The 144,179-nt window shown below is 39.8% G+C and overlaps 2 protein-coding genes across 2 annotated transcripts in view; both read left to right on the forward strand.

Moving 5' to 3' along the window:
* Nucleotides 1-37,828: 37,828 nt before the first annotated feature.
* Nucleotides 37,829-96,171, forward strand: KYNU (kynureninase). The gene is made up of 14 exons (XM_075029380.1): nucleotides 37,829-37,882; nucleotides 42,353-42,542; nucleotides 47,969-48,089; nucleotides 55,365-55,447; nucleotides 61,172-61,233; nucleotides 62,426-62,497; nucleotides 63,897-63,971; nucleotides 65,307-65,453; nucleotides 71,500-71,598; nucleotides 72,353-72,426; nucleotides 89,259-89,311; nucleotides 90,826-90,911; nucleotides 94,253-94,483; nucleotides 95,884-96,171. Exons 1-14 carry the CDS (start codon nucleotides 37,850-37,852, stop codon nucleotides 96,034-96,036), a joined length of 1,479 nt encoding a protein of 492 aa, XP_074885481.1. The 5' UTR covers nucleotides 37,829-37,849; the 3' UTR covers nucleotides 96,037-96,171.
* Nucleotides 96,172-110,780: 14,609 nt separating this feature from the next.
* The window catches only part of ARHGAP15 (Rho GTPase activating protein 15), a 330,235-nt gene continuing 296,836 nt past the window's right edge, over nucleotides 110,781-144,179 (forward strand). Inside the window, exons 1-3 of the mRNA XM_075028952.1 lie at nucleotides 110,781-111,013; nucleotides 111,176-111,236; nucleotides 128,129-128,308. Coding sequence (XP_074885053.1) covers nucleotides 128,144-128,308 — 165 coding nt within the window. The 5' untranslated portion in view covers nucleotides 110,781-111,013; nucleotides 111,176-111,236; nucleotides 128,129-128,143. The remainder of the gene's footprint in view (nucleotides 111,014-111,175; nucleotides 111,237-128,128; nucleotides 128,309-144,179) is intronic.

Raw genomic sequence — 144,179 nt, forward strand, 5'->3', positions numbered from 1 at the left:
CTGTCTTTTTCAAATGTATTGGGAAGAGCATTATAGATTTAGTCCTAACACTGTCTTCAAGAGAATTGTGAGCTAATTTGTATTTTACAACTATAATCAACAGAGGCCTACAAAGGTATGTAGAAATACTGGAGAAATATTGGGAAATAGCAAAGAAATACCTTTGCAGATTGACAGATTTACAGGAAAATAATATTCTGAGGCTGCATAAATTCACCTCGTATTTCAAATGCTTAATACAAATAATAAAGTTTTAATTAGGAGAAAGTCTTGTAAGTTCTGTGCAACTCTCTTGAACTTTGCAATTTTTTTACTGGCATAGGAGCTTCTTCAGTAGGCATATTTTGAGAACAGTTGCTGGCAATATATGCTGCATGCATTCCCAGCAAAGCATTTTTGCAAATGTACAGCCATAATCCAAATTAAAGATGAGAACAAGGCATAATTAATTCCAAAGCAAAAGCAGAGACAACAGGAATATTTGGAGTGCAGATTTTAGTTAAGTAGGGAGGTAATCAAATATACGGCAGCTGAAGCCAAAGAAAAAAATACAGGATAAGAAGATGCTAATGTGCGTTTAGCAATGATGGAGTAAGGTCAAAGAGAAGTAGTGAGAGAGTTCAGGTCAGCTCTGGGACCTCTGTATTAGGGAAATCAAGGCTCACAACATGAAGAAAGTCCATGAAGTCTTGTTTTTGACTTTATCTACTGCTATGATCTCACAGGCACAAACGCGCACCCACCAGAATGAATGTTTTCCTCTAAATCAATGAGAAGCTGATATAAGCTCTGTGTCGACTGTGATGCATCACTGTACTCGTTCATTACAGCTAGATGGATAATTGCTGCCTTTAGATACCATCGAGACTTTATCTGGAGGTTGCTCACATGAAATGAGATGCTCTCCAGGCAGCAAAAAAGGACCTATAACACTGGCTGGATTTGAATACGGCTGGAAGTTAATCTTCTCCATCTATCTGCCAGCGTATGCCTGAGGTGTGTGTTCCAGCAACCTCTTTAGTCAGGTTATCATGTGAATTCTCTCATTTCCCTATGGGAGATCATTAAACTGTATAAAACACCTCATTTATCGGTCTGGAGGATGTCAAAACTCTTGAACGAGCAGAAGTATGTTGATGTAGCAGGATTTGTGCTCCTTCTATGGGAGTGAATTTAAGTGACCCAAAGGATACTGAATTTGAACCCAAACTTTTTACAAGTATATATGTACATATATTCCTCAACATAAATGGTAGATGGCAAAGGAAAATTTATGGCAGACCCACATAACTACAACTGCTCCACCTCAGACCTCCGGTGAAACAACCCAGTGCTTCATTTTTCCCCAGACCAGAGCTGAGAGAAGGGAGACTTTGTCTGTCTGTGGAGCAGCACCAAAGGGGGTGAATCACATTATTTCCACCCAAGCTTTTCATTACTTTGGGAAAAGTTTGGCCATGCTAAAAATATTTGAGCCTCAATTTGTATTTTCAGTTTTTATTGTAAACTAATGCTTTTTTTATTGCTCAGAATGGTGCTGCTCCCCCATCACCTTATCTGGTGTCTGTCAAAAGCATGTGTTGGCTTCAGATGTATGCCCAGCTCCTATTGAATTCAGTGGCACTTCTTAACCACAAGGATTCAATTATCTGCTGTTAATGGCCCATCCATTTTGAAAACACCTATTGCTTTCTCTAAGTATTCTCTTAACTCATCCTGGTATTGACTAGGTTTATCTGGAAAAGATATCTGCTGAGCATGCTGTCAGGATACGCTTACCAGTGTAGCCTTTTCTTTAGTTGATGTTCTAATTCTTATTTTAGTAAAATTCTTACCTTTTCTAGAGTGGTGCATGTACCAGTGTGCTTCTGTCTGTGCATGGATCTTCGAAAACTATGCAAAAATTTAACTTCAATGATTTCTCACAGAAAATGTTGGCAGAATTTGAAGTAATATCTCTGGGAGAAGCCTGGAAGACTGGGTGAACTCCAGCTTGTAACCAAAATGCCACCAGCTCTTTAATGTCCAAATGGAACAGACGTGACTCCCCATTTTAACATTTCATCCCAAAGGGTGCCAGCACCTATAGTACTCAGCCTTTGAGTAATTTCTGCTGCAGAAAGATTAAAACCTGAGTCAATGCTGCTGGGATTGTTAACTTTTTGGTTCAGGGAGTCTGATTCTATCAGAGTGGGTGCCTGGGCCACAGGTAAAGAAAATCTGTGAAGTATGAACCAACCCTGGCTCTTCCTTCCACACAACAAAGCAAGCCATGATTTTTTTTCCCCACGTCTTCTCTTAGCAGTAGCAGCCCCTCCATGTGGGCACCTAAGGGCTGCATCCTCACACTGTGCATAAAAAGTCGAATACGTTACGTATTCAAACACCAGTGAGTGTTGCTGAAAGCTTACTGACTCCCCGAAGGCAGCAGCTTAGTAAGGACAGCACATCATTTTCCTCCTCCAGCCAGTCTACGGAAAATTGAAGTCTTTCACGTGTTCACCTTGACAGATCTAGGTTAGCAGGATCCCTGACAGCCCAGCTGTCTTGTGTCCCTATGTCTCTATTTGGACGCAGACAGCATATTTTAGGAGGGGCAGAAAGAAGAACAAGAACAGCTAATTTGCCCTTCTGAAAGAGCTGTGGTTTCATGAAATCCTGCCAAGCGAGCGGTGCCACGCTTTCTGCTGCTGCCTTGTCACTGTCAATCAGGTTCACCCTCCCAATCCGTGGCTGACAGTCCGAGATGCAGAAAGAGGAGATGTCCCTTTTTCTCTGTTTACGTGTTTCAGGCACTTGCTAATTACTTCAGAGGATAGTTAAATTTTACTTTGCAAACCATGCTATGCAAGGTATTGGTTTTGTCTTTGCTCCTGGCAAATGTAGTGTGTTGTTTCTTTTGGTGCATAACATCGACAGTAGTCTCTGTGCTGGCTGTTATTATTTATTTATCAGTTCAGCGACTCCACTGTGCTAAGGCAAATAAAAGGTATTGTCTTTGGCCGTAGGGGACAACATTGCATTTGAATGCTTTTATTTACTGATTGATCCTTATTAATATAAATTTCTAGGTTTTAGTCAGGATTTTTCCCCATTCATTAAAAATGCATGGTAAAAAAAACCTGACTGCACATGGTACTTCAAATCAGAGTCTTTCCAGATATAGGGCGGGTAGAACTTTTTGTGGAATGTTTGTTCGTTTTGTGGATACCAGGCAGCCTTAGAGCTCAGGTCACAGTGCTCCTGCGTGACGAAGGTCTCCTTCTAAGCCTGTATAACCAACATGCACACATGCAGACTACTATTCCAGTTGTTTATCAGTTCAAGCAATGGAAGCAGGACATTCTTCATCCCGTTTCAGTGTTACCCACTGGCACAGTCTGTGAGCAATGAATAATGTTAATAAAATCTAATTTTGGCCTGCACAAAGTTTTCATAGTCAGATTAACCAGGGATGTAATATTCTCTTTCTTTGGCACTGCTGGCACGGCCCCAAGGCGTTATGCTTACACAGATATAAAAGTTCTTTAGCGCCCTGTAGCACTTCCCACACAGGAATAAGCTCTCCCAGAACATGTATGTGGCAGCTCCTGTTTGTTTGCCCTTTCTCCGCAGTTGTTTTACATTCCTTTAAGAAGGTGTGACGGAGCCAAGTGGAACCTGCTGGGGTGAGGGGAGACTGGTTTGTGTCTGCAGGGATGGGTGCTGGCGGCTCGGCATGGCAGGGGCCTGACTGGGAAGAGGTACAAAGCACTGGGGGTAAGGTTTTGGGACTAAAGATAAGCACCTTAAGGATGGATATAGATGTACCTCCATGGAAATATTGCACAGCCAATTTTTTTTTTTCTCTAATTGCTGTAATATATGGAACTGAATAAGTCTACTTCGTTATTCTAGCATGAAGTATCTTTCACATTCATCATCGTGTCCCTGCGGCCCACTAAAGTCCCTATGCTAATTTGAATTAATCACTCTATTCTGAGCAGGTATCTCACGGTACAGTCTTTCATTATTCCTATAATCTGTTTTGTTTTGTTTTGCTCTTCAAATATATGGCAGATGCCAAGAAGCTGGGAGTAAATGGGCAGCCATAGAGCATACCTGCCTTAGTTTCTCAGCTATGTTTATAAATTACCAAATGTCGTGGAAGATGCAGTGTTTGCACCACGGCTGCAGCAATCATCATGCAAGTGAGATGGTGCACAGGTGTTTGGACTCAAGGGGATGAATTTCTCTCTGCTGTTCCAGTGGGATGCTCGATCTCTGAATCCGTTGGAGGAGAAGGAATGGCAATGGGTTGAAGTAAAAAAGTTATTTATATTCTTGACAGGACTGATCTGAAGTAACTTACTGGGTGAGGCGAAATGGCTGAGCTCACAGGCGTTGACTGGTGAGAAAGAATGATGGCACAAACTGCTCACTAGTGGTTGAAATTAGGTCTAAGAAGGTCTGTTTTCTTAAAGACCTTTGCTGAGCTCATCTGTGTTTTGTAGCAGCAAAACTCTGACCTAAGCCTTCACCTCAGCATAAAGCAATGAGCTGCTCTCGTCACCTGAAGATGGGTTCCTGGCTATGTTAGTAGGAAAACACTTGTATTAGAGATCCCAAGGGCGTATAATTAGGTGGGAAACTAAGTGGTACCCAGCAGCCTTTACCGATCTGAGGGATGCAAGGCAGAAGAGCCTGGTGGGCAACACCAACTCAAGGAGCTGCTGTAGGGCTTGTGATTGCATCCATTCTCTTTCAGGCAGTTCTTACAGAGACCTCTCGAGTGAACCCACCTGGAAATACAGAAGGGCTCTGTTTGAAAGGCAAACCATTCTTTGCCCAGGTAGCATTCCCCAGGTGGAGCAGGAGGGCAGATACCCAGAGCTCCACCAAGCAGCTTCCGAGCCCTGATGGCAGCGGCCACCACATTATATACCCTGACTCTCCAGAAGTATTCAGTGGGTTAGAAAACTTAACAGGCTTTTACAGTCATATTACAAAGCATTCACCTTGAGATTAACCTTAATGTCTGCTCTGAAAAGCCTTTGTAGAACAATCTGGGCTATTTGCCTTGTAAAAGGCGAGTAAATTATAAGCCACTGCATCTTTTCTATCCCTTTATTCTGTTCACCTAAGGAAAGCTGTCTGTCTTGTAACGTGTTTTATTTGTAGACTGATGTAGCTGACAGCTTGCATGAAGGCTTAGGGCATTGCACTGAGTACGGGAGTTGGAGAGGGAGAATGAGCAGGAGCGGCTGGGAAAAGGGGAGATGGCCCCATATCTGTGAGGGAATAAAGCAACAGCATGACACATAAGGCTATTTCACCAGTGTATTTAAACACTCTGGAAAAGGAGGAGATCAGCTGTCACCTGTCTGGGGAATGAGTGTCCACATCGATATTTTTGTATAACATTTACCTCTGGTGAATCATACAGTTAATGACTGCGTAGGATATTTCTGGTTGGTGTGGGTTTTGAAGGCCCATGCTTCTAAAAAAATATTATAAGAACAAATTCTTATGTTGAGTTAACTCCTACTAATTATTGCATGGGAGGAAGCAGTCTGTCAGAGAAGGGTCCAGTCAAGGAGATTCTCATACATCTGCTCACCTCTCCTCCTAGAAGTGGGACTTAACTGGGACCGAGGTCACTTTTCTTGTGCATCACTGAAGCATAATGTGAATTGCAGAAATCACGGCTGAATAAAGCTGGTTTCGAGGATTTGACCCTTAACTTGTCGAGCTCATCACCCTTTGCACCACCACACTTACACCACACTATACATAAAACCTTTAAGATGGTCTTTGGTGAACTGGATGCAAACTGTGTACTTCAGCTGAGGATACTTTTATACCTGTATGTTCAAAATCTTGCTCAGAAAGGTCTGGTAACTGTGATTAGGCAGACCACTTTTTAAAGACTTTCAAGTGACAAACTCCACGCTTTCCACCATGATCTTTTTGAAAAGTTTTGTTAAATAGGGCATTGCACTTGCAAAGCCTTTCTTGTTCTGACATTTCTGAGTATTTCAGATTGAGTTTCAGTCTACTGGACTTATTTGCATTTCAAAGACTCAAAAAGTGAGCCGTAGAGCCAGACACTTCTTGAGTTTGGGACTTAAAAAAAAATAAAAAATAAAAAACCTTTGGCAATTGTTGGCTGAAATGCTGACTCATCAGTGACGTCATGCCTTTGTAACCTGCCTCAGTGTCTAATTAAGGATTTCTAAAATGAAATATGGTGCAAAATGGAGAAGAGCAAGGAGAATTTGGCTGACAGGAGATTAGCAAAGGACAGAGTTGGATCTAAAGGGAACATTATCCTCTGCACATCCCTGAAATGCCTGACTGACGATCAGAGAGCTGCAGAAGTGTACCTGCTTGTTGGGACCGTTTATGAGTGCACAGGATTTATAATAAACTGCCAGGTCTACTATTTCTTTCATTAGCTGACTGAATGTTTTTTTGGTCTCAAATGAAGACGACACAGAGCTAATACTCTGCTAACCCGTATCCTGCCTTGGAGCCGGCGATAAGCTGCCAAGAATTGATGAAGGGCTACAAAAAACCAGTTAAGCCTGTGTTCCAGTAGCAACAAAGGAAAACGAGAGCAAAAGATGAGAAAAACTGTTAATTTCTTTTTTTTTTTTTTTTTTTTAATTTTCAAAACTGAGCATAACCCATCACTAAGTGTGGGTCCCTTTAGATCTCCGGTCCATGTCTGACCCCGGGATCATACCAGCTTTATACAAATTCTTCAAATAGCTGTAGTGAAGTAAGATAAGTCGCCGTTAGATATTATTAATGATGGAATAGTAAACACAGCCTTATTTATGTATGTTATTATTTCAAGTACCTTCAATGACAAAGGAAATCGACCATACTTGGATTTGCCAATGTATCTAACTATTTGATCTCAGTGTAGTGTTGAGGAGCACTCAACGATTTCTTCATGGTAACGGTTGTTATAGAATGATAGTGTATTGTATTAGTTAAACCCTCAATTTTGGTGTCATTAGATAAGTAGATTGAGCCTGGAACCAAAGGCTAAGGAATATAATTAAACAGATGCTCTTGTGCACTCTGTTAAAATATTGACAGGATGTTTTTGTCCAGGTTTCTTCTGGTCATTTGGAATAGCTTCAGAAAGGGCAAATTGTGCCTGACAAATCTGGTGGCCTTCTACGACAGGGTTACAGTGTTGGTGGATAAGGGAAGAGCAATGGATGTCATCTGCCTGGACTTGTGCAAAGCGTTTGACGCTGTCCCGCACGACACCCTTGTCTTTAAATTACAGAGACATGGATTTGATGGATGGACTACTCGCTGGGTAAGGAATTGGCTGGATGGTCGCACTCGAAGGGTCGCGGTCAGCGGCTCGATGTCCGAGTGGAGACCAATGGCGAGTCGTGTTCCACAGGGGTCAGTATTGGGACCAGTGATGTTTAACATCTTTGTCAGTAGCATGGACAGTGGGATTGAGTGCACCCTCAGCCAGTTTGCCAGCGACACCAAGCTGTGTGGTGCGATCGACACGCTGGAGGGAAGGGATGCCATCCCGAGGGACCTTGACAGGCTGGAGAGGTGGGCCCGTGCGAACCTCATGAAGTTCAACAAGGTCAAGTGCAAGGTCCTGCACAGGGGTCAGGGCAATCCCAAGCACAAATACAGGCTGGGCGATGAGTGGATTGAGAGCAGCCCTGAGGAGAAGGACCAGGGTGTGTTGGTTGACGAGAAGCTCAACATGACCCAGCAATGTGTGCTTGCACCTCAGAAAGCCAACCGTATCCTGGGCTGCATCAAAAGAAGTGTGGCCAATAGGTCGAGGGAGGTGATTCTCCCCCTCTACTCCGCTCTCATGAGACCCCACCTGGAGTACTGCGTTCAGCTCTGGGACCCCCAACATAAGAAGGACATGGACCTGTTGGAGCGAGTCCAGACGAGGGCCACGAAGATGATCAGGGGGCTGGAGCACCTCTCCTATGAAGACAGGATTAGAGAGTTGGGGTTGTTCAGCCTGGAGAAGAGAAGGCTCCAGGGAGACCTTATAGCAGCCTGCCAGTACCTAAAGGGGGGCTACAGGAAAGCTGGAGAGGGACTTTTTACAAGGGCACGTAGTGATAGGATGGGGGGTAACAGTTTTAAACTGAAAGAGGGTAGAAGTCAATTAGATATTAGGAAAAAAATTCTTTACCGCGAGGGTGGCAAGGCACTGGAACAGGTTGCCCAGAGAGGTTGCGGCTGCCCCATCCCTGGCAGTGTTCAAGGCCAGGCTGGATGGGGCTTTGAGCAACCTGGTCTAGTGGAAGGTGTCCCTGCCCATGGCAGGGGGGTTGCAACTAGATGATCTTTAAAGTCCCTTTCAACCTAAACCATTCTATGATTCTGTGATTCTCTGTCCCTGGATTATTCTAATACTATATTATACTGTTATCAATTAAAACGTATAATATGATTGAAATAACCACGGAGCTGTTGAAGTCCTGTGTACAGCCCCCATCAGTTAATATGTAAAAGGGAAACAGTAACTAGACACGGTTTAGGGTTTAGGAACTAACTACTAGACAGTGGTGCTTTGTAATTAAGGAGGATGGCTGTGTCAGAAAAGGTGATGGATTGTGGTCTGGTCAATAAACCTTGAAGAACCACCTGGAACTGCCAAGATTAGGGAAGAAATAGGGAAAAGGTAATTCCTATAGGGGGAAATCACGACCACCGAGTCATTGACCACTTACTCAGATGATACCTCCTACGCAAAAGAAGAGAACGAAGGAAGAAGACAGTCTGCATGCTAATTTACATGAGGGGCGAAGAAAGAACTAGTCATTAAGGAAAATAACGATGAATATGTATGAGTTAAGTGTATAATTATGAGGATGTTTGAGACATGGGTGTGCTGTCTTGAAACAGGGACCCATTCATGCGCATCAATGAAATTATTTTGAAAATACCTCGACTCTGTGCACTATTGGCTTGCACACTGGGTAAACAAACCCTGTTTGTGGGACAACAAAACTAATAAAATAATGAATACTTACAAATATGAGTAATATTAATGGTTACAATAGCTGCTTTGCCAGATATTTAAAAATTCTGGCATGGAGTTAATAAAACCCCCATTTTTTTCTAATTATCTTGATTACATCAGGACTGAAATCCTTGATGTATGATTTTCAGAAAATTAAAGGACATCTTAATCTTAGCAATATTAGACAAAGTATTAGCACTCAGAACAAAAGTTCTTCTCGTGAACCTCAGAAAATGGGAATTTTTTTTTCTGAAAAACAATGTTTACCTGAAATTCACATTATACAGCATGACTATGAGTCATTTCTTGCTGATCTACACTCTTTTCTAATCTCTTATTGGGATGAAAATAAAAAATATCTAATTTCCAAAGAAAACTTAACTTAAACTAAACTTTTTACTTGCATGCTTTTGATGTATTTGGGAAGGGTTTGGGTTTTTTATTTGTTTGTTGGTTGTTTTTTACTTTTTAGACTCCTTTCTTACAAAATAAAGCTTGAAAAGGCATTTCAAAAGAGAAAACTCAAAATGAAAAATGTAAAAACATACTTTTCCCCTTATTTCAAGTTCAGAAATAAATTATGTCAAGATATTAGTAAAAATTGACTCTTTTAAAAAGTTTTTTTTTCCTTTTACATCTTTCATATTGGAGAACAATTAAAAATATTTTGAATTTCCAGTAAGCTGTGAAGACAGCACGTTTTTATGCATGAATTTTCCAGAATCATATTCTGTATCTTCTTTTTTTTTATTTTTTTTTTCCCACCACCACCTATATGGCATCTGCTAAGGCATGTGCAGACTCAGAAGTGTACAGCATGTCGACCAGGAATTGACTGAGATATTTCAAGTGAAAAGACAGGCACAAAACTGCTGGGGAACTCTTAAAGTTTAATTGAAGAACGAAATGGGAAACAATGGTACAATTTTAAAACATGTTATAGAGTTCACTAACACAGGAAGTTTGACTAAACGCCTATGGCTGGGTTTGGCAAAAGGCAAGATATTTCAGTAATCAGTAACAAGACTTCTCTTCTAGAAAACAAAAACAACAGGTAATGACTTGGGTAATGAAATCTTCACTATTCAAGTGTAAAAAAATCTTTATACGAGAGAAAAAAATATTCCTCTATGGCTCTGAACATTATAAACTTATTTACAATTTGTCATTATCATCTCAGTCTCAAGTCCTAAGCTTGAGCAGGAGGAAACTGAAGAGGAATCAAAAGCGTGTGGTGGTAAAATCATTTAAGATTTGAGAGGTCTGGCTAAGTAGTTTATCCTAACTGAAAGAAAGAACATTCCTTCGAAGTAAAAGCAGTGATTGTTTCCAAGTCCCCACTTCTGAGCTAAGATAATACTGGGTGTGCCACTCCTGTAGGCTCCATCAAAAGCCATCTCTCTGTATTGCCACATTATTTACTGTCTGGTTCCTTAGAATGGTGGCAGTTAGCAAGGTACTTAGGGAGTCTGGCTTTGTTAGCACTGAAATAATTGTTTTCTCTCACCTCTTTGTTTCTTTTTCCTGAAACAGTATGTAGGTTGAGTTTCTGCAAGCACTTGGGAGAGACAGGGCAGCGGGGGGGCGGTCTGTCCGAATGTTCTCTCACTAGGATCATAGTCAAAAAAGCTTCTGTCTGACCTGTCCTAAATTATACTTGTGGGATTACACACTTTGAGTGCCCAGATCTCTGACAGATACAAACGTATTTGCCCTGATGCGGTTCAAGTGGATTTCCAGTTCCATTGGAGTCTTCCACTTTCCACCAACTATGTGGAGAAACCCAGCTTAATGATTTCTGTCTACATATTTCTCATCTAAAGCATGCAAACTTTTATCGAGAGTCTCACAAGTTCAGGAGGTACTTTCCAGGAGACACACATTGTGTCCAAGCACAAATCACAGAATACATCTGATTTTACACAGCGACTTTTATTTGGTTGTTTAACTTCTAGAATATCTAAGAAAACTTTTTTTTTTCAAGTACAAATGTATTATTAATATTAAAGGAAAAAAATCACTGTTATGTTGACATAGGAAAGATAGGTATTATGAGGAAAGTATTCATGAATTTGCTTAATGGTCTTGCCGCTCCAGCTTTTGGATTAGGTTGTTCTCATGGTGGGATTAAGAGACATACATTGAAATAAAGGGCAGGAGTATCTAATGAATATTAACAAAACTCAGACAGCTCCAGGTATAAGCAATGATTACCTTGTTTGCTTTGCCTATGTCAAAGCCCTAGAAAGCCAGGCTTACTGCCACGCAAGGTGTCAAGGTTTATGCAGTATAAATTACCAATGAAGTCATAGCCAGACTGCATAAAATATACTAACAAATGAAACATAGTAAGAGCTCCTGCAGTGCTCTGTGTAGGATGACTGAAACGTTTTATTTATATGTCTCTATCATTAACCATGTTATTTTTTTCATCTAGGTTAAATAAAAATTTAGAGAACAGCACCATCGGTTTGTCTTTAGGTCAAGTTCTTTGCCAGGAACTCTCACCTTGGTCAAGTCTATCTTTTTTCATCGATTTATCTTTCATGATTTATTTGAGACAAAATAATTTATTTTTTTGCTAATAAAATTAATTTCTTAGTGTACCATAAACAGTTCTTTTTGCATGGGATGAGTGTCTGCTCTGTTTTATGCACCTCATTGCAAATTCAGCATAAATTTATATTTACACATATGACAGTTCTCTGAGAAAAAATTAGAATTTTACTTATATTCTCAAAGAAGCAAAGAGGTGAAGAAGGACCATTTTCTGAAGTTATCTGAAAATATGCCCAATGTCACTGAGAATCTGGCTTTGATCTTTTGAGATACGTGGAATGAAACCCTGGCTTGGCTGAGGGAGTTTTGCTATGGATTTCAAGGCTTCTCTTCATACCCCCCTGCAAAACGGTTAGATAGGTACTGAGATATAATAAGAATAATAAACCCTTGGGCTGCTCTGCACGGAGATGTTACTGGGGAAGGAGTGGAAAGATGAATGTAAGGAGACTTTTCCCTCCCGGGGTGCCGAACTGCCCCTTTGCCACCTGCAGAGCAGCTGAGAAGGGGTTGACACGAAGCAAATCAGTAATTTCACTCTCCAGAAGGTACATGCTTGACCTTTGCTTTGTGTTTTCAGTGCCTTCCTCCAGTTTTGGTCAACGCACAGGGATCAGAACGGGGACTTCTACCTCGAGCCTCTTAATGCTAAATGCATCCATCGTAACCATGGAAAAGCAGCCCTTGTGCCGGCGCGGGGAGCTAGGCAAAGTTGTGACTGCACTTTAAATTCATAACGGAGCTTGTTCTGCGCTGACCTCCCTGTGTAGACAAGCCCTTTATGAGATCATCTGCAGTTTTGATGATAATGGCGGCTTTATTTTCTTCTATTAGGCCTTGGGGTGCAAGAGCTATTGTAAATCCTCTTGCACTTGTGCATGCTATTTCTCTTTATTCCTATCCTAATTCACAATTCCTATCCCCTAGACCGAAATATGGATGTAAATAAGCTTTTTATTTTCATTTTTCAAAGTTATAGCGCTGCACAGTATGACCAAAAAAAATCCACACGCTTTCTTTTTTTTTAGGAAAAGTGTTTTTTTCAGGAGGGGGGTGGGCTTTACATAAGAAAGGTCAAATGCTCCCTCTCACATTTGATTCATTTAATAGCAGGATGCTCTTTCTGGCCATCTGCTTATTGTTGAATTAATTGTCAATTAATTGTCTCTTAATTGAAGCATTTGTTTCCAATTTTCAAAGATTAGCAGGGTATTAAACAAGAGAGGTCAACACAATTTAGGAGAATGTTTTAAATTTTGTGCACAGAAGCTGGGAATTGTAGCTTTCATTAAACATCACTCTGCTATAATTTGTGTCATTAAAAGTGGCAATTTCAGCCAATTACTGCAGCTGTTTTGAGTTTACTTGCTTGAATGATTCCTGATTCCAGGACTCAAGAAGAGCTGTACTCTCACTATTGCTTGCTGCTGCTATGTCTGTTTAAAAATAGAATTAATCATACAAAGAAACCTATAAAATTATTATTTTTTTACTGGAAAATATAATTCTTTAATAATAATAATAAAAAATACTGATATCTGTTCATAAAGGCAGACACTAGGCCCTAATTAAGTGGCTTTTAAACTAAGCCAGACTTGTAAAAGAAAAAGGCTGATGGTGGTGGAAATCAGACTCAAGCCCTGGCTCTGCACGAGGGCTGGTGAAATGGTCCCGAATGCTTAAGAGGGAATCTGTGGAGACCAGAATCCAGCACAGGGAGCAGAAAGACAGACTGAGTTATATTGGGTGTAATTACACCGGACAGATTATAAAAAGCCTTTAAAGATACAGGAGCTGAGCTCTGAAGTCTGCGTGGGACCATTAGATCTGAACTTCAGTGCTGCACTAGCCATTGACTTTCCCATCAGTTATTCAGGTATGGAGCGCTGGAAGTTGGGTTTGACTGATGAATATTGTCCAGAAAGCACCGGATTAAGCCCATGGCAGCTCAGGACTGCTGATAGCCATCAGTTTAACATTTTGGTTCTGTTTTACGTTCCATTAAGTAATTTAAATGCTTAGATTGAATAAGGCCTTGGTCTCTTAATGCATCTGCTTTATTAAATGGAAATATTAGTTTTGGAACATATGTTTTTGAAACAACTATGGTATTTTATTCCCCAGAAAGTTACATACTAAGGAAAAAAATCATGCCTTAGTTTAATTCAATCTATAACTTCATTAACCAGTGATTCAGCAGGTTCTGGGGAGAATCTTTTCTGTTGCATGTGGGATTCGATATCGTGTGTCTTTTTGTACTGAGAAATTTTAGATAAATTTAGGAAATTTAAAGCTGGGAAAGCAGACCCTGTTCCCTCTAATTTGATGTTACTTTATTTAACAGACCACTACCTTCTCCCCAAATTTTGGGATGCGGACCAGAAGGGATCTGGTTTTCCCAGTATCAATGCCTAGACATCGGCGTGGTTGTTTATGTGAACTGATACAACCGTTCATTGGACCACATTATATCCGCTATCTAATCACAGAGAAAGATCTTCCGCAGGCCAAGCTAACAGAATTTAAGAGATATTAGAAATATCAGTGCTTGAGTAGATAATACTGATTGCTTGAAGAATACAGTATACTCTGTCTTATTTGATAGAGAAGAAATGAAATTTGATTTTGATGTTTGCATGCACTTGGTCTGTACTAAGATGAATGTATATTCATCTGTCACCGCGTGGGGAAACTCTATAAACTCCTCCCTTACCCAGCCCAGACAGTCTTATTTGTCTCTTCTCAGACATATAAAATGTTATGTTCAGAATAGCCACAAGGCGAGCCAGCTTATATCGGATAGACTGTGATTAGCATATTTTACAAAGAGATAAATAAGACATCAAGAAATGAGAAATATTTTTTGATGCTGCCCTTCGAGCCCATGGCACAACGTCTCGTGGCTTTTCTCTGAGCCCTGCCGATTCACAGGACAGCCTGCAAAGAGCAGCTCTGAGACAGATGGTAGGATAAATGCAGTAGAAAAAAAAGAATCAGGTATTTGAAGCTGCTCAGGGTTGGGAATTTTAGCTTAAACCCTGAAGAAATGAATCCGAAAGAGTGGTAAAATGGGGATACATTATTTTTCTCCCTGGCTCTGTGGTTTGTCAGTAAATTGCCTCTATTGTGTGTGATAAGCGTAAAGAAGAGGATGTTCAGGCGGCAGTAGGATGTCAGGGAGTATGGGGTCTGAATCGGAGTTTGAATGGGATCACAACTCCCTCGACTTACAGTAATTAACACACTGTACACACTCGGGGAAGAGCAAACTGATAACGCCCGTTACAAAAGCCCAAATTCCAGGCATGTTCTATAAACCAGGCGCAAAGATAAATCTGCTCTTTACTCGCATTTAGCATAAACCACAGAATCCAACAAATCTTTCCTGACTAAGCCCATACTTAACAGCTGGGAACTTGCTCTCACTGGGTCACGCCTGCTGGCTTCAAATGATTTATTTTTGATTTACATAAGCATGAGTGGAAAATACGGCCTGATTGCTTTTACTGAACACTGTTGTAGAGGTGCATTAGAGTACAGTAAAGATAATTTAGTGGTTCTACATCAAGGTCTTTCAAAAAAAAAGTAATCATTTTTTAACTGTACCTACAGAAATTTAGCAGAACAAAAGTACTGAAATAGAGGATATATATATTTTTTTTAATAATATGCTTTGTCGAGGCTGCCACCAAATGCTGTGCAGAATAATCTTGCAGAGAAAGAGGAAGATTTAAAGTAAAATTTAAAAGGAATAGGACTGTGCAGCTGAAAAATAAGGATTACGTAAACTGGAAAAGCATATATTTTCTATTTGGTTGAACAGTCATAAAAAGTCTGTGTTCGTTTATATATTTATTTATTTAACATGAAAATCATTTCAGATAGCATGCATCAAAGTTCAGGCTAAGACTTCCACTATGGAAACTTTGGGAAATTCAGTTCTCCAGTAACCTAATTGTCAATGTTGTGTATTTGCTTCTGGAATTTCTTCTCCCTGAATCCTTTTATACCTGGGAATGACCTTTTTCAAATGCTTTTCAAGTAACATTTTGGTACATTAAGAATTAGACTAGAATTAATCTTTAACCACAAAACCTGACATTCTCCCCCAAAATATTGGGTTCACTGTCAGGATTAGTTCAGATGAGATAGATAGGCTTAACTGCGTGCGTTTCACTGACTAAGTACAAAGATTAATAGGTTTGCCATGCAAAACCTAAAGAATTGGTTTGCGCCCCATGTACTAAACCCCAAACAGTTGTCTGTGGCAAGTCATTAAAGACAGCAAACAAGATAACATCAGCTCTTTCCCTTTTTTTACTTCTACAACTTTTTAATCTGGTCTGGTATGCTGAGATGCTTTTGTGTCAATAGATATAGCCCAGGGAAAGCTCCAAATAACTACTCTCAGGTGCTTTCATTAACTATGCATTCTTGCAAGCACATCTTTGCCCAAATTACTCTTTTATATTTTCCTCAAACTGATATCAGCAATTTTCATCTTATTAGTGGAGCTTAAGTATGAACATATTTTCTAACAAAGGCAATTCCTGCTGGTACCCTAAATGTTCTAAATGTTTTTAAATATCATTGTTTTCCTTTACAACTAACTGGTAAGGTTATTAATAAAGTCCTTGCAGACCGATTAATGAATCTCCACCATTCACTCCCTTATGTCAAGCAAATTTCTGAAGCCTGAATTTTTCTTCTTGCAATTTGGCAAAACTTAATCTTTCATAAAATCAATGCGTATCGCAGCTAGTTAAATGTTGCTTCTTCATGACACTCTTTGAATTGGCAAACTGTTCAGCAAGATGCAGAGCCACGTGGGGTGCCTTTACTTTAAATGTTTAGAACCTCATTGCATTTCTTGGTAAATTGAACACAAAAATTTGTGAGTTTTACCCTGGATGATATTAAATAGGTGTCTTGTTCCTGCTGTGAGTGAAACCCTTTCAGAAGAGAAAAATGTGGGATGTGTGATGTGCTGCCACGGTGTAAAAATTGTCTGACTTGTGTTACAAATGGCTTTATCTGTTTCAAAGCCATTGAAGAGAAAAATCATTTTAAATTATTGTGGAGTAATGTTCTAGCATATAAAATAAGTGTCAGCTACCAACCACTGAATGTAACAGGTGACTTGCTCTTGAGACATCTGTCAGTAATATTGGGGGAAAATGCTGTATTGTCAAAAAGGACTTCAGTTTGAATGACATATTACTGGCGGCCTCATGCTGACAATTCTAAAATGTCCTTGAAATTTATAAATATTATCAATGGCAAATTCCTATAAAAACTGTTACACTTGGAGGCATTCTGTAAGAAATCTTGTCTTGAAAGAGAAATAGATACTCATCACAGAAATAAAAATCAGTTCTCGAGTTCCTGAAAATAATCTTAATTTGATTGCAGTGGATATGTGCAAAAAACTTCAAATCCTTATTAATATTAATGTTCTCAAACACATAGACTTGGTACATCATATCGTAGGCACTTTGCAAGGAGGGTCTTCACAATTTGGAATCTGTTATGAACCTGATCAAAGCAGGACAAAGAAATAAAAAATAACCAAGGGGGGCGACGTTAAATTGAAATGAATAGATTTACACATAGAGATTAGCAGATCTACTGGTTTCATTTAATCAGAAAATATTTTAAAGTATTTTTGAGATGTTTGCATTGATTTTAGTACCGCAGCTCTCTATATATTCATGAAGCATATATTACATTCAAAATAACTTTATTGGCTAAGCAGTGATTTAATTGTGAAGTTGAACACTTCAGAATTAAGAAACGCCAAGTATGTAATTGTCTGTGCAATTTTATCTGTTTTTTGGCATACCTGTCCTATAATAGCTCACATAGGTGTTGCTGTGGGGGTACTGGTAGTGGGCAGAGAGTTTACCTGGGTTGTGACAGTCCCCTTCTGGTCACGGGCACAGCAAAAAGCCGGTGTTGGTTCTGCTCAGTCTCTCAACAGTCCTTCTTGTTGCTCTTCACAGAAATGGGGTTTACACTTTTAGGAAGTCTTTTCTAAACACAGCCATGAGTTTATTTTCTGATTTGAAATGCAACCTACATTAGAAAAACAGTTAATGTTTCAGAGCTTGTTCAGATTAAGAGAGGTATACTTGATAAAGTTTGAAATCTGAGAATTTTTCTTAATTTTGACATCTCAAGTGGTGGTGAAAATATTTCCTTAGAAGTACTCTTAAGTCTAATTTTTCAACTTTCTCCTTTTGTATTCCTCCTGTTCAGGATAAGCCCAGACTTGGGAAGGACTTAGCAATGTGATGTTGAGATCTGTAGCTCTTCTGCAGATGCTCTGGTTCTGCTCTGGGAAGAACATTAAATTAGACAAAATTGTCAGGGTTTTTATCTTTTTTACCACTGTTTTCTAGAAGGGATATATACCCAACAAAGCTGCTTTCTGTGCTGGGGTTACATAAGAGGGTGCAGGCTCGAGGCATTTTGTTTGCTCCGTAAACAAGCTGAGCCAGCCCCTCCTCTCGCTTGGTGAGTTGTTTTATAATTCCTCATGTCAGCTCATCTTGGAAACAGATGAGCATTAATGCTGGTTTAAGAAAGGGAGCACGAGCATATAAGTTGTCAGCTCACAAGGCTTTAAATTCTCATGATGCTCTGATGGAGCGGTGCTGTTGCTGTGACTCGTAGACGTGAATCAGCTGTAGGGTATGTAATATGTGGTGGCCAGGTACAAGGAAAACATGATCCGTGTAACATGTATGGTATAGATATACCCACACTACAAATGATAATTTTTCAGAGAAAGAGGTGGTATGGAAGCCTCCAACCTCTTCCTGATGGACCTGCTGACTTTATGATTGGGCTTTTAACAAAGATTTCAAAAAGACTTTTAACAAAATTTCAAAAAGACGTATTTCTGATTTTTTTTTTTTTTTTTTAGTTAATAAGAAACGTTATCACAATTACCAGTGCCACAGCAATAAAAGCACTGGACTGTAAAATAACTCACCATCAGGAAATACATGAAATAAAGGCTGCATTAACAGGATAGCTACTTCCCTATGTCCAACTGACGTATCAGAGTACATACAAGGCTCTGATTTAAATGTATGGGTATTGCGTGTTTGTTTCTTCAGTCTTATTATAAAGTTAAAGAAAAATTACTGTCCAATTAATTTGGCCAGAGTCAAACAAGGGCAAACCTGAGAAATGGATTCCTTTTTTAGCTATCGTGATTGATCTTAAACTACACTAAAGGAAGCGGCTCCATTTCCTTCATTTGGAAGTAAAGGACCACGTTTCTATCACAGAATCACCCCTGTGTACAGCATTGACTTTTTAAAGTCCACAGTTTTTAAAGTCCACAGACAGAGAGGGTACCAGGAAAGAGGAGGCAAGAGACATCATAGATTTTTGGTTGAATCCTTTTTCTCTCTACTGAGAGCCAGGCAAAGCAATTTGGTGGAGGGATGCAAAGACATTGAGAGGCGTATAGCTATCAGGGGCCTTCGATAGCCGCTTTTGAAACTCTACGGAAAGTTTCTGCTAAGGAGAGCAGTCTCGCACGTTCATCATCCGAACCAGCGAGACATGGAGGTGGGAGGAGAGTTATGGTATGTGTATTACAGCTGTTGCGCAGTTGTTAGCCCTTCCTTTTTCAATTATCCGCCATGAAAAATGTCTGCTGGGAAGGCTGCATCGTAATATGTGCATCTCTCTGGTTAGGAATGACCTGTGTATCTTTGAGCGTGAATTACAGCCCGTCTCGCAGAAACCGAGGAGACAACTGGAAGTGAGGGATCTGACGACAGCATCTTTTAAATATTACTTTGTCAGTGGGATTCTGACTGAGAGGAAAACCAAGAGTTTCCGGGCTCTGGAGAATCCAATTAACAAACATAGGCTCTTTTAAGGTCATGTTAAAACCTGATTTTGTGAGATGGTCATAATATACCTATATGAATATACTACATGTAAAATATGCATATATGCTTTGGAACCCTGCAGCAAAATATATGTAATGTCAGCAAAGGTCTTTATTTTAATGCAGAAGAGAAAAGATTTACAACCTAGCAGCTTTATTTAACAAATTTTAAGGAATGAATCCTAAAATATTTGAAAATATTTAAGGGCAAATTATATTTTTTTTTTTTTCTGCAGTAAATAATGAGGTACTTTTTCTGAGGCTGCCTGGCAGCTGGTAGTATTTTCTTTTTTTTTTTGGTTAATGCTAAGCCCAGTGAGTTCCCTTGTGCCAGTAAGATGGAGGGAAGGGAAACGTGGCTAGCAGCTCCATCCAGCAATCTGTGTTATCCCTTGCCCAGCTGTCTGGCACTTTGGAGGCCTTTCTGCCTGTTTTGAGTGATTAAACCCAGATTTCTCAGTGCCAGTCAACACGCACTTATTTCACACACACAGAGCAATGCAAAACACAGAAAACAATGCATGAAACAACAGAGGACTTATATGCAGAAGTAGCATTAAATATTTGGGATATTTTAACCTTGACTCCTGCAAGTTTGGCAGACCAGAGTTCTCAGCACGATTTTGGTGAGGCTCACCCATCGCGTGGGCCCTGTGAATTTCGAAAACTGAGGATTTTGCTCTGAGAGTGACCAAGCGAATGCCAGGGGCGAGCTGCAGCCACAGTTTGTCCTCTGCGTCGTGGTTTTGCTTTTCTTCTCCACCTCCTGTCAACAGCTGATGAAGTTTCTTGGAGGCTGGACCTGCCCAGGGCTTTGCTTCTCCTTTTCCTCTCTTTGCATCAGGAAGGGTAGCCAACGAGGAGATATTTGCCATTTATTAGCAAATAGATTCTTTGGGCTTCTCTAAGGGTCCTTGGTGTCTTTTCTCTCTGCTGTTGTGCCCTGTCCTGCCCCAGAGTCTTCTCCTCTCAAAACCTTGGGTAATTTAGCTCAGTGTCTTTGGACTGGAAGGCTTCATGCAGGTGAAGGCTGGTGAATGTGATAGTAATATAGCAGGACTGGTCTGGCCCTGCAATTTTGTAAAGAAATGTATTGGTAAAAAAAAGTGGCTGTGCATAAAAAGTGATTTAAAAAGTGATTGGTCTTACCAGTTAGTAAGGAATGGACATGGTTACTGTGGTCTTTTATTTCACTATGATTTGCAAGACTCACTTTGGGAAACACGTATTGGAGGAATAAGTGACTAAGTGTGCTTAAAAGGCACATCAGATGGTAGTAAATGCCATGCTGGCATTTTGTAAAATCATTTGTGGTTTATTTTTCCTGTATTGCTTTCTCTCCCTACACACTAAAAATTCTCTGGTATTTTTGGAGGTCAGGGAAAGCATAACAACCTTTCTGTGAATCCGAAAACTTCTGTGCAAGCTGGGATTGTGTTATAAAGCAAAATGTGATGTAAGTGGCCCACAGACACTCAGAGAAAATTGGGGAGAACACTGTATCTCAATTTTCTCCTACCCTTTGGACCTTTTCTGTGGTGCGCTGGTGATGCCAGCATAGCCCGTATAGCCCCTATTTTATGCCTTTGTAATTAATGTCATTTGTCTAATAAAAGCACTTCAGTAGAATATGTTACTTCTGAGAAAAATTAAATAATGTTTTTGATGCATCTTGAAAAAAATCTCAGCATGTGTCTCGGACCTATTTCATATACCTCTTCAATAACAAAAACAAAAGAACGGTGTGAGTAAGCTATGTTGCAGATATATTACTATTGTTCCTGCAGGGTAGGTCATTGTAATCTTTTATAGTAAATTTAAAAAAAATGAACTGCTCCAATAAATTTCATGTTTTACAATGAACACATTCAACATGTTAATCTTTTATATGGTCATTGTCCAGAAGAAATATACATGGTGGATAGTTAAGACACCCCTGTAAGGCACGAGGGCAATATGCTTTCTATTTCAAATTAGAGTAGCCAAGGAGTTTTATTCTTCAAGGCTGCTGTAAAACCTATCTAAATGAAAGGTATTAAATGGTGAAGTTACATAAAGGTGTGTTTCATTAAAATGTTACTGGAAGGTGATTCTGTTTTTTAACTCTTAGTGTATTTCTGAAGCTATAGTATAAAGCTAGGGAATTTATACTGGCACTGAACAGGCCTTGCACATTTATTGCTTAATTGGAGATAATTGGCCTGGCCATAGAAGTGTAGACCTTGCCATTCCAAGATCATGACATATAAAGGTTAAGTATCACTTCCAGTAAAATCTCAGGGAATTTAAAAGTTGCAATACAAAGTTTGGTAAGACATCTAATTTTCTTGCTGACTGCAATTTTTCTATTTTTTAATTTAAGGTTAAGGTAGCATTTGAATTTATTTATAACATGTGTGCCCCGACCAAAAATGATTATTAAAGCACTTAATGTTACTTTGATAACTGCATGTATTTTTGGCATTTTTTTTTTCTAAACGGCTACTGAATTGTTAAAGCTATCTCAGTATAGCATAATTATTGTGAAATAGAATAGGACAATAAGGATATTCTTCTATGAAAACAGAAATAATAGGAAGAAGTTTTAATATTTCCATTTGCAAATTAATCTGCTTATTGAACAAAGCAAATTGGGAGATGATCACTACACTAAGAAATTAATAAATATTTATTTAGCATTGCTACCTCAAAACTATATACCATAATTTAATGGCAATACTAGTATGATATATTTATTTGGTGGGCTGCTGTAATAAACACTATGACTGAGTTAAGTCTCAGCTGGGGCTAGACTGAACTTGGTTCCTGTAGGTAAGCTGTATCGAAAAACTAACATTGCATCTTCCAGTCATAGGTTTGCCACGGGCTGGATTTTCTAGTGCTATATGTGCCACCCAGAAATGAAATATGTTAATTTGTGTCATATTTCTATTAGAAAACAAGGGGTTTAGGTATTTATGACTAAGCTGTAAAGCTTGTTTCTGAGTGAAATGTAGAGACTTTCATCTTATCTAACAAGTCTGCCGCTCCCATTTTCAGACAGAACCAATTTGTTTTATTATACTGTGTGGTGGTGGCACTGTGGCAAATAGTTACAAACACAACGTGAAAGATTGCACAGGTCTTCATGTCACATGGACATCGATGCTACCTCAGATGAGGATGAATCTGGCTGCAACTTTGCAACTAGTTTGGACAGGTCTAAGTACATGTTGGATTGAATACATCATCCCTTCATTCCCTTTTCTGTCTGTGCAGAACATCTAGGTGTCTTCCACATTAGCCAAAAGTCCTACATGTAAGTGATTTTATAGTGAGCTGGATTAGGAGCTGACATGGCTGAAAATTAAGATAGATTAAAAAAAAACCACAACCAAACAAAATAACCCCCCAAAACAAAAGAAAGGATAAGAAAGAAAATAATTCTCAACGCCATGATTATCGGTGCTGGCACAGGAGAGGTGCTGGAAGTATGTGGCCAAGACACGAGAGGATATTAAACCTTAATAAAACTGTGTGTTCAATTTTATTTCTTTGCCATAGCAAGGCCAAAAATTTCATTTCAAGGGAAATGGGGAAGGATTTGCACTATTTTGCCAATGGCATGGACTGTTCATCTTCAGTTTTCATTGTGTTATGAGCTGCCAGAGGTCATTTATAGCCACATGAATAATTAGAAAATGTTCTTATGCAGGTGGGTGTGTTCTCTGCTAATCACATTTGTCCTTCTAAAGTCAGAGGAAAGAGTGGAGTAGAGAATGTGATTTTCACAACACACTGTTAATTAGTCCAGCATCTGATACCAGACTTTTAAAACTGAACACCCCTGATTACTGAGATGGTGTTAAAACATTGATTTTTAAACAAACCCTTCCATTTTTCTGCACATATATGTGGCTGTTGCCACCATGAGTATTCCCCCCAAATTCTTCCATTTCCTTAATTATTACTAATATTTTTATTCAAGACTCATTTTCCTATGGATGCCACGATACAATTGCTTTGTATATGGGTTCACTGCTGGCTCCTGGTGGGAACCTGCCCGTCTGCAGGGCAATATCTTCTGCAGGAGAAGGAAACCTGATTTTGTACCTCTGCTATGCTCTGTGTGTTGAGCAGCCACTTCACCCCCAGCACAATCACAAACGGCATTGCCGTAGCTCTTAGTAGTTTCTGACTGATTTCATGAGTAGCGCATGCTGTGGCACTGAGGTTTTTTAGCTGTACATATATTATTTTTTTTTCCTCTCTCCATAAAGATAACCTTCTGGGGGAGGAAGAGTGCTACTCCAGCAGTGAAATCCCTAAGACTCGTACAGGGAAGACATGTAAGAGGTTTTATTGACGGTATTTATAGACCTTTTGCACTACAGGAACTGTAGAAAAAACCTGCAGTGAAGCTGAGAGGTTGGCTGGGAGGACTGGCCCTTACCTGGCGGTTACTGCATCTTAGCACTGCACTGAGATGCTTGAAAATTCTAATATTTTATGTGCGATACAGTACAAAATTAGATGTTGACTAATAAGAATTTGTGCTAACCTGCAGTGAGGTGTTTTTCCAATCAGCTCCTGAGACATCAAAATTATAGTGTTGTCTTTTGTAAAGCTGTGATCAAGCATTTCAGTAATAAACTGTTTTCAGGCATTTGTAATGGAGTGCAGAGGAATATCTGGGGACGTTTTGAGGTTAAACCTGCCATACTGTAGAAATACCTCATCATGTATGCAACCAATTTTCAAGTAGCTGAACTGGGATTTTTTTTTTTAATGGGAAATGCATTGCGAATTGCTCCAGGCAGGTATTTTATTTTCAAAGGTGGGTTAATACGTTTAACAGACTGGGGCAATTTGAAATGCCGACCAGAGCTCCAGCACTTGTATTAATGTAATTTTTTTTTTTTTTTTTTTTTTTTTTTTTGGCAAAAGCTCATAGTGTTTGTGGGGAGATACTGGGATCCTTTTATAGCAGGCTCTGAACTTCCACAATGAAAAGATGCACCTTGCTGCAAAAAGTTTATCTGAAACTTAGTTTTGCAACTGACTGGGAAGTCACGGCCTCATTTTTTCAACGCTCTATGGGAGAAGGATGGTGGAGAGCTCCCAGACAGATAAAGCTGGTGGAAACGCATACATGGATGAGCCCTTGGTTCTAAATTGTTGGGAACTTTTTCCTCCAAGGTCAAGTGAAACTTGCTTTCTGCCAGAAATGTGCAGCCTGCTCACATATGTCAGGTAACAATTTTCATGGGCTCTGTCTCCCAAAATCTGCGGCTGGTGTAAACTTCTTCGGCTTATGCCAGTAGGAGGCATATTATACCTTTACTTCATTAAAATAAGATTACAGAATAACCTTTCTAAGGCAAAAACTAGGGGGCCAGTGGAGGGAGTTTGTATATTCTCATATTTTTGCAAAGAGGACCCTCCACCCCCTGTTTACCACCTCTTGTGCAAAAGCAGATTTAACAGCATGGAGAGCAGTGTCTTCACCTAGATTCAACTAGATTGGGTGGGAACCTGAGACAACCGTTCCTTCTGATGGTGTTTATTCCTTGGGTTCCCTTCCAAAGGCAAATCAGCTGGTAGACCAGCACCTTTAGGTGTGCAGTGTGAGAAGACACAAGGACCTCAGCTGGTGTGGGGACACGGGTTGTCCTTAGAAGCCCAAACATCTGAAAATTCCCTTCTTGCTCTCTGTCTTGGACACACTTTTGGCACTGAAGGCTTCACGTACGATAAACCAGGATTAACAGAGTGGCAAGAAGCTCCCTTGTCGACGTAGGTCTAGTTCCAGCAAAGCAATTGTGCACGTACTTGACTGTGAGCCTGTGTATATTTATGTTGATTTACAGTGAATAGATGAATAAACCTACATGCTTAAGTGCTTTGCTGAATCAGAAATACAAATTTTCCACCAGCAGAACAGGGAAGGGGTGTTACTGGGGGGGACCTCTGGCTTTTGAGCTAGCCACACTTAAGTGGGTGTTTCATTTTCAGTGTGTGAATAATCCTAAAGCATAATTTTGTGAAGTCAAGGCAGGGCGCTCACTTCCATTTCAGCACTGCTGAGGGAAAGCCGGTGCCGGCGCACACAGACCAGCTCTCTCCTGGCTCTCTCACATGTTGATGGGTTGTGGAGAATGGAAAGGATTAAAGAGGTTGAGAACTACCTCTGTAGTACAGCAGCATGGCCACAATGCTTGCAATTATGTTTTACTTTGTTTGTTATAATAATTTTATTTGATATATTACATTCCTATAAATGATTCTGCTTTCTGAAGAAAAAACCCCTGCATTTCTATACAGATAATGTTGATTTGGTATGGATTAAAATGAGCTAGAAGAAACTATTTATTTTTTCTATATTTGTATATCTTAAATAGAAATAACCTTATTTAAAAAAAAACCACCCAAATTTCTGCATTTATTTTTTTTGCAAAACATCTTTAAAAATCTATTTTATCCTTTTGTATCATAAAACTAATTTCCTCCCTTTAATGACTCTTCACAAAAGTTGTCAGTACTATAAACTCTAGTTTTAGCACAGTAATTCTCTATAAAATATTTCTATCATTTTCTTTGAATCAATAAGCAATTTTCATGCCAATAGATGGTAGAATTGGTGTACTTTTTTGTAATTTACAAGTAAATTGTGTGCTTTCTTAAAATGTGGGATAAGTAATTTTTCCCACACTGATATAATAACAAAACTCTTGCAACAGGATCTGACAGTTTTGGCTCAAATTCCCGCTGAAGTCAATGGGCAGCTTTATGAGATGACTCTTCTGCCACAAATTAATAAGTCTGTATCAGGGAGCTGAGTGATATCTACTATCAGAAACTCTCAGATTTCAGAGAGATTGCTGCATAATTCAATTCAAACCAATATTTTTTCCACTGAGGATATATTTAACCCATCAAGTGCTTCATGCATAAGTATTTAGTCTATAGAATAATTTTAAGTTCCTCCTATGTTATCTATGAGAGTTTTTTTTTTGTTTTTTTTTTTTTTTTGAGCAAGATCCAGCACACTGAGGAAGAAACAACATAGAGTTTGCCTGTAGAAAACACTGAGGCCTTAAATCTGACCCATAGCTTGAGGCTCCTGAATTACCACAGCCCCGAACGGACCCATGAAGGAGCTTGGGCTTTTGTTTCTTTAGTCTAAAACCACATGAATTTACTTCTTGAAAAAAATGTTGTTCAACAGTTTTCAAATATGCGGACACCCTACCGTGGTTTACTTGCTCTTTATTGGGCCAGATGTTTACGTGTGCCTCAGTGTCCCGTTGCTAACCTCTGTGCATTCAAGAAATGGAGATGCATAAAGCCGTAGCCAACCCCTTAGGTGGTGTAGTGGTTGATTTAGGCTGCGATGCTGTGGACAACTGAAGTCTGGATGACCCTACTTTGGACTAGCTATTTATTCTTGCTATTTTCCCCATGTGACTTCTAGCACCCCTGCAGATATATGGCTGAAAATTAATCCAGCAATTCAATATATATAGCTGCAGCTCATGATTTGGTTAGAGAAGTGCTAGTGCTAGCAAAAAAGGGGGCGAGCATTAACACACAGTTTAGACGGAGAGAGATCAAACCTGGCAGCAGTAGCCAAGCCTTGCACCAACTTAAAGTGATTGTGGAACCGCAACCTTTGAGCTCCTTTCTTTAACCTGAGAGATGCATCTTACCTATAAAGCTTTATGGAACGGCAAGTGAAGTGCAGGGCACCATGGCGTGCGTGACTTAGGCTGTGAAAAGGCATAAATAATTAACAAATGGAGTAGAGTCTGGCATAGCTGGGTTGAGTGGCACTGACCTTGAGCATCCCGAAATCCACTCTCACCAAGGCAATTAGTGGCTGATCCGAAGGGCAGAGAAAGCAGCCAGGAATCGATAAGGTGTAAGACACGCCATGGCCATGGTCCTGTTTCCTCAGACCTGGATGCTTTTCCTGCTCCAGAAAGTAGGAACAAGGTGGGAACAGCTGTATTATATTGTACTATATTTATTATATTGAATGTTCACATATGTTTGGGTGATATTCTAATAGACAGCTATTTTGGCTACAGCCTCTCTGATAAAGTCTATATAGTAATTACATCACACACTATTATTAGCTGAACATTTGAGTAATTCTAAATAGCACCTCATGTTGTTTCATTCTTACACCAGTAAGAATTAAAGCATTTAAGAAAACTGTGGGAAGTGTGAAAATAACTTTTCCCCTGGAGTCTAAGAAAAAACAGACCAAGTAGTTTCAAGAATTGACTTTAATTGCAACAAAAAGCACACAGCATAACCAGCTATCCATAGTTTTGCCTTATAATTAGCAGAATGTCAAGAATTCAAAATGGGAAAAAAGGTAACAATTAAATAAAAGGGTGATGGCACACTTGGCACCCCCTCCCCATCAGTTTGGTGTGGAAAGGGAGAAACAATTTGCTTTCTTCTGGTGACACTGCCCACAGGGTTGCAGGACCCTAAGCTCTGGTCTCCATAAAGACAAGTTCTAGCCCATCAAAAATGATCGTGTGGGTTTTCTTACATCCTTGACTTCATCTTCCTTTGCATTTATGTCCTTTTCTCAGCGGGGATCACCCCGGTATCCCCTATACTGCCTTCTCTTATGGCCATCTGTGGAGGAACTCCTCTTTAAATTCGTCCTAAGCACTCTGTGGGAAGAAAAACCTTCTGTATTGCCTAAATTCACACCTTGCCGTATGTATACTACACAAGGTATACTACAGCAACAGGAGTTGTCGTGTGCCACGAGTATCACTGCCACGTTCTTGAGTAGTGACGAAGTAGATCGCTGCATCAAAGGGTGCGTGTCTGACAAATCTTCATTATAACAGCAGGTAAACTAATAAACAAGTAGCAGAGAGAGTCGGTGAAAGACAGAGACTGAAAGCCATTTGTTTGTCTCAGGTTGCTAGTACACTTTCTCACAAACAGTGACAGGTTTTAATCAGACTATCTCAGGGTTAGTTGTTACTCAGGAGGCATTTTTGTTAAAAGCAGAGTTATGCCAGAAAGGTTCGTGGTTGCAATATGTTCAAAAGTCTAGTTCAAATGACTCAATATGCCTGGGGTCATCCTGACCTAGCTGACAAAGGACGGGGCCTTGTGAGGAGAGAAGGTCATCTATGAGGAGAAGAAAGTCTGCAGACACTTTCAGGATACACCTTACCAGAGAAGAAAGACATAAAAGGGTTTCCTCACGGCTTGAATATAAGGTTGGCCATGAGAAAAAACATTCTTGTGTAAAAAAAGGACTCTCAGGATGGGAACAGCTTGGTTCCCCAGCCTACATCTCTATCTGTGGCTGCTTGTCACTGAAGAATAACTGCCCAGGCATCGCGCTGGGACACGCTTCTTGAGAAGATCCACGAGCAGGTACTCGGGTGCCCACAGCCCCAGTGGACGGCTCACGTTGTGCCCACCAAGCATTTATCCTCCTCGTAGGAGATACATGGTGAGCGTGCCGAGCGCGGGCTGAACAGACTTTACATCACCGACCACCGGCAGATGGCATTTCCCTTTTTCCCATTTAGAGACATTTTAGAGGGGACTTGCCCAAGCGCTTCAGGTCTTCTGAGTAGGAGCTATCGTTCCTCCTGAGCCATGGACTTTGCACCTGCCTAAACTGCAAAGGGGTCTCAGTGAAGTTCTCCCCCCCTTGTGTTTCTCAGAAATTCCTGTTTGCAAAAGGCCTTTCCTGCAGTCTAAATGTATCTCCTCCTAGCTATCATCTAAACCGTCAGAATATACAAATACATGGCAATTTGGTCAGTGATGGCTACTAGCCCAGGAAGGCTAATGCCAAACAAACCTCCAGCATGTTTTGCAGCTTGTTTTTGGAGGACTGCCTCCGACACGGGAGACAGTGCTCTCCGTGCGGTGGCAGGACAGCAGATGCTGGTGGCCAGCATTTTCTACCCACCAGCTGGGTCTCATCACCCTTTCTGTCCCTGTTCGTGATTCTGCCTTCCACTCTAGGCTTTGGATATGCTCGGTGGTTTGGGAACCTAAAACTCAGATGCCTACAAGTTTGATCTAAATTTAACATTAGATCCTAGGATCCTGCCCCAAATCACTGCAGTGCATAGGATATCCACATGTTTTCCTTTCTTGTCATTTGTATTAAAGCATTTTTTTCAATGTAGCCAGACATGCAAATAGTTAACAATACCCACCAGACTTAGTATATTAAAAACCAGCAGCTGTGGCATCTCCAGTGTAATTTTTTGAGTTATGTTACTTTCCTTGGGTTACATGTTCCTTAAAACATCTGGTATTTTAGCTTTAAAACCATGTTAAAATGAAATGTTCAAAAAGCTAGCAGTTTTCCAAAACCCCCTGGCTTTTTTTTTTTTTTTTGTTATTGTGTGCAGAAGAATATACAAAGAACCTTGGCAAATAATTAAACATTCTAATTTGAGGTAATCTTTGATTAATGAAGAAGCTGCTTGCAAATGCTCTTCTCTGGTTCTAATAATTGATCTCTAATTGTCCCATCTAAAGGTTATATATTGCCTTTCCTCATGATTGTGTCCTCCTAATGCCTTATAACTCAGATCCAACTATTAGCAATGTTCATTAATTCTTCTTGAAAATGCTGTGAACTTTCCAAATTGAAATAGTGCTTTATAAAACCAAGTTTAGTTTTGCACTGGTTTTTTTAGTCTCTTGAGAAAACCACACCAAGAGATGTCACAAACTTGATGTGTAATTATTCAATTTAAATTATTTTAGAATTTATGTATAAACTGTTTGAGGATGTTGGACAGAGGAAGTGTAGGAGGATAACCTAATTAAAAATAATGACACAGGTGCTTTTTGCTCTCTTACTGCAAATAAAGAGGTGATGGATTTGCAATTAAGTGTGTGATGTCTAAGTGGTAAATGTGTTTATGCAAAAATTGGAAAACTATAGAATTTAGGATCTGGCGAGATATGTGTGTGATGATAGAAAAGGTCTGGGTTGTTTCAGAGGGATTTTACTTGGATCTCTAACAAACTGGGACAGCTAAACATATTTAGTTAATTGCTTACCTAATTGAAAGATGAGGTGCTTCTTCATAGCATAAATTGTTAACTTATTTCTGGAATAAACTGGTTTTTAATCTTATTCTATTTTAGTAAGACAAACCCTTTTAACCTGTTGCTTGGCAGGCTTCTTTTTATACAGCTTAAAGAAAATTGGCTAAACTTCTGTGTTTTTCCTACTAGACATAAAATTATGTACCCCAAATGTTGGTGTGTGCCTGGTGCTTGATCACAGCATTACAGCACCAAAGGCTTGTAATTTCCCAGCACATTTTCTATGTAGTTTGATATTAAAAAATGCATAAGGAACTTGCATGAGTACAGATTTTTACAAATATGTCTAATTAATGCAATTTGAAAATGCTTTTACTTCCTTTGCTCCTGAATTTTTCAGTCTAATTTCATTAAAGTGGAATACTTATTCATGTGCTGCTTTCCCCAATTTTGGCTTAATTGTTTCCAGTCTGTACAGCCCGGCTGTCTGGAGATGTTTATTACTGAGTAAATGTATTCTGGAAGGAGAGAGCCTGGCTAAATTGCTGGAAAGAAAAATTCTACAATCTGACCTTATCAAGACAGGATCCAGAAGGTTCTTATTTTTCATTTTGACTGCAGACCGTTAGCAAGGAAAAAAACAATCCAAAGAAGTTAACTAAAGTCTATCACAACAGTCATTGGTGCTGGGGGGGGGGGGGGGAAGGCACTGTCAAATGCTTATAATCCATTCTGTAGAATTGCAGAAAAAGTGTTACGTATCCTGTAATGATACAAAGCTATTTTCTTCTGGCTTTGGAAAACAAAAATCTATTCCACGTAAATGCACTTGGTATTTAGGGAACCTTTTAATATACTTTAAGTATATGATAACACAGAATGAGAGTACGGCATCAAAGTATTCAATAATATATTTTGAGTGATCTTTAGCAACTCTCCTGAGCATTTATAACTTGCTAGAGGGAAATGCACTTTTCAAAGATCATGTGCAGTCCCTATGGAGACCTGTAACCTTCCTCAGAGCAATTCACCACAAACTGATAGGCCTGATCACAGCACAAGTGAGACAGTCAGCTTAAAACGCCCTGGAAACGCTCTGAGAATACTAATAGGAGCCCTGCGACTGCTGAGTCACTGCCTGCAGCCGGGGGTTCAAGCAAAGGGTTATTTGGGGATTATAAATATCAGTAGGATGTCGGTATTGGCAAAAGCTTCATTTAGACCTTGGCCAGTTTGTGGTCTGGTTTGCTGCATAATCAGTTTATTAGTGAATCGAACAAAGGTAAAATCTTCGGTTAGGGAGAGCTGGGAGGTTCAAATCTGGGGATGAGGAGGGAAGGAGTGAGTGTATGGATATCAAAAGGCTCCTTTGAGTGGCACAAGAACCTGTATTTGTTCTTCTGGAAAGAGTTTGGTACTTACCTGTCGTTCCCACGGAACCTGCTGAGTTTATGACTAAAGGGCAAGGTTTTCTCCTCACCTCTGTCCCCTTGCAAGAGCGATGCTGTGCCCCGGTGGCCTTAACGCAGGAGCTTGTTGGTTTTCTTGTGTTATTTGGCGTCAAAGGTTTTTTTTTATGGAATTTCAGCTTTGCCAGAAGGATTTGCCACTGTTTGAATATGTGCTGTTAAACCCCCTCTGATAGAAAGCTGCAAAATGAGTTTCTCATCACAGAACGTGTGTGAAACTATCCCTTTCCTAAGCCACCCCTGGCTCTTTACGGTGGCCTCCCTCGGGTGTCACACACCACGTTGCTGCCTGTCACAATCCTTTATGTACTACTGCTTCCCCTACTACTTCAAGGCCATCCAGAACAGTAGCATGCTATTTAAATCAGGCATAGCCTGTCTTTGCAATTTCAGCTCTTGGAGGGTCTGGTTGCATGTGATGCTTCTCATTAATCAGTACTATGCTGTGTGGGACACTTTTTAATTTTTTTTTTTTTTTGATAAAACACATGCGTAGTACAAGCTCAGCTCGTTATTTTCTGACCTGTCTTTTCTTCCTTCTTCCCTCCCTGAGTTCTGCTCCAGAGGGTAACTTCTGCAAGAGCTTAAAAATCAAATTGAAAGTGTGAAGTGCATTCACATTTATGGAGCTGCGAACAGGGGGCAGGGGAAGGAGGGAAAATGCACCGGGATCATTTGTCTATCTCAGTTCAGTTAATGTCCTCAGCTATTAGTCAGCCTGCAATGGTACGAAGCGCATCGCAAAAGACACGGTACACAAATATTTAAGAAAATAAAGCAAGCTCTGGTATCGTGGGGAACTTCTCAGTAAGGTCTTGTTATTATTTTCCCATTGCATCTGGCCTGTAGCTGATTTCTGATTTCCCCTTTCTCAGAAGCTTTTTGACCACAGGCAGGAAATGTGCTACAAGTAGATGAAGAAGTTGGCAAATGTCCTGTGTTGTGAGAGTCCGGACACACAGCCAGACACTTGGTGGGGGAGATGAAACAGTGGCGATATAGAAAGAGACTATATCTGATACACAAACACCTTTACCTGTCTTTGAGAGAACCTTGGAGAACGAGTAGTTGGGAGATTTGCTGTAAATCCACCCCCAAAGGACTCGCGTTTATTTTTAAGAAGGTTATGCAGAACGTAGCAAGCATCTGCCATGAGAAAAGCGGGTGCCGGGTCCCCCTTTTTGCTTTCGGTCTCTCAGACTCCCCCTTGGCTGCCATACTACCACTCCCTCGGGAAGGGACGGACACGTCCCCCTCCTGCCCCTGCGTTTGGTAAAAACGGCTTGAAACGTCCTCGCTGTCCAAAGCAAACATTAAGACCAAATATTTGACCAGAGGGGGGAAAGAAAAAAGCTCTTATGCTTTGCAAAACATTAAGATAAACAACAGTGATAAACCATTCCTTATAGCAAGAGGTTTTTAAAATTTATGTGTATGTGCATTCACCCTGGAAATGCGGGTGAGAGCATCAGAAGTACAGTCATCTTTTATTAGCAGCAGCTAACTTGGAGAGATACAAGGAAGTTTCATCTATTCAAAATATCTTCTCTTGCTGTTGCAGCTACCGCAGAGTTATCAACGACAGGGGGGAGTTACTGTTCTTGTTTTTCTTTATGTGGAAATCACTTGACTCTGATTCCCTTATTGTCCCTTTCTAGGTATTACTATTATCAGTGCAGTGGCAGAGTATTTCTCCCTAAATGTTACTGCAGAAAAGTAAATAATTTCTTATTTCTATTCCTTTTCTTTTTTTTTTTTTTAATAGAGACTCTACTTTAAGGACAGATTTTAAAGGATAAATACTATATTTAAAGACTCAGAAAGAAATAAAAATGATAACTGATACAGAGCCTGAAGAGAAACAATATTAGGAGCAGGTCACATCATAACAGGGAAAAATCTATATGTATTTAAGGGGGTGTGCCTAACAGTCCAACTGAAAAGAAAATAGGGAAAAATGCTTCAGACAAGCAAGAAGATTTCAGAAGCTCACTTTGGCTACCCAAAAGGCAACCAATAATTTAGCAGGAGCTACTAATGACTGCTCCATAAATAGAAAAAAAAACCAACCCAAACCACAAAACCCAAACCTTGGATGATACTTATAGAGAGTTAGCTCTCTATAAGGTAAAGCTAAAGGGACTGTCTTAACCAGAAGACCAAAAGTCAGAATCACACAACCAGAGAGATCCACTGCTGCAAATAGGCCAAATATGCATGTTCTCTTCAAATCACTTTAGAAAAGAAATTTAACTCTCTAGGGTCTGGGAGGGAGGGGAACAAGGTAAGTGAGAGCAGGGGTAAGGCATCCTCATCAAGCAGGGCTTAAATGCGGCCTGAGGTAAAAGATGAGATTTTCAGGCAGAGCAGAAGTCTTGGTGGGGTGGAAAGAAAACAAAAGTGATGGGAAAGTTGGTGTAGCAAGCTCAGCAGAGGGAAGACCAACGGTTTTACGCTGTTGTTTACCAAGTTATTGCTGTTAGGCCTGAGGTGAAATGCATCATGCTGTCATAAGGTGCAGATGACACTGTTTTTAAAAAATAGCTGCAGGGCTTGCCTTATAAATACAGGCAACCTTAGTTTTTTGAAGCATCTGTGTGCTGAGCAGAGCTCTGTGCTGCAGGTGGACACATCGTTGCCTGGCTGCTCCTTTCCAGACTGTAGAAATCACAGCGTTTTCCTGCCCAAGGGCCTTCTGGGCCATCTCATCCTGGGTACGACCTGCCTTTTTCTGTTCAAGAGGATCTATCTTTCTTTGTGGGATCATTTTACCCTCTTGACAGCGAGAGTGCTGTGGGCTAGCAGTGCCAAGGCAAGCTTTCACGACCTGATGGACCAAGTGTCTTGGCATCCCATCTGGCATGGGGTGCGTGTGCTTCAGGGCACCCTTGGTAATTTGTTGTTATCACATGTCTTGAGAAGCAGGCATGTGCTTTGTCAGATTAATTTATTATAAGTTTTATTGGCATTCTTGTGGAAAATCTCACGTAGTTTTTTTCAGTCAAGGGACAAGGCTCCTATGACAAGGGCTCGAACGTGCTCCGGTGAGCCTGGGGCTGGCAGGGATGGATGGCCAACTGGTATGGCAAAAGGTTAGGGTGAAGGATGAGATGAAACGGGATCAGCATGCTCGTGGATGTGTCTGGCAGCGTGTGGCTTAACGTGGCTAAGCACCTCCAAATGAGCTGGGGAAGCTGTTGGTACGAGAAATGTGTTTGCCTGTCCACCCCTTAATTTCTTCTCAACCCCATGTACCCCATACAACCCTCCATTATGGACATGCAGAACTCGTCTTCCCACAAAGCTGCAAATCCTTTTTTTCTTTTCTCTTTTTTTTTTCTCTTTTTCTTTCTCTAAACTGTCTGTCAAATGTCACTGCCTTCCCACGACTCTCCTAAGAGCTCCTTTGGGAGGGTGATGGCAAGGCTGCCCTCCGTTGCATTTTTCTGCCTTCTCTCTGCCACATCGGCCAGTGCAAGCTGGGACTTTGGCCGTCTCGTGTGGCATCGCTCCCTTGCGTGTTGGTCTCACTGGAGCTTGCAGCAGCTCCTTCTTCTCTTCCTGCCCTCTGGTTACTTCACAGCATCATAGGGAAAAAAAAAATATAGACCATTAGTTTAGTTCTGCAGCTAAAAAAGGCACCAAGGAGACATGTTTGCTGATTTTTTGAGCCTTGAATTTAAGGGCAAAGGTTTTTGTCTTTGTTTTTCTTTCATTCCATCTGAAGAGTTGAGAAGAATAGCTGAGAAGAAGGGGTCAATATTCCTACTCTCATGAAAGTCTACAAACATATGGCCTTTGCCAGCACAGCTGCTTTCCTGCCACGATTGACAATCAAGGGTGGAACTTAAGATGCTTTTTCAAAGGAAAATGCAGTGGGAAATTTTTCACTCTACTGTTCATGTAGTTTTATTTCCAAGGGCAAAATGAAAAGTTGCACAGTATTTCATCTTGGTTTGATCTAAATGGCCAACCAAATAAGAAATAAATACCCTTTCGGGGTGAGTTTGACATTGGATCTCTCTTGCCTCAGTAGCTGAAGTGCCTCAACCTCCTGCTTCTCTTTCTTGGCCCAAATTCCTGGTGGTACAAAGTTTCTTGAGCAGCAGCCTCATTGTTTACTCCACCAGCAAGACAATTTAGTGGGAAGTCCAAAAAATCATTTGACACTGCAAACCAGGGTAAGGATACTGCCAAGTACTGATGGATAGAGTTTAGCTTTATTTTGGGTCAATATTAAGTGCTTTGTGTGGTTATTTTGTTGTTTTTTTTCTAGCAAAGATGATGAAATATTACAGTTCAAGAATGTTAAATGTACTGGTGCTTACTCAAAATGGAAATCCAGATAATAAACAAGCATTACTGCAGGGGTCTGTGCGTGCAGAACACCAGGATGGAGTTGTATCTCTAAATTACATTGTTAGTCTGCAACTCTGACACCTTTGTCCCTATATCTCTCCTCACTGTTTGGTGGTCTTTTTTGTGTCGGGGTTCCTCCCCACCCTGAAACTTCAGAAGCTGAATAGAGAGAAACTATTTTTGTTGCTTCCAGATGACTGTGTCCTAGCTATGTGTAGGAAATTCAAGCTTGAATGGAGGGGATTGGCCTAAGATGTGGCTGGTTTGAGATAACATTTACAGAGAGTAAAGAGAGATATCAACTCTGTTCTTCTCTAATTTCACCTCTAATTCTTCTTCTGTTTTCCACCCTGGCAAATCCATGCTCCGCGTAAATTCCCACCACTCCCTCTGCCGTGTGGCTGCGAACATTGCTGACTTCTGGCTGTTATACTATCGATCTGCTCCTTCGCTAAAGCAAAAGAGTTTGGTTTAAAACCTTTTTCATCATAATTGTGTGTGTATTCTTGTGCCTGTATGGGAGAAAGTTGCCTCCTTAATTTAATCAGAGCTTTAAATTTTGCCATGGTGGCAAAGGAAAAAAAAAAATAAATACACACACCTGGTTTCTGTTTAACTCTCGGAGATCATGTGTTTGGTGGCTGTGCGGGTCAGAGTCTGGAGAAGCAGGCACGTGACTGTAGCTGTTTCTTCATGCAACGCCAAGTATTTGCACAAAAATTTCATCATTCTCTCTCAGGAACGGCTGCCAACCGCAGGGTAACGTGGTTTCACTGTGGAGGGGAAAAGATGAGTTTTATATGTAAAATTACTTTTAACACTGCAACACTTCTTGACATGAAGGTCAATATGTGCCTAAATTACTCTAAGTAACTGAGTTTATTATAATTCCTCTCTGTCACGTTCCCTTGCTGCAGCTGTGACACTGTGCTGTGTAACTTATTTAATTATACAGTTGTGTTTGCTGCTGTGTGTCTGTTGCTGGGCACGCTATGAATATTTAGATTTTTCTTTCTCTGCAGTTCTGTAATTTAAACAAATTCACTGAAGTGTATTTAACCTGAAGTAATCTAGAATGCGTGTTGCTTTGGGCTGTGCTTTTTTAGGAACTTCCTTCTGCAAAACTGTATTCACAAAAGTAATTTTGTTCGTGTAAAGATGGGAAGGAGAATCAGCCCTTACCTGCAGTGCATTTCTGTAGTTTTTCTTTGTTTTGTGAAACAACTTCAATTCACAGCGCTATTGGTGCTTTCGGTGGGTGTATTTTGACAGTGTGGACCTATACTCCAAACTTGTGCACTTATACGTGTGCACACCCCCAGTTTTCTTTCCACAGAGTTCATTTGTTCGCTAACCTGAAAATGTCAAAGGTCTGTGGGCTGAGCTGCGTTTAGCAACCTGGTAAACAGAAATTGCAGGACATGCTATTTCCATGATAAACTCTCTTTCTCTCAGGGTATTGATACAGCTTTTTAAGTAGGGATTCATTGTATGCCTGTCAGCACTGTGCTGGGTAGAAAGACTGTGAGTAACATCTTGGAATATTTAAAGAAAATGTTTAAGGGGGGGTGAGGGGACTTTACACATTTTTTTAAGAAAGACTTCAAGATACAATTATAGGCAGAGGGTAGATCTATAAAAATATCATAAGTGGATCTAAAAATAGGACAAATTATCATTCTTATAATTAAGCCTAATGGACTTTCTTGTGTAAGTTTGATAAGATGGCTTGCTAATATTCAGACTTTTTTTTTTCTATTTAGTCAGTAAATTATGCATAAAGGACAAAACAGAAATGATCACCCAGACATTTGCGTCACTTGTGTCTGACTAATCCTCATCCATTGTTTTTTATGGTTTTAAAATGGGAGATGATGCAGCAGGGCTGATATCTGTGCTGATAAGATATATAATAATGACTGTTTTCTTAAGTTGCATATGCTCTTTTTGAAAATGAAAGATTGCTAACAGTCATTGGTGAGTTCTTTACATTGAATCAGTATGCAGTACAGGCAAATTCTGTGGAAGAGTCAAAGGAGCAAAGAGAGAGTAAAAAAAAAAAAGCTGACTGCATGTCATCTGTATCTATTAAGTCAAAAAGTGTATAAAGTTTCAAGGAAAGGAAGAAGAAAACACCTGAACGATTTTTTCAGAGTAGGTGGTGGAGACAGCAAGTTGTTTCTCTTTAAATGTTGATTGTTTTTACTCTAAGGTGTATGAAGAAAAATCTTGATAAGGGATCACATTTATCAAGATGGGAATTGAATTTTGCACTGATGGGTCTGAATTTTAATTTGAAGAGGGTACAGAATATAGTTTTCAGTTAAGTGAAGATAATTGGATGGAATAAATGTGTACTGTTCTTATACAAATCTATTTGCTCTGCCTGTAAAAAACAACAAATGGCTTATGAATTATTGTAAAATAATTGCACAGGATTATTCTGCAGCAATTAGAAAATGCAATAATGCCAGTTGGGGGGGGGGGGGGGGACACACACGACGAAAGAAAAACCCAAAAACCCCAAGCAGTTCTGGGATTCCCTCTCTATGAAGCTTAATTCCCATTCGAAGGACAAAGTACTTTCTTATTCTGGTCTCAGAATTAGATCTCTGGGATTTAATTCCTCAACAGGGTTTTGATTGATTTTATTTTAGTAGTTTTATCTTATTTCATAACATTTGTATTAAATCAGATACCTATGAGCACTTAATCATTTTTGGCTTCTAGATCTTTGTATTTAATATTATATTTGCTGTCAAAACTTAATATAAATAAGAATCGCAATAAATGTAAGCCATTGATCAGATGCAGCAAACTACAGCAATGACAGGGAACCAACAGCCTGATCCAGAAATCTTTGTCTGTAATAGAGACACCTATTGACTTCAGTGGGTTTTGGGTCAGGCCTCAAATGGAAACAAAACCCATCTATGCTTGCCAGACAGGTCAGGAGATGACCTGGAATATGATGGCCATTAATCCACTGTAATAACTGTGTGTCCTTACTGAAAAATGGTGACTAGTAAGACAAATGGGAGGACGCTGCCTTGTGTTCACGTGGTGTAAAACAGAGAAGCTGCAGACCAGATGAGGGGCATCTCGTGTGTAAAACCAAACTGTCCTTCAAGTGCCCTTAACATCCATCTTCTGGTCACAAAGTGCAAGGGAATTAGCTGGCATTGCCTGTGTGGGCCCCAGGGAATAAATGTTGGAGGCTCCCAAACCTTCCTCGTAGGCTGTATGGAGAAGACGTAGGTGATGGCAATACCAATGCTGCAGAGTCCCCCTCCTAGGGACCGGGGGAGATGAGTGTCACTGAACAAATACCCTGGCTCAAGGGAGACATCTGTTTAGAGAGATTAAAAGGCTCATTCCCTTATTTCAGGAGCTATGTCACCAGGGAGCAAAAAAACATCGAGGCATAAACTTGAGAGGGAAGGAGATTGACTGTGTAGAAAAGACTACACAGACTACCGTGTGGTCCTTTTATCTGGAAGGAGAGAGTCAGGGAGACCTGATTTCCAGCCCCTTCTCCAGGATTGTTTCTATAATTTGCATTAAATAGTAGTTATTAAAAATAGAGGACTATATCTTGATTATGTGAGTGTGTACTGGACATGCTTCAATAATGCCTGTGGGATGCCCGTGCTAGTGTTGTAAATCAAAGAAATAAGCTTTTGGAAACAAAAAATAGTTTTACTTTCCGAGTGCTGAACCCAGTATTGCTTGAAAATAAACCCTGTTTTACTGATTAAGGCAATATGTTCTTAAAATTTGTAATTTGGAGAAGTGAAACTTAAGTTACCTTACAGTGCCTTTAGATTATAACGAGGTGCATGTATTAGGGATGGCCATAGTGTCTGTGAACCTAGCTTGCTTTTCTAGATATTTCACAACATCTACTGGAGGAAATAAAGATCTCTAAACCATCCTCCCTGGTGACTGCCAAATGAGGTCCAGAAGGACAGTTCTCTTCTGACCTGCAGAAGAGGACGCGTGCTGTTCCCAATACCCCAACGGGGCAGCTGGCAGAGACAAGGTCTTGGATCTGCTGTTCAGCTGTGGAGGAACTGAGAAGGGGTTCCCTGGGGGACAGGGAGCCTGGTCACATCTTCCCCGGGGCTTTCAGTGGGGTGACAACTCTTCAGGAGGTGGCTGGTTGGGTGGATTGATTCCAGGCAGCTCAGCCACTTTAGCATCACACCCAACTACTTGTCTAGGTGTAGCCCCTTGCCTTCTAGAAACCTTGGCAAGCACTCTGAGAACCAAGATGCTCAAATACCTTTTTTTTTTTTTCAACAATTTATGCCATTTTATTTTCCTTTTTACCAGCTAAGGGATGATTAGGATGAATGAGTGGGAATGAAAAATTTGGTGACGATGAGGAGGTGTGAACAACCTGTGTGGAGACAGCACAAAAATAGGATATCTCCAATACCTCCCCGGAGAGGGTGAACATTAGCTAAATGAAAACTGCTGTCTTAAAGAGCTCTACTGGCATTTATTTTTTTTTTTTTTTTTTTAACTCTACATGCTGGTGGGAGAGGAAAAATTGCTACTGTGGAAGATGTCAAGTCTGGAGGGGAAAAAGAAAATGTTCTCATCATAAACTAAATTATAGTAAATTAAACCAGGTAACTAGCATCATGCTGGCTGTTTGGCTAGAGTATAAACAGGTTTGGATTAATTGGCACTAATGAGGCTGTGCTGTTTAAGGGTTTATATTTAAATACCAACTGTTGTCCTTCCCATATGTGTCGAAGAATCTCTTCTGGATGGCATTCAGGGGTTGGCATGAAAATTTGATAAACCCCCTAATCTGCATTTATGTATTTGTAGTGAAAAGAATATAGACAAGTGTGTCACAAGGGATTTAATTAAAAAAAAAAATAAATCTGTAACGTGGAATGTACCATCACACTGACCCTCAGAACCCCTCTTCCACAAAAACCCAAGCTGGGTTAAGTGACAATGAATGTAATGCTCAGGTGGCTGGTGTTGTATCCACAGCTTGTTTCTGGATAACTACCTGTAGTATACTAATTGGTTTTAAGAAAAGGGAGCTGGTACTTATGGAGGATATGTACTTAAAGAGTTTTCTTTCTCAAACAGAGAGAAAAAAGCTCTATTCTCTGGTGGCTCTATGCTGCATATTATGTGCTAATCTGTCCTATTTCAGCCTATCCCCTAGAGTTTTTCTGTTGCACCAAAACTCTTGGGGATGTTAAAAAGGCAGAGAATATTCTGTGGTCTGACTATACAGGTCCCTAAACTGGGACAACCACCAAGCACCTCAATGAGCCTCTTGACCGCCTTCTGCAAAAGGATGCAGCAGACAGCACCGGCAAAGTTTTGCCCTAAAGTACAGAGTACGTGTCATAAATTTTCTTTGCCAATATTCAGTGTAGCTAGAAGGAAATATTAATTCAAGGTCCTGGTCTTGAAAGCTACATTTCTAACGATGCCTTTGTCTGCCATCTGTATCCTGCCTGCTCTGCCCTTGTACGTGAGCACGGCTGTACACAAACACCCCTTTCTATTTTTAAGGCAGAAAAACTGAAAGAGGCTGAACGTTGCACAGCCTGGAAACAAATTCAGTGTAGCTGCGCACCTGTTATTTTTAGGAGCACAGACTGCAGAAGCAATAATGCTGCCTCTGGCTTTGAGATCTCAAAATTGTGAATGACACTTCAATGTTTGTAACTGCTATCGGTCTGGTGGGACAACTTAGAACCTGCTGATATAGCTTAAAAAGGGAAGAGCATCGTATCTATAGAGGAAAAAAAAAAAGCCTTTGGGGGTTACAGCAATATGTTGCCTTGGAAATACTTGAATTGATCGCTTTTACCGTTCTATTCAAAAACTTCACTTTTGAAAAGCTTTAAATCAAGGAAGTTTGGGTCTTGAATGATGCAGCTTTAGTGGCTGCTTATCAGCCACTCATGAATATGCATACTGCAGAAGCTAAACTGTGGCATTTTTCATTTTAAGGTGAAATTGAATGACCTGAAAATGGATCCGTCTTCTCCTGTGTTACCAGCAACCATTTTAGAACAAACTGCCTTGCGGCTAGGATGCAGTCCCACAGACAAGAAACTTGCTGTTTACTTAGATGAAGAAGATGAGTTAAAGAATCTTCGTGAATGTTTCTGTATCCCAAAAGTCAAAGATCTGCCTCCAAGTGAGAATTATAATTACAGGGAGGGAGCGGAGGGAGGGAAGGGTGGGGCTTCACATCTTCTGCATGTGTTTGTCACAAATCTTTGGAAATCATTGTCACTTATGAGATAATTGAGCAATTGCAGTCATATCTGAGCACAGTATGTCCCTGGTGTTGCTAAATCAATCCATCAACTTATTCTAGCACCAAAAGCTTTATGCTCTCATTCCCATCCTGAATAAAATGTGAGGATACAGTACTTACATGGTGCTTATGCTGTCAGTCAGCTGCATTGAACAATATAGTGACTGATTGAAAATTATAGGCAGAAGCATTTCTATCTAATGGTTTGAAACGGCAATGTCACTTACAATAGTGCAGAGCAGTTGCTTCCTTGGTATAATGTAGTTTGGTATTATCTATCTAGTTACAATTATTTTAGTTAATGAAAGAGACGGTACATATATTATATTAACATTTATGCCTTATTGCTGCTAGTAGAGATGATTTTCTTCCTGAGGCCAAATGGAAGCCTGTGCCTTAGAACAAATAATTGATCTGAGCAAATAATTCGTAATGAAACCTTTTATTTGAAGATATTTCCCACTTTCCTCACGAATTGCCTACAAATAGATAACTGCACGTGGCTTCAATGTAGCCATGCAAAATGGTTCTCGAAATTTTCCTGCTTTGTTCCTGGTCTGTAGGCTGTTTTGAGGAGCCCGTGGCATGCCTGGGCATGGAGAGGACCTGGTGTACAGGCAGGGAGGCAGGAGGGGTGTGCGGGAAGGCTGGCAAGCTGAGAGGGAAGCATTTGCTTCAGGTTAGCACACCCAGCTGAGCAAAAGTACCAAATACTTTCTTTTTTTTTTTTTGTACCCACCGCTGCTGCTGTGTCTGGCCAAAATCATGCAGGGAAACCTGGTGGGAGCACCCACCTACGGAGGCAGCGTGGTCCTGGGTTCTTCTCCTGCTTCCCACGTCCTGTCTGGGTTTATTTTCAGCTCACATATAAAATACATGGGGAGCAATAGCTATGCTTGCTCTGCAAGCCCTGCTCATAGCACACTGGAAGCTGAAGAAATGGCATATTATTTCCTTAGATGGTGAACATATATAGGCATAATCATGGTCCTCCTTTTCCGCCTTGGCAGAAAGCTTCTATTAAAAATTAAAGGAAAAAAATATCATAGAACTTTCTTGCAAAATATTTTCATTTTCTAATAAATACAGATACAATTTTCTGTAGATTTTTTTTTCTGAAAAGAAAAGTACTGATGGTACATGAGAAATTACAGGTACAAGTCCCAGATTGTCCAGTGAGGATCTGTGATAGAAAATGGTATCAATCGTCTGAGTTCCTGGAGATCTTTTGAAACAATCCTTGTCTTCAGTATCTTCCTGCCAAGCAATGATGAATGTTACGAATGCAGTCTGCTCCTGTCCTTAGGACACGGAGATGATAAATCTTAGTTCTCTATGTACTGGTGGTATTGGCTTATCTTTATCTTTCCCCACATTTAAATCCTTGAGTTTTGCTATTTATATTATTCGGAGTAGAACTGGACACTTTACAAATATTTAAACTAGGTACTTCTTCTGCATGGAGGAGGTGTTGTCAGCCTGTCTGCCAAGAAGTAATTTTTTTTTTTATTTTTTTTTTTTCCCCCTGGTTGCTTAAAATGGTTTCCTAAACCCCCATCTGTTTGTTTGGGTATGACTATTCTATACTCAAAGCCACTTCAGCTGTCACCACACCGCTGCAAAATGTCCCTCTAAAGCTGGAAAGATGCTGGAAGGGAGTTCACGTGGCCGTTGCACCCCTGCCCTTAATCTGGCTGTGCTATCACAATCCAGCTCAAGTCGGGCACCTGAACTGCAGCCATGTCTTTGACTGCGGTGTGTCAAATGTCTCTCAAGAATGTGAAAGGTCACTTTTCAGCGTAGTGTTGCAGCAGCTTCAGATTAAAGAATTTTCCAAGAAGTGCATAGAGGTTTTGATACCCCTGGGACAGTTTTCATGGCTTTCCTTCCAATGTCGATTATTGCCTTATTTTTTTTTTTCCCCGATTACTATAGTATTTAGACCCAAAGACTGCTGATGTGTGTTTTTTTCCGTAGTTACTATAATATTTATCCCTGAGACTGTGGATGTATGTGTTTTAGTGAAGATAAGCAGCCTACAAAGTAGTACCAGTTGAACAGCACAGAGAACCTATCATTCCTGTGTTTCCAAATTGAGGGTTTTTCTCCTCCTCTTTTCACCTGTCTCTTTTCTGTGCTTCAGCTGTCATCAGGAACAGCTTCCCTGCTGAAAAACAGCAGGGGAGTAAATATATATATATTTACATTGTGTGTCTATACTATAGAGACAGCTCTCCCATGACACTTATCTGAGCGCAGGAGTGGATCCTAGATAACATGCTTCTGAAGATAAATGTCATTACAGATATTAGCCATCAAATATTCTTTATGTATTTACATAAAACATTACAATGAGGTTTTAAAATGAAGCCTTACAAGAAGCAGATGAGAACATCCATAGGAGACAACTGTAAGATGACGTACATAAAAAATATTTAGAAAGTCATTATAATAGTTTAATTTAGTTATCAACTTAGAAACTGTCACAGCTGTTTATTTGTTATATCAATCAAGTGGAAACCACTAGCAGACTAACTCCCTGGCAAATCTTTGAGTTTTTATGTGCGAGCATGAGGGACGAGGCTCAAGTGAGCAGATAGGAGAAGATGACAACGGAAGATTTAGAGAAATGTTTGGTCCTCCTCGCTCTTCTCTGAGCTGTCAACAAAGTCTCCTTAACGCTTTTTCGTGCACTGCGGGGAGGAGGTAGGAATGACGGGATTGCAGTTGGCAGTCGGGCACCGAATCACCAATCTGATTAAGGCTACGGCTTAGGCTTTGTCATCTTGTAAAGGAATAGAGCATCATTTGGGTTTCCTGGGAATAAAAAGATGTCCCAGAGTGAAAATGTTGAGCTATATTTCCCTGAAGAGATGGTTAAAGGTAGTGGTTAATCATATAAACCTGGCTCTTTGTTTGGAGGGCTTGTCAGGGGGCTATAGGAAGGTGTGAAAGGGGTGATCTTTTATCCTTCAACAAGGGATAGGACTCAGATACGTATAAGCAGATTTAGTCCTTCCTTTCTAATTAATAAAGACATTGTACTTTTCCCTTTTGTTTGGACTGAATATTTCTGAAAATAAACTTGCTTTTTCTTTAAGGTTTAAAAGGTATAGAAATACATCTTTAATGTAGACAAATGGGTATATTTAGTATGCAAAATAATGTACATTATTAGATCTGACCAGTTTGCATGAATTTGAGTAGGTGTGAGAATAATTTATAATGTATCTAATTAATCTTAATGTAAATTATTGTTCAGGTATTTTTTATTCAGGCTACTCTAAGGACACATTTCAATAATTATGTCCTGTTTGTTTTGCACCAGCCTTTATTTCCTTAGTTGTGCTTATTTCCTATTTGAATATTTCAACATATATTGGATGTCAACTGCAGCTCCTCCAGAAGTAAAAAGGGCCAATACTGTGAGAAATGAGGGTGATTTGGGGAAAGATAAGTGCTAATTTTAAGAAAACAAATGTGTTACTTAAAGAATATCTCACAGTAACCACGGAAATGTTGGAGCACAACAATGTGCTGATCAGGAGAAGTTGTGAAATGACACAGATGCTGCAAAACCCAAGACTAGTTTAGGAAGCAGCAGTGGTCTAAACCAAGTCTTTTAATGATGTCAGAATGGGGGGAATTAAATGGCTTTTTGTGAAAACTAAAAAAGTACAGCCCAATACAGTTGATAACATGCCCTAAAAAGAATATCCAAAGTAACAAACAGGTGTAAAAGTAGAAAAATACACTTTGTCAAAGTGGTAATGCCATCTCTCTCCAACAGTGACCCAAGAGGCATTTTTATTTAGAAAGGGCTGTGGTGCAAGAAAAGCTAACTTGCTTGTAATTCCTCACCTGTTTTAATGCTTGATTGGAGTGCAAAGAGTATCCAAATTCTTGAGCAAAGATCCTCCTCTCTATTCCCAGTGAGACAGTATTATTGTGTTTCTTGATAGGAAAAGAACTGTTAATAGAACCGATTTAAGAGCATGGGTAATATTTATGCCTCTCTGTTTTCATTCATATTAGGACAGAGATGAAAACCAGACATAGTATCTGTAAAACAGATTAGGCTGAAATTGCTCTCTGACTTCTGCTTTTTAAAAGCTTCCAAAGCTTTAATTAAGAAATTACCCAAGTTGTCTATACTTCTGAAAAATGTGTTTCTGGTGAAGTTCAATGAAGTTGGTAATTGTTAGTGCAAAAGATAGTAAGAGACCTTTTCCAGGCATCTAATCTATTTTTCTACAGACCTAACATAAAATTTTCACAGACATTGCAATCTTATCATTCTTTTCTAGCATGTGTCTTAACATACTCATTCATTCGATCTTTTTTCTGAGGTATATTGAGTATATTTACCAAAAATCCATGTAATGTTAGCTTTTGGGGTGTTGTAAGTATATGTAAAGGTGAATGCAAATTACTTACTACTTCTAGAAGGTCGCCATCACTTGTCCCTACAAGAATCTCTAACATGAGAAATAATAGAAAAAGGCAATGTTTGGATTGATAGATGATGACATGGGGTAATTAGATTGTTCAGAACCTCACTAGAGGTATTATTTATAAATTTCTACCTCCTTGCTTTTCTCCTAATCATTGAAAGGATTTGTCAACATAGATTTCCTCCTCCTCAGATGACGATGACATGAAGTGCAGCCCACAATATATGCTGACAAGACAAGAACTTTTGAGACTGCCTTAAAATATTCTGTGCAATGACTACCTTTTTCTAAATAGCGATTTAATCATGCAGGGAGAACTTACATGAAAGACACAGATTTACCTAGTCTTAACTTTTAATAAATGCACGATTCAAGCAGTTTCACGACTTGGAGTAGGTATATATTGATTGGGGAAGAAAAGTGGATAGGATAGCCTGGTCAGGAAAATGCTCCCTCTTCACTCACCGTTGGTTACAGACCTGACAAAATCAGTGCCAGCGGCTGCTTCCCACGCAGCCCCAGAGACCTGGGGGTTTAATGCTGAACTCACATTGGCTCCAGAACAGGTATAGATGGACTCGGCCATAAATTGAAGGAGGATGAAAGGAATAACTGCTTGCGAATTGCCCGGCCGTCTTCCTCCTTTGATCCCTTGGCGAGGTCGCCCGCGTGGTGTCCTGGGAGGAAGGTCAGGATGCGGCACCTCTGTTTGCGCGTGGGGATGCCGGTGTCCGAGGAAGGTCCAGAACGGGCAGAGCTTTGGGTGGTGGTACATGTGTGTGTGTGCGTGTGCTGTCCCTCCTGTGCTCGCTCCCACCCGCACGTTGTTTCTGTGGTTTCCCTCCGCAGCTGATCCGAGCCTGGCGAACGGAGAGGAGAGCTGCGTATACTTTGCTGGGAATTCTCTTGGGCTCCAGCCAAGAAAAGTTAAAACTTACTTGGATGAAGAACTGGACAAGTGGGCTCGAACGTGAGTATGCAGCAGGGTACGTGAGACGCTACCCCGTGCTTCAGATGAGCACTTTGTTTTATTTTGGGATCTGCCTGGAAAATGCTTGAATAGAAGGATAGTGTGTTAAAAACCACTATGGCCCGGGAGTAAAATATGTTCAGTGTTTCCCCAGCGCTATTTAAATCTCCTTTAAAGGTATGAGCAGTAAAACAGGCAAAGAGAAACTTCCAGCTATGATAACCCATGCTGTGCGTGGTGGCTCTGCTTTGGCTCATCTGGAGGACCTGCACAGTTTAACCATCCCCATCCGATTGCTACGTGTGTTTATACACAAGACGTACGAACTCATTTGGTTACCGCTGACTTGCTGGTGAACATGATTCAGTTTCAGGCCCTGTGATTTTCCAATTAGTATTTCGAACTGCATGTGATTCACCCCGCAGGCCTTGCAATGGGCAGTTCCCCTTGAAATAGCACCGAGCACGGGTGGTGCTGCTGCCAGCGCTGGCAGGTTGTTGGCCTCTCTTAAACCAGGTCTCTGCCTGAAAAGTTCGTTTTATTAGAAAGAAGCATTCCTGTCTTCTCAGGAGCATCTCGGTGAGGAGCTGAGGGTGGATTGCAATGAGCTCTGCGGAAGAGCTGAAGTAAGAGAGGTGGGAGGACAAAAGAGGGACTGTCGTGGTTTAACCCCCGCCGGCAACTCAGCCCCACGCAGCTGCTCGCTCGTTCCCCCACGGTGGGATGGGGGAGAGAATCGGAAGGGTAAAAGTGAGAAAACCCATGGGTTGAGATAAAGACAGTTTAATAGGGAAAGCAAAAGCTGCTCATGCAAGCAAAGCAAACCAAGGAATTCATTCAGCAGTTCCCACGGGCAGGCAGGTGTTCAGCCATCTCCAGGACAGCACGGCTCCATCACGACTAATGGGGACTTGGGAAGACAAACCCCATCACTCCAAACATCCCCCCTTCATTCTTCTTCCCCCAGCTTTATGTGCTGACCATGACGCCCTATGGTCTGGGATATCCCTTGGGTCAGTTGGGGTCAGCTGTCCCGGCTGTGTCCCCTCCAACTCCTTGTGCCCCCCCAGCCTCCTCGCTGGCGGGGTGGGGGGAGAAGCAGAAAAGCCCTTGGCTCTGCCGGGTAAGCACTGCTCAGCGAAAACATCCCTGAGTTATCAGCACTGTTTCCAGCACAAATCCAAAACATAGCCCCATACTAGCTACTGTGAAGAAAATTAACTCTATCCCAGCCAAAACCAGCACAGGGACACATTTCAGCATTGTAGGGAAAGGGGCATTGTCATCATAACGAATGGGGAACTTTTGGATATATATAGGGGGGTGAAACAGCTTGATTTTTTTTTTATTTGTTTCCATGGAGAGTCTGTGCTTTGAGATGTCCAGCACCTGCATGAGCAGCTGTAGCAGGGAGGAGTAAGGAAAAAGATAAGTAAAAACGAGGGAGCTGAAGGTGGGAAAGGAAAATAATATCCAGATGAGTGAGTGAGCTGGGAGAGTGATGAACACTTTTACAGGGTGCGGGATATGTGTGGAACAGATGTGATTTCATGGTGAGAGAGCAGAGGAAATATGGGGAGACAGAAGAGGAAAAACTAATTCTGCTAACTGGGCAGCCTTGGTTCAGTAGAAACAGTCTAGATGGAGGCTTCACAATGTAAATGTGAAAACTCTGTAGTTGCTCTTTCACTTGTTAATATATGAATGCTGTGGGTTAATAAAAATGGTTTACTGTTTCCTATTTATTACTTGTATTCTTATAAGTGAGAAGAAGGTTGAGAATGAATGGGAATGAATGTGAACTTTGGGAAGCACTTGTTCCTCCTGGTTATTCATTCAGCACAGCTCTGCAGTTTCTCCAGTCATTTGAAAAAATTGCAACCCTGTCCATTTCTGTATGATTATCCTACTTTATCAGGGGAACAGCTGAGCTCTTTCAATAGGTAAAAGTCAGATAGCACTCTTATCTGTTAGAGTGATGCCCTGGGAGTGCAAACATATTTCAGCTCCTTCACTGTACCTTTTCACTGGTTCACTTCCATTCTTATATTTGCCTTTTCTACAGTGAAGGATGGGATTTTTTTTTTTCCTCGATGATTATAAAAACCTGAAAGAAAAGGGTAGGCAGCATGTTTCTCCAGAAGATCAAAAGTGCCTTCGGTAGCTATATCTAAGGGGGAAATATGGCTGAACATAATTTCAAGCCATCAGAAGAGAGGGAGCAAATCTAGAAAGGCTGTTTGGCAAAAATACAGCTTGGCCCCAAACACCTTACCCAGAATAAATCAGAAAGTTTAAAAAAAAAAAAAAAAAGAAAAAAAATCAAACACAAACTAAACCCAACAGAAACCCACAACAGAATCTTGTTAAATTTGAAAAGAGCAATTTATGCTTAAAGAAGCTGATGGGAGGGATCGGGTGCTGAGGGCTGCAAAGGAATAGGTGGTTGGAGATGCACAAATGGATGCTTTTATTCCAGACACCAAGGGTAGCTTAGCAAAATCTAGTCTAAGGTAGTAGCTATTACCAGCCGAAGCCTGTTCAATGGCTTGTGTGTTGGCAGCATGGAATTTAGTGTCTGTGGCTTAGATAAATAAGTAGTGAGAATCTAAGAAATGGCATGCAAATTAGGTACATCCTTCAAGTCAGTAATGATATAGATTCTGGCTCTCTTATAAATTGGTTTATCGCATTTTCTGTTTGTTGTGTCTTGGGACTCATCTCAAATAGCTACTATACTTGTCTGTTTAAATAGTTTTCACTCCTTATAACTGATGGCAAGAGTGAAAAGGAAGATTACCTGGTACCTTTTTTCAAGGGCAGGGAAGCTCACAGCTTTAGCTCTGCGTGGCGATGGCAACTCATTAGAGTAAGGCCTGGAGAGAAAGAGACCTTTCATGCATTTCTTTCTGATTGTGTTCCCTCTTACAGTGTCACTGTCCCTTTTTTCTCTCCCCGCCTTTAAATGGTGGGTTATAGTTTTCTTCTCTTACATCTGCCTCCCACATATCTGTTCTGTTTTTGTATTCTTTCTTTCCACGTTCCTCAGTCCTCTTTTTTTATGCTAATGTATAAAGACTACAAATTCAAGCTGCTGGCATTCTTAGTATGGATTAAAAAAGAGCCTTTGAGACTTTGTCTTTCTTTCTGTTTTGATTTCAGCTAAATCCAAGATTTATTGAATGAGCAGCAAAAAGTGATGAAGAGTTGTCTCTTCCGTGCTTAGCCTAGAGTAGCCAATAATCCAGCTTTTTGAAATCTAAAAGACCAAAGTTCAAGTGACTTGTTGGGTTGGAGAAAGGCCGAGAGGTGCTTTGCGGTGTCTTGTTTTCCCTTTTGCCCAGCGGAACTGTTTAAGTAATTAATATATTTTACAGAATCATTATTACAGGTGAACATACTCGCTGCAGCGGGCAATGTCTCTCACGTCCGAGTAACTCACTGAAGTGGAACTATTAAACCAGAAGGGAGTCTGCCACGGCCTTTTTTATGCTCTTGCGAAGGGCTGGAAGGCTGATTGGGGAGTGGAGAACCTGCTGGATGGAAGACTTGAGGATTAGTGTTGCTTAGACTGAAAGGAAAAATTATTGTTCTCTGTGGATCTATCAAGGGGTAAACACAGGGGAAAAAAGGAGCCGCTTATGTGAAATAACATGCTGGCACAGTAAATATAAACTAGGAATTAATAAATTGAGGCTAGAAACGAAATATGTATATATACTTCTAAATATTGAAGCAGTCTGGCAACAGGCTCCTGACATGAATATAGTAGACAAAACCCCTCCAAGTCCGTGGAAGGCTTTATAATATAGCAGCTGCAGTAGCAAAGACTATTTTCAGTGAGTCAAAAGGTAACTTTGGTTCTATGTGCTGAACTAATCCTGCAAGATAGAACAGCCCCGAAAATGGGAGTGCAGCTTGGGGGGGCTCGGGCACGTTCTGTTCGACAGAGCCACTTCTCCTGCCATTCGGCAGGACTCATCTCTGCGTTGTGTCTTTCAGCAGGTTGTATGTCAGAGCTGTAAATGCCTGTTTTAATGCCTTGGGTTTTTTAGATTTGCCTTCAATCTACCGCTCCATACAGTTCTTTTTTTTCGGCGACCTCTTCCTTTCTTTTGTCTGTTTCTTTGCTTGAAACCGTGGTCAAACTTAAAAGTCGGCATTGGCTCATTAAATACCTTGCATCATTTTTGGCAAAGAAGCAAGAGGAAAATTTCCACTTGAACAAGATTTGGATGAGCGCAGAAGATTCCTGAAGCTGGCAATTAATTTAAATCCCTTTTCTCAATGCCTTTGAAAGCCTGGGATCATATCAGAAAATGTGTTTCTAGCTCCCCTAGCGAGCTTTAAATCAACCAGACCTCAGCGAATAAAATGTGGCATTGTGATTTCCTGCCAAATTGAAAATAAAATGGTAACCGACTAAAAATTAATTTGCACAATGAGAAACTCTCACAGTAGTTTAAGAAATAATTTTGTTTGTATGATGCTTTATGATTTGATGGGCCACGTTTTGTATTGATTAATTTGGGCACCTCTATTTAAATCTCTCTCTTGCTACCCAGGGTGCAGAGGCAACAAAATGAGAGGTAGGCTATCCGTGTCTGAGGGGAATGCCAGAAGCACTGCAGTTGTGTCCTTAAAGATTATTACCCCCAGTGCCTACCAGAGCTGAGAGAGGGGTGCCATAATATACAGAGATATAAATTCTCTGAGGCAGAGCATAGAATTTTACAACCTAAGTGTAATAGGATGTATTGTGCCATCAGCAAAGGCTACAGAGTTTCATGTGATTAAAATAAAAAAAGGGTCCAAGAATATGCCTTTAACTACCATTTTAGCTGCAATAATTTTTGTCTCTTGGCATTTATATTGGCCATCAAGAGGGAGGCAAGCTGTAAGCTGTGCTGTAATAATAATAATAATATGAATAATAATTAATGCTAGCTCTCCCCTCTTTCAATATACTTAAATTTCCATGTTTTCTTCTCAAAATAAAATATTCTCATGCCCAAAATCTCATATCTGTTTTCCTGATAACTTGGAAATTTATTCTGAAATTTTGTTAGTCCTGTGTGCTGGTAGAGAGAGCTTTCATCAGTAAATTCCCATTAGAAGGACACTAATGGCTATAAAATCAGAGAAAGCTAATGAAAGAGAATCCCATAGGTACTTACGGCTTCTTTTTCCTGTCTTATTATGTTCGCTATCCTCTTTCAGAAATACAGATCCCCTCGGGCTGGGAGCCACTGAAAATCTTTGTTTTTTTTTTTATTTTAACGGTCTGTATTACCTCGAAGTCCCTTGATCACTATATTACAGTTAAGAATAAGAAGGGAAATTAGCAATAAGTGTCTTGCTGTTTGTGAAACACATACCACTGTCTTCAGGGAAAGCAGCTGCGTTGTGGTCTGATAGAGGGAAGGAACTTTTAGCACTAATCCTGGCCCTTACCGCATTTTCTCCCTTACCCACCTACTGCCTTTATTCCTCATCTACGAAATGTTCTCGTAAATGAGTGCTATTTCACACTGCCCGCTTTCTGCTATCAAGGTCTCATCAGAGAGCAATTCTAAAATGGAGAAAAGCAGTCAGCTAGTGTACCGTGACCTTATTCAAATTCGGGATCGGGGTCCTCCTCGTTGTTTGTGTGGAGCCGGACTTGTTGAACGTAGGGAGGTTATTTTATCTGTAAGAGATGTTCACTTGTACCTGTGCCCTCCTTCAGCTGTCGACCTAAACTAGCCCAAATGCAAATGGTATTTTGCAAGGATAAGAGGCATGAAATGGTTAACACAAATTGTGCTTTTTGCAGCAGTTCTTCTTTTCTTTGGGACTGTGGTTCTTTTGGAATTATCCCTAGGAGGCGTGAATTAGACCCAAGTCAATCAGAAAGGGTCTGACTGCAAAACATCCGGGTAATTTGTGTGGGAGACGGAACAAAACTCTACCTGAGAAGGGAAAGTAGGAGGTGGGAGGGAAACCCAATCTTTTAAATAGCTTTAAGCATGGGGGAAGAGCTGGTAGTGTCTCATACATCCTCCTTTCTCATGTCTTAATCTGCCAGACATCTTCTCATGATTTTCAGTGAACATCGTGTGCCTGTTCTTCTTTAAAAGGTTTATTGTTTGTTCCTTTTTTTTTTTCTTTCCTTTCTTTCATCACAGCTTTTAGGGCATTTTTTTGCTCTCTACTCAGTTTCCTACTGGCTTAGTCCCTGTTTTGAAACAGCTTTATACTTGGTTTGCCTCAGCCACATGCAGCCTGGCATTTCTGACTCCACAAGTATCCTGTGGTGCTCAGCAAATATGAAAATCATCCAGTGTGAGATGGAAGCCCAGAGCAATGTTCCCCTGGATTAGCACCATTATTACTTTTCTCAATCTGCCTTCATTTGCATTTAAATCTGTACGCTACATCCTGCACGTTTAAGAAACTTTGCAACTTTTTATTTATATATGCATGGTGGCTACCTTAGAAGTTTACTTCTCTGTCATGTTGGAAGGAAAAATTAGTTCAGAGCACTTAATCCAGACTGAAAGTACATATCTGTCACTTCGGAGTAGTGACGCGTTGAGGTTTAAGGTGACTGTACGATCCACTGTAGACAGGAACAGTTTGCAAAATAAAGTTTTTAAGTGCCCTGTCAAACCGAAAAGCTTCACGCACACTTAGATCTAGAACAATTTGGCAGGGAGAAGAGAAGCAATAAAAATTAGCAAGCAGCTCTGTTTGGGCAGGTGCTTCCCTGCATATACATTAAGTACCTGCTGGTTTATGCAGAAGGGTGAGTTCAGACAGGAGATTTGGGAGGACAGAAATTGCTTCTGACAAGAAATATTTCTGTCTGGGAGCGAGGCAGCTTCCGCGTCTACCGTACCTCTGCGCCATACAATGTCGGGCTAGAATTGCCGATGGAGTAACTCTGCGGGGTGGTCTCTGCTCTCCGTGTAGTTTACGTGGGGTTAGTGGGGTGCCAGCCCGCACCGGCCACCACCCTGCCCTTTCCCGGCGTGCCCGTTCCCGGAGCCTTCTTGTACCTCGTGAGGGAGTTCTAGAGAAATTTGGGGAGCCAAAATAAAGAGTTTTCAGGCAATTGAAAATGACTTGCATTTGCTAAGAGCTTTAATGGCAAGGTAGAAGTGGCATGCTCAGTTTAGGTGAGTCTCCTCCTCCTCCTTCCTCCAAATGTGGGATCTCCAAACCAGGTACGTTTCTTAGGACTGATCCAAAGGGAACAGCATATGTTTTCATCGTTTGCCTCTTCCTTTTCAGAGGTGTTCACGGCCATTTCAATGGCCAGCGCCCGTGGGCTTTGGCAGACGAGTGCATCCTGGACCTGATGGCTGAGCTGGTTGGTAGGTGCGAACTGCAGGGCAAGTCTTTCTTTAGAAATGAAAGCGAATTTGGTTTCTTTTAAGACTGAAAGCCCTGAAATTATCTAACCAGAATTTAGTTCCTTGCATTCTTTGGTTTTAAAGTAGTTTTTCTGACTGCCTCGTGCAGGGACTAACATTTTATTTTAAGGCTGCAAGTGATTTAAGAGACAAATCTATGCGGTAATATATGAGCATATGCATATCATGAAACTAATTGTGGCAAAGGGTTTCTTGGAGCATCGTAAACCACTTGGTCTAACACGTGAAGCCCTTTTAAAGGGCACTTGGCATTACAGATTCTCAGTCTCTCTCCTAGAAGTGAACCAATGAACTTTCCCCTTTGAAAAATGATTTCTATCTAGACATTTTCCGCTTTTCCTCTTTTCCCCGCCACTAAATCCAGCCTTATATTTGAGAACTGCTTATGTCAATGAAGCAGATAATTGGGGCTGGACCTGCTATTTGTAAGTTCCCATTACCCTGCCGTACCCCTTGAGGAGTCTGGAGTGCTGCAGGACCTTGGCAGTAAATGCATCTGGTTATTCTGGAGATTGAGAAGGAGCCCTGGAGACTTCTCCTGGTGAGTTTGCCAGCCATGAAAGCAGTCGTCTGAGTCGGAATGCAAATTTCCTCTATCACCTTTTACTCTAACCTGTGTGTAGTTGCTGAAATAATCTTTCACTGGGATTTCCTTCAGAGTTGTTGCTGTCAGAAGGGGGAAGAGAAATGATCTTGGCAGGGTTGCCTACAGACCCTTTTTTCTCCCCAACCCTTACAGCCCTTGTCAAGGCTAGGTTAGTAGAGTCTAGTGAGATTTGGCCAGTATTTCAATTTCGGTGTTGAAGGCAACTGTCAATACCGACTGTCTGAACTGAATTATCATGTGTTCACTTGTGCCTTCACTAAGGAAAAATATTACGGTTAAGTTGACCTACTGTACACTAGATACTGTCTCGTAATTTCTCCTCCAATTATAGACAAGTGTTCAATGAGAAAGTTATAGTTTTTCTCCTTCAAGAGAAGCAAATGGGGTCTGAACAACTGGAAAGAGAGACGCTAAGGAATGTTTCATGACAGGTTTATTTATATATTTATAAAAGTCCGTTCCTGACTTCTTCATAAAGTTTCCAAATAGCTACCATACTGGACATTATTACTGGAGCAGAGCAAATATAAGAAAATATTGTTATGGTTGGTCTATCCATGGTGTAAACACTCAGGTAACAGAAATATGAGCATGGCTAGACTGGGCATCACTGGACTAAGCAGAGAGATCCCATCTGCAGCATGAAATAAAACCCAAAATGCAGATTGGTTGTTTTAGTTTTAGAAGTTGCTACCGTAGTACCTGGTATTGCTCAGGAGGTTAAGAAATTACTTCTCTTGCTTTCATTATGTTCAAGGGCAAGCTCAGTACCTTCATCTGTTAACTAGCATAGAACATAAAGATGTGAGAATATAAAGGGGTAGAGGGTGTTGAAATGCTGAATGTAGCTGATTTAGGGATTTCTCTGGTTTGATCTTTCCTGGCAAATTGATGTTCTCGTTCTGGTAGGGTATAACTGGGAAGCTGTGGGCAGGTGGGGAAATGCAACTCGTCACACAACTAGCCCTATGCATACTAAGGGCTTTTAAATTGGAAACCTTGGATTTAATTAACTGGAAGGTGGAGAATTTCTCTTACATCTTATGCGAGTGGGAGAGCAGTCACGCTACATACTTTCAAGCACCTAAATTAGTAAAGTACCAAGGTAAGACCATTGATGCTCTTCACATAACCAGGAGAGAGAGCCAAGATCCCCCCAACGGGCAGCCTGAAGCACCTGAATTATCATCCTTCCCCGCATCACCTTCTGTGAACGTTTCCTACTGCTCCGTCTGCCAAACGTGGGCCCCCGTGCCCTCCCCGCAGGGTGTCGGGGCAGGCTGAGCGCTGACCTCCTCCCAGTGCCGGCGCTGGGGGCGGTTTGGCCTCAGCTTTGGGTTAAGAGTCATTGCAGAAAGCAGCGAGTCAGGCTGGGACTTTTTTTTCCCTTAACCATCTGTCTTGTCGAGGCTGCCAGCTCATTGTGTATTATAATATTTGTTTAACTAAAAGAAGTATTCTGCGTGTAAGGAGAGGGATGTGAGAGCTTTGGTTAAACTTCATCTGTTTGCTTGTCAGTCTCATTATTTTTCTTTTCCAAACTTTATATGACGCTGGTGCTTTTTTTTTTTTAATCACAATGGCCAGACTACATTGAACTTATTACAATTTTATTCATTTTAAATGTATATTTCCAAGTTTTCTATCAAAATTATGACTGACGTCACCCTACCATTAACCTACTTCTGTTTTTAAAATTCTTTGCTGCGAAGTGGTTTCATAGTCCTGTTTTCCTCAGCAGTAAGGGGCATGTCAGCATTATCAGCTTGGATTTTGTTCTCCAGGATTTTTTGGACTTTGTTTAATTGAACTATAAAAAGTGGGTTGGGCTCAGATCTGGCCCTCAGATTTGCGTGCCAGCAGGGGTTTATTTATATAATATCCTCAGCTTTTTTCAGGACCTAGGTGAATGATTCTTAGAATGCAAATGAATTAATGTTTCCCCAAAAATGGACACATTGTGATAAGTTCTGATTTTTAAAATTTTAGGTAATAGTAAAAAGGCTAAGAGAATAAATACAGGAAAAATATTATGTTAAAATGTTCTCTTCCAATGTGGTATTTACAGTTGAGCACTGTTTTCAGGCAAGGTGCAATACCAAGTATGTATGAATTGAGTGAATTCTGAATTTACTTTTTTTAGTGAATTGAATGTAAGAACATAAACAGAATTTTACTCTGTTTTTTATTCCATATTTAATCTGTTATGGAGGAGGAGAAATTGTCATTTCTCCCTCTAAGTAGTAGTAGTAGTAAGTAAAAATTATTTGGTGGGATTTATTCAGGAATGGACTAAAGACTGTAAAATGTCTTTGTTTAATGGTTTATAGTGCTATAACACCTTGCTTATTAAACGCAGTCACATTTTCTTGTTCAATGAAAGTTACAGTAGTAAATACATTGTGAAATGCAGAATCAAGGTCAATGGAGCCCAAAGCTTTTTTCTATGCTCACGCTGAGTGGCATAACGCGGTGACGGTAATCTCGGCTTCTACCAGACTTTATTAAAACATTACAACCTTGGCAGGATCACCTTCTGATGGAACAAGATTAACTGTGTGGCTGCTGCTGTACAATGTGCTCAGGCAGGTCTCTGTTGAGGGAAGACTGAATGCTTAGCAGATTTGTAGTGACTTTGAGTGATAAGGATTATTTGAAATAACCAAACTGTTTTCAGAATTGGGGCCCTTAGCCTTTTTTCAATCATTTTACAAAATGCTTTTTACTTACTCTGGTGAGGGTCAGGCTCCCACTGCAGTCAGGGAGGAGAAGGATGGCAGTGCCTGCCTAACGCAATCATAATTGTCTCTGAAGTTGTAGTTTGCAAATGCTGCTTCCTTCTATTAAAGAGGAGATTTATCAAGCAGAACATACAGGTTTCAGCCTGTCTTGGAGATATGGTATAAAGTTAGGAAATAAAGAAAGCAAACATAATTTTGTCTCCTGTGTGCTGGGTCTTTGAATATTGTAATAGGTTAATTGGATCATAGAAAGGTTGTTTTCTGAAACGCAGTGCAGGTTATAAAGGATAACAGTTTTCCAATGACACGGATGAGGTTTGTTTTGTGGGCATGAAATTCAATAATGGAAAGCTTTTAATAAATATATAATTTACAGAAGACCAAGACTTACATGACAAATGTAGTGTCATATTTAATTTGGGATGCTAGCATGCAGCTAAAAGTGATCTACAGATTAACCATTTGTTTCATATGGAAACGGCACAGCAGGCAGAGGATTGCTTGTGCAGAATTTGCTGCGAAAGCCACAGATTTCGTGGAAGGAGCAGAGGGAGAAATAAGAACAATACCATTTCTTGATGCTATCCCTTTTTTCAGCCTCAAGAGTTCCATAGAAATATTAAGACTGCAAATAATACTGTTTTGAGCTGCAATCACTCTCTCTAGCTGTCTTCTGTATCTGCAATAGAACAGCCACAAGGTGACCTCTTTCAGCAGCATGGAGCCTGCAGATGCAATGCTATCAGAGGGAAGAAAAGAAAGCAAAGGAGAGGAGTTTAAGTGAGCAAAAGAGCTTATCTTTCCCTATGAAGAACTAAGTCTACTTATATTTCTTTCCACAAACTTGATGACGTTCCTGGTGTCTGAAGGAGGGAACTTATTCGTGGCATCTCTTTTTCCTCCCGGTTCATCCCCTGGATGGGTCCTCCGGAGTCACTGACAGCTATTGACAGATCTTTCTGTCCAATACTTGGAGATTTCAGCAACACAAAGAAAGGCCCTTGAATACCTCAATCAGAACGGTTCTTGGCTTTTCCTGTGGTGGCAGAAGCTGAGGCCTGCTTGGCAAGGATTTATGAATAAACCCTTCTTTATAGATTTCCATGGTCTTTGGCTATATCCACTCGTATTGAGTTCAACCCACGGTTACGTCTTTTTTCCTAGGCTGGCAAAGTAATAACTCCCTGATCCTAAATTCTTTGGGATATGGTGGGAGTGTCTTGGTGCTCTTGCTGCCTTTCCCTGTGTTGGTTGGGACCTTGGGTGCCCTCCAAGGCGGGGACAGGAGAAACCCAGGGTTCACCTCTCTGTTTCTTGTGGCTCCCCTTACCCTTTTTACCCCAACATCATGTTTTCCTTTCCTCTTTATCGATCCCAGTCGGAGCTGTTGCCCTCCCCGCCTGCTTATACTTGTCTTCATCCCTCCCTGTCTGCAACCTCTCTCCACCTTTGGAGAACTCCACCGCCAAGGCGATGACTGGGGCAAGGCGCACGAGGGCATCTTCCAGCTTCAAAGCACTGATTTGCGTCAAAGGTGAATTACTGCTTTTCAGCAAAAGACATCAGGCAAAATGGAAAGAAACAGGAATTGATTTTCTCCATATCTCGGTGGCGCCCTGCCTGACGCGCGGTCCCTTGTCCTGCCTGAAACCTTTCACCAGTGGTTGATAAGGGTTCGAGAATTTGTTACTAAATACTTTGTAATGACAATTAGTTGTTCCTCCATTAGCTCTGCCCATGATTAGCTGTAGCCAAAAGACATCTGTTATTAGCCTCCTTGGAGCTATGTGGGTATGGCTTCTTGCTAAGTTGCTACATTAATAATGGTCTGTTATATTCGATAGGCCAATTTTGCTTGGTGTTTTTTATTAGGGATGAGATTTAGCTTGACATTACAGTAACCACTTACAATAGATGATTGTCTCAATGTGTTTTCTGACTTGCTTTATATATAAACTTATGACAAAAATAAGCCTGCAAGTCTTGCTTTACGTATGGTCTTCTGACCTGATTTTTGTCTGAGGTATTAATGATAATAAATCCACTGGTGGTTTGCCGGGAAATGGAAATACTTCATTGGTTTTTGTTTTCTGTGGCTGACCTGAAAAAATAAATATTTTCCTGCCAGTGTGGTGTAGTGAGTCAGACAAGAAATCTTTTTACTTCACTGTGATGACACCTCAAACGTTTGTTTACTTTCCAGCCTTTGGAGAGACACTGACTGAAAACATACTTTTGCTTTCTCAACACTGCACTAGATTTCTCTGAAATTATAAAGAAAACCCCAACCAGCTTTTTTTCTTTTTATTATTCCAGGGGCCCAAAGACATGAAGTAGCCTTAATGAATGGGCTAACTGTTAACTTGCACCTCCAGATGGTATGTCTTTACCATGTATATTTGATGTTGTGTTGACAAGTATTTTTTTTCCTTTCTTTGTGAATGTAAGCAAAGTGTTTTCTGAGGTCCTCACAAAGACGGAACAGGATGATAGCCTAACTTCTCTTAAACCTTGGCAGTTGTATCTTGAATGATGCTTTGGCTTGTGCAACACCTGGCTCCACTTAATTTTAAGCAGAAAACCTGCACAGAGAAATATTTTCCAAGGACTCTGTAGGGGAACTTTGAGCTGTTCTTGCATGTCCTGCATGTCAATCCTCAGACAGGAGACCTTATTATTTAAGAAACATTTACAAATAACTTCTCAAATTTGAATTCCACACCAAATTTCAAGGTTTAAGAAAAAAGACCTCAACTGTGAGCAAGACAAAGCTGTATTTTCAGTCAGACTTAAAACGCAGTTGCATACAAGAGTTGACATTCTGAGTTCTGCTGTTTTATATATGCCTAAAATGTGGTACAGCATCCGATTTTGCTTTTTATGAAATAGTGGCCATAAATGTGGTTTCCTTACATGCAGGTGTCTCTGTGGTTGCATACAGCCTGTCTCTGGTTCTCTAGTATTTCTAAGGATTTGGTTCAATGGAATGAAGACGTGCAGTTTCACTTTGAGTGGTTCACACAAAAAGAAGTCTTCTCCTAGTCCCCTCGGCATGGTGGCAAGTCCAACTTGCCTCCACACGAGGAACTGAGAAGGAAAGACCGTTCAGGTGCTGAGATGAGGTCTTTGCAGAAGGCTTAGTCCTTTCATCAGGTTTGTTTCGGAGGAGGGGATGATTTGATAGCTAACATTTTAGGGACGGAATGGAAATCCAATTCCTTTGCACTGTTTGCTACTCTTCAGCCGCTGCTTTTGCTTGCAGGATGGAGCTGGGTGAAATCCCAGCTTCCCTGGCTGCACTCAAAGCTTTGCCATCGATTCCTGCAACTGCAAGTTTTCACTGCTGGACTTCTGCAGCCTTTTGTTATGGATATATGAAATACAGTATGATAACGATTTCCTACTTTGATAAATGTTATGCGGACGAAGAAATATTTGTAATTTCTGGGGGATTCTCTGTAGTCTGCATTAAAGTAAAGCAGTCTTTATTAAGTTACATACTGGGAGAATCTGTCTCATCTCTGCTTAGATACATTTCAACATATCCTTTTTGGTTTTTGTTCTTAACAGCTATCTTTCTTTAAGCCTACTCCAAGACGCTATAAAATTCTTCTAGAAGCCAGAGCCTTTCCCTCTGACCATGTAAGAAATTAATATTTCACCATATTTGTATTATTAATCATATTTTTCCAAAGAATATCAGTAGCCTGATTTGAATATTTATTAGCTCATCTTGTCCAAGTAACATTACAATAAAAAAATCTGTCAGAAGCTTTTGAGCTCAGCATATTTTACAGATTGTAGCTTTATTCCTTTTGTTCAAATAAAAAATGTTACAAGAGGAAAAGATTGAATGAGTACATTGATTTATTAGTCTTTTTAAAGACATTGAGCAAACTACTGGCCTAAATCAACTGAAGTTGTAAATGTTTTATTAATTCTTGTTGCTGTTTTACTTTATGAAACCAAATCAATACAAACTCACAACATTAACACTTATATATCCCTAGACAGAGATGGAAATGTTTGTTCTTAGCACTTTAGATTACTAGTTCAAACATAATTTGTCTGCTATAAAATAGGAGACAATAGCCCGTGCATCACAGCTCAGAGAAAATTAATCTTTGGGTTTGTGGCCCACTGCTACTTTATCATCAACTCCGTAAACTTGTGGAAATTGATAACAAATTTGATCTCTAAGGTGTGATAAAAATGATTCAAGCTACTAACAGGTTTATTTGTGATGAAGATGGCGTCACAGATGTATAAACCTCAAATTGCCTTTATTCTATGTTCATATTAATCCCACGTTTGTTCCAGGTGCACTTGTGCATTTGGACTCCATCATCTTAAATTTCTACGGCACTTCAGTAATAACCTGTGCAGCTGCCGTCACTTCAGTTCCTGTCATGTAATTTTAAACTATTTTATCCTATTATTTGATGATTTTTATGCTATCTCCAGAACCATTATTTATTGATAAAATCAGTGGGTAGGATTTTCAAAATAGCCTGCAAGTTTAGAGCTCTCATTTCCTCCCAGCTGTGCAGCAAATCGAAGACGTGTGAATAGCGTGGGACAGCATATATGTGCTGGTCAAACCTCGTTTGCGTTGACAGCAGTGCGTATGTGACAGCCCGGGATTTAGCACGTGCTACCAAGCAAAGTGGGTACCCAAGGCCCCTGGGGAGGCAATATTCAGTTTTTTCTGTAGCTGTTATCCGTGCAGGCTTTGCTTGCTGGCATGTGGTAAAGCACATCCTCCACCACATTTCCACCCTCATCCTCCTCCGCAAACTTATCCTGTAGGATTTAGGCTTTGACTTTATCCTTACTGCCTAATGATGCGAATTAAATTCTGATCTTTTTCAAACCAAAGGAAATACAGAATTTTTTCGGTGAAGTTGGATTAGGTTTTCAAGTGTTAATTTTAGTGAGAGGCAGGCATCTGAATCCCTTCGCTGAAGTTCTGACCTGTTTTTCTTTTAGTTGTTTTATCACGTAATTGCGCTAACGTGTTCTGCATGGAAATCTCTTCCAGTATGCTGTTGAGTCCCAGCTTCAACTTCATGGACTTGATGTGAAGAAATGCATGCTCATGATGCAGCCACGGGAGGTTGGTGAGAAATACGTCAGTTCTGCTTGCTATTGCTAAGGGCAGAAACATATTTCATACGAGACTAGTTATACATTCTCAAATATTCTAGTGTCTGCCTGCAGAAGTTATAATCTATTTCTACTAATACTTTTAGATAAAATATATGAATCATGTATTCTAATTCTGTGTACATTTTTTGGTATTACAACCCATTTTATAATTGTCTGGTTCAACTAGTGCATTTGCCTTACAGAACAAAAACCATGTTATTTTCTCTGTTTTTCCTGTTTGCAAAACCTGACAGCATCCTGAGAAAACTGCAAAATATAGTAACTCATTGAGAAACCCCAATGTCCTTTTAATGTCCTAAGGTAAAAGATTGCCATAACATGAACAGTAGCAGCCTGTGTATCAGCACAAAGGGAAAGGTCTGCTTTGAGTAATATGCAATTCAGATTAATTTGAAAGACTGCCTTGCTTCAGTTTTGCAGCATTAAGAACTTTGCCACCTAACTATAAACTGATGGTGACCTTTTGCTTCTGAAATCTGAGTCATCTTGCGAGTAAAGAGTCTACTCCTGAACGCTTGATAGATTTGCAAAGATTGTTGAGATAATAACGGTTACTTGCAATTCAACAATCTTGTCCAAGCTCTTTTCAGTAACAAGTCTAATTTAATTCTAGGTTTTCACTGCCTAATTGATCCCTAGGTGGTGGTATGTTTTACATGATCCCTTGCTAGGAAGATGGGAGGAGGATGGGACAGTAATTTTCCTATAAAGAATCAAGAATGAGGCAGGTTTTTTTGGTTGAAATTCCTCTATATTTAATGACCCCAGGTTTGGGGATTTTTGTACTTTTGATGATGTGAGACTTATTGGTTTTGAAATATAAATATGGCAGGGTTATAATAGCTTCCTGTGGGATACAAAGTTTATTAGAAAAGTACAGAGTGAAACTGATAGACAACTTTCAAGTCTTGTGGGTGTCACAAATTTCAGCTGTCACAAAAAATCATTATATATGCTGTTTGCACCAGGCTTTTTTTTTTACTGTAAATTAAAACTGTCTGAGATATTAAGGAGTATGAAGCATGTTAAAATATGAAGTGAATAGTCTTTTTATAACTGGCAGCTTCAGGATAAGTTTGCTAATTTTTTTTTTTTTGAGGTAACTTACTGATAGGCTACTTCATAGCACTACCTTTGTATATCATTACCATGCTAAGGATTTGCTTTTGATCTCCTTATGCAAGCAGCGTGGCTTGCGGTAAAATATAGATTATGAAATAAGAAATGACAGTTTCATTACTGCCAGAGTTGATGTAAAATGTGTGCTTTAACTTTGTTTTAGGGGGAGGAGACCTTGAGGATTGAAGATATCCTTGCTGTGATTGAGAAGGAAGGGGACTCTATTGCTGTCATTCTGTTCAGTGGGGTGCAGTACTACACGGGACAGTTGTTTGACATCCCTAGAATAACAAAGGCTGGCCAAGAAAAGGTAGGATTTCTCCAGACCTCTCCTTTTAACACCAATTTTAGATCAATTTTCCTTGTGAAATATTTTTAATTTCTACTTTTTGTGGAACAAAACAAAGCACATGCGGAAACCCGTAGGGCTCTGATAAAAAGTAAAAGCAGTCTGTGCCCAGCTCCCTTAGGGGCTGTGTGCTGCATGAAGAAATAGCCTTGTGAGACCAATCTTGCAGGTGTGACTTAAACTATAAGGAGAGATAATTCATGACTATTAACTTCTACTGGCTTTTCTTGAAGGATAGAATTTCAAGAGGTTCAGTGGAGAAGGAGGAGGAGATAATCACAGCACTAATCTCTCTTTAAAAGTTAGTTTGCATTAGATTTCTGCTTTTTTTTGGCAGACTTTCCTGATTTTCCTCCTTTCCCACAGCCATGCTGTGGCAGTTTTTGCCCCCAGCGAGCAGGGAGGTGAGCTCCCCGTGGAGCCAGCAGTGTTCAGACTCAGCTGATCAGTTTTCCAGAGACAGGCACAATGTGGAGCACATCAACGTCGCAAGATGACTGTATTTTAGTGATGACTCAGCCTTCAGAGCTTGCAGGCAGTGCGCTCTGTGGACATAGCTTTAAACCTTCTTTAACCATCATCTCAATTGCCTTAGGAATCCAGGAGAAAATAGTTTTTAATTAAGTCTTCTTATCAACAGAAGGTCACCAGACTTTCTGTAGGGGCAGTCTTTTACTGGATGTACCTTATCTCATATAAGATTAAACCACTCAAGCATAAGCTTATTTAGGATCACTGGATTTTGGCAAACCATGTATTTGATGTTTTAACTCTCTGGAGAGGTTTCTGGCTCACAACAGGCTATATACATCTTCTGTTGCTGTAGGTTTGGGAATGGAAATTTTTTCTGGGGGTCAGGGAGTAAGTTACGCTGCTGGAAAGTGATGGTAAAGTCTCCCCTGGCAGAGCAGAGCAGGTGTGAGAGCCCATGGGATATAAAAAAGGAATGTTCTCACAGAGCAGCACCTGGTGACAAAATTGGTCCTGAACACAGCACAAAACAAGACCGACTTCTGACATGGATGCAGAAACCCAAGGAAAAAAGAAATGGGGAGAGTCAGCTGCAGGGGGGAATGGGTCTGTGTATTGGCAACATGCAGCTCTAAAAGCAACACCTTCGTGGGGCCTTCCTTGAGGGTCTTCCAGTACTTTGGTGACCACAAATAATCAAAAGGCTACGCTGAAATGTTTGAAAGGGAAGATAGGTTATTAATAGGATGATGCCACCCTCTGTTCTACTCGTTCTCACTCCTGGTGGCGGCAAAGCTTTTGTTCAGCTGCCAACGCCTACGTGCCTACAGTGCTTCTTCCCCGAAATCTGCTCTGCGGCGTGTCTGAAAGGTGTCTGAGAGAAATCTTTCTTCTTTACTGTAAATATGAAGGACCTGAGAAAAGCCTATCGCCTTACCGCCTCTCTAAAGATGCTCTCTGGACTGTGGGACACATGCTTGGATGAGTGGAAGTGATGCAGTTTCGCTGAGAGCTATAAACCACCCCGAAGTGGCTGACAACCTGTGTTCTGGGGAAAAGCAGTCACTGATAGTTCATAATATGGAGCAAAAATGGATTTGATGTTTATATTATCTGAGGAGATAACCAGGACTTGGTGGAGACAGCTTAAAATTTCTATAAAGTAGTGCAAATAATAATATTAACACACGGGTATGTGCTTCCACATGGATATACACAAAGACACCGCATGATTATAGAGAGGCTGTATCATGTTACTGAAGAGGAGAACAATTTCTGACAGCAGTTCAGTACTCCAGCAGGCACAGAGAGATGTCAAAGGCCTGTTTCCACCTGCATGCATGTTAGAAACGCTATAACGTAGAAGTAAATCTCTTCTTCCAGAGATTTTTCAAAAGGGGAGAAAAAAAAGGTGAAATTTAATTGCCAACCTTTTTGTAGTTAGAGTATGTAGGACTGGGATCTAGGTAGATTCATGACTTAAAATGTCATTAATGTATTTAAAAAGAAAAAATAATTCAGCCTGAAGAACTTCTCGAGTACTCATAAGGCTTGAAAAGCATCAGCTAGCCCTGGTTTTATTTCCCTACTGTCAGATACACTCAGCTCAACGACTTTCTGGATTCTGCACCCTTGGTTAAGTGATGTTTATATGTTTATACAAACTGCTATGTAACATACTGTTACACCACACTTAAACATCTGCATGTGGCAAATATTTACTTGAACAGCTATGAAATCAGTGATTCATGAAGAGTTTGCTGTCATAATATTGGTAAGAGGTAGTCCTCTATCCTGCTGCTTCTCTTAGACTCAGAGCTTCTAGTTAGCAAAAAGCCCCAAATGTTGGATTTTCAAACGCGATTGGCTCCTCTCCTCTCTTCCCAGGTCAAAGCTGATGTTAGGAGCTGCCGTTGGGTTAGAGGAGAACAAGAAAACTGCTGAGCCAGAATCATTAACATCTATATAATGTGTATGGGCTTAATTTCTATTTGGTGGCATCCAACCTGTCCCTGTCCCCAGGCTGACAAGCTTTCAGAACAGTAGATGTGTGGACTTAAAACCACATCTCCTTCAAGAGCTTTTGGACCTGATGAAACCAGCAGTGGTTAGAATGTTTGTCTTATACATGACATATTATCACAGAAAGGCTGGAAGTCCTTTAAAATGTATATTAAAAGAGGTTAAGCCTGAGAAGTCGTGTTGATAGCAAAAATGCAAGGCTCCCCTTCCTGGTGGTGAAGGGTGGTGAAGGATCCCATGCTCAGGGACAGAAAATAGGTTGGGGAGAACTGACAAGCAAGAAAGAAGGAAGGGGAAAACACAAGGTGGAGGTGTCATTTGAGGGGGAAAAAAAAAAATCACTTGTCAGTCAGTGTAGCAGAGAGAAAAGCTCTACACAGATGGTCTTAACAATTCTTTTAATGTACAATTGAAATAAAATCCTGCAGTGTTGTACCCTATCAGGGCTTGGCTAGAAATTTCAGCTGTGAGCTCAGGAGGTCTGGAAAATGTCCTAGGATTCTCGAGGTCAATCATTTATGAATTAAGTTACTGATTTCCTTTTACATTTTTTAAGCCAATTTCCTAAGTTCTCTACGTACGTTAAGATTCCTCCCAGAGTGAAAGCTCTGCACATAGACAGCTTCATTAAGTCATTAAATATTAAATGAACTAAATTAAGCTTGAAAAATTACCTCAGGCTATTTTTCCATCTTAGGTCTCTCAGATAAATCAAAATTACTACGTATTGTGCAAGAGACTCATCAGCAAGCTGAAGAGGATGTAACAGTTTTCCTTGTTTCATACTTTTGTGCATGGTCTAGAGGATGGAGGGGGTTGAGTCATTTTATTCTTCCACAAGTGAAGAAATGGCTGACTTTTAGGAGACGCTAGCTTTCAAATACAATTTTCATTTCATAAGTTATATTGTACTTTCCACTGACTCTGTACCGTATGTAAAGTATTTTAATCTCTTGAGTCCCAGTAGGAAGAGCTTTAAGGTCCTTCATCTTCATTTCTTTTCCTGTCTCTCTTTCTAAATGTCCCAGCTTTGCCGGTGTGAAGCTGTCATTTCTCTCCCTCTCTCCAAATGTCATTGTCCATGCTGAGTTGTTACCTGCTGGTTATCAGCAGCTACCCAGACACTTTGCAGAAATGACTTTTAGATGTTAGAATAAAACGGAAGAGGCAGGGGAGAGCACATGTCCTCTTCTTCACCCAGAGCAGATGGAGAGCTCTCTCTTCCCCCTAGTCTGGGGAAGCAACGTTCCCACGCAGCCCTTATTCCGCGTGGCTTGTGCGGGGAGAGCTGTTTCAGTTTGTTTTACTTTTTCCGTGCAATCTGTGTGGCTAAACATTTGCTGTTTGTGCGATTCGAGTGCCAGACGCCTCCCAGGGAAAGCAAACCAGTACCACCCATCTTGCAGATGACAACTTGAACAAAATGGTACGAGTGGGTGTTTCTGAGACAATGTGGGAAACCTGCCAGTGCCGAACCCAGATTTTTAGCCTGTGCCTCGTTAGTAAGTTAAATACTGCCCAGTAAGATTCACCAACCAATTTTGAAGTGTTGGGGAGCAGTTCAAGCAGTTCAGGAGTATGGCTCATGGGTGGCCGTCCTGTTTGAGGGCTACGAGTGCATGGTGCCGGTGCAAGCCCGTCTCTGCCAGCCAGTGTCGGTGTCCAGGAAAGTTTATGAACGCTGAGATTACAGGTACACATGCGACTGTGGAGCCTCATTATAGTACCATGACTGTGAAGGCATCCAACCTGCAGGTGTCCTAAGAAGTCTCGTCCTACCTCCCATCTACTGTATTGTCCTAATTTGTTATCTTGTGCTTGAACATATTCTTTTATAGAGTTCATCACTTACTGACAGGGAAAGGACAACTGATTTCAACACAAGACTTACCATAGAATTAAATTTCTTATTTTTTTTTTTTTTTTATGAGCAACTACTGTTTGCTTGTTTGTTTTAATTTTTTTAACATACTGCCAGATACATGCTTTCCACAAGACTCTCAGCATATCGTGTTATTTTCCTGGTTTCCACTGCAATCAATGCATGTCTCACAGCAATTCTTCAAAAAAGTTTGAGTGGGACACGTACAAATGGATACCTGTAAATGTTAAAGTCCAGTCAACTGATGTTTTGAAGTTAATGCCTTAAAACCCTATGAAAACCTTCTCATTCAACAGCAGATTGGCTTTAGTTTGCTGTAGCTTATATTTCTCTGAACCAAGGCCATTTTATCCCTGAATGAGACCATTCCCATGGGCATTCAGTGTGCTTCAGCTCCCCTCTGTTAGCTTCACTATTTCAGTTGATTTGTCTTAACTCACTTCTGCATGTCCCTGTGAAGACAAGCCACCAAGGGTGTGAAGGCTAGGCTATTTGTTAGAACTTTGATTCCAATCTTTAGATCGTGCAAATGCGATGGGAGTGAGTTTTCTTCCCATCCTTTTGGAGCGACTTCTCAAGCTGGGAACTTCACCAATGCCTCCATTAGAATTAGCGTGTCATGTCTTAAAATGCTGCCTCATTCAAATTGTTATCTAGCTGATGCAGAAGATTAAATATACCAAAGTACTGTTTAAATAATTTAGCTAAGGCTCCCTTTGTGCAAGACACGGCAAGAGATTCTTAAAAAAATCCTTCGTTTTATTATTGGACGTTGATTTTTCTGAAGCCTGTGCTCTCACTCTTATTCCTACCATGCTGCTTGCAAGCAGGCTGTTTGTGTTTTAAAAACAAAATAGCATTTAATTTGTAGTCTAGGCAGAAAAGGCAGTTTTATTTCTCTGCGCTTAAATAAATAGCAGTGCATGGAAGAACTTTTTAGTTTAAAAATGCTGCCATCCAGTGGTTATTTTGTGTGTAAACCTGCTGCTTTTCGATCTATACATCTGTGGTCCTTACATGCTTTTTTTTTTTTTCCCCAGTGCCCTATGCAAATCGCGGTTATGACAAATACAACCCTTTTCACGGAGAAATGACAAAATGCTTTTGTAACTTTTTAGGGACAAGTACAAAAGTCCTTAAAGATCAATGTTTTGCATAGGCTGCTATCTCATCCATTTGGATTCCCAAAGAGCAAGATCCTCATAGTTTAAATGTCAGGGGGAGCTTAGGTGTAAGTCTATAGTGGAATGTAATTGTTCATGAGTCACTGGCATCATTATGTACATCACTATTTTGTCTTTGCCCAGAGCTTGTCATGCCATACAATAGTTTGAAATTACGCGTTTGTTCTGAATACTTGTTTCAAGTGATTCTGCTTTCCTGCATGAGAAAAAACTTCAGAATCTAAACCATATTCAAGTGTCCTTGAAGACAAGCCCACAAAGCAGTTCATGATTTCTACATCTATCTATGGTATAGAAAATTTGTTTCTAGTAATAACTCAAAACAGATGGGACTTGATAGCATGCCTATACTGAAAGCGAGTAAAGCTCTAAAGACCTTTTTTTTCAAAATAATTTTATAGTGATGATTATCTTGATAAGTAGTATATTAATTATCTCTTTCCTGCAGGGTTGCTTTGTTGGATTTGACCTGGCTCATGCTGTTGGGAATGTAGAGCTTCATTTACATGACTGGGGAGTAGATTTTGCCTGCTGGTGCTCCTACAAGGTAAAATAGATTCATTGTTTGAGACCGTTTTCCATAATGTCACTTATATGATGGGTCAGCAAACAGGTCAGGTGAATAAGAACTGCACCTGAACCGTTGATCGAGATTTGGCTGAATCTTTGAACCAGCCACAATGAGGAGATGCACGCTGACTTTAGTGGTGGCTTTATTAAAAAAGGTTCCAAAAGATAATGGTGGCAATGACCTGCAAGGTCTTGTGGATGTGAGATGGATGCTAGTGGTGGTTAAACGTCTGCTCTGAAGCACAGTCTGCTCTGTGGTCACAGTATCAGAGGCTCTTCTCTTATTTCCCACACTGAGACGGTCTTGTGGCTGTAGGATTTTCTTAAGTGGTCCCTAAAAAGAGAATACTCTTGCCTAAACTTAAGTAATTTCAGACCATAGAACAAGGTATCTTTGCTTCCTTTGACTTTTCTGGAGATTAAGAATCGACAGATATAGTCAGATGAATTGTTTGATGACTTTGTTATATGTATTATGACATGGGACTGTTTCAGCTGTAGTTCAGTTTTCTAGCCTTTCTCTGTGAGACTTCAAATATGACATGTAAACCAAGAAAGATATTTTATAACTAATCTGAAAAAATATACCTGCTTTTACCTTTGAGACTTTGAGACAATGCTAAGTTTTAGAAAGTTAAAATTGATCTGTTTTGTAGAGCGGGGTGAGGGAAGGAAAGCTATATTTTTCAGATAATGAACATGACATGTACCTGTTGATTTATTCTTTGTAGTATTTAAATTCTGGAGCAGGAGGCCTTGCTGGTGCCTACATTCATGAGAAGCATTCCCAGAGTATTAAACCAGCGTAAGTATATTACTATATACAAATAAAAGGTGCTGTGAAGTTTAAATGGGAAAATATCTTTTGAGTTGACGTCTGAAAGTGGGAAAGTGTATAGATTCCTAGTCATAGACTATGGACGTGTGTGTCTATGTATATATGTATAGATGCAAAAGAAACTCCTCGCTTCAAAAAAACCCTCATTGGGCTAATATTCGTTACTGACTTATTGCAAGTACAAGTTTAGGTAATTTGGTTATCTGACTTTGTAACGTCAGATGGGTTATTTTATGTCAATTTTAGTAAATTTTGAAACTGTTAATGTGCATGCTCACATCTTAAATACATTTCCTCCTTGGAGTTTGCTATGAGTTCTAAACTAAATACAATCATAAAAGAGAATGCTTATAATATTAAAAACAAGTAACCTAAATCATGCCAATGAGACTGCTTCATGTAAAGAGAATATTTAACATCTTCCTTTAAAAATGGATTTTTTAAAATCATTGAAGTCTTTGGTTGGTGAACAAAATCAAAGACAATTTCAACTCTGTGTCTAATAGCTCTTTAATACTGGCATGTTTTCATTAAATTTATATCCACTGGTAAAGCTAGGAAGCATTACACGGAGATCTGTGTTCTCAAAGACTGTCTAATCCATGAAAAGCTGTGCTATCAACTGAGGTTAGCTGCATTAAAAAAAAAAACACAACCAACTGTTATTTAAAATGTTATATGACTGTACTCTATGTATATTAAGAACAGTAGGATTAATACTTTTAATGCACTGACAAATATAAACATTTCTTTCTGGCTATAACGCTTGGAGAAATTGCTGGCACTTACTTTTATTTTAGGTGGAAGGAGGCAAACTAAACCAGATTTCAGAGAGAAATAAAATTATAATAAGCAGCTTCGCTGCACTATATGCTGGTTTCAGACTGTCTAGACTCCCAGGAGATAACAAAATAACGCTGATAAGTTCTTCTCAGTCACCCATAACAGAAAACTCATTAGGATGACATATGACCTGTTGTGAGCTGATTCGATCCTCACATGTGAACACTGCCAAAATATTCCGAATATCTGGATATTACTTCTGGAAAGTTGTTTTTTTTTTTTTCTGCTTTCCCGTTAGCCAGGTGGAGGTGCAGGCATTGGTCCTATGGCCAAACCTCTGGGCCCTGGCTGTGGGGAGCTGGGAAGATGCTGAGCAGTGAAAAAATGCAGGGCAGCTAGAAATCACAGAATAGCAAGAGGAGGAATGGATAAAATCTCAAGGACTTTGAGGGTTTTTTTCCTCCTTGGTGAAATTTTGAAACTTCTGTGAGGGTACTGGATTGGTATTGTAGGTAAGAGCTTAAATTAGTTTTTCCTGAACCAGCTTCCTCATACATAGTCATTAACTTATGAACTGAATCTGGATACTGAATGTCGTAAATACAATTGCCTATATGAAATAAGCTTTTTCAGCCTGGGGCCCAATTAAGGGTATAATTCCAAGCTTCCTGCATAGACCCTTTGCATTATTTAATCATAGTTATTTCATATTTCCTGAGATTTGATAATCACTCATCAGATTGTTTGTAGCTAATACGCCCCGATTGCATTACTTTTCTTTCTTTTCCACATCAACCAGCCATTTCAGGGCTCCAAATAAGGCAGTGAGACAAAGGAGAATTTGTCTATGTCAAAGTATTCAATTTTATAGCTGATTTAAATGCAGAGCAATTTGCTGTATGTTATACAATCAAATAGAGTGGAATTTAACTGCTCAGGAAGTTGCAGGTTTTATGTTGTATTTAGAAAGTCTTTGGCTGTCATCTGAATCAAGGATGACACCCAGTGGCCAGACAACTTCATTCAAAAACAGAAGCACCAAACACTTTTGTTTCTTTGCATCTCAGCCCACACATAAGCAGGTAATTAAATTCCAATCCAGCTGATATCCTTTTGTCATTTAGACTGTCTGAAATATTGTTTTTAACTTATGGCCGATATTACGCAGGTCATTTTACCCACCTATATAGATTTCTTTAATTTGTCTCATCCTTCATACTTTCTGCAAGCTATTGACTAGGTAGTTATTTTTATATTGAAACAATGTATTGTATTTTAATATAAAAATGTGTGTTCTGACCATAATTCAGAGAGGCAGACCCAGAACGTTTGCCAAGTGCCTTTGCCTGTTACCGACTCAGGCTGGGACAAAAAGGATTTAGGTGTTTATTGAAAATGAAACAGCTCAAACCCAAACTTTAATTTTAAATCCCGAAGCCCAGCTACTACCCATCACCAAAGGCACTTAGGTATTTTGTTTTAGCTTCCCTTAATTTTGTGAGCATGCTTTTTGTCCATGCCCAGAGTCCTGCTAATTAGAGCAGCGTAAGCAAATAGGCGCTCGCTTTGTAGAAACTCTATTCCCTTCCAGCTGCTCCCTGTGGTGCTGCTCCATCCAGAGCCCGCTCCCTGGACAGCAAAACACTTCTTTGCTGCTGCTTTCTCTTAAAATGCAACTTGAGAGACAGTGAAGTAATTTATTTAATAGCCTTACCACCAGCAGCTAGGGCCATGCCGAAACCGCTTTCTGCTTTGAGTCTCCAGACTGAGGTTGGGGCAGCCCAACTGCAACCCTACACAACCTCACACTGGTGTTATCCAGCAATACCGTGGCACATCCCAGCAGCCAAAAGGCAACACCAGTCCCACCTCTCCTCTTTACGGATATGCAAGCTTCCCACAAGATTTTTAAAAGTTGGTGGTTCACTAACTTGGCAAAGGATTTATGCCTAAGAGCAAGGTTTGATCCTTAGGTCCGATGGCTGGGAGATGGAGGCTGCAGACGACACAGCCTTGTATGTCCCTTTCTCGTTTTGTGTCGCTGCAAACACTGTCCTGCAGTGCCTGCCTTAGCTGGGGATAGTCCTCTAATTCACTGCAAGGGCCATGGGTCTAAAAGTTACATGTTGTTACAGTCTTAATTAACATCTGTACCCGAGTATGTTGGGTAGTCCTTTGCTAGTCCCCTATCTTTCTTCCTAGAGCAGTAAAACCGAATCAGTCTGACATATATGGGTCCAATCTATCCCTATTCTCTCATGATCTCACCTCCTTTGAAGTCTTTTAATACTCAAATAGCTTTTTTAATACCTGCTCTATATATCACAATGCAATACATTCTTGGCTAATTGTGCTAGAGTGATTTCTCTATGGGAAGGTTTCAAATAAAAGAAGACCTGAAGAGAGCAGAGCTATGAAACACTGCTGAAACTGTTTGGTCAGTGCAGGCTGATCCTGTGCCACCAGCTTTCTACATAAATGCAGTTATGTTGTGGAGGCGAGGTTTCCAAGGCGCAGAGAGCACTAAGGTGACCTACTAATACTGAAATTTTGCTTGACTACCTTTTTGGGCTCCAGAAAAGTGTTATGTGTTTTTGTTTGGGTTGTTTTTTTTTTTTTTTCTTCCTTCCCTTGTTTCTCAATTTCTCCATTTATAAAAAGAAGGATAACTAAAATCTACTAAGCAACTTATCTATAACAAAATGTGAATGTTTGTGAGCACCTGGGATAGAAGGTACAGGAGAAGTCAGGTGCTCACAGCGGAGTATCTGCAGCTATAAACGTGCAGTGAGTTCAGCTCGGTCAGCAGGCGTAAGGGACAGGAGGGGACAAACTCGCAGAGTCCTGAGATAGGAGAAGAAAAAGAGTCTGAGTCAAATCCCTGTAAGAAAAAGTAAGGCACAACTTAAAAAGATGAAAGGGAAATAAATGTATGTAAAGCAGCCAGGAGAATAATAGATAAGCCTTGGCAGAAGATTAAATGAAAACTGCACACAGTCTAGTGTTTAAAATGAAAGGATTTATTAAGACTTAACTTTAGCACAGACTAGCAGCAGGTAGAGTTTAAAAATAAAAAGTTTGTGTGATGTGAAGAAATGCTGTATGTGCAGGAAGCAGCTGATGTCCAAAGAGCGTGTCGGCTTTTACTATAGGATAAGAAAAAGTATCAAAGAGCAAGAAACAGAAAGGTAACTATTTCATACTAGCTTTGAGAAACACAAGGTATCTTCAGACACTTTCTTCATAGGCAGAGGTGAGATATCAACCCTTTCTCTTAGATCACTTTCCTTTTTGGCATCTTGATTCCAACGAAAATGCCAGAGTACAAATGGCTTCCCGCTACTTCTTTATAGAGACCTGCACAGACTTTGGTGAGTGAACTTTTACCCTGGCATGAGATAAACAAAAATACGTTAATTCAGCTCCATCCATCTCCCCATTCCCATTTTTCCCAGGTGCTCTGGGTCCCCACCCTGCTGCTGTGCAGACCCTCTCTGCCCAGTAACTTTGTTTTGCAAGAGGTTGCTCAACCCCTTCCAGTGTTGGTAGCTCCAGCTGAGTTTTTCTTTAGTTATTTTCTTGATCTATGAGGAGATACCACGTTAGTCCCATTTGAATTAGAGCCATATAATCCCCCAACTAAATAGCTGAACCTTCTGTGAAACTGTTGAAAATAATGTCGTTTTGGAGCAATGTGAGTTGGGAGCAACGGACGGTCACAAAAAGGTTGGGAAGGTTGTTTTATATCTGTTGTATCGGAACGAACTAAATCTGCTCTTGTTTAAAATACTTCTTGGCTAAGATGGTCCGGTTCTCACTGACCCTTGGAGTCTCAGAGCTCTGAGTATCTCGGCACTACTGAAAGTTTTAGCAGAACAGAGCACCCTGGTGCGGCCAAGGAGATGATCTGGAGAAGCAATGTAGTAGAAACTGCCCGGGAGCTGCGCCGACGGCAGCAAGGTGGAAAGTCAGTGGTCATGGATGGAAGTGTACATGCTGCTGTTTCCAGAAGGTTTTTCACTAGTCCTTGTGGACTAATGTATGGATAAACTGTTCGTGGAGCGCAACACGTGTCCCCCGGGTGCATAAAGTATCCTGTGCGAAGGTAGAAATGAACTATTCCTTTGCCAAGGAGATGAGAGCAATTTAGCTCCTTGAGCTAATTTAGAAACCAAAAGTTAAAGGCTCCCTTGGGAAGAGACTGTTTAGGAATAAAGGCATCGGCTAATTAGGCTTAATTGCATTGTCTTGGGACAAGTGATTTATTAGGCCAATCTAGAGCCATGATGGGCCTGCAGGGGTGTGTTCTCGGATTCACCAACTGAATGGCAAATATCCAAGAGCATTTTTTAACTTTGGAGTGAGTCTCTGGGAGAAAAAAAGAGAGAGGTTAATGTGCACTCACATCATCTATTCCTGTTCTTATTTCTACAGCTCTGTACATCCTTTTATGTGACTCCCATGATTGTCTCCTTGTTCTCTGTCACACATTTTCTCTCTGTCTTCCTTCAAATCCTCCCTTGTAATTAAGCTGTATCTTTAAGCAATCTTGCTGCTTTTCTCATTATAAATAATCTTCTCATTCTTTCCTCCCTGAAGGTCTTCCCCTATGTTTTGTCATCTTTGCCCTGGTTAGATTTTAAGGTGTTTGAGGGAGGAGCTCTATGCCTCCTTGTAAACTCATGGGACTATGTAGGAGTAAATATATATCAAGTCTGTGTCACCTATAGGATAGTTGGAGTGAGTGTGAAAGTAGTGTGCTGTTTTTCATTCCCTGTGTGTACTCCCGTGCTACCTGGACACTCTCAGTTCTGAAAACTCAAACCTTAAAATGGAGCATGTAGAAAAATAGAGACAAGGTTCCTGTAAAATTTCTCAAATATATAAAGTAGTCTTTTTAAAAATCCCGGTGCTGGCCTGATTCCTGTTTTTCATGCCTGTTACCAAGGCATCAAAATGCAGGGATAAGTGGAGATAAACAAGTAAAGAAAAGCACTTAGCTTCCATGAGTCAAATTTTCTCCAAAATAGTAGTTATAGCATAGATGTGTTTGGCTGCAGATATCTTGGGGGCAGATTTGGGGACTTTATGTATATTTAAATCTTTGCCCCACAATTTGCTCTTTCTTTTGTCCAAAACTCCACCAGCAACATGAAGAAATGTCATTTAAAGCATGATGCTTGTCACAGCCTTTTTTTTTTTTTTTTTTTTTTTTTTTTTTTTTAATCATTCTTATTTTAAGGCCGAGGCTGGTCAAATTCTTGTAATAGGTCTTTAATGGTTTTCATTCTTCAGCAGTCGCTCACTAAACTAGTGATTCTACATGTTAGATCTGAGCAGATTCAAATTTCTCATGCATGTCTCCTTGTGGACCATACCGATGGGACATACACCACTTAGTCTGCTCCGTCATGGCCCTTTCCCACTCCCAGCCTTGGAAATGAGAGGGAGGTTGCTGTGTTCTTTGCGGATGCAGTTTCCCATCTGCCGCCTCTAGCTTTTCTCATCAGATGGTGTAAGACACAACTGCTTGAACACATGAAAGGAACACAACAGGCTTAGCCTGATGGAAAGGTGAATGTAGCCTGGGGGTAACTCTTGCATCCCTGTTAACTAGCAAGGAAAAGATCCTGGGGATCTCCTCGGAGTCTGTATGGTTGCTGTGATTTTTTTTTTTTTTTTTCCCCCACACTTCAAAAGACATGTGTTGTTAGCTGCCTGCTCTTTGTGCCTCAGTTCTCCACTTTGAGACAGGTAGTTTCGAAAGCACTTTGCTGTGTCTTGATTTTTCCCAATAAGAGAAGGCAGTGAGTTTGTTTCCTTCCTCCTGAATGAACTTCTAGATATGCAACACTCGAGCTGGTGTCGCACACCTCTAACAAAATGGAAAGAAAATATTCTTTGCCTACCTTTTTAATGAGTCACAAGGAGAGATGTTATCTCCCCTCTTATGCTTATCTCTTAATCTGTATGTTTCTATATCCACTTCACAGAATCTATCTTTCTTAGGGCCAAAAAAGTTTATTTTCAACAAAAACCATCAAGTAAATCTTCTGTTTCCACTAAGCACTTGCTTACCTCTATGCAGAAATGTGCTGGAGCTAATGCTGTTTTGCATTTGGGATTTCCTACTAGATGTTGACTCACTTTCAGTATTTGATCATTTTTCACTTTTTCTACTTCAGATTCCCACTTTTGGTACTTTCTATGAAGCTTTCCTCCTAAGATTCTCAATTAAGGCTGTAGTCTACACATGTCCTCTAAAAATGAGATCAGCTCATGCTTCTGTATTGGTTCATTAGCCCACAGTGGGGAATTGTTTCTAGTTTTTCCTTACTGAATGTGCTTTGAGATCATGGTATGCCTCGAAACTGCTCTAAGCTGAAAGTACCAGCAACAGCCATTATGCTTTTGTGCCATTAATACAGTTACCTTTTTTTTTTTCTTTTTTTTTTCATTTATGTCCCCTGGAGTATATTCCTGTAATTGTCAGTTACTGGTTCAGATGGGGTCTCCTGCACTGCATGTCTCCCAGACCTATTCGTGTCCCTGTCCTGGCTGAATACCTCTCTGGCTTTAGCTGCAGCTCTGGGATCACGCGTACAGCTCATATTGTGATTCATATCACAGCTGGCACCTGATTCAAACCATAAGCATTTTTAAAGGTAATTGGAAGGTCGTTGCCCAGGTTAAGGAAATAATTCAGCCTCTTCATTTCTTGCAAAGTTGGTATTCTGCATGTGTGCACTGAGGGGATTGTGTGTGGGTTTTGTTGGGTTTTTTTTGTTTTTTTTTTTTTGCTTGGATTACCACTTGTGCTTATTTGTTTCCACTTGCTCATGGGGCTTCTGGTCCTTGTACCCCCTCTTTTTCATGGCTGAATATTCATCTCTCCAGTGCCCAGCCAGGAGAAGGTGGTCTCACCAGGTCATACCTCTTCATATTTTTCTTTTTCCTTGGGCTCCTTTAGTAAAATCTATTTTGTCTTCACCATTGTTGCGGGCAAGCTAGATAATTTCTTTTGCTCCCATGCCACCTCCTTTCTTGGTAAGTCCAGCAAAGCAAGTCCACAGCCTGCTGTCCTTTACTTCTTGCCCATCTCCACCCATCTTTAAGTCAGGAGCTTCTTAGAGACCTGCACGACATATATTGTTTCTTCTTGCCCACTCACTTTAAGCCATCCTTCCTCTCACGTTCCATTTATGAAATATTTATTTTCACAGCTGTTTGTTGCTGACAGCAAATTCTTACTATCACAGTCACTACTCCTCATTTGTCATTGAAATTGTTGGCAGTGCTTGCAGGCAGGTGCCTCTTGCTGCCTTCTCCTGTGTGGCAACTATAGGGCAGCTACAGCAATATAGAGCTCATGTCTGAAGAGCAATTTCCAGTGAGATGCTGGGAAGGACACTGTATCCTTTTCTCTTCCCTTCCTTCTCCTAGTTTCTCAGTTGGCATGGCATCAAACTGGGAACCTAATCACACCAGTGCAACTATTTTGGGAACTTTGTAGGTTCTTTCTGTCCCATGGCATGAAAAACAGCTCCTCAAAGTGAAAAAATTATTAAATTTATTAATTTCTTTAGCTGGGTACAGTTTATTGAGCAAAAATCTAATAATTTCCTAACCTAATCTATTTTTTCACCATCCCTTTGTTTTCATTGACAGTTTTCTGACTTGACTTTCTAGCAACTCACTGTAAGCAAGTGCAGAGAAGTTTGGTCAGTGTGTGTTGGTGGTCAGGGTTGCAGATACGGTTAGTTTGTGACACGAGAATAAGCCTGTATAAGTGTCCTTATCTGATGGCTTCTCACTTCTTTCTGCAGTGGGAAGAGCTTGGAGGTTCCTGAAACCAGTGTTGGACTTCATGTCTAACGTTTGATCTCATGTCAAATATTTTAGGGCCCAAAATACTTGTAGTTTATGTGCTACTGAAAATTAGGGCAACTGCAGCCCTGTAAAGAAAGATGCCTAAGTCATATTTCTCTCATGTTCTCTAGTGATGGATGAAATTTCAACTTTTTGATGAGAGGCTCTTTAAAATAACTTTGAGAGATGCCCATTTCTGTTCTCCCTTAATGATTTCATGTCATAGACTTCAGCTCAATAAACTCCATTTGAGTTCTTTTCTCCTTGAATATCACTTAGTGTTAGTAAATGTTTTGTAACACAACTACTAGATTCTGTGGCAACTCTGCTGGCACTTGGAACTTTGAATTCAATTATTTCCAGCCACTGACATTAAAAAAAAAAAAAAAAGTCTCATCTAACGTGGATTGCTTCTTGTTTCAGGCAAAGAGCAGAGGTGATAACTCTTACATTTTAGCTAATAAAGATTCTAGTATGATAAAGATCTTGCATTAATATTGTGATTACTGTAGTCAAAAACAACAAAGACCCGAGGAAGCGCAACTTCCCAGATCTTAAAATTTTTATATTATAGTTCAGTCAGCTACATATATTATTTAGAAATCCATCTAGATATCACCCCCTCAAAGATTCATTCAAGGGATTTAGGAGACTGTATAGTTCAGTAAAAGCATCATGGCAATCAAACTGTCCAAGTTTCCTTTAAGTCAAAATTCACATTTAAAAGTAGCTCTAGGAGGGATTGTAGCTTTTGCTTCTCATTTAATTTAATCTATTTGAAACAGCCTAGAAAAAAATTACTGAATTCTCAAAGAATGTAATATGCTTTTTTTATCACCATAATATAATTGGGAACTATTCAATACTTTATAAAAATCTCTGAGAACTTTATTAATATCTCTATGAGTAAATTGGCTCCCTGCTTGATTTTTAATTTCTGGTGTTAGGCAGAATATTCGATTTCCCCTTACTAAATGTGCTAACATACTGTTGGCTGTATTCCCTCTTTTCATATATCTGATATTTGGCTAGTGGAAGTGATATATGAGCACTTTGTGATAATAGTTGTTCGTAAGCTGATTTAACAGTTTTTAATTCAACTTCATTAGCCTTAGAGGGGTTGTTTTTTGAGAGATCTTTTCCCGGGATTTAATTTAGGCTCCAATTTTGTCTGCCGCTTGATCATACCTTTCTTTTGCCTGATCATGGCGAATGAAATTATCATCCCTCATCGCGAGCGCCTTAGAGGTTTGGCGGTGAGCTCTGTGCGACTCCAAGGGGCCCTGATTGGATTCGCAGCATTGCAGCCATTTCTCTTTCTCGTGCCCTGATCACAGCAACTTGTTTCCTGCTGCAAAAGCGAACTCAATCTCCTTTTGTTTTGACCTGGAGGGGTAATATGGAGGGACATGTTGAAATTGGTGTATTCCCACTTGTGTTGAGTCTAAAAGACTAACAAGGAAAAAATCAATTCGAGAAGAGCGTGTGTACCCTCTGTCTTCAAATACCTATCTGCTCTAAATCACCTTGCACTTGATTGACCAAACAGCCTCGGTTTTTCACCCAAGAGTCTCTCTAATTGTGGCAACAGTTGCATTAAATTCCCCACCTCAGAAAACAGCAAAGCTCAGGGAGCTGAGAGCTGCCCAGCTACTTTTGGAAAAGGGATGATTACTTAAATCTAGAGATTTCTTAATTTCACCAGCTGCAGTTGCATAGTTAAGTAAGTGTCACTGTTTAGATTATGAAACCGTTTTCAGGATTTTGTTCTTTGTTGTTAAAACTTGCTGCCAGGCAGAAAGTGAATTTAGCTATTTTTTAACCAAGACAAGCCTCAAAATAGAGGAGAAAAAATGTCTTCATTTTAGATGGTACTGAAAATGCAAGCTATTTAACAGAAGAAAAATGTCATGCTATTAGCTTCTAATACAATTATATTACTTTGGTCTTTTGACAAAGTAAAGCCTCAGTGATATTAAATATGAAAAGTTACTACTTTCACAGTAGCAACTTTTCATAAGGAGTTTTGATTTTTTCCACTGAGTTCTAAGAGACTGGCCCATTAATAATGTATGGCATTGCTCACAAGTCACATATGCTTAATAATTAGGAAACATTTGTAAGAAGTTAAAAAGGGTAAGAAAACCATCAGACTATGTGCAAGTCCAAAACTACAGAAGTCTGAGGCTAATAATTACCTGGGCTTCAAAAGCTTTTCAAATTCTAACAACAGATCCTACTTAAAATTAACAACAGACGTTGCACAGAAGAGAATAATGAAAGAAGTCCAATCTCACCATTTGGGATAAAGGATATCTAAATAGATATGAGGGAAGAAAAAAAACCAAAGCTTTAAATATAGCTTCTGGCAATCTTGGCAAGGTTTTCTGAAGGAGACAGTGAGAGATAGGTTCCCAAATATTGCTAAAGTCTAACAGGGGCTAGCTGCTAACTCCTTTAATCCCCCATGCAAATCCTGGCCCATATATATATATATATATATATGCTATGACGTACACTCCATAACCAACAGCGTCACAGTATATGAAGAATTTCACCTACACAGGAGGGTTAAAATCTTTGAATTCTGCATTTCAGTGATGAAACTGGGAGTCACTCTTTGATTTTACTCTTTGTTTTGATTAAACAGACTCCTCATGACCGCACTAAATATGGTTTGAAATATTTTTCTTCCTTCCAGTGAGCTGTCAACAGGGGAGCCCTGGGTCAGAGCAGGACCCTGCTGTGGTGCCCAGCACAGAGAGGATGGCGTTGCAGTGGAATAACATTGTCCATCCACTTGAGGTTCAGTTTTGTTTCAGCACAGACGTGTAGAATTAAGCAATATAAATATTGATATTATTTTTTTTTTTTCCTTGACATAAGTGCCAGTTAGATGAGATGGATCAAGAAAAATACTAAATTCTGAACTCAACAGAAACCTAATGCTGGAAACAACTTTTGAGCCTGAGAAGGATAATTTGGGGAAAGGCTGAGAGGAAAAAAAAAAAATATCAGTGGCCTTAGCCATTACCTCCAAATCCCCTTTCCCTATCTGTATTTCAAAAAATCCAGTATAGGATACTCCAAGGAAATCTTTTTCTCCATTCTCACATGGTCCTCATTACTAAGGATGTGAAAACATTTTAAGAAATATATTCTCACCACTCCTCACTGGAGAGTTAGGGCAGTACTAAGCAGCATTTCTAGAGATGAGGGCTTGAGGCATGGAAAGACTATATGACTCATCCGTGATCAGACAAGTCTGTGATAGCAAAGAAAATTGAAACTCCTCAAACTCTAGTCAGTGAGCCAAAAATATGCTGTGTAAAGCAATGAGCAGTTTTGTCTGTTTTCTTGGTGGGGGGTGGGCAGTGTATGTGTGTGTGTGTGTTATTCTTGCTATTTATTCTGAATTTTGGCATTGAAACTAAGGCAGCATGATCATGCTCATGCACTTGCAATAAAATTAATGCAATAAAAAATTGAAATTAAAACATATAAAAAAATTGCAATTAGAGAACTACAAGAAAATTAATGCAGAGTAGAATGCAAAGACTGTGCCGCAGCTGTTGAGCCTGGCGATCAGGTCCATGCTCAGAGTTTGTGGAGAGCTGTTTGTAAATCTGGGTGAGAGTAAGGTGGCTTTGAGGGAGTGCTACAACTTTTTGTACAAGTTTGGCTTCTGGGATTGCCCTCTGAGTGCAGCAAAATTAGGAGATGCTCCTGCTCAGAACCTGAGTCCTGGCTACTTTTTCTATCCGTCTTGTGCTACGTGGAGCCCAGGACACTGGAGGAACGCACCTCGAGATCTGGAATTAAACTTTCAGTTGAGCTGGAGATTCATATACAGATGTAAAGCACGGGGAATGGATGTGCTCTTCAACCAGCCAGTTGTGTCATAGACATATAGGACTGCAAAAAACCCTGAGCTTAGCGATTACTATTGGCCCTTTCATTCCTTTTCATGCACAAAGCTGCCTTTGCAGACATAGCACAATATCTGCCTCGGTTCTGTGTAACAAAATTTGGGAGCAGGGAGAGGTCTCATTAACTCCTCAAAGCTGATTCTTACTCATAGCTAGAACAACAGCACGAAAACTCAAGCAAATCTTTGCCAACACCTGGAAGTTTTTGCAAAAATCAAGCGATGTCTCAATGAAGAGCTCAGCTGCCACCCAGCAGCTCCATCAACTGCTTTGCGGACAGAGTCCGCCCCAAAATTGCCTATGATTCAGCTTAATCCATGGTTCCATAAACATAGCATGCTTTGCTGGTATATGCTCCTAATATAGATATAATCTAAGTAATGAATATTAAATTTCTAGATAGCGTTGTGACCTGATAACAGAGAGAAGACAAACTGTTCCATGCCCAGTGAAGCTGACTAGTGTACTATAAAGTATTACTAGTTTCACACTGCATTCCTGTTGTAGCTTTTCAACATGCTTTGTCATGGACATGAAATTATTTCTCACACAATATAATGACAGGATACTTCCAGTGCATTGCTCTGGACTGTAAAAGTTGGGCCACATTAATAGTATTTCCCTGTTTTCTGTATCACTACTCAAGAGTTTCTTTTTTTTTTTTTCTTGCCAAGAAGGGAAATGAGACCCGTGTTGCTTCAGGCTGTAAATTATAAATGAGTAGCATGATCATCTGTAACTTCGAAGCAAAGGTCAAAGGAATTTTTTTGTATTTTTTCTGTGTTCTTTAACTGGATCTTCTTTGATGTTTACACTGCACATACATCATGATCATTATATCCCGCACTCTTGCATCATTAATGCAACTACAAACGAGATGACTCAAGTTATGAACAACCAGCGCTTCAGTCTAATGCAGACAGATATGAAGGAGGAAAATGAGCTAAATAAAAATACTTACTGAAGGGATTGTTCCCTGTTGTAAATGCACTTAAAGAGAGTATGACTAAATGAGAGGATACTGTTCCTTTCTGGAGTCATTTTCCAACCCAGCAAATCTTTGTTCATTGATTTGTAAAATAAGAGAACATTTTGGGGTAAAAATAAGGAATCTGAATACCTTTCAGCAATATTTCATTATATGCCTACTTGTGTCATGAAATTGAGCTAGTAACAGTTTGCTTTAAATTTTATGTGGCACACTTAACTAGTTCTCTGCATAGACTGGAAAGCTGCAGAATTCCCTGGGAAAGTCTCAGCATTACCAAACCATGAGGACACGGGTTTTATTTGAGGCGTAAAATAGAACAATGTGTTATTTATTTAAAAAGTGATTTTCTTATAGAAGTGGGTTTGTAAGAACACGCACACCTCGCAGAAAACCCCACAGCTGATTCAGTGCTAATTTACTGTCCTTTTTCTCGTGATTGCAATGGGTTTCACGTACACTTTTGCTACTGCAGGGAGAGATGTCAGCCGTAGAGCAGCCTTGGGAGGCTGCGGGTACCTGGGACTGGCAGAATGGGTTTTATCTGCAATGAAAAGGATGTAACTCTAAAGTCCTGTTATTAACAAGTTTAAGGTGTTTTTAAACCCCAGCACATCATATAAGTCTTCCACATTATGCGCTCTGCAAAGATTATGGTTTGGAATTCAAAATCAATTTAGATCTTGGTGCCTTTGTTTTTGAAGCAGGAATAGTCAAAATGGTGACTGCATTTCAAAATACTCATTTTGCATGCAGAGCAACGACTCCTTAATAAGAAATTTTACTGCAGTATCTTAATGTGCAGTTTTATTGCCTATTATTTTTAGCGAGCATTTATAAAGCCTTATGTTTGGGGTTTAACACCTTAGCTATTTCCCATCATAACAGGTTGAAATTTGGCACAGCAGTGGCAACCTTCATTTCAAAATTTTCACAGAAAATTGTAAACAGCAAATTGCTAATTTGTAAAGATTTTGTTAATTTCCACACTTTGAAGCCTGTCAACTTAAATGTCAAATAATGTGACATCCATATGGACCATTAGATCAATGAGACTGTAGGACAAGAGCTGCCTCAAAGTGCACATCCTGTAGTGACACCTCTGAAGTTCTAGAACAGCCAAAAATGAGGAAAAAAAAAAAAAGAAAAAAAAAGAAAAAGCAAATTGTCAAAGTTATGGTAGGAAAGGGTAAGACAGCTAAAACTGTCTTTAAAAAAATCCTTCATTCTGTCATTTTGGAAAAGTTCTGAAATTTCAGTTTCCAAGTTGCAAATGTGGTGCTGCAGCAGAGATCTGGTTTTAAGCCAGCTTCAGAGTTAGCAAGTTTTGAGCATTCAAAATGCAACCAGAGTGCTTTTCATCAGGCTTTATCTGGGTAATACTCTGGTTGATGTTTATTGTGTCTTTGACTTTAGGATGTGGTCCAAATAGAACATAGTATTGTTTTCTCCTTGCTAGAGACTAATAGTCCAAATGTTGTATTTCCCATGGATTTTTTTTCTCTTTAAAACTTTTGGAATTCATGGAATGTATGTGCCATTGACATTAATATTATGTTGTAGAAACATACAGTATTCAGGGTTTATAGTAAAATGTTCTATATATATTATACAGTTCATATTAAATAGCTGGAATATCCTTTATGATTCAAGGCATCAGTAACTGAGTCACTTGGGCAGAAGCTGCATTATACTTTATTTGGGGTATATTCATTTTGGCAATGTAATATCTCATTTAAAATGAATGTATATTGCACTATTGATTTTCATGGGTTTTAGAATAATAAAAACATCATGCAGCAATAAAGAAAAAAGCATGCTTTTTTTGTATACACTATGTTTGGATGCAGCTCAGAGCCTTTCATGGAAGTAAACATAAAACCTATGTTGTTATACAGAAATACAAAGTACTTTATTTTACACTATGCGGTATTCATATAACAAGTTTTTAACTCAAATGTGGTCTTAATTCTGCAGAACTAAGCTCTTTTAAGCATACTGCAAGGAAGTGCTCCTGCTTTAGAGAGGGGCAATGTCTGTTTTTCCTTGTTTACTTCCAGGAAGGCCAACCTACCGTGAGTTTTACTTATAGATTTTTTTTTTTTTTCATTTTACTATTACTATTACCAATTGCCAGCCTAACAACTCTGCTACCTGGCACAGAGAAAACTGAGCAAAGCCTTGGAAGAAATGGTGTTCAATATATCCAGTCCTGGAGACCTTAGAAGGTCAGGAAGGAGTCTGCGGCGGTCACTTCCTAATATTGTAATAACATTGATACACGGGAAATTTCAAGTAGTACTCACGTTTTTAGTCACTGATATTACCATATACTGAGTTAAGAAGTAGAGAAACCAAGGGAGGTGGGAAGAGACTGCTTGATTTTGCAATATTGAGTTTATCTGTGGTGCCTTGGGCAGTAGGTGATCCAGTGCATCCAGCTGCTTTGGAAAACTGTTTATAGCTATGTCCTTGAGCATATTTTTCAACAAATATGGGTTAAAAATTTATTGTCAACTTAATGTACAAGCTTGGATAAATTATTTTTAAAGTAATTGCTCTTTAATTATTATTTTTTTCTCTGGAGATCATCTTAAAAAAACCCTCATTTTTGGATTGAACTGGTTTGGTTTTCATTTTAAAGAAGGTTTTTTGAATAATAAGTTTGGTTCAGGTGAAGAAAAGTTTACTCAGAATTCACACTGCTGCCTCATAGTAAGGAAAAGGCAATGCTTGCACAATCCTTCTTCTGAGGTTCTATTTGTCTGTCTGCTGTCCATCTCTAACCCCTTTTCTTGGTGAAATTAAGTCAGATTTTATAACACCTTTCAGCTTTCAGCATTCATTAAATTAAGTTTAAGGGGGGAGGGGTATGGAGGTTTGAATTTAATGCCTTGGAACAAAACAGTGGAAATATTTCCATTCTGTTTTTTATTTTGTGAAATGAATTCAGACAAAATGGATATTGTTAGAAATCAATAGTTAATTGAAAGATGTGGTCCATTTTATCATTAGTAGTCAAAGAGAAATACCCAAATAGTAATATTAAGGTTTTAGTGCTAGCTATTTATAGAATTTATTGCATTTTTATATCATTGTTAGAAATACAATGTATTGTTAGAAATGTATATATGTCTTAATCTTACTTATATATTTCTTAGCTCTCAGATCTAAATTAAAAGATATTATACCAAGATAGCTATTAATTTACTTTCTTTAAAAATTCTTAGGCTAATCGGCTGGTGGGGTCATGACTTCAAAACACGATTCCTCATGGAAAACAGTATGTATTGCTGCACTTTCTATTTTATCTTATTTGATGTATTTATGTATAACCAGCTTCACTTTTATAGTAGTTTGAGTAGAAAAGATAGAACTTTGCATTCCATCACTTATGTTAAAGGTATTAAACTAAACTCATCCCAAATATGTAATGCAATGGAGTTAACAAAATACATGTGGGAATAAATTTGGTCTCTGGGCATATGGGTCTGACTGTCTGCTTGTAGACATTTTGCTGAAATAATACCTTCAAACTGCAGATATAGAATATGGATGAAACTTTCAAATTATCTCAGTGAATTAAACTTGTAAGTCTCTGAGGAGCAAGGATCTGCTATCATTCACTTGGGTAATATCTTACTTTAGGATTAGTTCCACTGGAATTAATGAGAAATTATATAAATAAAGGTAAGGCAACCTGACATAAGTCATGAAATACCACTAATGTTTCAGCATCTCCAAATTCCTTGCACTAGTGAAGGATGGGTTGTAAGACAAAACCAAACCTGCTCTGAAGTAGCTAAGTATTTATTGTTCCAATGTGAAATGAGGACTCCTTTCCAAATCTGACAGCTAGGCTGTTCAGCTCCATTCTAAAGTATGGCAGAGAGAATATCCTGAGGGATCGGGAGGAGAAAGGAGCTTTTTGGTTTGATTGGTTGTTTTGGTTTTAATATATTTTTAATTTTCTGTGGCAGGGCCTATTGATGGGACTTTGGCTGGAGAACACCTCTCTAATAGCCTCAGTCTGCTCTTTGTTTTCTGACCAAATGTAAGAGAGTGGCACTATGGAAAGCCAGCAGGAGACACAAATTGCCTTGAAATACTGTTAGAAGAAGAAAAACGTTGTTTATTCATTTCCATGGGCAGTTTATAGGGGAGAGGTTGGGCAACGATCATTATAAAATTAGCCAGTCTGCTGTGCGTGAAAAACATTGCCTCCGCAGCATCCTCTCGCTCTGGTGCTGGAGCATGAAATATAAACGGTGACACAGAACTTACAGCAAGGCTTTATAGATTTATTAAATAGATTTTGTGAAATTTCACAGCCTAAAGTCTATGCAACTTCTCTACGTGGCCTGAAGCTACACTTAGCCGCATATGCGGTCTCCCATGTGTCTCGTCAGTTTAATAAAGTTAAGGAACATGATTCCCTGCTCGTGCACCGTGGCTCCGCATGAGCGTGCCTCTGCTGACTCGGAATTTCTCTGGTTTGTGCCAGTGTTCAAAGAGATTCAAGTGTAAAGGTGGTTTTAACACACACCATTTAAACAAATTAATTGCAGTTCTCTAGTTCCCATGAAGCTGCTAATGAGGTCTTCTGCTGGATAAAATTGGGCTTCTCTCGAAGTTAAAAGTATTAGCTGTGAATAGATTACTATTTCCTTTTAATGACTGATTCCTACAGGCCACATTAGTGAAATATTTTATTGCGTGAGGACAGACTTCAAGATAAGGTCCAATCCTTTAAAAGGAAGAAATCAAAAACACTAATATAAGTTATTCATTTTCCAGAATTACAACTAAGTAAGGGAATTAATGGATTTCGGTTATCAAATCCTCCAATTTTACTGGTCTGTGCTCTGCAAGCTAGTTTAGAGGTAAGTAATTGCTTGACTTTGAGCTTGAATTTAAGAGTATAAAAACATTAAATTAATGTTACGTGTATTATTGCTATCTCCCTTAAAAAAATTTGCAGAATAGTTGAAAAGTGAAGGGGGGCATGACGACTAAAACCAAACAAGATAACCCCAATGACCCTAAGACACCAAGGCCTTTAATAAATATACTCATCCCTTTACTGTTCCCACAAACTTTGCTGTTGGACCCCAGTATAGATGGGGTTTGCACCTCCGAGCCCGACCGCTGGCACTGGCTTTGCCCCGGCTGTTTGGGGCTCGATACAAACAGTGACTTTCCCGTAGAGATATTCAGAGCTTGCCTCAGTGCAACTCGTGCAAAGGATGAGTTCAAGACGTTCCTACGAAGAAATGGCGTAACTGAAAACTTGCATCCAGAGTTGCTTGTACATCTATTTCCCTGAGCAAAAGAGACTTAGCTCCTTTATGAAAGAAAATGGATGCGGCCACTGGGTGTCCTGGAGTCTAAATTGAACCTGTCATCTGCTGTAGTCCCTTTGATTTCAAACAGAAAAGACAGAAGCTGCCTGTGAACACATCCTAAAAGGGGAATCCCTGAGTGTGGTATAGCTTCAGACTGTTTCTTCTTTCATGGCCTCATTAGTTTTCTGGTGGCCAAAGGAGCAGAGCCCCATCCCTGACCTGTCTCTATACGAATCACTGAGACCGTGGCTGTGGAAAGGGCGGTTCTGCCATACAGAGCTAATCCCTTTCTTTCTGGGAAGGTGTGAGCCGTGTGCTGAAAGCCCTCTGGTCCGCCTTGGAGAGCACAAATCAGCCCGGTCTGAAGGCATGTAGCTGTTCTCCAAACTCCTTTTATCACGCTGCGTTTCATACCGAGACATGGCAGCATTTCTCTTATGGATGGTTCGCCCCTGAAATTCAGGGCTCTAGGTCTTGGTGGCTGAAAAGGATAGTTTTACATAGATTTCCTTACTATATGCTATATATGCTACTCTATTAAATTTTTTTCCTAAGCTGCTTCTCAAGCCAGCCTTGGTTAACAAGGTTTTGCCACCAGCGTAAATGGGAGAAATTTATTTCTGCTAGCATTCCATTAATGCTAGTGTAACGGCAAAGCCGATGCTGGGATAAAGAGCAATGTCCATAGGCTGTGTGTCCCTCTTCTTTATTTACTGAAAAAGCAGTATCTTAAGCAAACAAAGTCAGAAAACCGCCAGTTGTGTGCTCTCCGGCTTACACGCAACGCTGAAGGACTGCAAAGGGCACAACGATGCTTCTTGTTCCATCTGACAATTTATTTTGTTAGTCCTTAAACATCCAATATATTTTTTTAAACTTTATGTGACCTTCGAGAGAAGCTGAAAGCTATTCTGCTATGACCCAGATTGTCAGTGCTCCAGTTTGTGTGGGTTGATGTCGTTTAGCCCACTGCAGGGAGCCTCAAACAATGAGGGCTGAGCAGTTTCCATCGCCTCCCCTTTCCGTGCCTGCATTACCTTTTGGCACAGCCAGGATTTCCCAGTGCTAATTGCTCTAATACAGTGGGAAACAGAGTAGTTTTCATGTCTGGCAAGAGATGGCTAGTGAAATTGCATGCCACCTTCACTGGGACACATTAAGCAGAAGGCAGTGTTTCCAATGGAAACAATGAAAACTGCAAGTGTTAATGGCTGTTATTCCTCAATAATGCTTAAAGTGACTGTTATGGCAGTAGCTGCTCCCTTTTAGGGAAAAAAGGGGAGCGCTCTACAGCCACATTTAAAAGATCTTTTTCAAAAAATTTCGCCCAGGAGGCCAAATATTCCTTGCACAAAGCCTGAGCAAACAGATTTTTGCATGCAGCCTAAGGAGATCCATCCCTCATACTGCTGCAAAGCCCAGAGGAACAGGAGGCAGGTCTCCATTTTACCTCCAGTAATGTGCCGAATAGTCGTGTGGATGCTCTGCCTGCCTGCGTGGTGAGGGAAGCACCTCCTGATTTTTTTGTTGACCTGTGCAAGTACTGACTGCTGACGGCTCTGGTCCCTGTCACATTCATTTCTGTCTCCGTGCAAAGCCTGTCTTACAGCAGCCATATTTTGTTCCACAGAAAACACACGTAGGGGCTTTTGGGTTTGTGCAGCATCTCGTGGTTGGGACGGCATCACCAAGTAATACTTGGGATATTCTACGAACGAGTGATTTCCAGGTGCTGCTGGAAACCAGACTTTGCTGTATTTTGAGTGGGATTTCGCAGTTACCTCTTTATACACTCTTCCAGGTTATGATATAAGCAATCTTAAAAGTGTTACTCCTTCAATGTGGAGCAGTGATTTCTTGAGAGTGAAGACCATGGATTTTCAGACAGGACCTCTGCCTTGCCTCTGATTTTGCAGCTGCAGTCAGTGGAGACATAATCGTCCATGAGCAGTGATATTGCATTTATGTGCCAGAAAGTGATTGGAAGTGACTATCGGGTACTTGCCTGTCTATATCTTGTAATTTTTCCCTGAAGCTACTTGCATGGGAAGAAGAAAAGGGAGGGTTTGAGGAAGGCAAGGGTAAATTGTTTCCGGGGTCACAATTTCCATTATTCCCTGTAACTGAGCCTTTCCAGAGCACAAGCAGAAGCTGTCTTGCCTTCCCCTGCTCCCAAACTCTTCTGCCACAACATTGTCTATTCTTGTTTGTGCGGCAAAGTAGCACTGCCATTTTTAAGCAATCACTTTTGCATGTCTCATGATGTTTTGAGTTTTGCAACTCACCAGTCCTTGTAGCTGTGTAAGAGCATAGAGCTGTTAAACGAGAATCAAGTGAATATTTTTTCTTCACGTGGACTAGCAGAGATGAAGCCTGTACAGTACTTAAAGCAGTAAAGTCAATAAGTTAGTATAAATTTTGTGTTTTCAAAGCCAAGAATTTGTAGATCAGTCATGACATTTCAGTCTGGACCCTTTGATTTTGTTACTTGAGGTTTATACAAGGAAAAACTTGTATGTGATTTTGAGTTTTGTGCAGCCCTGTTGCATGTATAGAGAATTTATGGATCCTCTTCAGCTATGCAAATGAATGCTCTCGTAGCAAACTGTTTTTGTGTGCAAGTTCATTTATGCCGATATGGATGTGTGTAAAACTTTTTAACAGTAGACAGAAATGTCTTTCATTATCTAAAGTAATAACATTATCCTGTGTTTTCAAAAGCCCAATCCTGCCATGTTTATGTGTAATGTCTGTGTGAGATTACCACTTGATTCCAGTGATAATGTGTAGAGAAATCTGCTACCCTTTTAGTCTTCTTTACTTCCTTTTTATTTTCTATAGCAATGCATTACCATTCTAATGATTTAAAATTATTATAGGTTTTTGGTCAAACTACAATGAAAGCACTGAGAAGGAAATCCATTCTACTCACCGGTTACTTGGAATACCTGATAAAACATTACTACAATGAGGATAAAACAAATCCAGAGAAGCCCTTTGTAAAAATAATCACGCCATCTCAGATTGAGGAGAGAGGATGCCAACTCACGCTATCTTTTTCCCTTCCAATCAAATCTGTGTTTAAAGAGCTGGAGAAGAGAGGAGTAGCTGTGAGTAAATCAAACTTCATCTTCTTATGGTCTCTTTTGTGAACCTATACCATAACAAAGTAATAATTTTGCTTTTATTCAAATATTTTCTCATATAAGGCCAAAAAAGAATGGGAATGATGAAAGTTGCTTACATAGCTACTTCAATCCTTAATTGTGTAAATAACCAAATAAGTGGAGTTATTTTATAAGTTGTTAGTCTGTATATTGTCCTTTCTTGATTTATTTCCTGTAGTTCTGTGATTAGCACCCGGGAGTCACTACTGAGGTTAGAGCTGCTTTATGGGTGCATTATGGTGGGAGACATTATGGATCTGAAGCTGATGGTCTGAACAGGAAAGATAGGGGGAAAAAAAAAAAAAAGAAAAACCCAAATCACTGGGAAAAACAAAAATATGAATATGTCAGAGCTGTCTAGTGCAACGTACTGCCTGCACAAGGCTTCTCCTATTTAGGGTGCTTGTCTGACGACAAGGAGCTCTGAACCTCCACCAGCCCCTTTCCTGATCTGCCAGTGAGCAAACCCTTGCTCTTCGCAAGGCATCGAGGTGGAGGAATTAAAAAGCTGTTGTTTCTTTAGAGATATCTTTTAGCGCTCAGAAAAAGAGGCTGCTGAACGGCAGTGCCGTGTAAAGGCATGGTTAATTGTGAGCACTGCTCAAAAAGAATAAAAGCTAAATTTAAGGCTATACATTTGGTGATTTAGAAGTGCTGGGAGGTGAGGCTGATAGCGTAATGCCATATAAGTGATATATGAGTTTTATTTCTGCTGGTGACTTGTGTGTCCCCAAAGGGCAACTCTTCTAGGCTAAATATGCCGCTGTTTTGGTGCTGCCAGGGAATTCCAGGAACTGCTGCTTTTAAGAGGGCATGGGGCCTTACACTGTTGGCTTGTCTTCGCAATGCAGTAATATGCTTCAAATATGAGAGATTATTCTATTCAGCAAAATGTTTGAATTCCCAGACGGGCGGAAGAAAAATACTGCAAGCCCTGAGACATTACTTGTACCTGTAGTAAAAGACACTCTATCATACTGGCACGTTTCTGTTTTGTGGTGGCTTTTTTGTCACCTGTGTACCTCTTCAACTATGGGTTGCTATAGGTGCTAAGGTAAATTATGGGGATGCGTAGCTGGTTTGGAGCCCTTCAATGGCACCGCTAGAGTCCTGCCCATCCTGAGCCTCGCATCCTTTTTTAGGCAACACACTACTCTTCTTGTTATGTTCTTCCCAATAATGCTCCTCACAGTAGTTTCTTGGGGGTCCCAAAGTTTTTACGTGTGTCCCCTTGTCAGTCTAGTCATTCTTCCTTGAAGACAAGGATGACGTTTAAAAATGTAGTCTGACAGATAAATAAGAAGTGACCTGAATTTACTAAGCGTTCCCTTTCTTTTTTGCAGTGTGACATGCGAGAACCAAATGCTCTTCGTGTTGCCCCAGTTCCTCTCTACAATTCTTTCCATGATGTGCACAGATTTATTGAAATCCTGGGATCTGCAATTACATCTTCAAAACAAACAGCAAACAATACTGCGCTATCTGGTTCTTATTGATGGCTCAGCTGTATCTTTTAATCTATTTCTGACTAAGATGCATTTATCCCGCTGAGCAATTCTTTGCTTCAAGTAGACTGAGCTATATCCCATGCAATTTGCAAAAAAATGACTGTGCTTGAATAGTTATTTACAACAGACATAGTTTTATTAAAGCTCATATTTCCACTCTGCTTTGACTTTGACTTCATGAATTAGTATGCTTTGTATATTTTAATGGGGCTTTTCTTAAACATTTTATGTAGTTTTATTACATTAGCTTTGAGAAGCATGGAAGAATTGCTATCAACTAGAACAGGAATGAAAAAAAAATCCCTTCTTTATTATAAAAATGATGCATAATAAAAAGTGGAAAATAGACAAATCACCAACTGTTAAAAGATACAGTCCAATTTACATTTTTAATTTATCAATTCTATTTAAAGTACATGGTATACTTGAAGAGTAAAAGTTGCACAATTAGTTGTTTCAAAACAGTTAAGTGCTGCATACTGAATTTTTCAAAGGGCCCAACATTTTGAAATTCTAGTTTAATTAATGATTTAATTGAAGAATGTATTTACATTGCAGATACCTTCTTTGGTGTGATGCAGTTGGCTAAAACAAAACATTTACTCTTTATCTTTCTAGGTAGTCATCTTGGAGATTATATGCTTGAGAAAGCTGAGAACAATTTTAAATTCGTGTAAGCCAGCGTAAAGGGCTGTATGAGCACTTACTTCAGTTTTAAAAAGGCTTACTTCGGGTTAGGCAAAATGAACTCTGAACTGTTTAAGCAGCAGCAAAATATCTCATTGTTAACTTAGTGTGGTCCAAATTTTTACAGAGATTTGCACTAGGCGGCTAAGAGCAATGAAGAAAAACTGCTTATGTTTAACCAACACTTTACCCGGAGTTGTTTGAAGACATAAATAACACCTTGGCATAATTGGCAACTGAGCTTCTAAGTCTGGAGCTATTTAGCGTGTACCCTTTTTCAAGAATCAGCTAAAACATTCTCTCTGATGATAATCAATGTGCCTGATTTTTGGTATGAAACACTTGGAAAATTACTTCTGATAGTGCTTCTTTTTATTCTTCTTCAAGGATGAGAAAGGATTTGGGGGTAGAAGTGAGGACTACTCCATTTTGGCCCAAAGGCATTTTTGCTGGTTAAAATTTTCACACTCTGAGCATCTCCTGCTGCACAGAGAAACCCAAGGGCCTTCACAGTGTCTACCTGTGCTCTAAAATTCCCCAAAGATGGGTAGTTTTAAAATCCTTGCTGCAGTAATACCTGTTTCATCGGTTGTAATGTGTAGGGGAAAGCTGAAAGAACTGCAGATAAAGCATTTGTTGGTATTTTTAGCAGCAGTGAAGAGTAAGAACAGCTTCTTAAACTAGAATATTGTTATAAAGAAGAGCACAGGAGTCTTAATCTGTTGGAAAGCCCTGGCTCACTCGAGAGGTTTTGATTACGTTGACGTCATCGCTCCTTAATTCCGCTGAGGCTCTATCATTGTATTGCAGACCAGGTATCTGTAGTTCAGTGGCTGCGGTTTTATTTTTATACTTGCATCTGCAGCACAGCTACTTTCATCTGTCAAGTGACACGATCTGAGAAGGACCGTTTTCCATAAAGTGACTGTTGATGAAAAAAGCACCGAATATATAACTGTGACGGTCGACAGTGTTGAAAAAGGTTTTAATTCACTGCCAGTGCCTTTGAAGCACTTGTGCTGCTGTACAGCTCTGGCTAACAGTCACTTATGTCTTCCCTATAAAGTTAGACAAGCTTAATATAAAACCAGATATGACACTAGGTCATACTATAAAATATCATATTTTGATATCAGCTGAACCTTGGTTGTGCGACAAACCCAGGAAAAGAACCTCAAAATCTTGTTCGAAATAGCACCTAGGCATCAGGTTTGGACTAGCTGTCTCGGAAGTTGCAGGGAGATAAATGGTGAATTTTGAGGGCGCAGTTTGGCATCTGCCTTAAATTCACAGCATTTCCTTGTGTCTCTGATTGAGGAAAGTGAACTAAACACGGTAGGTAAAGTACTTACTGAATCTATACAGTACAGGTTTTGAAAGATAACAGATTATTAATAAAAGCTTAGTAGTATTTTGTCTTTTAGTAACATTTCAGGCTACAGGTACAAATATTGACTTTCTAAATAAGCATTTGTGTTCCATTTGATGGATTTGATTAAATTTGGTGCGTCAAAACTCACTTATTTCAATTTTTCTGAATTACCTTCTCTTTTTTAACCTATGAGCTGTGAGGTTAAACATGAAAGCTCCTTGCTTTTATGTGCATATATATAAATTCAGAAAGCTATTTCCAAAAAGTGAGGGAAGGCTATATTGCATTTTACTGAAACAAAATTGCCGTGTAAGAACCAGTTTCACATGGTCTTTCCCTATTTGTAGTAAAAGTTTTGCAAAATGAATAATACTGAAAGTTAACATTAGGTGTCAGTATTTTACATATTATTTAGCAAGAGAATATCAAGTGAAAGAGCTTCTGTGCAAAAAAAAAAAAAAAGAATATTATGATCTGCTTTTTCAAATGCTCTAAGTTATCACAGTTAGAGTAATATCAGGAATAATTGTGTGTGAAATAATTAGTTGTATATACCCCGAATGCTTCTTGCTAGTTCCATCTCTGATTTAAAATTCAGTATTAAGTACTATTGCTTTCTAATTGTGATAACATTTAGTTCCTGGATTGTCTGAAGAAATTACATTTTTCAAATTAAACTGCAAGACATGGGTGTCTGTAGATGACAGAAAATCGATACCCAGGTAGCGTGGTAAAATGCCTACAAAATGAAGGAAGGTAAACATGAATATGTAGATCCCTGGTTGTATGTGATCTTTCTCAGCACAACATTATTTAGTACTGTACAGATCTCTCAAACTCACTGCAACTCTTGAAAACATGAAGGAAAAATACTGTAAGATCCATTTGTGCATTTTTTTACCCTGTTTTGCCATGGGAAGGCTAAGGAGAAGGCAAAGTCCTCTTTCATAAGCAGAAAAGGATGTTTTTGTCTTCCAAAAGAGCAGTGTACTATGAGGGAAGAAAAAAGTATGACATACAGTTATTTTCTCATCTGAGCTCACCGCGTGACTGAGAATGGGAAGGACATGACCCATCTGAAGAGCTTAAGATACAAAACATTGGGAGACCTTGGTTTGACTACTGCAGAATCCACCTCGCTTTCATTTTATCAGCAGAGTTATTATACAAGGGTAGATTAAGCAAGAAAGATGAAAGGAGAAAGACAGGATGGAAGATAATAAAATTATTAATTTTTTAACCTACATTACAGTATATTAGGGTCATGTTCCCAAATACAACTGGGTACAAGTGGGAATTCCCTGTGAAATTCTAGCCCCAGGGATAGGGATGGGCCTTGGTTGTGTTCGCAAGAGTCAAAATAAGCATCTAGGGCTAAATCTGCAGAAAGACCTTACAGCACATGTAACCATCAAGGCAGTGACAGCAATATAATGAAGATGTGGCCGAGATAGGTGTGTTATTTCATATACCCACTTATAAACCCCACTCGTTCCAGATGCAATTAACATGTCATGATCTAATGTGCTTCAGAGGGAGCTGACCTGCTCGGAGACCCCTAAAAATCTCAGCAGGTTCCCATCTGAACCTCTAGGCACCCAAACTGATGAACGTAGGTTTCTGAAAAGCTAGCCCCTCTCTACGACCAGATGAGAGACAGTTTTGCACTGTAAGCTTAAACTTTTGTCAATATTTGTGAAATATATTTAGAAAGCTGATTCAGAAATGAATAAGTTATAGATCAGTAATTCATACTTTTTATATTCCAAGTTTTTATTACCTAAACTTACTCTTCTAAGCATCATTTTATGTTTCCAGTTAAATATAAGTGAGAATTGATTGGGGTATTTCTCAATGGAATTCTATCTTTATTTCATCATAATTGCTTCATATTTGAATAATGACAGATGAACTACTTCATTCAATTGCAGTTTTAAGGCTTTGAAGTCACAATAGCAGCAAAGGATTTAAATCCTGAAGCCATTATTATGGCAGAGAAGACACCAGGGAAAAGGAAAACTTATGGTCGTATAATTTTCTAGACAGAAAAATACTTCTGTGGTTGCACTTTTTTTCCTTTTTTGTTTTTTTTTTCTGGACATTTTGTTAACGTTAGAAGGATTCACTAAACTTCAACAAAATGAAGTAGCTGCAACTTCTAGCAAAACAAATGGCTTCCATCTACCCTGGAAGAAGACATTAGAAACGCTGAATGAGAGTCCATGCTGTAAGTAAAATTCTGTAGTTATTTTGCTTTGGAGCTAGCTACAGACCATTTAAAATTCCAGGCAGCTGCAATACTGTATTTCACTAATAAAGAGTTCATTAGATCTTTTTTCTGTCTGACATTTACATCTAGTCCTGAGTACATGTTAATACTCCAAGGTATGAATTTCAAAGTTCCCTTTATCTTTGTGTACAGTTTTAAGCAATTAATCAAGTGATAAAAAATAGCTTTAAAAATAAGAAACGAATTGTGAATTTAAAGTATATGTTCAAAAAGTTGCTACATTATAATTTGTGGAGGACAGGGCCTCTTATCAACTGAGCTAAGTGCAGAAGGTCTTTTTTTTTAAACTTACATTTTATTGAAGGATTTTGAAGAGATCGTCAAATTGTTAAAACATGACCAAGTTGTATATCCAGGATAGTTCTTCCTCCTAGGAGGCTACATCAAAGTGGGAGAGACACAGAAAAATCGTTATTTAATACGTTCAAAATGACTCCCATGTGGGGCAAGATTTATACAGGCTTCTGAAATAAGCATGGGGGCAAGCAGCACTGAAAACCTTTCATTTGAATTTGAAACAAATGGCAGTCTTATCATCACAGTGCCAGGTATAAATAGGAAAATGTATTTGAAAACTTTTCCAATTCTTTCTTTGCGGCAAAGCACGTTCTGAATGAAAGAAAGCACCTGAGCACTAGAGATACCACTGCAGCTTGAAAGGAATTATGCCTTCTGGGATGCCACTTGCCCTGCACAGTATAGATTGTGTAGATACGTGTACAGATTGCAGCATAGCTCGTGGTCTCACCTGTTGCAACACGGAGCAAGTTCTCTGCTACTGGAAAGACTGTCTGTAGTAGGATAGGTGTTAGTATATGTTTGTGGTAGTGGAGTACGAATCAAATCTCGTGGGTCCAACCTGCAACTTTGCTACTTTGCAAAGTTTCCCGCTGCCTCAGTTTACCATCTGGGAGAAAGCATGGTGTGGGGTCGTTGTTGCGAGGGTAATTGGGACTGGGCGTCTGCAAAGTTCACATTGATACTTGAGCACAAGATATCAAGAACTGGAAGCTATTAAAATGTCATTAATGAATCTCAACAGAAACATGCCTGCAATATATATTCTATTTTAGCAGTGAGGTATGTCAAGCATGCTGACACTGTGTTTCTTTTTAATGAGTGTTTTATTTTCATTTCCACTTGGGGGGTGAAAGGGAATGTTCGGAAGTATTCATCCCTCAGATAGGACATAGAAGCAGTTTTAGCTGAAAGTTTATGCAAAATGCTCGGATGCTCTTGTGTGTGATGATATCTAATTTAAACCATTGTGGTCAAGAGGCAACAGATTCTGCCAATTCTTACATTCTTAGACAGAACAACACCTTGCAACTGGGTAACTTGTGAATATATGGACATTTCTTTTTAAGGATGCTTCTAGACTTTCCCGTACCACTGCTACCTACAGAGGAAAATAGGGTGAAGATCTCCTTAGAGAAATTGTTTGTGAGTGAAAGCCCAGATTCACCGGCTTCTGAATTTTCTTAATTGCCTCTGAAAGGGTTATTTTTCCTGATTCCACAGCTAAGTTTCAGTATCACCGAGGCTGTAAAAATGGTCTTGATGTGACAGCTATAAAATGTAGAATCTATGAGTGCAAGGCTCTTTGGTTATGTGTAGAGAAAGAGAAAGGAAAACTTTGACTTAAGAAATGAAAGGCCTCTGTCAACTGATTTATCGGGTATGATTACAGCAACAGCAGTTTTCTTCCAGCCTCTGCCCACAGAAGATGCCATTCACATTAGACTGTATAATTTTAAAAACACAGCTCTGATTACCCTTTACTATCCTTTTGTTTTGTTATTCTTTAGGGTCCAAATATCCCAATAAGCTTTACTGTGTTTCTTCACTTAAAGAGTTTGAGTTTTAGAAGGGCGAGGGGTAAATATAATGGTTAATAACATACATGTCTTTACAAGAGTCTATCTTCAGCGCATCAGTGCTTTGGTCTCCAGAGCAGCCCAGTCAAAGCAAATATTGAGAAAACCTCCCTAGTACACCCCAACTGGATAAAACCCAGTAGCAACTGTGGGAGTAGGACCTCTGCATATTACACCGCTGTCAGCCTAAGGGAATTCTGTGTTTTCTCCATATTTTTTTTTTTCTCCTTCGCTGGCGGTGCAGCCTGCCTTTGGGGTGCCTCATCTCCTCTCCACCCAGCAGGGAACCGCAGGATACCACTTGATTTCTACGCTTCACCATCCTGGTGTCAAGGTATTTCAGTTTTACTGGTTATGAAGTCGTGCTAAAGTGCATTTCGAGACCTCACGGTTAGTTTCTAGAATCTAATGGTTGATTATGCTTCCTGCTTTCCTAGATCATATCCTGTTTAAGATACAGCTGTGCAAAAAATGGTTTATTAAAATAATGGTATGCATCATGTATAGTGGCATACTAAAAACTAGTGGAACTTGACTCTTAAACTGATGTGAAAATCCCATTCGTTATTATTGTTTATGGCTTCTAGTTTGAACATAGTTCAGTGATAAATTAATTTAATGAATTTATAAACCTCTTTATAGCATCTAAGTTTCATCTGTTGTTGAAAGAACTTGAGTTAGATAAGGTAAACTCCTTCTGGACCAAACCAGGAGTGACAAATATGCTGAATTTTGGAAAGAAAGTACTCTCAACTTCTCAAATTTAACTAATAAATCAAAGACTATTGCTCTGTATCAGATATGGATGAAGGATAATGCTATGGGTCAATTTTTGAAATATCCTAAATTCTGTGCAAGTATGAACGTAGCATATGACTGCTTCATTTACATTAGTATTCTTATTTTATTCAAACTTTCTTGCTTTAACTAGATATTAAAACTGAAGTGATAAAATACCAGAAAAAGTATGAATCACCAAAATTACATACTGAAGTCTGTTATCTTGACATTTTTCTGAATGAATATTGAAATGCTTAGCAAAAAAAGATCTTGAAGTTCCTCCATCAGTAATCAGACCCAGACTTTACTTGAAAAAAATTCTTTTTATATTTAGTTATGAAAAGCATGCTCTTAATTATAATGATGTTCATTAAAACACATGCCTTGAAAGACTACTATTTTCAATTCAAAGGCTCTTCAAAAAACATATTAAAAAAGCCATAATCTACCATAAATCTATCCTGGAAAAATATTAGAAAGATAAACATACCAATTGAATGTATATGATATATATGTACATCTATATGTGTGTATATGTGTGCTGCTTTTCAGAGAATCAAGAGGTTTGGTTTTGGGTTGTTTTTTTTTTCTTTTCACTTTTACAGAAAGTGTAAGAAGTGGTTTAATTTGATGAAATCAAACATTCAATGAAAACAAAGGCATTAGCTCTGAAATAAGACATCAGTTTTGTAGGGCTATAGATCCTTTGAACTTGGATGACATTGTCTCTGAGGACAAGATGTTTGATGAATTTTAGACTTTAAAGCCTTTAGTGGGAAAAATTAGTCCAGAATCTGTTCCTGTAGGATGGGGGGAAAAAAAAAAACATTCACCCTTCAAAAGATCAGGAAAAAAATGATGTCATTTTCTATTTCCCTTAAGTACCTTTCCTTCAGATGCTTATACTGGAAGAGGCTCAACTGCCATGAATTTAAGGGCTTATGCTCCTAGTGATCTGGGCATTTATGTCCTCTCTGCACAGAATATTGAGGAGAAAAAAAAACCAAAAACACCTTAGCATATAAGGATAAAAGGCTCTATGGGTAAGATGGTCTTAAAAAACATCACTGACTAATTTTAATCTATTAATTTAATATAATGAACATAATGATTTGTGTAAAATTACGTTACCCCTGTTATATGCCAAATCTGTTAGGAACAGCTGCTTTGCATTCAGTATATCATAATGACATACACTGTGGAGTTATAATGTTTAAATTTTTTTCATTAAGGTCCTATTTTAGATTTGCAAGCTCGTGCACGAGGGGAGAAGGGCTGGTGCCTCCATCGCACTGTTGCTGTTAAAGGTTATCAAAAACCCCTCTTGGCTCTGTGAAGAAATGAGTAATGAGTGCAAGTTGGTTTTGCAGACCCTGTTCCAAGGGAAGAATAAACCAGGATTAAAAAGTCTGCTGGAGAATATTTTTCCCAACAGGCCTAACGTTTAGTGCTTTTTTGCTCAGAAGAACTAGCAGGGTCATCATAACTGAAGCTTGAAATAAAGGTGAACTGATAATACAGGTGGGGAAGTGGACTAAAGGGACTATAATTAATTGAGTCTTTATAAACACACAGAGGCTGCAGCAGAGATGCGATTCGGCTGACGTTCTTGTTCATGTGGCTGCTACCTGCAGTGCCACAGCTAATGTCTTAAGCTCCCTCTCTCCCTCTTTCCTAAATCCAAAATACTCTTAAAACCCTAAATATATTCCCTAACCCTAAATACCACTTTCCTTTTGAACTGCTAGTGATACACTTTGTCCTACCGCAGAGCTTGTCTAACTAATAGAAATAACGGATCTGGATGAATGCTTTTCACAGCTCGGAAGGTATAATTCTGGCTGATAAGAAATTAGTATTGTAATATTTTTGCTAAGCGCCCCCCCTCATCGTGCAAGAGGAGAGATGGTGTAAAACATGACACTAGGCACCTGCTGTCTTAGCGTGAAGGTGATTCTTCTATGATAACCTCCGTAAGTAACTACAGCATCTCAACTACGGGTAGATGTGGTGCTTAAGGACATGGTTTAGTGGTGGACTTGGCAGTGTTATGTTAACGGTTGGCCTCCATGATCTTAAAGGTCTTTTCCAACCTAAACGATTCTATGATTCTGATATGACAGTGCTGTGTACCTGCTTTAGGAGAGTCCCTATAAAGTTTGGTAGATCGAGAATAAAAAAGGGCTCATAAAAGCAAGATTACAGGCATGAGCCAGAGGAAAGAAAAGGACAGAATGGTCTTGAGAAACAAGGGAAAGGAAGTATATGGCTTCAGAGACCACAGACTATAGAGATGAGAAGGAACTGAAAAACTGGAAAAATCTCAAAAGCTTTAGAATGAGGGCCATCAGTTTTCTATTTTTGCCTGCATGAAGCAAGCTGAATTTAAACGTTGTGCAGACATGCTGGAGTGGTCCGAGTAAAGACCTCCTTATTTTCTGTAGATGACTGTAGTGGAGAAGTCTTTCAAGAAGTGCAAACATTCAACATATCTAATACTCAGCCTGATGGCTATTAGTTGCACTGGTGGTGCATTTATTTTTTTTCTCTCTTTTTTTTTTTTTCTTCTCCTCCCCCAAATCTGGATCCCCCCATTCACCAACAATTGGTAAGATTTCCTGACATCTCCCAGATCATATGAGAATGTACAATAGCAATTGCCTGTCAGAAGGAGGGAGCTGGGGAAAAGGGCAATGGAGTACAGCCATGCACAAAAACTAGACGTATCCTTGTATTCCATGGGCAAATAAAATCATAGGAAGTGATTGGAAATGACATACTGAATTATTTAAGTCAACTAACTGCTTCAAATCTTTGATAAACTGATTTTTTTTTAATTTTTTTTTTAGTTTCCCAGTCCATTTCAAGCACCATAGTCTCCCCTGAAATCTTCTGGACACAAGAGAGGACAATCATCTGTCCGCAGAGGAGTTTTACTTCCCGCATCTGACTTTCTCTTGTTTTTATTGACTTCTTTCTTCTGGCACAACTGCCCGGGTAATTCTGACTCAGTCTGCAATGGCAGCGTGGGAGGGAGCAGAGCCTACCACACGGATAAAAGCTGTATTAGGAAGAGACAAGCAATGAATTCAGCAATTCTTATTTCCACTAGATTTTAGGAGGGCCACATTATTTTTGTCAATGCCTTGTGTTGCTGTAAGCTTGCGTTTATCTTTTTGTGACTGTGGAATTTGATACTGTAGAAATGAGCCTCTTCTTCCTCAAAGGCTGAAGCAAAAGAAGAGAATATCCCAGAACATCTCAGCTTTCTTCTGCATTCATCCTCAGCGTGGGATTTTACAGGGCTTGGTACTTTCCCCACTGTTATTCACCACGTAGCTGAAGCTTTTTTAATAGAGGTAGAAACAACACTGGCTAGAGCATTGGTTTCACATCAAGGAGAGCCACTTCATACTTCCTTTACTGTGAAAACATTGACAGGTTTTGGAACATCTCCAGTCAACAAGCTATTGGCGTGGAGATTTTGGGTCCCACCTGAAGCCAGCGGTGAACACCACTGAAGAGGATATTGCTAGCACCGCTTTGTAACTCTGACTTGATCATAGATTAAGATATTGTCACCCAAAGTGCATGACTCATTTGTCTTTTTAAGGTCCGTTATTGTGTGATGTAAAACCACCTTTTTGGCAGTTTGGTACTATAGCACTTTTAGCACTCGGAGGCCTAACACTCCAGAAAATGCATTTACACTGCATTTAAAGCTTGCATGTAACTAAATCTTGTCAAGGAAAGTCTTTACATAATGCATCAACATATGCTGGGTTTTTGTCTCTTTTTTGGTACAGTATAACTATACAATGGGTTGAAGTGGCTTTTCTAAGTTATTCAAAATAACCCTAGGCAAGGCTGGCCTTTAAAATAAGTGTCAAGATCCCTAAAACACCTGGGAAAGAGAGAGAAAAAGACCAGTTTGGATTTATGTAGAACTTTCTTACCTAGTAGTTTCCATTAACTTTGGTGTCCTAATTTTTTTTTTTTTAAACAGTGAAAAATTAAATTAGGTAAGCTTGAAAAATAATGAGTGTGGAAGTAAAGAAATATGTTGTTTTCTTGGCTATGAATATTTCTAAATCCAAACCTCATTATAAGGCAAAGTGGTCTTTATTAGAAAGTAAATGTTCAGAGAATTCTATCCTAAACTTCTCTGCTGCTCTGTAAAGTGTATCTGTTATCAAAACTTTAGCAGCTCAGCTATTAAGAGATGTTTTAATGCAAGATCATTTGTCTCCTAAAATTTGAATGTTGTGGGTTTTAGACCTCAAGTCACAGCGCATATGTTCCTTCCATATAGCCAACATTAAACTGCTGGAGAATCTCTAAAGATCTATTTTCTACCACCTGTGACAATTTTTTAAAAATATCTTTTGCACTTTTAAGACTGCGGTAAGTAAAATGGATTGTTTAGGGGAAAAATCAGCTCAGAGTAAAAGGTTTTGGAAGATGATACCAGAATGTTTATAATGCATGTTGTGGTTGAGAGGGTTGTGTGAATTTACCCATTACTGTATATTTACATTGACATTTACATACAAGCTCCCACATAATAAGCATTTATTGCCCAAGCAGGTAATATTAGAGACTGCTGTTAACTTGGGCTATAAACTATTGGAGCTGTTACATGGCCACGTGCATGGCCTTCTCAATACATAAGAATCTGCGCCTAGAAATGCTTTTGCTGGAGTTAAATATTCAAAGCCCTTATAGCAAAAAAATAATGGCTACTGAATGGACATCAGCTCTCTGAGTGAACAACTGCTGTCAACAAGAATATGAATTATTGTCCATACAGACACAATTCTTTGTTCTCTTTTTTAATTTAAATATTTTAAAACCTACTACAAATATGAAAAATATCATTCCTCTGGTGAAGAATGTGGGAAATAGCACACTATTTCTTCATTATCACATAGTCTACTAGTTTCCCAGGGGTTTTCCCAGTGAATTGCAAAGTTTGGGAACTTTATCCATTTTCTTTAATAAAAGATTATTTTCTTCTAGAACCAGCCATTGGATGCACAATTGTTCTTCCAGGCTTGTTGCCTGCATGCTGTCCAGGTTTGTATTGTCTATTATGGCCTGATTTACCCATTGAATTAGATTTGCCACTGGGTGTCTGCTATACAAGCCAGACTATGGGCTGCCTGCCAGTCATCCCAACAGAGAGTAAAGGCTGAACTAGGCAAAAAAAAAAAAAAAAAAAAAAGTCAAGTTTTCTTTCCCCCTCAGGAGTCTGCTGGTCCAGAGCAAGTCTTGGAATCACTGTTCAAGCACCTGATGAAACTTATGCTACTTCTATGATTTATTATAACAGGGAAGGTAACATGCTGGGCATTTAGCATCCTCAGTCAACAGTGATTTTTAAAACTGCTGGTTTAATCCTTAATGCTCTGTGCTCTCGGTTACAAGATGTGGAAACCTGGATGTTCACCAACTTGATGACATGTCTCATAAGCAATGACGCCATGAGTCACTGAAATAGGCACAAGAAATCTGAGCTTCAGAAACGATGCTCCATCTTTAACTTGCACAGCAAACACGCAAAGACCAACCTATTGAGCAGCAATCTGCTCCAGGTAACGTCTATGCCGTTTCTGTTTCCTGTTTAGTTTTACTTAGCTTAAACGAGCTCTTAGATTTTGCTAAACCGTTTTTTTTGCACATCTAAAGTATTTTCAGCCTTCCAGAGATCACACAGGAAGCTTGTGCTGCATAAGTTTAAGCAGTATGCAAAGCTGCCATCCTTTTATAGAATTTTGTCACTACTGACATACTGTCAAATGGATGCGAAGGAAATCAGACGGAGTATGCAACTTGACTTGAAATGTTAGGTGTACAGTGAAAGACATTTTCATGAAAAATGCCACATCCCCAGTAATCTAGGTTTTGGACAAGGTAACGTAGGCAAGTTCTGCTGCAGTATGTTACAGGTTTGCTGATGGTTTCTTCACCTTTTAATGATGGAGTTCTGTTGTCCACACTGTTCACAAATATTTTGTAATTGTAAAAATGCTTTTGATGGTTTTATTTGAGGAAAACCTTAAGATCTACATGGCTACAATAGATATTTCAATTAAATTTTTTTTCCATATGACAACATTATTTGAAACGCATACTGTTTTTAAAAGAGCTAGCAAGTTAATAGTGCTGCTGCAGGTTCTTTAAGCTCTAGTAGTTGTTAGTTTACAGAAAAGCACAGTATTGCTTTCTCCCCTCCTCACACCTGGGAGAAACAACTCATCACCATTCATACGCAACATCCCCTTTTTTTGTTCCAAAAGCCCACCTTTAAAATACATCCCTAAAATGCAGTGCCTACAAAGAAATGATATTTTAGCTTAGAACAGTGAAGACAAGCTGTCATGCCGTTCAACTCCCTCTCCTGTCTATGCGTGTGTGTTACCTCTTGGCGTATGTAGTAAGCGTTTGGGAACAAGGATGGACTTGGTTCTGGCTTTGCATGGCCTTTAGCATAATTGGATCTCTGGCCACGAAATGGAGGTTGTAGACGTTACTACAAATCAATAATAATAATGTAAGGGTCACTGTGTAGCCTAATAGCTCTGCCATTCCTTCAGCGGTGCTATGTTCCCCCTTTTTCATTCTGGTATTCTTCTCGAGTCCCTGAAGGTCTTGCTTCCCATGCAGCTCAGTAAGTGCATGATGTACTAAAGCTGTTCTCTACAGGAACTTTCTTGCACCTTTTTTTTTTTTTTTTTTTTTTTGCTGCAATAGGAAATGATCTGCCTGCAAATCAGTCTTTTTTTTGCAGCCTTGCAAAGTTTGTTACAATCCCTTTCTAGATCTTCCTAAGCTCCACTCCAGCCTCAGCCCCAGCCTTGGGGTGCTCAACCCACCACAGTTTCCTAACTATCTCTGCCCTTTTTCCATGGGACGTTCTGCAGGATCCTGCTTTAGGCCACTCAGTGAATTTCTTGCTGGATGTCCGCACAGATGGAGCACGTCTTCTTGAGGACCTCTACTGGCATCCCCTGTCAATAGGGTTCATTTTACTTCACTGTCAGGACAAATCCTTAAACTTTTAGGATGGCCTTGATTTTCTCAGGTCATAGGGCAGGTCTTTTTTTTTTTTATTGTGGGAGACAACCAAAAAAGAACCCCCTATTCTGCCAAAGCATCAACAGAGGGCTCTGCAGCCTGACCGGCACTGGGATGGTCCTCGTACACGCAGCCCAACCACCCTGCCCTGCTAGGGAACCCCCGCTGCACCGGGGAGGTGAACCCTCATTTTTTTAAAAGTTGAGCTAGAAATATTGGAAAGATACTACCGTTCCTTGCTGAAAAAAAGGCCACAGGGGAAGACGCTGGTGAAGGCATCTGCAGTGAAGGGGCTTTCCAAGAGTCCCAAAGGTCCAGAGCTACATCTGAATCTGCTGGTTCTCTGGGTTCATCCTGCCTGAGAGGGACCGGTACGGTGTGAGGTGCTGGGAGAAGTGAAGCGGGGCAGCGGCGGTGTGTGCCTCTACTTCTCCAGGAGCTGCTTCATGGAGAAGTGTTAAAACAGAAAATCGAAGAAACAGAAGTGTTTGTCTGGGCGACCTTCACCAGGCAATAGTACAAGGCATTTATTTTTTTTTTAGTAGCAATCTCTCTGATTGGCTAGAATTTGCTATTTTGTAAATCTAAAGTAATAGAATGGTAAGTGTCATGTTTACTAAAGCTACATTTCAAAACAGCAAAGCAGATTTGTTGCAAGCAATTTATTTCAGTACTCAAAGGGTTTCACTGAAGGTAAGAAAAGGGAAGTTGTCTTGAGGCTTAGAATCATAATTCCTTTCAGCATTTCCTTTTAAACCTCGTGTTTACCTCCTGCAAAAACTAACCCTCCCTGTTTGTTGCAATTTTAAGAGAGGAGCTGCTTTCATACTTTAAAGTTTTGTTCTTTATCCAATCGGGAAGAGTTTTGCCCTAAACCTGGGTGTAAGTTGCTCACTGGGGACATGGTTAGCTTCTGCTGTTGCAGGAAGTGGTTTTATTTTACTTTTTTTTCCTGCTTACTTTCTATCTTTATGAGCTCTGGGAGATTAACCTAAATGCTGTCTATAGACATGTGACCTAGATGTTTTCCGTTTTTTGAAATAGTTAAAACTGTTGCTGGTTGATGGCAGTTTGAGATGAAATGACGGCGTCTGTGAGGCTGTAGGTAAGGAACCTTAAATTCATCTTAACGCAGTTTAGGAAACCTGTTGCTAAAGATTTTAAAATAATCATAACTGTGTGTATTTTGTTTGCATTCAATATGGATTATGTTAATTACACAATTATTTCTATTGGCATTTGTGAATTTGAAAGCAATGAGCAAAACTGTAGAGGGTACCGATATGAAATGATGTTTTAAAGGCAAAATTTGCCTTCAGGATCTAGTAAATCTGTTGCATCCTATGCAAGAGGCAACTGTATCAGACCCACTCTAGTATCCCAAACCATTTATCACATCTCATATCCCTGCTAGTACTAACTAGTTGTCCCCAAAAGGTAGAAAAGACTGGTGGCACTGGCTGGAAAATGAGATTAGATCAATTCTCCCAGCATTTGCCTTTGCCGGGTGCAGTTTAGCACTGTTTGATTAACTGGCTTCCCTGCTGGTGACCACGAGGGAGGTGATTAGTGCATTGGGTACTGTAAAAGTTAGTAGAATGGTAAGCGTAGCTATCTAGTCGATATTCTGTATTGCTAGAGACTGAAGAGATCAATAAAGGGAACTCTTGCCCTCCTCAGTATCCAAAAGTTTGGTACCGCTCTATTATTAATCAGTGGTGCTAATAGGAATAGGATACAGAGAGGCAAAAAGGACATTGTACAAAAAATATCCTTGGTTTGTCTATGGGCACTCTCAATGCTGTTCCTCGTGGAGCTGTTCAGTGGAGATATCCCGGTAGCATGTTTCCTGCATGAGGCTGTTTAGATCCAGGTTAATTCCTCCTCTGCTTCAGAGTTGGCCGGAAAAAGGTTGTCTGTCCTGAGTCCCCATCTCACTTGAAGCTTTCTATCAAAAAATTCACTTTGCATTGCCATCAGTGGGCAAACACTGCTTTCTGGTCTTCAGAGCCTTACAAGGAAATAGTAATTTAGGAGGATGTTCAAATAACACAATATAATGCTTTGATTATAGGCCACATAAAGCAGAGCCAGAACTAACAAGATTTGTTGTACGGTGAAGATTTGTTTTCCTGGTAACGTGTAGTTTGCTGCAAACTTTGTGACATGTACTCATGTTTGTAACTGATAGCCTTATCGTAAGAAGCAACTCGGTTTTCTTTTGGAAATATGGGTCAGAGTTGAAAGATAGCACACGTGGCTTGAAGCTCATTTTGAAATCGTGCATACTAACTGGAGACAGATTTTAGCGTAGTGTTATAAGATTACATTTCAAATTTTCTGTACTTTTTTGAGAAAAAAAGCTGTCCCGCCTGCATACACAAATCAGCACAGACAGGGAAATTGTATAAAAAAAACATGTTCTCTTCCTGGGCTGTGTTTGTAGTGGTTTTTATGTTACTGCTGCAATGTCTTAGCATCATTTGAAATGCATTTTCCACAGAGCTGTGAGATTTGGTAAAGTAGTTTGAATTCTGAGTTATTTTTCTTTATTTTCTCCCTTCCCTGCAACTTACGTCTTTGTGTCCAAAGGAAATTCATTTAAAAGCAGCATCTCTTGTTCACTTTACCTCTCAATCCAATTACATCTGTAACATACATTTGTTCATTTTCTTTTCCAAATAGAGTGAACAGCTGAAGCACTCTATATTTTAAAGCTCCTGCTGTACACTATTATTGAATTACAAAAAAACCCCCTCGCCTTTTTGGCAGCATTTGTTGTAGAAACTTCCTTTTGCTTTGATAGAAGAGATACTCCATCTTCTTCCGACCAAGCACGAGCGTGTGGCCCCCTCGGTAGCCCCTCTCACGGGGGCTGGGATTGCCAGGACAGCAAAGGAGAGATCTGTATCAGACCACAGTCTCGGGCATGTTCCTCCCCACCTGGAGTGAAGCAGGAACCAGAAACTAAAATGGTGACGGAGACACATGTCGATTCCTCTCCCAATATTTGGGTGGCACCCCACCACAACCTCCTTGATGTGGAGCTAGCTTAATTGAAACTGTTGTACACAGCTCTGGTTTGGATTTCTCTATCTGTTTCTGGTCCCATGAGTTATTACTTCTTTACAGTGATGAGCTTCAGGCCAGGCTCTAAAAAGTATTATCCCACACAGAGGGATGGAGTGCCCACCGTGATCGCCAGTGCTGTAGTGAGGGTGGCTTTTGCTGTGCTGCTCAGAGACTTCAGCTTGGTTCTCTGCTAAGCAAGACTTTTAGCAGTGGGAACTGCTGTGTTATGGCCTGTTTCTACTGAGTCACGTGGGGCTTAGTGGGTTATAGGCAGCGTCTTCCGAATTTTTTGAAGGCTCACAACATGTAATTCTGATGCTCGCTTATTTTCTGGACTTTTTTTTTTTTTTTGAGATGCTTCTGTGCCGTGTCAGCTCAATCAGTGTGAGTTGCTAAGCATTTAATGTGTTGTTAAAGTCTGCATGCTGCTAAAAACTTCCTCTCGACATTGGAGAAGTCTGTTAGTGCTTAGGTGTGTCCTTAATTAGAAACCTGAAACATGGCAGTTGTACAGAATGTATCTTAGTCCTGTACAGGTGTTGTCTGGGCTCATCTCTTTTAAAGACAAAACAAAGCATCACTTGAGCTCTAGCTAAAGTCTCTACGTTTCACTTTTCTCCTAAGACTTCCACATGGATGCATCAAACATATTTCTTAGTGCTGCAAAGACAGAAGCTGGTACTGATGGATACCACCTATATGAAGATGCTTTGATTGTTTTCCTGGGTTCACTTGTTGATAGGATTAGTCCTGAAAAAACCAGATGGGATAAAATTTTGGCCCAGCTTTTGATCACGTATCTTCCATGATAATTCAAGTTCTATTCAGAGCACAGCAGTAGATTTCTTTAGCTGGTTACACAACCTGCACAAAACTGTCTCTTTTCCCATCCTGTGGTGACTTGCAACAGCTTTTGTCACCATCGAGCTAATTGCTGTAATGTCCTTTTAGTCTCAGAGTAGGCTGAAGGCCCTGCTGCCTTCAGCTTGCTCACAACAGCACAATTCCCTGCGGGGTGTGCATTTGGGAACCTGTGAGCTTGCTCTGGGTCAGAAGGCATCGGTGTTACCTGCTTCTGAAACCTCCTCGTAAGTTTGGTCTGCTTCAACCAGCAGTCTCAATGAATCTTAATTTCACTGACAACTCTCTTATTGACATCTGAAGGACAGAGGTGGTTGTTTCATTGCTGTGCTGGGTGTTAAGATTGTGCCTTCACGCACTCAACATTCCTCTGTCGGTCTTCCTTGCTTTGAGAAATACTATAAAAAGGTTGTTTTGGAGACTTACTACGAAACAAACAGTTAGCTCCTCATTTGCACAGGAACTTCCTCAATGCAGATCTATTTTCATTTTAAGAGTGAGACCTCTTATCCCAAAATCAGTGGACCCATCATCTTTATTACAACTTGAAACACCTTGGGGTGCAAACTTCCAGACTGGCTGAAATAGGAGAAAAAGAAATGCTACTGGATATTTTTTTTTTAAGAAGACTGTCTGAATGAGAAAAGCAGGCATTAATTTTCTGGGCATGAATACTTAGATGTTGCAAACTGACCATGGGGCAAAGCTAACTTACGCTAGAGCTCAGTCTGCAGGTGCAGCCAGGTCATGCCGGCGCAGATTTTCTGTGCATTATTGGCTCATGCTGAAGTCACCTGGAAGTGTTGAGGTCTGGCATGTGTAAAAGTGAGTCCTGTTTGCCAGAAACTAAGAACCCCAAATTCATCCATGCTTGGAAATTTTGGCCTTTTTTCTCTTCATTTCTCTGTATTTTCATTCACCTTACTTAGCATGAAAAAGAACTGGTTTGGGAATTAAGTAGGAAAGCTATCAGAGGGTTAAACAGATACCGCTATTCTCCTAATTAGCTTCTAAACTTCTGGGGGTATGTGCACGTTACACAGTAAAATACTCACTCAGACAGTGCACAGATACCTACTGAAGCATTTCTTCAATAAATTAACTAAGCAAGTTTGATATTGCTACGGTTAGTGGCTTAAGGTTGTTTAAGACACAATATAACACTTCCTCACTTCCTGCCATTTGAGATTGTCAGGTATTAAATCATTCACTTGTAGTTAAGCCGGTTATTGTGGGTTTGTACTGTGGTTTTTCATGAATATTTCTTCCAAAGCCTGTGCCTGCTATACTAAACAGGCACAGTCCTTGAACAAATGAACTTAAAGTGACTTTTGATTCCTTCTCCGAGACATCCCTCAGTTTTCAGCACAACTGCAACTTGATAAGAGGGGAAGGGGAGGCAGGGAGGAAGAAAAAACAGAAGTGCATGTGGCTGAGAGCCGAAGAGATGTGCTTTAAACATGTGTTTGCTCTGTTTCTCATTTCTTTTCCTGCCACACCCTGAGCCAAGCCACCGCTGTATTTGGTGCTGAATCAGATACCGGAGCGCCTATCTGAAGCACATACAGAAGTTCCTCCCAGGCAAGGCACAGTGCTTAGCACCTGTACTTGTTTGTCTTCTGCTCAGGATGTTACTAAACTCCTTTCCTTTGTGGGTGAGGAGGGAAATGACACATATTTCTGTGAAGACGGCTGAAGCCCTGGAGTTCTGTCTCCAGGAGAGTCGCCTCCATGGCTGGTGGGGCTGTCACCAGCCTGCTGGGTGTCGGGATGCTCTCGGAGTTTCTGGTGCCTCCGCTGCAGCTGTGGTTCAGGAGGTACCTGCCGCTGGACCGGCCAGACGTCTGCTTGGGACAGTGGAGTTGGAGGAACTGAGCGGTCCCCGGTGGGGCAATGGACCCAACACTGGCAGCGGGTCCCACCGGTTGGGGCATCCCCAGCCTACATGGTGATGTCGGCCAGAGCCAAAACCACACACACATCGCAGGAGAGACTCACGGTAACAACACGGACACCCACAGCAAACACCAGCAGAAGCCTCCCTGGGCTCTCTCAAACAAAATGCAGTTCTAGTGCATAGCTTTGCTACAAATGAATCAATGTTTTCCACTAGGAAGGTGTTACATCAGACTTTCCAACTGGCCGAGCTGCTCTGACATGTGCTGCCTTCTGTGCTTTGGGCTGAGCAGTGCTGTGGTTTGATCTAGAAAGATTATTGTTTCTATTATCAACAGTACACTGCATGCTTAGTTACTTTATTAGCAAAAAGAGCAAAATATAGTAACCAGTAGTAATAAGTAATCAAATTCTTGTGATGATTTTTTGACTAGGAGGTGACATTAATCCACCCACTCTTCTTGGAATGGCAAAGGAAGTGGAAACAGCCCAAGTAAAAGCATGTCGGTTCCTCCTTGTTCATTAATCCTAGGCCCTGGCAAAGGCAAAAAGTGCCCCCAGTCTTAGTAGAGGCTTAGAGAAACTGGTCTCCAATTCATCCTTGACTTTCCTTTGGACAGTCTAGCACTGGCTCTGGATTGAGCAGTATGCAGTCGTACAGACCCGAGACCTTCAGAATTGCTACACAGAGATTTTAATTGAAAAACATCTTTTCTAGTTTTAATTTTCATCTAAAGTTTGGGTCTTTTTATAAAATCTTCCCTAGAGTGCAAGTAAGTGAAGAGAGGGACTCTATCAAGATGTGGAGCAAAAATTGTATAAAATAAAAGAACGAAAAATGTTAAATGCAGAGATTTCTTACCAGACTTGTACCATGCACCGAGATACAGATGTTTAGGGAATAAGGTTGATGCACTGTAAGGACATTTTAACTCAGGTACGTAGGACTGCAAAGGCTCACTTGAGCTGAGTGCAGCAATTTCAGCCAACAACGGTTTTGAGGAGTCCATCAGCTCTGCATGTTGCCACGTTACCTAATGAGCCCACAGCCGACAGAAAATGTAATACATACTCGTTAAGTATTTTTGCTCTTAGCAATGCTGGGGGCAGATGAATGGCTGCCGCTCTTCTCACTATGACTGCTGGTGTTCACACGCGGATCTGGCACCACCGCGCTCCTGCTGTCATCGCTGCTGACTCTGACTGCTTCTACCAAGTGCAGCACATCTGTGGTGGGACTAGTGGTGCAGGTGGGCTCTGGTCTCCTGGCCCTCAGAAAGCATGCATACAAGGTTTCTGGAGTCATCTTCAACCACCTTAGTGAAAAAAAAGTTTTCTTTGGTCCCTCCCAGGGACCAAAACCCATACATTTGCAGTAAAAAACTTAGCAATAATTGGCAGAGCCTATGCCCACCCTTCTTGCATAATCAAAGAAATGATATTTTTGACACCACAATACCATTGGTATTTCCCCTTTGCTGAAAGCAGACATCTTAGCTACGGGATGTGATATCGGATACTGTCACGTAAAACAAACGCCTTGGTCTTCTCCCTGCTTTGCCGCGTGGTGCTGAGGAGCAGCGTGGTGGTGCAGGCGCTCCTGCCGCTCTGGGCCACGGCAGAGGCGGCTGGGGCAGAAAACAACCCGGGGGCCCCGTAAAATGCAGAAGAGGGGCTTGCTCGACGCAAGCCGCAAAGAATTTCCCCTTCTAGTTCCTGCTGCAGCTTGAAAGTTTTCTCCTAAAATTGTAGGTGCCGGCTCTGCTGCGTTTCGCAGCAGCATCTCTTACAAGAGAAGCACCAGGAGCTCTGCAAAGGAAAGTGGAGATGGAGTGTGGGAACAGATTAAAAGTGTCTGGAGCTTTTTTTTTTTTCCCCCCTCAGATGGGAAGTGGGAGCAGTGAGAAGAAGTAAGGGAGCAGCTGCAGGATCACAGTGCAAAAACTGCTGCAGATATGTATGGAGGAAGATTGAGAGAGGGTAGGAGGGACCGTTTCATGTGCACAGCACGAGGAATCGAACGTTATCCTGGGGAGTGGGAGGGAGCGAGTCTTGCAGTCCGAATAAGGGGCAAACCTCTTGTTGTAGACACTATTGAGGCAGGCAGTGTCAGAAATAGTTTTATTATAAGTTTTAAATTAAAAAAAAAAATAGTTTTATTATAAGTTTACTTTATTTTTTTAATTTGTTTTTAAAGTCTAAGAAGCTGTAAAGCCTTTCCTATTCAATAATCTCAGCATCTCAGTTTGACAGACATGTCTTCTGTAGGTTGGTGGATATACAGAACTGCAAAATGGACTAAGACACGGCAAATGTACGCTTAGACTACTAAGTTGAGGGACTCTAAGGCACTCTAAGAGGTTAAAGCAACTCCTACTGCTTCACCAAAGGCTTAACAGAGCTCAGGAAGGCTTTTTTTTCTAGGGAAGGGGATGTTGCTGCTGTAGGAACTAAGGACCAGGAGGCAAACTGAGGCACGACTTGCAACTGCTCCAAGTGTTCAGTAGTGCCTAACTGAGTTAGAGGTAGAGTGGGATAAAACTTGTGTATAGTCTTACTCAGTGAAAAATGTGAGCTGCTTCCTCCACCGTGGATCGACCACTGGAGCATGAACCTGTACATGAATGTGGTGCAGGTCACAAATGTGCTGTAATGTCCTACCCGAGCTGACCTTGTGACAGCTTGTTTATATAGCCACTGTCAAACTGAAACTGAAATTTCTGTTGGCAGAGCTCTGAAACTTAGAACTTATAGGAAGTTTGTTTCTTCGGCTATTTGCAGCAAGCTTTCAGGCATTTAAAAAATATTTTTCTAATACATCAGTTTGTCTTGTGATACCAACTCTTCTACTTCTCCAGAGAGTTTGGGCTGTTCCAAAATTACCCTCACCACATGTCTAGTTCAGGTAAGCATGGAAAGTTTGGATGAATATCCGAATCTCTGTGAGGAGAAGTTCTGCAAAATTGAGCTGGAAGTATTTCAAGCAGTCTTACTTTGAAATTTCTGTCACTTCTGCTTCTGCTTGTATCTGTAAATACTGCAAGAATAACCTTTCCCATAGTATCTCATCACTTCAGATCTGGCAACATTAAAAGTAACAACACTTTTCTGAACATTTAGGCTATAGGAACAGATTTCTTTCAAGCACCGGAGAAAATTTGTGATTCTTATGTGATCTTCCTAGAGAAAACATTGGATTTTTTTTATTCAGAATTAGACAGCTTTAAACTAAAAAGTTACCGTGTGACAAGCATCATATGCAGGTGTAAAATGAGTTCAGAGCTGGTCAGTCTTACTTGCATGGTTGGAAAGCCATGACTCTACTCTGTACTTACCTGCGGTATATAAATGTACAGCAGAAAGGAAGGAGGTAGAAGGAAATTATCTTTTCCTCATGTGTTAGGTGAGGGCAGGTCAGGAGTAACCAAGCATTCCCCTCTAGTACTTCTCAGGTCTTTTTTGGTGTTAAACCAAGTAAATTGTTACAAACTTTTATGATGCTGTAAACTATTTGCTGCCATTGGTCTAATGTCTAAACTATACTCATTTGGCTGTTCAGTGTCATAGGGTTCATTAGAAATGTTACGTATCAGATTATATTCAAGTTTGGTTTTTTAATACTGTGTATATATGACCAATATTCATCGTTTGAAAGATTGTAGTCTAGCTTGCACAGCATGGAAAATGGAGGCAGGTGTTGCGGATCAGATGCACTCCAGAAAGAAATGAAATGCGCTGCCAGCAGGAAGACCTAGAAGTAGCGATTTTTCCCAGGCATGTTCTTTTACATATTCAACTGAATTTCTACTATGGACGACTGTTCCCAGAACATATGCAGGCCAAACTGTACACAAAGGATACTTTTAGCTTCAAGTTCCACTTGAAACTGAGATATTAAATTGACATAGGAGTGGTGAAAATAGACTCCATTATGCTATCCCATATGATATATTGGGACAGATGAACTTTTGAAACAACTGTTACCTTTCCGGAGACCTTCACATGTAATATAATCAAGAAACTAAGTGATGCAAGAAAAGACATGACCATATGCAGTCACTTGCTGACTTGAAGAAGCTCTTTTACCCTATTGCGTGTGGTTTTGTTGTTTCTAATAATATCCTAGTGATATTTCCTAGCAAGCTTTTATTTATGCAGGGAAGTCCTGTAGATAGCAGGTCATTGAGGATTACAGAATTAGAGTTAGATCTGTAGAAGTGGATTTGTAGTCATTAAATATGGATGTGAAGAGTTTGTCATTGTATCTGCACAGCTTTGGAATAGTAACTGTCTCCCATTCTCTTCTCTTTCTAACGGTCATGCCATTTCTATCCAGATAGGAAAACATTTCCAGAGACAGCACATCTCTGCCGTATAGGGTACAAGTAGCTTTTCCAAATCCCTGTTTTCCTTTGTCATCTGATCCAGCTATTTTGAAAGGTCTACGTACAGCAGGGAACAGACCCTGGGGCTTTCAGCTATCACAGAGTCCTAGAATGGTTTGGGTTGGAAGGGACCTCAAAGATCATCTAGTTCCAACCCCCCTGCCCTGGGCAGGGACACCTTCCACTAGACCAGGTTGCTCAAAGCCCCATCCAACCTGGCCTGGAACACTGCCAGGGATGGGGCAGCCACAACCTCTCTGGGCAACCTTCTCCACTAAGCAATCATCTACAAAATTTCAGAATGACACAAAGGAGGACCTTAGTTCTATGCTTAAATCCTCCTTGACAGCCATTGCACAGCTATTTAGATTTTCTGCCTTCATATCTCTCATCATCCAATCCTTGAGAGAAATTGAGCAACAGTTTGTAAAGACTGATAATATTTCCACTGAGACTGTATATTTGGTTGAAGACATTTTGCTGCCATCTGCTAGAAAGTGGGACTCTCCATGAGCCTTCTATTATTTTATTTTATCCTTTTAATTTTTTTATTGTGTAAGGTGCTATTACTAGTTGAAAAAAATAGAACCCCCCCCCCTACAATCTTCATAGCAGAAAGCCACTCCTATTTTTAGCGCTGCAGTCAATGGGCAGGAAATCACTGAAGCATCAAACTGTAACAGGCTGTAAGTTACTGTGCAGTGCAGGCTCCACACCCATGCGGATCTGTGACGTACTGTAAGTAGAGAATCACATATTCCTTATATGTGTAGTAACTATCAGGAATGAGAAATGAAGTACTGCATTTTAACACTTTAATTCTTAGGAACTCAGTCATCAGAACAACCTTGGAGTATGTTCTTAGACCCAAAATTAAACATAGTTACTGCTGTACCATGGTGCAAGTCTTCCCTCCTGCAGCTTGTTATAATGTGTATTTCCGTTACTTTTGCTTTGCTGTAATTCCATAAACTTCAGTGGGTTCACTGTGAACCTGAAAGCAGGATCAGGCCTTTAAGACCTGTCTGGAACCGCATGTCCTGTATTGCACAAACTAGGCAGAAATTGCTTTAAATGATAGCGCACTTTGTTCCTACTGGATATTAAGCTGGTACATGAGATTTCTATCATGAGAATTATGTAGTTATTATCCAAATGTTACTGTAAAATATAACCCTCTCTTAACATAAGAGAATAAACTGAAAAGGTTGAAACGGTCATCATATCAAGGGTCAAGTTAAAATCTTAAGGATAAAAGATTCTAAACAGCCTAAGAGTTGTTTAACAACGATGCTTGAAAATGCTTTATTTCTTGTATTGGGCTACAACCTAGGAAGTCTGCTATGATTTGGGCCAAGCTTCATCAAGAAATTTGCCTTTATGTGTGGCCTTCATAGAGATTGGATTATATACCTCAGGGCATAAATAAAATTGTGAATAACGGGCTGAGCAGCGTATTCCATATATGTAACAGAGAAATGCTGGGCAGGGAGATATTGCTATGAACAAAACAGAAGAGATTTTTTACCCTTCTCTTTGACCACAGGAGAGACATGGGTAACTGTACATGTAATTTAGAGTTGCCTGAAAAATTCAGTGGGTCAGTTCTGGTTTTATTTGCAGAAAGTCCTCAAATGCTGGACTAGAAAAGAGTGACTAAAAAGCCAGCTTTTAGACACATGAGGTAAGATGACCTCCATGAACCTTGCGCAGTGTGTTGTCTGTTCGGAGGGACACCACCAAAAGTCTAATATGGCTGCAACAGGTAGAAAAATTAAAAGGGCATGTGATAATTAATGCTGCTGAGTGTGGCTTTTGTAGGACTTAGGAAGTATCAAGTAACTCACTGATGTTTGCTGATGAGACTGCAGTTTTTGTTGATAAGGGAAACTGCTGTTGAGTTTAGGACATTTAACTTTTTATGGCAGACTGAACTCGCCAAGGAATTCTGTTTTATTGTCTATCTGATATAAAAAGATAAAACTGGAGTAAAGACTGAGGCAATGGTGATGTAGCGTCATTCCTGATCTCCTGCTTTGACTAGAGATATGACTGATGGTTGAAATTAATGCTACTTCCTAAGTACAAGTTATTCTGGGCTGGATGACATCTTTCTGCAAAGGAAAAGGCATAGGAATGTTACATCTGCTTTGTATTTTCATTACAATGGATTTCTCTGTTTTTCTAGTGCTCAGATAAACTGGCTTCAGGACACTTCTGGGCAGCAGCCCAGGACACCATATCCCTCAGCAGCCTTCGCTGTTTGTGTCCGTGCCCTGGGCGCGGATGTGTGACGTGTTAGCTGTGAGAGCAGCGTGGTGGGGACGGTCGAAAAAAACCATAAAGATGCGTCAGCGTGCAGATAAGAATAATTGCAAAAAACCCATGCGGCAGTTTACTTGTTATCCCCTCTCCTTACCTATAGTTTTTTCATCTGTCCCCCTTTATATCCATCAGTTGTGTGTTTAAGCACTTACTGCCCCTGAGCTGTACTTCAGCGGAGATAACAAACAGTGTAGCAAAGGCTAAAAGCAAAACCCAACAGCAGAAACGTTTATGTAGGTGTGTTGATTTTAAACACTTTTCACAGACACAGCAATATGTTTTCTCCTTTACAAGAATGCTCTGACTCACCACATGTGTGGCATTAGCTTCTTTTTTCATTACTTCCTCTTCCATTTTTATGGTTTTTCAGGCTCACAGGTCTAGTGCAACGGTGAACCTAGTGTGATTTTTATTCTTCTGTAATATTGTTGCATTTGGTTTCAATGGATGCTCTTCATGTACAGTATGCTCTTCAGCAGAAGATTGGAATTAGTGAATGTAACAAGAAGCACTTTAATTTTGCAGTGTTTTCATGTTACTATGTTGAGCACTTTTGTGTTCATTATGATTCTGACGTGATACTGGTGCATATGTCATAAGGAGCAAAGTTGGAAGATATCAAAAGCTTATTTTGAAAAATACTGAAAAATATATACAACATTTTCAATCTCATAATCCTGAATAACAAATGTAACAAATTATATTAATCACGGGTAGATTTTTTTCCTTTCTTGGATAAAAGGTCTTGTTACAACTACTTGGTACAAGTTGCTAATGAATGAACATTTGCATTCTGTCTTTCACTGTACATAGCTGTAGGAAACACAGGCATAGCTCAAGCCAAAATTTAGAAATACTGCTATCCTCTTTTTTCTTGAAGAACTAACGCTTTGCTTTGCAGAAAACCTATACACTAAGATTATTGATACTGTACCCAAACTCATGAAATAAAGTTCTTGGGTAATACTGGTCAGTCTGCTCATTATATGATCAATTTCTGAACAAAGCAACATGCCAAAATGGATTAAAAACCTGATAAATGCAATATGAAACTTCCTCTACCTCCATGAGCTGCTGTAGGAGAGGAATACCTACTGGCTGTTACTGTGTGACAGAACCATAATTAAGCTACCAAAGACATAGGAAGGGTAGCGAGATGAACAATTCACTTTCTTAATTTTTGCTAAAAGATAAAAAGTATATTTTTCCTTTTTTCATGGAAATTACAAATAGTGAAAGGAAGGGGGTTTTTGTTTTGTTTTTCATTGGGAAGTTTACACTGTTACTTTGTTTCCTTTGTCGTCTCCTGTCTCTTTTCGAAGAGAAAGGGCAGAAAAGTATTTTTTCCCATTAAAGGAAAATTAGAACTTATTTAAATAGTTTCACTGTTATCAAACATCAGGATTTTGTGAAAACAGTTTTTAAATGTTACAAAATGTTAAAATGTTACAAAAAAAAAAAATGTTCTTGAAAATAGTTTTGCCAAGACCCAGCACTTTGTGAGGAAGCCCAAGATCTGATCTCTGCAATTTGCTGTGTTATTCTTTTAACCTGGGCCCGATTCTCAGAAATGGGATGGCTTTACTGTGTGTACAGATTTGCATTGCAATAACCTTTCCATTTTCACCTCTGTAATACTCATGACTTCCATATCACATGTTTGAAAGCAAGTCAAGTGTACATTTAGAAATCAGGCGTTTAGGATCTTAACCATTAATCTGCCAGATGTGTAAAATGCCATTTGACTATTTGGCAGCCACCTCACGTCTGTAGTTGGTGTCTGAACTCTGGCTTCAGCTCAACCTGATCCGCTGCAGGGATGCTGTGCTCCTTGCTGGAGCAGGCTTGTCTCCACTCTGAGCATCCCAAACACATGGACCAATTCAAGGGAACAGCAACTGGAAGTGTTGACACACTGAGGCCAATAATTTAATTAAAAGTATGAACCCCTTCTTCCCTCAGTGAGGGCTTTTCAACTCCTGAAGTTATCTGCAAAAGTGGCTGGGTGTGTAGGACTGAACTGATTTTGCTGTCCTGGCCAGAAAAGTGATTTTGTCCCTTCAGCTCAGCGGTGTTTCTTGCCCGAGAAGTAAGCTGATCTACCCACGTCTCCAGCAATTAAAGTTCTTCTTTCTCACATGCAGCGCGATCTTTTTTTCCCCACTCTATGAATCAGTTTTCCCTTCCTGTATCACCCATCCAACCTCATGTCAAGGATTTCTCTGGTACCTCTGCTGCTCCCTGACTTTTTCCCACTCTTATCCAATCTGCTGCTTCTGTTCCGCAGTGACCTAAAATGCTTCCAAAAGGATTTTCGGTGTGGTCCCCTGTCCCCTTTCTCTTAGGTGAATGCCTTAAAGCTATGCTGCCCCTTTGCTCCAGAAACCCTATAAACAACAGGGAGGGGAGCGGGGTAAAGTCTGTCTTTGTTTAATGCCTTTCTCCAGCAAATCAACCGTAGGAGGTTTCAAAACTAAAATTTATATCCAGATGCTAACTATTTGCCAAAAGGCAAATTAGCTAATTATATAATGAACATGGAGTGCCTCACAAGCAGTTGCACAGGGCTTGGCAGCTCTGCCTTCCAAAGTACGTGAAACGAATTCCCCTGCAAAACCGGCCCAAACTTGGCCCTGATGCTGCTAATAACAGTTTGGAAGCACCGTAGCATAAAAGCATCAGGTAGGATCCTTTTTCTATTTTCTGTTAATATTTTATCTGTTTCCTGACTGTCTTCCCCTCTACTATTTTTTTTAAAGTTGATAAGAACTAATGATAATAAAAAAAAGAGGGCAGAGTGTGAGTACCACCAAATTCTTCTTGCAAATGTGAATGCAAGGCCGTTGGGTTTGTGGAGCTCATATTCAGGGTGCCATCTACTGGCATGCAGGACAGATAACGCTGTCAGGAGTCTTAATGGAATTGGGACAGCAAAGGATTTCTACCTGGAAATCCTAAGAGAGCAACTTTTGTAACTTGTACCTTTCCTACATATTCTGCAACGTCTCATTCATATTCTGCAGGATCTCACCATGCTCTACACTAAGACAATTAAATCTGGTGGTGGAAATGTTGAGGTTTGGGTTTTTTTCTTTTTTTTTATGGTGGTTCCTGTAATTTTAGCACCTCAGAAAGTCTCCTTGTAATGCTCTGATGTGTGTGAATTAGTTCCTTTTGGGGGGAAAATTAACTAAGATTCAACAAGATTAGAATAAATGTTTCCAGAAGTCTTTGCAGACCTGTCATCTACTGATTGTGTTCCTACTTGAGATCCAGGGCATGACTTTGTCGTACTATTAAACTTTTTTATAGCACACCATGTACTGACAACACCAGACAGAGCCTACCTAATTAAACTCATAATGCTCCTGAGAAGAGATATGTCAGAGTTTTATAGGTGGGAGATTTCAGAAGAAAATCTGAGAGATGTGCTCCAGCCAAACATTGGATCGGTGACAGAGCCAGTGTTGCTCTCGTCTCTCGAGTCTGATCAGCTCTCCAGCCTGGAGCCTACTGAAAATCTGTTGAGAAGCAATTTTGATTTGATACCAACAAGAAATACAAAATGGTTTGACTCTCCAAGTTTAGAAGGAGGAAAAAAATCATTTCCTAGTTAGAGCTGCTGCAGACCTTATTGCCAAAATGGCAAAGTGTCCCTGCGACATGGGTTTAGCGATGACTGCTCCGAAGGGTGGTGAGAAGTGTCTCGGGGAGGGAGAACACACAGTGCCGTCTACCAAAGGTCCACGTAAAGAGTTTTCCCCGGTGTCATATACCAGCTCTGCAGCAGAAATAGATACGCATACTCCTGAGTAGCAGGAAACAGCTTTAGCCAAATTTTTCTCCTCTCTTTCTGGGGTTCAACTTCTGTAGTGATCCTTGAGTAACTAATTCAGTGCAGGAAACAGCCAACAAGCATAAGCTTTTCTGTTGCTTTTATTAAAGTTAGTGTTTCTCTCATGGCACATAATGTTGATTGAATAATGGCTAATATTGAAGCACTTTCTTCTTCTCCTTTCTGTCTTCAAGAGTGCTCTGTTTCCTCATGTTTCCATATCTCTGCCTGTATGAGTTTACATCCCTCTGAAGATATTCAGAAGCCTTCTGGACATGGTCCTGGGCACCCACTTCTAGGTGTCCTCTACATCTAAAGCAGTTTCCTGTAAGGAATTGGTTTGTCAGGTCCAGGAGAGGGTGAAGCTATGGGAGCTGTGTCCTTCCACCAGCACAACGGCTGTGGTCCTGCCAGAGACGTGCAATAACACTCCTCGTCTCCCTCTGCCACCTTCACACCAGTACCGTATCTTCCTCTGCTCTGATACCTTCCTAGAAGTGGACTTTCTTGAAATCAGGGAATTCCATCTTTTAGAGTCTTCAGAGGTTGGGGAGCTGTCGCTAGAAAAAGTTGTGCTTTTCAAGCCCATTTCAAAAATGCTGATTTTCAACAGTTTATATTGTAACTGCACTTAAATGGATTTCCATTTCCCTGGCTCCATAGTTGGGAAACCAGCAATTCCAGCTTATATAGTATCTCTTCCTTACACATTTTCTCATATGGTTACATAGCAATATAAATAGCAAGTTTTCTTGTGACTCTTACCAGATTACTTCACCCACGATTTACGTAGGATGGTGCCACAGTGAACTAGGGGGAAGGAAAATAGAGCAAGTGTTGTGCATCACTGTCCTGATGTTTTGTACAGGAATTATAAAGCAACTCTTGCTGATGAAAAATGTTTTGGGAATTTGAATAACTAGAACGGAGTTTGCTGAGTTGCACTAACACAGAGAGAGGAGGTTGAACAGCAGCACTGCTAGAGAAGGTAATAATTCTGTACAAGTTGCCCCGGGTCCCTCCAAGGGCTTGAGAGCTGAAGTGTTCAGCCATTTCTTCATTTCAAAATTTTAAAAATGAACAGGGAAATAAAAATCCCATCCATGCCTTTGGTAGAACTGTAAAAAATTAATTTTATTAGACCAGGGTTTAAATTTAGGACACTAGCAGGGTTGCAGCACGGTCCTGTAATGCACTTGTAACATGCATGTATTGAAGTGTGGAGGTAAGATATGTTAATTGGCTTCACAGCATGTCGTTTTCCTTTGCAAGATTTAAAATGTGTAGCGTGAGCAGGGCCAAAGACAAAGTGTAGTGGCTGCCAGCTGGACGTGACAGAGGCTTGCAGGGAGATTACACCATAGAGGAGAATGGCTTTTGAGATAAGGATAATCTTTTACATAAACTAACTCTTCCAAGGCAGTTTGGATGTGTGAGTGATAAGGACAATAATAAAACTACAGGCTGACACAGCTGATAGTTATCCTGGTGTTCAAAGATGATCAAGATCTTGCCAGCAAGATAACTCAGCTTCTTCTCCTGACTACAGTGACATATAACTGGCATTGATACATTTTTGTATGAAGGGTCCCTAGATTAATGCTCTTATTTTATGTTCTTCAGGTCAACCCAGTAACCATGGAAAGGTCTACAACTTCTGATACGGCCTCTGAAAAGCCTAATCCTTCCCACCACAGTACGGGGGCTGTTCAAATGAGGATCAAAAATGCCAACAGTCACCACGATAGACTGAGCCAAAGCAAATCTATGATTCTGTCTGAGAACATGAAAGTCGCTGAGCCTGTAAGTAAAATGCTCCTAATATTTTCTGAGTCTTCCAATTTTTTTTAAAACTACAAAATTATCTTAAGTGGGATTAAGATACTGGTTTCATGATCAGGCCTTGCAAGGAGGGATTTAAGGGCGCTAATACATTTGTAGGAGTAAGGTTAGGCATTAGAATAACAATCTTCCTTCAATGAAAGACAGAATTTGGCTTTGGTGGCCGTGATCATAGCATCTACTCAGCATTTCAACTCTCAAGTGTTAGAGTACTTAAGTACAGCTGCTGTAGAGAATAGCACTTACGGTATCAGTTATAGGTCACAATTTCTCAAAAGGCAAACTTTAAAAGCAGACAAAAGAAAAGAAATGGAAATTACAACTCTGTAAATAAAAAGCAACTTTGTCCATAACAAAAATGGGTCTTGCTGTAAGAATGAATGAATTGTAAAAAGCCAGACACGGAAGTTACTATTTTAATAGTTTACAGAGTTGGAAGAGTTGAGTCATTTTTTATCCATTGCCATTTTTTTTTTTTTAAATTAAATAGTTAGTGATGAACTCTATTGCCAGTTGCATCCCTGCCCCTGTACTCCTTCTGAGATACTAAACAAACTGATTGGTATGAGTCTCCCCTGGTTAATTTTCTTCCATAATGGTGGCAACTTGCAGCTGAGGCCATATGATGTTACAAAATTATTTATGCAATGTTAGCCACTTTTTGGACTCCAGATCCATTTTATTCTCAGAGAATGCAAATGAGGGGGAAAACTCTGTTAGCTGGGGACAGAGTCCCAGGTCTCAGTCACTTCTCACAACCATGCCAACCATTAATTTTTTGTTTTGTTGATGTAATGGATTCCTATGAAATATTCAGCTTTCTAACAAAGTTATTAAATGGAGGAAGCCTACAATAACAGCTGTATTTTCTTCCCTTTTAACTCAAAGTTCAAACTCAAAATTCAGACTTATTTAGAAATACAGTATATTAATTTAGAAATACAGTATTTTAATCATTAATTTCTCTGGTATAGCTTAATTCTTTTCACCTCATAGTTCTGGAGGAAAAAATCCATTTGGATCTTAGCAGCTGATAGAATACTCATTTACCTTCTATTTAAACGATATTGTTTGCCTCAGACACACTGTACATGTTTCTTCCTTTTTATCTGACGTGAACTGTTCCTCCATTACAAACCTGAAACGATGCTTATAGTAATTTACTGGGAATACTATAATGTATTATCAGGAAGAACTGTACCTTTGAAAAAGTTTAAAAGTTAAGTATATTTAATGATGCCTAACATATTTTATTGGCTGTGTTTAACAAAAGGCACTAGGCTGCAGTTGTTTTTGACAAGCATGAAAACATCACAGCATGAGACTGCAAAAGGAATTATGTAGAGAAATTACAAGTGATCCATCTCTCAATGAATTATCCACCTCAATAGCCTGCAGAACTCAGCTACCAATTAACACCTACTTTATTACATGTTGGGATGTACTTAATAACTTTCATGTGTTTATGCACTATTACCTTGACTGATGCCTCTTGTACAATTAGGCATAATTGGCATATCAATATGCAAAAGTTAAAAGGATTAACCCTCTTAAAACTAATGAGCATTTCTGTATCCAGCTGCTAAATGAGACAAAATTAGCATTTTTCACTTTTGGGCAGGATTTTATCATGCAGTTTCTCATTGTTGATATTACCTTGTTACATAACTTTAGTTTTGGGGATAGTATGCTGGACTGTTACAGAGCAAGGGCTCTAAAAAGTTAAATTAGACATAAATATTCACTGCCGCATTCCAATAACCATAGCAGGTACAATATATGTTCATTGGCTGAGAGCTGAAAAGTTGCTTTGTGTTACATTTGTTTAGTAGCTAATTATATAAAAGTGGAATTTTACTGAGTATATGTCATTTTACCAAGCAAACTTGGCTCCGACATAATAGATTGAAAGCTTGCCATGCTACTAATTTCCTTTCTATTTCAATTCTTTTCATCTCTTTTTGCCATGCAGAATTTTCTGACTAGATATTGACAGACTGAAAGTGTTTTGGCGTATTTACTTAAATAAGCCTCTTAAAGTTGTTTGCTAACGCCCAAACTAAAAGCAAAATTCCTGAGGATCCAAACATTTTCAACTACGTGTTTTAAATGTGATGAGATTCAAGCTAAAAGACCAGCGAAATATCAATTGCATTTATCAATTGCATACTGATGTATCTGAATCTGTGCATGTGACTCGTGAAGGATTTGGGGGAAAGTAATGGAGTAGTCTCTGTCTGTCCAAGTGTCTTGAAAAAGCAGGGTCCAACTGATACACACACACACATACGCATGTGTGTGTGTATATATATATATACACGTTTAGTAATCTTGTTTTAAAATTTGTGATGCTCTTTTCCAGTGCACTTATATACACAGTCTTCACTTTTGCATTTAAAAGCATGCAGATCCCTGCTAAAAGACACGTATTACCAGTATGTTAAGTACAGCCAATTATTTTGTGCTAGAAGATAAAAAGGATTTATCCTGATTTTTCAATCTGGAAACTTTCTGTTTTCAACAGTCTGCCTCTGTTTGGATGATGGATATAATCTGTCAGGTATCCACTGATTATGCTTATTTTCTAATTTACATTGACTGACTATTTTTGTCGTATCATCAGAGAGATTTTTCTCTTTAAAAACTAGAAATAGCTAATAGGGGACTCCATATTACTTTTTTGCCACCCATATTAGGCATGTGCACCATACTCTACATTCTATTAATAAATGGGTCAAATCCTTTTTACTCAACTTATGCAAAACCTACTGACTTCAGTGGATTACAGCAATCAGCATTTGGCACAATTTAAACAATCAATAGAAATATTTATTTCTCAAACATATTTGGAAAAAAAAAAAAAAGAACACTTGGGACAATAAAGGGCAAAAACCAGGCACAAAACTAGAAAGATGGCTGGTGATTTATCGAGAAGAAAATACGTAATTTTCTCTGAGGGATTTGTTGTATTCTCAAGCATTTGCTGTGATGCTCGTAAGCACACCTGGGGCTATACATATGAAGGTGGACAGATTATTTTCTATAGTGTGACAAAGAAGGATATGCATCATACATCAGTAGGGCCATATGCACTTGTGCATTTTATAGTAGTGAAGATGCAAATGGGGAATGCATAAGCTAACCGATGCAAAAGCTAAATGTAGATTCTTGGGGGTTTACGTTATTTATTTCGATGGAAATGCTTAAGCTTTGTGCAAAGGTTGAAATTGATAATAATGTAGAGTTTAAAGAGCACAAATCACGAAGCTGGACACAGGCTGTGGTAAGCAAGGGCTCGTTCTCTGCTTAATGTTAGTGTCTGAACTAGCAATGTAAATGAATATTTGCTATTTTCATCTGTTAAACCCCAGGGAAGTGCATTTTGCTTCATTCAGAACAACTTCAAACAATGAAATGTCTTTTTTTATTGGCGTCTATATTAAGAATTAGAACCTATTTAGACATTCCAAAATGTTAATGTATTAGAGCTTTTTCTGATTAGGTTAAACAAGCTGGTAGGTTTATTTATCTCTCTAATACATTATCAGGGAAACGGGAAGCAATCTTCTTTTGTTTCTTACTCCTGTGATCATAGAACACTTGCCAAAGTTATGGCTAGCCAAAAAGACAGAAATAAAATTGCTAAAAATATAAGCCTTCTGTTTAGCAGAGTTTTTGAGCCATATTTTGAAATTGCAGGGCTTGTACATGTTTACTTCAAATCAAGCTTATAGTCAAGTTTGAGGCTTTGTTTTTATAGATTGTCCTGAAGTAGATCCTGATATTTAATTAAAATGACACTAAATCACATTGAATTGATAAGACTTGGCATCTCAAACAAAGGTAATTGCCCGTATTGGTTTTGTACAAAAATAGAGCTGCTTGGAAAATGTGCAGCCAACACAGACTGTCAACTCCATTTATAGATCAATATGTGAAAACCATTGATCAGGCAGGCATGTGTAACAGTAACACTTTGCATTTATTTGTTGTTTTTATACCATGTTAAGGCTTACAGGATTATCGGCTTCCAAAATATTTTGACTTCCTCGTAAATATGTTATCTGTTTAATGTTAATTACCAGACAGGCTCCAGCCCTCTTTTAGAGTATTTTCAGTTTCATTGCTATGGGTAGTTTTAGCTGAAAATGGATTATTTCAATCTCTGAGAGATCATCAGAGCTTCTTTTAGAGTATAGTTTATTTAGGGAAAGTTTTTGAAGATTCTTCTTTTTTTTCCCCAGTTTTCTTTTTTCCTGGAGGAAAAAACAAATCTTGACAAAATATTTCTAAAAGCAGAAAACCTTCTCCTATCATAGTTGTATACATTTGAGGTGGTGGTGGGAAAATATTCTCTTTATTGTGTTCTAATAGTAACTGCCCAGGCATTATTCTCTGCAAATTTTATCGTCATACACTAGTCCATTATAGAGGCATCTGCTTTTATCTCTGTAAGGAAATAGCTGTGTTCCCTTCAAGGTGTTGCACAAATCATAGAATAGCACTGGGACAGGTGCAGAAAAAGGTATGAGCCTCCCATGACAGGTGTGGTAATTGTTAATAAATGCAAGCTTACACCTTGTTCGCTCCAAATATTTCAGGGTGGGTATGAAAGCAGTGAGTCCATAAACACAGTCCAGTTTTACTTCTTGAACGTGAATATTGTCCAAGAAAAAAAAAAAAAAAATCTGCTGAGTAACATTAGTTGTTCTCCTTTCTAGTGCAGGAAAATGAGAAATGAAGTGTGTCATATGTGCCCTTACTGTATTCGAACTAGTTTTGTGCTTTGAAAACCTAGATCTGCTCTCTGGTGCGTGTGGTGCCTGCAGACTGACTCGTTCGGCCCTTGACTCCGGATTTTCAGCCATTTCGTGTGCGGGTCCCACCTGAGGAGCTGCTCCGGCTCCGGGGCAGGGGTCCTCAGCCTGCACTGGGCACCGCTCCCAGATGTGCCCCTACGTGCTCCTCTATGTCCTACATACCATAAACTCCTTTGACTTAGAGGCTGAAAGTAGAATATGAATGCATTAGAGTATTTTAGGGTTCAGTTTACCTTCAGTGAGCAATTTTTCTCAATGGAGCAATGCAAGTTGCCTCGCAACCCTTTTTCAGGATCAACATTTTGTGTGCAGGCGTATTTTCAGGCTCCGAATGAGTCTTTTGTTTTTCTGAGTAATTTTTTTCCTTTTTTTTCTTATATATGCCCTGTGAGAAGGTACTCTTTATTATATATTTGTATTATAGCACTTCAACTGAAATAATCTTGGCTAAAAAGGAAGAAGTTAATTTTATTGTTAAACTCCCCATTTATTTCTCCTCCAAACATTTTCACTGTACCATTTCGGCTGCGTAGCTTGATAGGCAGCATCATAATGAGATCATAGAAAAAAGAAATAACCAGCACCTATTTCTTCTTAAAAGCGAGGATAAATTCATTTCAGCTCTATTAAGGGAGTGGTGAATGTAACTGGTTTGGCTTCCTTGTTAAACCAAACTGAAGTTCAGACGAGATATTATATGAGTCGGAATTGCTGATTTTGACTTTTACTCAGTGTGACAGAAGGGTAGAAAAAAGGTTCAAAAACCTCCAGGTTTTTTTTCCCTTTTTTTTTTTTTTTCCCAATCTTACATTATCTCATGCTGTGAAAATCTTTACTCTATTTACCAAGCACAAATTAGTCTTGCCAAAGGTTCTGAAAGTTTGCTACTTCAGCTTAGATCCTAAAACTTCAAAGAGAGATGCAACTCCACAAATTAGTGTATGTATGTGCTCTGCCATGGCTATTTTAACTTGAACTTAACTAAATTCGTTTATAATTTAGTGCTGATTGAACGCTGCCATAAACGTACACGGGATACATTTTTTAAAGTTAGTCTTCTGATTACTAATTTGAATAAAAAACTCTAACCTTGTTAGCATCTGGACTTATTTTCATAATAACAACCCCTTCAGAACCTACAAAGTAATGAATAATTGACAACAAATGAAATGTTTTGATAGTTGTCGGCACAAAGCATGTTTAATGTTTTGTGTTGCTTCCTAGCTAATTATGTAGATGACACATTTGTCAGACCTTGACTGCCATTAGAAACGTGTTTCCAGAGGGGAGAAAAACAGGCTATTCATAGAGTAATTAACTAGAATGCTCAATGACCTGTGAGAGATTCAAATGGCTGCCAGTTCAGACATTGTTTTGTTACAGAAGCAGAGGGGTAATTAAAATTCCAAATTACAGTGCTATGATGAAGCATTTGTTTGTTGACAGTATACTCTTACTCTAGTTTGTTAATTCTTTTTTAAATTGCTTCTAATCCATTTTATAGCTTTAGGAGTTCCGTCTTTGAATTTACTGACAACTAATATTATGGTAAATTGTTCTTCGGTGGAGTACTGCGGGCTTGGCAGTTTCATGGGAGCACAAGGTGGGTGGGATAGAATCGCTGTTCTTTCCCTAAACTGACATACCATGTGCTGTCATCGAGACGCGGCTAACGCGGCACATCTTGTGAAATGATATGTTCATAATTCTGCGTTAGGGAAGATGTCTAGTTAGGGGAGGAAATGGTTCAGATGAAGTAATAATAATCAAACAAATTGAGGAAGGTGTCCTAAAACGTTAGAGGGAAAAGCCCTGATAGGTTGGGGTGAGGATGACCGTGGGTTAGGTAAGCACTTCGGGAAGCTGAGGTCTGCTCGATAACAGAGAATCGGAGGACAACCGCTCGCATGAGGAAATCAAGCACAAAATATGAAGAACGGGGCGTTTCATGAGACTCGACCGTATCTTTGCCGACGCCCTTCGCAGGCAGTAAGGGACACGACAGGAGAAGACGTCTTTTCTCCTATAAACGGGGACTCTTTGCAAGTCCAAAGTGTTAAAGTTCTCTAAACAATGAATCAACCGCGAGGCCGAGCGAAATATTTATTTACTTTGCCAAAAGTGAGAATACGGTTTTGTTAAAGCGATCTGACAGAAGTAACATGGTGTTTGATGCAGGAGAGCTGACAGCGGCATGGAGTGAGCGCTGATTATCCTGAAGACACTGTCAGCTAGGATTGATTTCCACTTTCTCCGTTTATGTAACGGTTCCTGTAATACAGCTGACCCCAAATCACGTTACCTTGTCATTTCCCTGCACGGATCAAGAAGAGATGAGCTGAAAATAGCTAGGCACTGACCTTGAACTTGCCAGAAAAGTGAGAAGTGACAGTGGGGGAGCGAGCTGCAGCCGGCGGTCCCCGCACAAAGGCGCGGGCGGTTGCTCTGCGGTTGCGGCAGCACAAGGGGGCAGAGCAGCACTAGAGATTACAGGTGAAGCAGCTGATGCTACAGAAGCAGGAGGCTATGCCAAATGGCTTGGCTTTTTTTCTTTTTTTTTTTTTTCTTTCCCCCCCCCTTTAAAAATTGGGGAGATGCTAGCTAGAAGAGCGGCTGACTCCCAAAGGTTGACGTTGCCATCAGCCGGCGCTTGAAAATACAATTCTTCGAAGCGGCGCTTAATAGTGAAATACCTTCCGAACGGAATGCATTGCTAGGAAGTTTTGCATCCTCGCTGTGAATATCTCCCCGTTGTTTTCCTCGTATCTAGTGAAAGAATGCAACATTTGTATTATCATTAATAGAGTTGTCTACAATTTGGGGGAGGTTTGACAAGACCAGCACGTTCCTCAAAGCCTGCAAATCCCTTCCATTTTCATAGAAAGCATGGTGTAAATATTTAAAAATATTTTTAAGCTGATAGGACAAAGTGAAAAAGGGTAAAAAAAATAGAGAGGGGTGGTTTTTTTCTTCAGATGTGGCATTTCTCTCTGTCATAATGTATAGCTTGGGGGAGGGGGGGAAGAAAACTTAGTTGTGAAAATATTATTTAATTTGCCATCTAAGAACCATGCTCCACTTCTTTTGTTTCACATTTTCTTTTCATCTGGGCTTGCCTCTTCACAGCCTTTTTTGTCTCTGAGGCTGGCAGTAGCTGTGGAGACAGGAGAGGCCAGTGCTGGCTCTTCTCAAGGAGCCCGTGCTTTGGGATGTTCCCCCTTGGGGCGAGAGCTTGGGGCAGGCCCGGGAACACTGTACTCCCCCTTTAAGGTGTCTGCCCAGAGTTCCCACCTTCACTTGGTGACACCAAGGCACGTGTGCCTTCTGGAAAGGCGATGATGGGCAGTCCAGCCCAGACCCTGCTCTTCTGCCTAACCAGTTGATGGGTCCCTTAAAACGCGATCCTTTGCCTCAAGGGAACATCAGATGCTGCGGTGCAGGGTGGTTTGAGCACTCTTCCCTTCAATCCAATGCTACCTACTGTTCGCTCGCCCTTTTAGGTATCTTTGGAAAAGCAAAACAGTATTGCATTTCTTTCCACTGGTGAATCCCTTTTTTGCTTCAAGATATTTAGAGAAGTAAGCCATGGTTTTCCAAACTGATAGAAAAGCAGATAAAGAAACACTCAGAAAATATCTTCTGGGGTAGTGTTAGTAGTTCTTCAGAAAACGCAGGGAAATGCAAGGGGTAAATACATATTTCTTCTTTTGAAATTATTGATTTTACTGTCACCTATAGAATACTAGAGGAAGTCTATGCTAATGTCATTTTTGGCCTCATCACATAAGATGTGATATCTCGTTCAAGAGCAGAGAACAGGTGCTGACTGAGGTTGTCATTTCCCAGTCGTAACTGCTGAGTGGGGCTGTGTAACCAACAAGTTTAGAAGGAAAAAGGGAAAAAAGACACTCCTCCCCCCCCTTAATTCTTTCTACCAACAATGTGCAAAGATTATGAATTTGATGTAAATGAGTCAAATTTTAAGAACTCCAAATGTTCCTTTCCTTTGTCTTAGCTTGTTCAAAGCCAAAGGACAATCATTGGGTTGGATCAAGTGCTTGTAGCTCAAAACTTGCTTGTTCCAAAACTCTGCAAAATGTAGCCTTTCAGCTGTCCTCGTAAGGCAACTGAGCAGACTAAGAAAACCTAGACATGAGATTTTAACCAACCAGAACCCCCTGAATAGTATTATTTTCTGTAATTTAACATCTAATTCAAATTGCGACGATCCCAGTGCTTTTGTATCATCATTATTTCATAGGCCATTCCACACATCCTTGTGTTTTTTGCTAGTAGGAAAAACTTATTTCCTGCATCTGGTCTGACTGTGCTTCTCAGGCTTCTAATTTTTCTGCTGTTTTATCCTGTAAACAGTGGCACTCAAATATATAGACATGTTAATGATACCGAAGTTACTACCCTGATGCTAAATGTCCCAACGCCCTAAAAAGCTACACCTCTGCTTCAGGAATGAGATAGCAACATGCCATGATGTTAGAAAGACAATATTTTGTATATGTAATATTTCACTTGCCTTCCATGGTAGCCTTCTGTTGTATTTACTTATTGCAAGCAAGTGGACCAGGAACTGGATTGGAATTTGTCATGTTTCCCTGGTCCCAGCTTGGACATTGGCCTGCCAAGAGATTTTTAATCCCTTCTTCTGTTTCTCTACCTGTAAAATGGGGCTGAGGATGATGCATAGCTCCTTTGCACACACTACAGGGTCTGCCTCAGAGCTGGGTCGACTGTCACGTTTCAATCACGCTCATTACATTGATAATTCTATTCTTATCGTATTAACTCTGTTAATTGAAATAGAACTATTCCACAATTATGCTAGTGTAACTGAGAGGGAAACCTGGCCCCAGGTCCTGTACGTTTTGCTTATCTATATTCTCTGTGCTTCACTGTTTCACTATTTTTCATCAAAAAAAGTCTTGTTTTGGCTTCATCATTAATCAGTTCTGTTCCCTTGATTCTACACCCACGTGCTTTTAGTGGCATTAGGTTTCTCTGAAGGCTTTCATGTTTTATAGTCTATATTTCAAAAAGTATGCTTAAAAGTATTGTTTAAAAGAGTCTCTTTGGCAATATGTGTCAGTGCACACCGTGTCAAGGAACATAAGCTGTGGAATTATATTCCTCCTACGCTATTTTTATTAAGTACTGTATTACGGCTAAATTGTGGCTTCTAACACGTTTCCTTTCAAAACGCCGTAAGATTTGAAATATGTAGGTACTGAAACTGAGATGATATCAAACTTCCCGTAGCTAGTCTTGGGCACCTGACCTGCATAGTTTCCCACAGGGGAAAAGTAAGCTCCATTTCTTTAAATTTCCAATGAGAAGGGACATGTGTCTCCTTGCATTGGAGTTACATTATATCACATCATGTGACACAAAGTGACCCAATGCAACATGACAGGAGAGGTAAAGAACCAGGGTTTTTTTGTTTGTTTTGTTACTGCAGTGAAATAATTACACTACCGATGCAATGCAATGGGGATCAAATTATTTTGTGCATGCCCTAAATACATGGGCTACTGCACAATACATGGACATGCTTACTAAATGTTGTTTAATGCACTGAGAAGAGGTTTTAAAACAGACAGTAGAGCGTCCTTGTTAGGCAATGTGCCTATTCTTAGACAAATAGTTGACAACAGCATTCCCCTGCCCTAAATCAGATCAAATTCCCTTTGAAGTCAGCCTTTTTTTTTTTTTTTTCAGGATCTGATCCAGTCATGTTAACATGGTGATATTTTATTTTCTGTTTGATTTCTTGTTTGGTGAGGTTCATAGTCTTTATGGAAATAGGTCTTGATCATCTGTGATTTTGTGTTTATGGGTATACATGCATACATACACAGCCATGGCAAGACTGGAATTGAAACCTTCCCCCTTGAAGAGCCCAAGACCCTACATCTTGGGAGAAAGAAGGAGCTTCATTTTTCAGTAGAAAGCCTGGGGAAAACAGGAAAAAAAATTTTTTTCTTTGTATTTTGGAGACCAATACTACTAATTTGTGTTTATTACTTTAGGACAGTACTGAATATGCCTAAACTTTAGAAACAGTTATGCCTTTCTTTTCATGATTATTGACTGTCTGAGCTGCCACATATTCCGGCAGTTACAGTAAAAAGTTGCATTTAAGAGTATAGCCAAATCCCAAATAAAGAAAAAAAATGTGCTATCCTTTCTAGTCTCTGAATCTTCTCCCAGTTTTGGAATCAAATTTGAATGATTGCGAAATACCCTATCCCATTTTCCCTTACTTCCCTCCACCCCCCCCGAGCTCTGCAAGAAAGATTGTTTTCCTGGATATTTCATCCATGGCCAGAACTGGAAGTACTGCAGCTGTGATGAGCGAATCTGTTCTCATGACATCTCTAGCCCCAAGGCAGGTAGAAAACCCAGATGAGCATCCAAACTCTTGTGTGTTTATTTGGACCAAACCTGGGGTTTGGACCAACTGAGCTTCACATCAGCAGTTCTGTCATCTTTAAGAGCTCATTCTTCTTGATTGTGGTCCTGAAGTCAGACTCTTACTTTATAACCTCATTACACACAAAAAACAATGTTTAAAAATTAAAGTGCCAGGTGCCAACTCTTTTCAGTAGTTGGCTACTTCAACTTTGAGCTTTCCATTTTTTATCAGCAAATGATAAACTGAAAATTCAGTGTTCCCAGTTTAGATCTTTCTCAAAATTAAAGTGTAAATCTAAAGTGGCCACCTGTAAGCACTAAAACCTGAAGACATTTGGACACAAGTTAAACAAATTGTTTAAAAAAACTGCCAGTTGCATCAGGTTTTAAGAATAACTTTGCAGGCAAGATCCAAAATTTGTGTTTTAACATTTTCAGGCCTGATTTTCTTTTAGGGGGGGAGTGATTTTTTTTTTATTTTATTTTTTTTTTTTTAAATCAAGACATTGAAGAGCTGGGAAAAGAAATAACGTGACTGTAGATAAAGTGTTGCAGAAGAAGAAGGATGACACCACCACGCAAATCTCAAAAGCCTGGGAAAGGTCGGGGCGATGGGCTGGTAGTTGAGAAAAGCACAGAGCAAGGAGAGAGCCGAGGGATTTGGAGGCAGGTGGGCTGGAAGAAATGGGGTGGGAAAGGGAAATTTGCTGCAGCTGAGTGGAGCTGTGGGCCCTGGCTGGAGAAAGGGTCGTGCTCCTGGTCTGCAGTGCTGGTGCTTTGCTAGCAGCCTGGGAAAATGCTCCTCATCTAGTCTGTGGTTTAGCTGAAAGCTAGGCAATGCACGTCCAGGTAGGTGTGGACTTCTACATACGGTGGTTTGTAGGAAATCTGTAATGGCACTGAATTTGGCTGAAATTCCTAATCCTCCGGTCTTGTGGGTCGTATGATTTTTACGATGATCTGAACGAGAGAGACATCCTAGTATACTCTGAGCACATTACGCGCCCGTGCACCGCCAGTTCCTTAAAAACTGCCGTTGTTTTCCAAGAATGTCTTTTGAATTTATTTTTTTCTTCCTGTAAGTTCTTTCATGGTTTTACGGCAGATGAGCCCGATTACATGAAAGTTTACCTTTAAAATACTTCCCATTTATCACACAGTTTCCTTACCTAGAAAATCCCAGTGCAGCCACTGCTAATGTTTGATAAGATTTGTACCTGGTAGATTCTAAATTACATTAATGCGTAAAGCCGGCGATGCCAGGCTCCCTATTGTTACAGTTATTAAAGCTGTAACTGAAATGATATCTTTCATATTGATCTTCAGCTAGCAGCTCTTATCCAGAAGCTTTGTTTCACATTAAAGACACTAATGATTGTCTCCACAAAATGAGCAGCTTAATAGTTAGAAAAAGTTAAATGGAAAAAAGAAAAAAACTTTGATAGCCACCTTTGATAGCTCTTCATTCCAACATCTCTCATAGCCACAAAGTGCAAGCCAAGCATTAATAGACCTTTTAATAAAATGACTTAAAAGAAATCAATGGGATTTCTCACAAAGCCTAATTTCCAGCAAGTTATATTATTTAAATGTTTGTATTCCTTCTGAACAGCTCATGTCCTCCCATAGCTACCAGAGTTTTTCCTGGAATTTCTCAGGGTATCTTCCTAGGCTTTTCACTTTTTATTTTCAGGGGTCTGGTTTTGATTTATTCCCTTATTGAAATTTTTAAAAAAATGGGGAAAATATAAGCCCTGTACTCTGCCAAGGCTGGCAAAATTTCCTGAAGACACTGAGACAACAGCAAAATGTTTATTTGTGGGGTGGAGGGGGAAGTCTAGTTAGATATATGCTAACTTAAGTACATTTTTGAGTAGTCACAGGTACTTTGGTTCCTTCACGGACTATAAGAAATCCTTCTCTTTCCTTACCTTCAGGGGAAACTGGTATATCCTACCAGTACAGCGCTCTAGCTGCACTTGTGATAAATGTATCTGCAAGACAGGAGGCTTTGGCTTAGGAAGGGGTTTGTGGGTGAAGAGAATATTATTGCACTTGCTTTTTTTTTCCTGGGACTTTTGGGTGAGTTTTCTTTTAGTTTTTAGTTTGCTTGTCTGTTTTGGTTTAGGGTGAGGAGCAGCTACTGGATTTCCTTTTGTATTTAACTAGATTCCACCCCCCCCCCCCCCCCGCCTTGATTTTTGGAGTGCAACATAAGTGTTTTCCATGAGGTCATGTAGTGTAAGCGGAGAAATACAGGTGAAATCTTTATGTTCTCCTAGCTCATTTATTGTACTTGATATGTGACGTGTATCTATTTAAAGACTGGTATCCAAGGGAAGGACTTTTTTTTTTTTTTTCTTTGATGACCAGCAGCAAACCCACAAATCGTTCTATTTGCAAAAACCAGGTCATATTTATTATTTCACATCAACAGAGGTATAGTATGCTGGCAAGGTAGAACATAAGGTATCAAATTAATTTACACTGCTATAAACTGTAGTTCAACAGAGATGATACCCTACTTGTTCACTGTGGGATGGCTTTTCCCTGATAAGCTCTAGTCAATCCACAGCAATGATTAAGTCAAACACTTCACATGTTAAATGTTAATATAAGAAATCATGGGGGTGAAAAGAGAGAGGGAAAGGAAAGAAGATCACGGTGAGGAAAAAAAAAACCCAAACCCACAAAATGACAACAGAAAAGAGTAGACTATGCAGAGGTTTGCAGCTACAAAACTTTTCCCTCTTTTCTCAATATCACATGGGGATTCAGCCCTTATTTCTGTCGCGTTTTTCCCAGGCCGCAGTGGAAGAGCCTGGATTAAGCTAATGCAGGGACATGTTTTGGCCGCTTATTATTTATTACAATTTTAGTTCCAGGTTTCAAAAACAATTAGGGAAACTGCTTAATAGGAAAATGACTCTAATTACTTGTTAATTGAGGTTATCTGCTTCACATTATTCAAAACGTAAATTGTGTTGACACTTGTACCCAGATATGATTACTTAATAAACAGACTGAAAATGCATCGTGAATGCACACATCCCCAAAAAAGAGGTGTTTTATTTTTCAACTCTGGTTTGCTCATCTGAAAGATGTTAAAAAAAAAATATGTATTAAGCTCAGTTATAGCATGTTAGTTCAAAAGTATAAATTATATGCTTCAGAGAGTGAAAAGATGGAGTACTGAAATTTAAAAGTAAAAGAGTTTATTAAGCTTACATATATTATGTTCAGGTAAGGTTTACACACAATAAGAAACAGTGCCACATACAGTATGGTGTTACCTCCTGAATAAATAATTTAGTTGATAAATCAAGTATCTGGATCAAAATAAAATACCAATGTTCATATTTGTCATATTAGTATTTGCTCTTGTGTTTGCTTTTTGGGGATCTACAAAATGAGGAGGAGTGTTATTTTTTGAAAAACAAACTCCTTTGGGGGTGAGAGAGACAGGGTTCTGAACAAGATTATATTTTCTAGAGCAAGGTAATTCTATAGTTTGAGAATAAAACCAAAGTATCCCCTTTCCCTTTTACAATAGTGTGCTCTGGGACCTCTATTTTTTTACAGAAATATACAATCCCTATTTCTAAAAAAGTCTTAGGCCACGTTTTAGATTTCATAGTAACTGAATGACTCATGACATATGAGGAAATCTGTGTATTTGCTGGCCACGTCAGTGTGGGTAGGATCAACCATTTTTAAAGTATTGGTTTTGGGGGTTTTAATTTTTTTTTTTTTTAAATGTAGCTTGCAAACATCATAATTTCCTTGGAAAAACAAAAATGTTAAAAAAAATAATAAGGAAAGATGAAAGGTAACATTTTTGTTCTAAAGACGTGGCGAGAGAGATTTCCCTGTTTGAAATGAGAGAGACACCTTGGTTCAGGCAGAGAAGCTGTGATTTCAGCCTCGGAGTCCATTTCTGTGTCTTGGACTCTGGATTATCAATTGCTGAGGCGTTTTTGGAAATGAGAACCTCCACAAGCCACAGTGGTCAGGCAAGGAAAGGGGGAAAGCAGGAAGACTGTGGAGAGTGGAAAAAAGTTAATTCTTCAGATAAAAGGAGGCTGACTGCACACTTCACGGGATTATTTATTTCTTAGTATGCAAGCCTAACTCTTCCACCTTCAATTTTTGGACTTGTATTTTCCTTAGCTGAATATGTCTTTAAGGCATTTCCTACAGAAATACTATTCCTCTCTCCTACTTCAGATTTTGCCAAGAAATGAGGGAAAGTTGCAAAGCCCACAAGGATGGAAGTTTTAGAGCTGTGTTTGTGCCCATTAATTTTCTCTTCTATGATATTTTCCCATTTTCACTCTGTTTGACATTGAGCCTGAGCTTTGTTCCTGACTTGTAGCCTATGGCAGTGGAACGGGGAGATGAGACATCACGGAGATGTAGAGCACACATAAAAAGAGAAGATGTGTAAAAACTGAAATGACATGGCAGCTGAAGCAGCTTGTTGCTCAGCTTGGTTGCATGTTTGAGTGGAGAAAGCGAGGTAAATTGTGATATGTAAGAGAATAACACTCGACAGGGTGTATGGTTGTAAGGTATATGGATGC

The sequence above is a fragment of the Buteo buteo genome, chromosome 5, assembly GCF_964188355.1.
Source record: "Buteo buteo chromosome 5, bButBut1.hap1.1, whole genome shotgun sequence".
Taxonomy (NCBI): domain Eukaryota; kingdom Metazoa; phylum Chordata; class Aves; order Accipitriformes; family Accipitridae; genus Buteo; species Buteo buteo.

Coding starts and splice junctions, on each gene's coding strand:
- KYNU (XM_075029380.1), top strand. CDS start 37,850: ATGCCTGTCAGCACTGTGCTGGGTAGAAAGACT. Junction 61,234..62,425: donor TTAACTTGCACCTCCAGATG/GTATGTCTTTAC, acceptor TGTTCTTAACAG/CTATCTTTCTTTAAGCCTAC. Junction 65,454..71,499: donor CAAAGGCTGGCCAAGAAAAG/GTAGGATTTCTC, acceptor TCTTTCCTGCAG/GGTTGCTTTGTTGGATTTGA.